Source organism: Loxodonta africana, chromosome 15 (assembly GCF_030014295.1).
Source record: "Loxodonta africana isolate mLoxAfr1 chromosome 15, mLoxAfr1.hap2, whole genome shotgun sequence".
Lineage (NCBI taxonomy): Eukaryota > Metazoa > Chordata > Mammalia > Proboscidea > Elephantidae > Loxodonta > Loxodonta africana.
Genome location: NC_087356.1, coordinates 42,889,850 through 43,023,647, shown reverse-complemented (window position 1 = coordinate 43,023,647; position 133,798 = coordinate 42,889,850). Strand labels below are relative to the sequence as shown.

General features: G+C 42.4%; 2 protein-coding genes across 3 annotated transcripts; one reads left to right on the top strand and one right to left on the bottom strand.

Moving 5' to 3' along the window:
• Window positions 1-2,488: 2,488 nt before the first annotated feature.
• Window positions 2,489-11,881, top strand: CD8A (CD8 subunit alpha). 2 transcript variants are annotated; one of them, XM_023539375.2, is made up of 7 exons: window positions 2,489-2,644; window positions 2,733-3,095; window positions 3,580-3,690; window positions 3,914-4,024; window positions 4,784-4,814; window positions 5,584-5,779; window positions 7,196-11,881. In XM_023539375.2, the coding sequence occupies exons 1-7, from the start codon at window positions 2,596-2,598 to the stop codon at window positions 7,283-7,285; spliced, it is 951 nt and encodes a 316-aa protein (XP_023395143.2). In that variant the 5' UTR covers window positions 2,489-2,595; the 3' UTR covers window positions 7,286-11,881. The 2 variants fall into 2 exon arrangements, with proteins under 2 accessions (XP_023395143.2, XP_003420468.2); XM_003420420.4 differs by lacking the exon at window positions 5,584-5,779 and having other exon boundaries at window positions 2,503-2,644.
• Window positions 11,882-26,357: 14,476 nt separating this feature from the next.
• On the bottom strand, window positions 26,358-103,444 carry RMND5A (required for meiotic nuclear division 5 homolog A). Its single transcript, XM_064268816.1, has 9 exons — window positions 103,232-103,444; window positions 80,777-80,919; window positions 53,899-54,033; window positions 52,388-52,488; window positions 38,278-38,444; window positions 37,226-37,391; window positions 34,484-34,586; window positions 32,212-32,366; window positions 26,358-30,721 (listed from the first exon to the last, which is right to left on the bottom strand). The coding sequence occupies exons 1-9, from the start codon at window positions 103,371-103,373 to the stop codon at window positions 30,658-30,660; spliced, it is 1,176 nt and encodes a 391-aa protein (XP_064124886.1). The 5' UTR covers window positions 103,374-103,444; the 3' UTR covers window positions 26,358-30,657.
• Between the last annotated feature and the right edge of the window lie 30,354 nt (window positions 103,445-133,798).

The window sequence follows — 133,798 nt, the reverse complement described above, 5'->3', positions numbered from 1 at the left end:
TGCATTGCATCGGCTGCAGCCACCCTGGGGATAGCAAAAAATGAGAAACTCCCTAAGGGTCCATTACGAGGGAAATTAAATGATGAAATACCATATAAAGTGTACTCATTTAAAAGAATGGGGATCAACAGCCATCCAAGGCACAACTGGTCTCTGTTCGCCTGGAGCAACAGAGGGAGAAGGAGAGTCAGGAATAGGAGGAGGATACGGAATGTGTTGCTCCTTCAACAACTGCCTCCTTTGCCATGAGACCAGAGCTGGATGGTACTCAGCTATCATTACTCAACATTTTGATCAAAGATTCTATAGAAGAAACATCATCAAAAGGGAGAAAATACAGAGCAGAATTTCAAATTCTCATGGACTTTCTGGTGCCATGGAGGCCAGAGGAACACCTGAAACTATTGCCCTGAGATCATCTTTAAACCTTGAACCAAAAATAACCCCTGAAGTCTTCTTAAAACCAAACAATAGTTCAGTTTAACTAGTGAAGAATATCTGCCTTGAGCATTGTGCTCTTTCAAGATCTGTCCATATGGGATCAAACTGACAACATCAACTTGAAAAATTAGATAGGAACCTTAGGGATCAGTGAGTCTATATTAACACAGGATGCACAACTCAGAAAAGGAGGGTGAGAATGGTTGTACAACTCAAAGAATGTAACCAGTGTCACTGAATTCTACACATGTAGAAACTGTTGAATTGGTGTCAGTTTTCCTGTGTATATTCTCAACAGCAACAAAATAAATAAAATTTAGAAAAAAGTACATATATATATATAAAACATATATATGTATAACAAAACAAAAATAAATAAAAGAATGGGGATCTACACGTGCCAGCATGAAAAATTCCTTCTTCTACCGTAAAGTAAGAAAGGTAAGTTGCAAAACAAGGTACACAGAGTAAAATCTCATCTTCAGGAAACAACCCCAAGCCTCTGTTTGTGCAAGATAGTGTCCGAGGCACGCACTCAGCCATGACAGTGGTTTTCTCTGGAAAGCCAATGCTTGTGAGAAAAGTGAGACGGGGCTTTCCTTGTATTCATTTTTCTATTGTCTAAAGTTTTTCAAGAACATATCCCTCTTGTAGTTGCAAAAAAAAAAAAAAAACACTTTTAAAAATGTTTCTAAGTCCATGTTCCATGGTTGAGTAGGCACCGTGGATGCTTGGTGGAAGAGGGGCACTGAAACCAAAAGAGAGAAACACTTGTCCTTCTGACATTGGAGTCTGGGCCCTGGGAGGACATTCAGTGCAGTGGCCTTAGCTCAGCTGGGGCCATGTGTGACATCTGGGGATGGCGGGCACACCATGAAGTGGAACACTGTCTTCCCCAGGCTGAACACACAGGTGGGGCAGGCACATGCAACAGACAATGCCAGGTGGCCTGACTAGAACCAAGCAGCAGCAACGCCAGCTGCACTCACCATGGGATTCACAAAGGGGAGAAAGGGAGAAGGGCAGGATGCTGGGGCTGGAAGTTCTCAGGACCGCAACAGGAGAAAAGGAAGAGGGCACAGGTGCCAAGGTCAGAAGAAGGAAATCTGCCTCTACCAAGCGTTCACCCAGACCACACACATGCCCCTGCTGAGGACACAGAGATGGATGAGGCTCAAGTCAGCAGCCTCAAGGCTTCAATAGAGGACATTTCAGGCAAAGGGAAACAGCAAATGCAAAGACGGGGAAGCACAGAGGAGCAGAGTTAGATACTTTGAGCCCCCTGAGGCTGCAGCAGCAGGTCCTGGGAAAGGCAGGGGCAGGAGACTGGGTGAAGCCAGCACCCACAGGCTCCTCAAGCCAAGCCAGGGAGTTGAGTACCCATCACAGTGATTATCAGATGTCCTCTAGGAGAATAATTTTCACAGCAGGGTGGCTGGAGGACCGACTGGAGAGAGACTGACATGTGCGGAGGTTACTGAATGGGCCCAAGCAGGGAAGAGGCTTTGTGTTCCCAGGAGGGTTGGCGGCTGGGAGAGGGCCCTGACAAGTGTGGTCAGCAGACGACTGCCCCTTCCCCCCATGAAAGACTTGATGGAGGTGAGAAGGCCCTTTCTGGGTGGATCTGCACGAGTTCCAGAGACGGGGGCAGGTCACTAACCCCTCTTCCTTCTCAGCTCTCAGCGCCCATTTTGCAGTCAAAAAGCCCCAACGTAATAGAGTGAAAGACACCTGCTGAGGGCAAATGAGGTGGATATTCCCTTCTCCATCCCTGCCGGCTGGGACTCTTTAGTTACTTCCTCTTCGTCCTCTGTCTTTGCCACTCCCACAAGAGAGCCATTTCTCAACCACTTCCAAGGGCTGTTTCCGAGCCCTTTTCCTCATCCTCAAAACCGCAGTTCTCAACTTTCCCCGGCTGCCCAGCGAGCCTGCCTCGATGGCCCCGATTCGCGGCCTCCAGCCCCCTCACCAGGCTTGAAGGCGGCAACCGCGAAAAAGAGGGCGACTCTTTCTGTGGGGGCTTTCGGGTGACATCACATCCTCCGCGGGTCGGGTCGGGCAGCCGGCCGGAGGGCGCACCTCCCCGCCCCCGCCGGCTCCGCGCCTCCCCTGCGTCTGGGCTTCGATCCGAGCTGCTCCCGGGAGGAGCGCGCCATGGCCTTGCGCGTGACCGCCCTGCTCCTGCCGCTGGCCCTTCTGCTCCGTGAGTTTGCGACCCCCGGGGAAGGTAGGCGGGTGAGGCTGGCTGGGGCGCGGGCCTCCCTGCTCAGCTCGCTGCCTGCGGTCCACAGACGCCGCTGAGGCCCAAGGGTCAAATCAGTTCCGGATGTCGCCGAAGGAGGTGAAGGCGACCCTGGGCAAGCCGGTGACGCTGCAGTGCGAGGTGCTGCTGTCCAACGCGGGCTCAGGCTGCTCGTGGCTCTTCCAGAGGCTCGACGCCGCGGCCAGCCCCATCTTCCTCCTGTACATCAGCGGCACCGGGATCAAGAGGGTCCAGGGGCAAGACTCCACGCGATTCTCCGGCGCCAAGACCAGCAGCGGCTTCCAGCTCACCGTGAACCACTTCCAGGAGAAGGACCAAGGCTACTATTTCTGCTCGGTCTTGAGCAACTCGGCGCTGTTCTTCAGCCCCTTCGTGCCGGTCTTGCTCCCAGGTGCGGAGCGTGGGGCGCAGGGCGCGGGGCGCGGCAGGTCCGCGGGCTGGGGCTCACATCGGAACACGCTCTTCGCTCGGACGCTCGCTGTCGAGTCTCTTAGCGCCCCTTAGATACTGTTCCCATTTTACAGACGAGGAAACTGAGGTGGAGTAGGGACTGGAGATGGCTTTCTCTGTCGGGCCGAGTTGGGCTCTCAGCTGCCGACTGCAGGCAGGGCGGGCACCAATCCGAGCTCCCGGGGCCGCAGCTCGGGCCCTGGACAGAGGCTGAGTGGCAGGCAGAGGGCCCCGCGTGCCGGTCACGGGCGCTGGCGGACCCCTGCCGTTCCCACCGGGTCCCCTCCTTCCCTTCCCCTGGCGCCGAGCTCTCCGCGGCCGGGGGCCTAGCCCGTCTCAGGAGGGGCCCGCAGGGCAAAGGCGCCGGCGTGGGGGGCGCGTGTGGAGCCCCAGCCCGACCCCAACCACGCTCATTGCCCCTGCAGCGAAGCCCACCACCACGCCGGCGCCGCGCCCCCCGACGCCGGCGCCCACCAACGCGCCGCTGCCGGTGTCCCGACGCCCAGAGACGTGCCGGCCCCCGGCGGGCGGCGCAGGTGAGCTGGCCGCGGGGTCTGCCGGCCGCGGGGGGCGGGGACTGGCGGACTGCGTGCGGGGAGTGCCCCTGCCAGAGGCTGCCTCATCCTGGAGGTGAAGGCGAGGGCTGTCCAAGTGGCGGGGAAGCCGAGACCCGGAGCGGGCAGGGGTGCCCGGAGTGGCGGGGCGGCGTGGGATGGTGGCCGGTCCTTTCCTAAATGTCAGCGTGTTCCATGTCCTCAGTGGACACGAGGGGGCTGGGCCTCACCTGTGATCTCTACATCTGGGCGCCCCTGGCTGGCACCTCTGCGGTCCTTCTCCTGTCACTGATCGTCGCCATCGTCTGCAGCCACAGTAAGTTGGAGAATCTTGGCAGGGAGGGGTTGGTCCCGCTCTGGCCTTCGCGCTGCTTGCTCCAGGCAGGCAGCCCTTTCGGGGAGACAGGGTTGAGGCTTCTGGGATTTCCGAGCTGCCCTGCTGGGCCGCACAGGCTGCTTCTTGGAGAAAGAAAGCGTGAAAGCCTCTTCCCGCCCCGCTTTCCATTTTCCAGGAGGTTTTAAGGCAGGCAGAGAGCACACCATCAGGTTTTAGGGCAAATACCCGCGGGGTAGGAGGCGGCTGGTGGCCCTGGATCAGTGCCCAGGAAGACTGGGTCAAAACCACAACCGATCTGAGGCTTGCCCTGGCCTCCTCTCCATGCCCCTTTTGCCTTCTCTGAGTCCCAGATTAGGCCGGCAGATTCTGCTCATCAGTGTTTGCAATTTTTAAACATTAATGCCTGGGAAGACTGCTGGAAAAGCAGCCCTCACCTGGGATGTCTACAGTTATAATCCCCAAAGAAATAAGAAAAACCTTATTTGAGGACTACTAGGGAGTGTTTTTTTTGTTTTTTTTTTTTAGGGAGTGTTTTTTAGGGAGTGAGGGGAAACGCTGGTTAAGAGCTACAGCTGCTAACCAAAAAATTGGCAGTTTAAATCCACCAGGTACTCCTTGGAAACCCTATGGGGCAGCTCTATTCTGTCCTATAGGGGGGTCTCTATGAGTCGGAATCGACTCCCCGGCAATGGGTACGGAGTGGGGGGAGTCATGTTTTCCTTCTTTTTTCTTATCCAGGGAACCGACGCCGGGTCTGCAAGTGCCCTAGGTGAGTCCCCTCTGAGCCCTGGTGGGTCCTGGCTTCCAGAGAAGCAGGGACTTTTCAAGAGGAAGCCACTGCAGGTGTCCTGGGGACAGGGAATGCATATAGTTCCTGAGCAATGAAAGGCAGGAGGCTAGCCACGTGGCCTGGGTCTTTGAGGAGATGGAGGCCCTGGCAGGGCTGGTGGCAAGAGCAGTGTGACTCAGTAAACCTTTATTCAGCCTGTCACCAAAAACCATCTGAGTGATCCCACTAGTTGGCCCTAGCTCCTCAGATACCTGAGGTACTTCTTAGCTGCATCATTCCATGTGGGTTTTATTGTTCCCATAAGAACTCCTCCTCCCCCCTCACCCTCCCCTTTTTTCCCCTACTTGACTGGCCTGGTTTTTTGAGGGGCAGCCAGTCTTTTATCACTTGAACCAAATAAATAATGGCCTTTGTCTCCAATTTTCTTGTGCCAATGAAGGGCCTTGATCTGCTGCCAAGGACTGGGGTGGAGGAATGAGGGGCCAGAGGCAGGCAGGGGCAGATGAACCAGTAAGCATGGTACCTGCGGGCTTATTCGTGTTTACTTACTAATCCATAGTGCACAATTTCACATGGGTTTCACCACATCTTTGATGTAAAAAAAGGTGAAATTTTGCACTACAGACTAGAAAGTAAGCACATGCGTACCTTGCTGATGGGGAAATCCGTCCCTGGCAGGGGCAATTAGCTGTCTAGTAGCTCAGGCAACAACTCCACCCAATCTAAGCCCTGATCCTTCTGCAAACAGTCTAGAAGAGGCTCCTCTCCTTGGCCCTGAGGCAGGAGTCTGCCCTGCATTCAGCCAGCTTCTCCTCAGAGGCCAGCACTGTGATGGGGGCCACCATCTCTCTGAATCTTCAGAGCAACCTCATGTGATAGACACCATGCTCCCACCTCCCAGATCGCTGGCTCAGAGATTAGGAGACCAACTCAAGATGGCAGAGGTGTGATTACACTCAGATTGTTGATAAGAATGGCTGGATGGAAGCCTACAGCGTAATCAGTTACTTGTTTTATATGTATTTAAATTTCACATTTTGTGGCAACATTAACGTTGTTACAGTGACCTACATTTAAGGAGGAGGAAACCGAGGTTTAGAACATTTAGTGACGTGTCCAAGGCTATGCCACCAGCAAACGGCATTGCTGCAACTTCCATCCAAAGCTCTTGCTCCTTCCTGGGGGCCATGGCAGGGGCCGGAGGGGCTAAGGGTAAGCAGCTAGATTCACCAGCTCTTTTCAGTAGGTGAAAAGATTTCAGATTTTATACTTCTGGTTTGCATTTCATACTCCTTGGCACGTCTCTGCAAGGATCCAAGTTCAATGTCTTATACATGATTACTCTTAATAATGGAAATGTAACAACTTTCCAGTGCATCTGTTACAGAGGATATACCGTGGGGATAAAGTCTCTTTAGAAATGCCGAAGGACCTTTTAGCATTTTTATGACTTGGTGTGCAGATAGGAGATTTTGAAGGAAAATCATCTCTTATCTCCATCTTTCCTGAAAACTCTCATTTTGAAATGAATAATTGACTCAGAATAAAATCCTGCCATGAAACACAAGGAAACCCTGCTGGTGTAGTAGTTAAGTACTATGGCTGCTAACCAGAAGTTTGGCAGTTCGAATCCACCAGGCACTCCTTGGAAACTCTAAGGGACAGCTCTACTCTGCCCTATAGGGTCACTAGGAGTCGGAATGAACTCCACGGCAACGGTTTTTTTTTTTTTTTAAATGGAACACAAAGCTGTACAGATTAAACACATTTGAGGAATCCACACACCTGAGTTAATGATCGTGGGCAGTTTAGCCTCAACAAAGAGGTTTTGGAAGACGGCCTGTGTAGACATGATGAATCAGCCGTTTTAGCAGGCTCTAGCCCAGTGCTAAATTAACACCCTTTTAAGTGTGACATCAAGTTCGGGTTGTCAGAGGGACTTTCAGATCAAGTAGCTCTACTTGGCGGATGGTGGTGGTTGGCTGCCACCCTTCCCCTTCCCTGTGATGGCGGGTGGTGGGAAGGTTGAGAATCGGGTCAGCTGATGAGTTGTCTGCCCCATTCTCTTGCCTCCGAGAAGCTAGACTGACTGGATTCAGTCAGGTTCTGGCCCAGGCACTTGCACCGTGTGAGCTTGGGCCAGTTCCCTGACCAGTACCTCCCCCTGATGTTACTGTGAGGATGACAGGAGATGGTACCAGTAAGACCGTTAGCAGTTATCCCGTCACTCACCAAGTCCCATGCTGGTGCCCCAGGGGAATCATCCTTTTTAAAGGTTGGGGCGGGGGAGGGCCGGTCATGAACAAATACTGCATCGAAGGGGCTCTTGCTACAATGATGGTCACCCACCTCTTTTTCAGGCCCGTGGTCAGACCGGGAGGCAAGATCAACTCTTCAGAGGGGTACATCTAACCTGGATACTCGTCAGCCACTACAGGGCTTCAAACTGAGATCTCCCGTCAGTAGGATGAGCACCAGCCTTTCCCTTTCGGTTTCTAGCCTGCCTTCTTTGCATATTCATTCCACTGGTATTATTTTAATGGGGTGGGAAAGGTTACTTTAAAAAAAAAAAAATGTGTTTATTTTTGATTGAAGCGAAACAAAGCTACCACGTCTACAGTACACCACAGGATCACAATACCACTGTGCGTGCGCATATATTGGAGTAAAGGGTGGAAAGGGGTGGCCAGGGCTGCCACGCCAACTATGTTCTCAGAATCCTGCCGGAAGAGCTGGTGGGGACCTTGGCTACGATTCAGTCCAAACTTCTCCCCGGACCATTTTACAACTGAGGAGGCTGACATCCAGAGATGGGGAACCGCTCGTCCAGCCTCACACAGCAAGTTAGGGTTGGAGCCAGAGCTGAGGGAAACCTTGACTCCCAGCTCAGGCTCTTTCCTCCGCACCACTGAGGTCTCTCTTCCGGGGGCCTCTGTCTCAGACCATAGCCACAGGGAACAAGCGTTTCATGAGCACCTACCATACACCATGACTGTGCCCACAGTTTCATAATGTACTTGAACAATAACAGACCTTATATAGTCAACCATGAAACCGTATAAAGACAGTGGGAATTCATACGATAAAGTGGAAGGGGTGAGCTGAGCAGGTGATAGGAACTGAATCTCGAAAAATAAAGTGCTCCATCGCTAAAGAAGATTTGTGAAAACCCTTGTTACTGTCGCTAATTGCTAGTTGCCCTCGAGTGAATTTCAACTCAGGGTGACCCCATGTGTGCAGAGTAGAAGTGCTCTACAGGGTTTTCAAGGCTATGACATTTTGGAAGCAGATCGCCAGATTTGTCTTCCAAGGTGCCTTTGAAATTTCTCTCCCAGTGCTTGTATTGCAGAGAGACCCAGGAAAAAGAGACCACCATTTTACAAATATGATTTGAGCCTGAGTAAAGTTGAATGGTGGAGCCCTGGTGGTGCAGTGGTTAACAGCTCAGCTGCTAACCAAAAGGTTGGCAATTCAAATCCACCAGCCACTCCTTAAACCCTGTGGTGCAGTTCTACTCTGTCCTATTGGTCGCTATGAGTTGGAACTGACTCGACAGCAATGGGTTTGGTTTTACGGGTAAAGTTGACTGGAGGGTCTTGTGAATGTTGAAATGTGAGATACCATATTCCAGAATTATCAGTGACGTCTGAGGTTTATAAACCCGAGGTCTCCCGCCAACCAGCAGAACAGACTCTAGTGAGGAGGCTTGTGAAAACTGCTCACCTACACAGGCATTTCCTCTTTCATGTTATGGCATGTGCTCAACAGGAGACAGCACTGAGATACAGAAATAGGAAGCACCCTTATTCTTTACCTCAAGTATAATCCATTGCTAATATTTTCGTATATATTCTTGATTTTTTTCCATCAATATGTAAAAGGTATGCTTTGTCTTTTTTAAAATGGGATTTCACTATGCTTTTATAAGTGGCTTTAATAAATAAACATTTATAGTAACCTTTTTTAAAAGGTGAAGAGCGTTCCATTTTGGGTTGTACCATCATTTACTCAGTTTGCTATTACCTGCCACTAAATTCTTTCACCTCCCTTCCTTTTGTTCTTTCTTGTAATAAATCACAAAAGCTACGTTCCTGAGCCTCTTCCCACTTATTTACACCCATCTGTGAACACATTGGAAACCCTGGTGGCATAGTGGTTAAGTGCTATGGCTGCTAACCAAAAGGTCAGCAGTTTGAATCCGGCAAGCGCTCCTTGGAAACTCTACTGGGCAGTTCTACTCTGTCCTATAGAGTCGCTTGCTGAGTCGGAATCGACCCAACGGCAGTGGGTTTGATTTTTTTTTTTTTTGGTGAACACGTTCCTCCAAAGTGAGTCAGGTGAGACAGAAACGCCCATCTATGCAGATGAAAGAACGTGGATCAGCACACATGAGTGACACAGACACACAGACACACTCATATACTCTGGCTTCTGAAGCTGGTGATCTGATTCCTGGGCAATAATGACTGAACACATTACATTTCAACTGGGCCCTTCTGGAGGTGGGGCTGTGAGCTGATGAGGTGTCGGGGTGGGGAGCAGTGGGTAGGCAGGAGCATGGGGGTTGCTCAATTTCCTTCAGTCCCACTCCAGAAGTGGCCACTACTCCTGAGAGCTGGCCGAACCATGATGGAACCAGTCGTGGAGGCTGGGTGGCCTATGTTGGCACAGATGCTCATCCGGCCAGTGGAGACTGACTGAGTGGGTTGTGTGGAGGCTGTAGTCAAAAGCAAGTTGTGTTAGCACTTGGGTTCTTGGGAGAAAGGGCAGGCAGGGCTTTTGGACATTTAGGGAGGGGACATCTACCCACATACACACTCACTGCTACCCCCAATCCTGGCAGGCAGGTCCCCTGCTAGAAAAGAAAACGGTGGGGTGGGGAGAAGAGAAAGGGAGGGAGGAAAGGACAGAAGAAGGAAAACTTAAAGAAGTCCCTAAAGTAGAATGTTAAGCAAGTCAACAGACACAGCCCTGCTCATTTATGGGAGCCCCCTGACATCAGAGATAAAGAGGGCTGTGAGGGGGCCCCTCTCAGCTGGGAGCTTCATACAGATCACACTACCTCATTCCCACCCTCTGCCAAATGGGTACCATCACCACCTCAAAGGAGGTCCCGGGCTCGTTCAGCCCCCGGCATCGTGTTGGGGGTCACGCTGATGCCCAGAGCAAGGGGGCTCGCATTGTTTCTGCTCTGCCCCCCATTTCCTGTGTGACTTGTGGGCTGCCTCTCAACTCCTCTAGACTTCTGTGATCATCAAAAGCGAGACACTGACAGCTGCCTTTTGCCAACAGCACTGTGGAGGAGGACCCAGATGCTTCTGGAGAGTGTCAGAAACAAAAGTGTCTCATTGTTATTACTCCTTTCAGCTGAATGCAGAACATCTGCTGTATTTGGTATTTTTTGTTTTTATGTTACAAGAGTCCTCTGCATCCTTTACACAGGGCCTCATGCTTTTATTTTTATTTTTTTCTTGTGGTAGGTACATATATAAGGAGCCCTGGTGGTGTAACTGCGAAGCACTTAGCTGCTAGCTGAGAAGCTGGCATTAGGAACCCATCTAGCAGCTTCGCAGGAAGAAAGACCTGGTGATCTGCCCCCTTAAAGATTATGGCCAATAAAACCCTCTGGGGCAGCCCTACTCTGTCACATGGGGTCGCATGAGTCGGAATCAACTTGAGACCACCCAACAACAAGTATATATATAGGAAAGCTTTGCCATTTCAATGTTGTTTACATGTACAATTCGTGCCATTAATTACATTCACCATGTTGTCCAACGCTCACCACTATCTTTTTCCAAAATTTTCCATTATCCTTAACAGAAGCTCAGTGTCCCCTAGGCAATGACTCCCTCTTTCCCCCTCCTTCTCGCTGTTTTCATTTTTTATACACATACTTTAAAAACATTTTTTTTTGTTGTTGTTGAAGTAAAATATACAGAGAATTGCACAAATCATAACCATACAGCTGGATGACTTGTCATGAAGTGAACACACCAAGGTCAAAAATACAACTTTACCAGCCCTCCAGAAACCTCCTTCCCACAAACAATTTTTAAAATGAAGATACTCTGAGAGAACAGAAAGCAAGAGGAAGAAGTACTCTGCATGTGGAAAAGCAGAACTGAAGGCTGAGAAACTTCTGTGAGACAAAGACTGGCTCTTCCCCTTTCTCCCAAAGCCATCCTGCTGACCAGGAAGAGGAGGTGCCCAGAGGCCAAGGGCAGCTCAGAGCAGGCACCAGGCTCTGAGGCCTCCCTGAGAAGCAGCGCCTGGGCCGTGGGCTCAGGGATCTCTCTGGGCTTGCAGTCAGTCCCATTGCTGGGACAGGTGAGGAGGAGTGCCCCACAATGGGTCACTCCCTTCCTCATGGGAGAAACTTGTGAAGAATCTGGACCAAGGTGAAACTAGGGCAAGGGCATTCCTGTCATAAGTGACATTTCCTTTTCAACATTCAGCTTAGGTGCTGGGGCCACATTTGGGAGGCTCCAGATGGGGGCAAATCCTTACTAATTATTTTATACCCTCAGAGGGTTTCACTTACCACAAATAAAATGGCAGACAATAGTTTGGAGAATAATCAATATAGGAAAAAATATCCATTAGTGTTGGTCCTTAGGTCTGGGGTGGGGTGGAAGGGGTAGAAAGGAGAAATGAAAAGGAATCTGTAGGCCTGAGGGTCTAAACATGCTAAAGGTAGGCTGTGAATTCTGGCTCAGGGCTGGCTGGTGACCAACCCATTTGTTCCAGAGGCGGAAGGAGCAGCCAGCAGTTGAATGGTGGCAGCCTCAGGCCCAACAGTGACATTTCATTTGCCAGCTGCTAACCTGAAGCACAGGTTATATGAATCTTCATACTATTTGGAAGATGCCCACAGCACTTATTTTTGATCCTGAAAAACAGGAAGTAGCTCTGTTATGCTGTAAATTTGGTAAAAAATTGGTAGCTGGCTGCAATTCAGCTTCAGTGTGGTTCATTTAACAAACATTGATTTATTCAATAAAAACAATCTATTTTTGCAGAGAAAGAAAGAGACGCAGGAACAATCTGTCACTTCTTTCTCCAGCTGTTAAATTGCTCTTGAGGAAAAAAAGAAAACCCATTGCCATCAAGTTGATTCCAACCCATAGCGACCCTACCCTATAGGACAGAGTAGAGCTGCCCCATAGAGTTTCCAAAGAGTACCTGGTGGATTTGAACTGCCGACCTTTTTGTTAGCAGCCGTAGCTCTTAACCACTATGCCACCACGTTTTCCATGCTTGAGAGCTCATCCTAAACTTGGCAGTCCCCCCGATCTTCACACAGTGGGTCAAGGAGAAGCAATTTTTTCAACTAGCAAGAAGCTGCCCTCCCTCCTTCCCTGGCTGTTTGTGCAACCCTTGTCTGCACACAACTTTATGACCACCTGGGGCAGGACCACTGAACCTGCTCACAAAAGCAGGCTGGAGCAGTGCTTCTCACACTTGAGTGGACTGAGGTATTTCTCCACCAGAGGAAACCAATGGAGGCCATGAGAACCTAGTGGCTAAATGCAGAGGCTCAGCTACTCATTAACTATGTGCTCTTGAGTAAGCGACTTCATATCTCGGTGCCTCAGTTTCCTCCAGGTTTTCAGTCAGCAGCTGAGCACATTAACCCAGGGACTCCTGCATGAGAGACAAGAACACCTTAATGCTTCTCTAAACAATGTGCTTTGGAGCACTGACTTAAGTGTGACAGACACTTCACCTTGTTCTACTGTTTTCATTTTATTCTTCACTCTGGTATTATCTCGATCCTCTTGTCTTGTTCATCACTGTATCCCCAGGACCTAGCATAATAGCATCCGGCACAAAATCAACACTCAGCAAACAGGAACACTCCCCTTAAGTATCTACTATAACAGCCCCTAACTGGATCCCTGCTTCTAGCTTTGTTCCCTCCCCAACCACCTTTCATCCGCTGGCGCCAAGTGGGCCTTCAAAAATGCACAACTTGCTGCATTTCTCTCTTAAGCTCTTCAATGGTCCTCCAGTCTTCAGGGTAAGGCCATGAAGTCTTCAGCAGGCATTAAAGCCCTGCATGACACGGCCTTTGCACACCGTCCAGCTTCACTGTTCAACGCCCCTGGCCTTCTAGGTATCCCAGCCTTGCTGAGTACTCCACAGGCTCACGTTTGCCTTTGCACCCCAGTCCCCACTCCCCCATTCCCTCGTGGATAGCTTCTACTCAGGTCCAGTTTTCAGCTTAGATGTTTACTCCTCCTGGAAGCTTTCCTGTGGCTAGGCTGGGTATCCTCCCTGTGTCCCTCCATCACCCTCTAGTTGTTTAGATCGCTGGTGGGAACTAACTGCAGTACAGGATTTTTTTTTTTTTTCCCACTTTTCTGTGCTTTCCAACAGTCTGTAAGCTCCAGGAGGCCAAGGCCCCCCTGTGTTCTCTTAGTGCCTGACACATAGTGGGCACTTAAAAAGTCTCATGTTGAGTAAAGGTGCCAGATCGCAACATATTATTTTCTGCATTTAATATACCCAAGGCTGTTTAAGTTATTAAACTAAAGGATTCTATTGCACAAGCCAATGTTTAGCATAAAGCCCTCTGCACTTTTCTAAGCTGGAAGCAGAGTTAAGTAAACCCAAGGTTCCCTGAGACATGGGAGCTCAGTAATTAGCAGCTTTAGATTAGACAATATTTTAGTGTTTACAATGTATTACATTTGCTAGCATAGAAGACTCATAGGAGCGTAAGAAACATCCCACTGTTACGAGGGAAGTTTTGTTTAGAAGAAGAAAAAATACTTTTCATCATACATGTATTGGCAGTGATCTCAAAGTAGTGCTGTGAATGGATTGTTATCATTGTATCACTGTCCCTTATTTGGGTTTTTTGAACTGTGGGTCTCCACCCTCTAATGGGTCATGAAACCGACTTAGAGTCTCGATAAGCATTAAGACAAATACTAAAAGATATGGAAGCTATCAGTAACCGCACATTGTTAGCACTGGATGCTGTTTTGTACAGATTACGCCACGAAAGTTCTTACCGGATGCCCAGGTAACAGCTAGGCCAGCCTGTCCTCCAGAAAGTGGGATTTCACTGTTTGTGGGGATATTATCGCCAAGCTTCTCTACTGGGAAGGCGGAGGGTTATCGGCTACTGTTTTGTTTCATTATTAGTCCTAATTTCCCGTTACAAAATCCCCTAGTGTGCATGTTTGGTGCTCATTCTTCCTTGTTTTGGTGGGGAGGGGTGGAAAGTCATCTTACCACACTGCAAATACAAGTTCTGCCCGATTGCCTGGATGCTTCAAGAAATACACTGATTTTCTAATACCTATTCTAAAACAGAGATCAAAGTACACCAAACAGAATTTAACTTTTCTTAATAACTCAGGTCTTCATCAGTAAGAAAACAGTCAATTTTGTTCAGTACATGTGATCCTTAACAGATACATTTTTTTAACACACACATATATATATATAACTTTTTAGATCAAAGTTTACAGAACAAACTAGTTTCTCATGAAACAGTACACACATTGTTGTATGACATTGGTTAACAACCCCACTGGTTAACAACCCCACAACATATCAACACTCTCCCTTCCCAACCCTGGCTTCCTGTTACCTCCTGCCTTCCAGTCCCCACCCCAGGGCTGGTGTGCCCCTTTAGTCTTGTTTTGTTCCATGAGCCTGTTCAATCTTGGCTAAAGGGTGAACTTCAGGAGTGGCCTCATTACTGAGCTGACAGGGTGTCCAGGGACTGTACGTACTCTCAGGGTTTCTCCAGTCTCTGTCAGGCCAGCAAGTCTGGTCTTTTTTCATTTTTTTTCTTTAATAGTGCTTGAAGTGAAAGTTTACAAACCAAGTCAGTCTCTCATACAAAAACTTATATACACCTTGCTATATACTGGAAACCCTGGTGGCGTAGTGGTTAAGTGCTACAGCTGCTAACCAAAGGGTTGGCAGTTCGAATCTGCCAGGTGCTCCTTGGGAACTCTATGGGGCAGTTCTACTCTGTCCTATGGGGTCGCTGTGAGTCGGAATCAACTCGACAGCACTGGATTTTGGGTTATATACTACTAGTTGCTCTCCCCTTAATAAGACAGCATACTCCTTCCCTCCACTCTCTATTTTCGTGCCCATTTGGCCAACTTCTGACCCCCTCTGCCTTCTCTTCTCCAGACAGAAGCTGCCCACGTAGTCTCTTGTGTTTACTTGATCCAAGAAGTTAACTCTTCACCAGTAGCATTTTCTATCCCATAGTCCAGTCTAAGCCCTGTCTAAAGAATTGGCTTTGGGAATGGTTGCTGACTTAGGCTAACAGGTCTGGAGGCCATGACTTCTGGGGTCCCTCTAGTCTCAGTCAGACCGTTAAGTCCGGTCTTTTTACAAGAATTTGGGGTCTGCATCCCATTGCTCTCCTGCTGCCTCAGGGGTTTTCTGTTGTATTCCCTGTCAGGGCAGTCACTGGTTGTAGCTGGGCACCATCTAGTTCTTCTGGTCTCAAGCTGATGTAGTCTCTGGTTTGTATGGCCCTTTCTGTCTCTTGGGCTCATAATTACCTTGAGTCTTTGGTGTCCTTCATTCTCCTTTGCTCCTGGTGGTTGAGATCAATTGATGCATCTTAGATGGTCGCATCCTACTGTTTAAGACCCCAGACACCACACTCCAAAGTGGGATGCGGAATGTTTTCTTAACGTATTTTATTATGCCAATTGACCTAGATGTCCCCTGAAACCATGGTCTCCAAACCTCTGCCCCTGCTACGCTGGCTTTCGAAGCATTCTGTTTATTCAGGAAACTCCTTTCGGTTTAGTCCAGTTGTTCTAACCTCTTCTGTATTGTGTTGTCTTTCCTGTCACCTAAAATAGCTCTTATCTACTATCTAATTAGTGAAAACCCCTCTCCCGCCCTCCCTCCTGGCTCTTGTAACAATCTAAGAATATTTTCTTCTCTGTTTTCCAGTTCTTATAATACTGGTGTCATACAATATTTGTCCTTTTGCATCTGAATAATTTCACTCAGCATAATGCCTTCCATATTCCTCCATGCTATGAAATGTTTCAAAGATTCATCATTGCTCTTTAACAATGCATAGTATTCCATTGTGTGAAGATGCCATAATTTATCCATTAATCTGTTGATGGGCACCTTGGTGGCTTCCGTCCTTTTGCTACTGTAAATAGTGCTGCAATGAACATGGGTGTGCCTATATCTGTTTGTGTAAAGGCTCTTATTTCTCTAGGATATATTCCAAGGAGTGGGAGTGCTGGATCCTATGGTAGTTCTATTTCTAGCTTTTTAAGGAAGCACCAAATCGATTTCCAAAGTGGTTGTACCATTATACATTCACAACAGCAGTGTAGAAGTGCTCCAGTCTCTCCACAACCTCTCCAACATTTATTATTTTGTGTTTTTTGGATTACTGCCAACCTTGTTGGAGTGAAATGGAATCTCATTGTAGTTTTGATTTGCATTTCTCTAATGGGTAATGAACGTGAGCATTTCCTCATGTATCTGTTAGCTACCTGAATGTCTTCTTTAGTGAAGTGTCTGTTCATATCCTTTGCCCATTTTTTAATTGGGCTATTTGTCTTTTTGTAGTTGAGTTTTTGCAGTATCACGTAGATTTTAGAAATCAGATGCTGATCAGAAATGTCATAGCTAAAAACTTTTTCCCAATCTGTAGGTAATCTTTTTACTCTTTTGGTGAAGTCTTTGGATGAGCATAAGTATTTGGTTTTTAGGAGCTCTCAGTTATGTAATCTCTCTTCTGCATTGTTTAATGTTTTGTATACTGTTTATGCCATGTATTAGGACTCCTAGCATTGTCCCTATTTTTGCTTCCATGATCTTTATCATTTTAGACTTCATACATAGGTTTTTGATCCACTTTGAGTTCCTTTTTGTTTGAGGCATGAGTCTTGTTTCATTTTTTTGCAGATGGAGATCCAGTTATGCCAGCACGATTTGTTAAATGGACTGTCTTTTCCCCATTTAACTGACTTGGGGCCTTCGGCAAGTATCACATGCTCATATGTGGATGGATTTATGTCTGGATACACAATTCTGTTGCATTGGTCTGTGTGTCTGTTGTTGTACCAGTACCAGGCTGTTCTGACTACTGCAGCGGTATAATAGGTGCTAAGATCAGTTCAGTGAGACCTCCCACTTTGTTGTTCTTTTTCAGTAATGTTTTACTTATCCGGGGCCTCTTTCCCTTCCATATGAAGTTGGTGATTTGTATCTCCATCTCGTTAAAAAATGTCATTGGAATTTGAACCAGAATTGTGTTGTATCTACAGATGGTTATTGGTAGAATAGACATTTTTACAATGTTAAGTCTTCCTATCCATGAGCAAGGTATGTTTTCCCACTTATGGAGGTCTCTATTGATTTCTTGTAGTAGTGTCTTGTGGTTTTCTTTGTATAGGTCTTTTATGTGTCTGGTAAGATTTATTCCTAAGTACATTTTACGTTCTTGGGGGCTACTGCAAATGGTATTGATTCGGTGATTTCCTCTTCAATGTTCTTTTTGTTGGTGTAGAGGACTCCAACTAATTTTTGTATGTTTATCTTGTATCCTCCCCCATGTGTCTGCCAGTTTGTTGAACTGTGGGGGCTTGCGTGTTGTTGTGATGCTGGAAGCTATGCCACCAGTATTCAGATATAAGCAGGGTCACTCATGTAGGACAGGTTTTGGCTGAGCTTCCAGACTAAGACAGACTAGGAAGAAGGACCTGGCAGCCTACTTCTGAAAAGCATTGGCCAGTGAAAACCTTAAGAAGAGCAGTGGAATATTGTCTGATATACTGCTAGAAGATAAGCCCCCAGGTTGCAAGGCACGCAAAAGATGACTGGGGAAGAGCTGCCTCCTCAAAGCAGAGTCGCCTTTAATGACGTAGATGGAGTAAAGCTTTCAGGACCTTCATTTGCTGATGTGGCAAGACTCACAGTAAGAAGAAACAGCTGCAAACATCCATTAATAATCGGAACCTGGAATGTACAAAGTATAAATCTAGGAAAATTGGAAATCATCAAAAATGAAATGGAATGCATAAACATCGATATCCTAGGCATTAGTAAGCTGAAATGGACTGGTATTGGCCATTTTGAATTGGACAATCATATAATCTACTATGCTGGGAATGACAACTCGAAGAGGAATGGTGTTGCATTATCGTCAAAAAGAACGTTTCAAGATGTATCCTGAAGTACAACACTGACAGTGATAGGATAACATCCATATGGCTACAAGGAAGACCAGTTAATACAACTATTATTCAAATTTACACACCAACTACTAGGGCCAAAGATGAAGAAATAGAAGATTTTTATCAACCGCTGCAGTCTGAAATTGATCGCACATGCAATCAAGATGTATTGATAATTACTGGCGATTGGAATGCAAAAGTTGGAAACAAAGAAGGATCACTAGTTGGAAAATATGGCCTTGGTGATAGAAACAATGCTGGAGATTGAATGATGGAATTTTGCAAGACCAGCAACTTCTTCATTGCAAATACCTTCTTTCACCAACATAAATGGCGACTATACACATGGACTTCACCAGATGGAACACACAGAAATCAAATTGACTACATCTGTGGAAAGAGAAGATGGAAAAGCTCGATATCATCAGTCAGAACAAGGCCAGGGGCCGACTGTGGAACAGACCATCAATTGCTCATATGCAAGTTCAAGCCGAAACTGAGGAAAATCAGAGCAAGTCCACGAGAGCCAAAAAATGACCTTGAGTATATCCCACCTGAATTTAGAGACCATCAGATAAACAGATTTGATGCACTGAACACTAGTGACCAAAGACGAATGACATCAAGGACATTATCCATGAAGAAAGCAAGAGGTCACTGAAAAGACAGGAGAGAAAGAAAAGACCAAGATGGATGTCAGAGGAGACTCTGAAGCTTGCTCTTGAGCATCGAGCAGCTAAAACAAAAGGAAGAATTGATGAAGCAAAAGAACTGAAGATTTCAAAGGGCCTCTCGAGAAGACAAAGTATTATAATGACATGTGCAAAGAGCTGGAGATGGAAAACCAAAAGGGAAGAACACGCTCAGTGTTTCTCATGCTGAAAGAACTGAAGAAAAATTCAAGCCTCGAGTTGCAATAATGAAAGATTCCATGGGTAAAATATTAAACGACGCAGGAAGATCAAAAGAAGATGGAAGGAATACACAGAGTCATTATACCAAAAAGAATTAGGTGATATTCAACCATTTCAAGAGGTGGCATATGATCAGGAACCGATGGTATTGAAGGAAGAAGTCCAAGTTGCTCTGAAGGCATTGGTGAAAAACAAGGCTCCAGGAATTGATGGAATATCAGCTGAGATGTTTCAACAAACAGATGCAGTGCTGGAGGTGCTCACTCGTCTATGTTAAGAAATATGGAAGACAGCTTCCTGGCCAACTGACTGGAAGAGATCCATAGTTATGCCTATTCCCAAGAACGGTGATCCAACTGAATGTGGAAATTATAGAACAATATCCATTAATATCACACACAAGCAAAATTTTGCTGAAGCTCATTCAAAAACAGCTGCAGCAGTATATTGACAGGGAACTGCCAGAAATTCAGGCCAGTTTCGGAAGACATGGAACCAGGGGTATCATCGCTTATGTCAGATGGATCCTGGCTGAAAGCAGAGAATACCAGAAGGATGTTTACCTGTGTTTTATTGACTATGCAAAGGCATTCCACTGTGTGGATCATAAAAAACTATGGATAACATTCTGAAGAATGGGAATTCCAGAACCATAATTGTGCTCATGAGAAACCTTTACATAGATCAAGAGGCAGTTGTTTGGATAGGAAAAGGGGATTCTGATTGGTTTAAAGTCAGGAAAGGTGTGCGTCAGGGTTGTATTCTTTCACCATACCTATTCAATCTGTATGCTGAACAAATAATACGAGGAGCTGGACTATATGAAGAAGGATGGGGCATCAGGATTGGAGGAAGACTCATTAACAATCTGAGTTATGCAGATGACACAAACTTGCTTGCTGAAAGTGAAGAGGGCTCGAAGAGCTTACTAATGAAGATCAAAGACCACAGCCTTCAGTATGGATTGCACCTCAACATAAAGAGAACAAAAATCCTCACAACTAGACCAATGAGCAACATCACGATTAACAGAGAAAAGATTGAAGTTGTCAAGGATTTCGTTTTACTTGGATCCACAATCAACAGCCATGGAAGCAGCAGTCAAGAAATCAAAAGACGCATTGCATTGGGTAAATCTGCTGCAAAGGACCTCTTCAAAGTGTTGAAGGGCAAAGATGTCACCCTGAAGACTAAGCTGCGCCTGACCCAAGCCAGGATATTTTCAATCGCATCACATGCATGTAAAAGCTGGACAATGAATAAGGAAGACCAAAGAAAAGTTGACGCCTTTGAATTGTGGTGTTGGTAAAGAATACTGAATATACCATGGACTGCCAAAAGAATGAACAAATCTGTCTTGGAAGAAGTACAACCAGAATGCTCCTTAAAAGGACAGCGAGACTGTGTCTTACATACTTTGGACATGTTCAGGAGGGATCAGTCCCTGGAGAAGGACATCATGCTTGTTAGAGTACAGGGTCAGCAGAAAAGAGGAAGACCTTCAACAAGGTAGATTGACACAGTGGCTGCAACAATGAACTCAAGCATAACAACGATTTTGAGGATGGCGCAGGACCGGGCAGTGTTTCGTTCTGTTGTGCATAGGGTCACTATGAGTGAGTTGGAACCGACTTGATGGCACCTAACAACAACATCTTGTATCCTGATAATCTGCTGAACTCTTCTGTTTCAGTATTCTCGAGGATTATTTAGGGTTTTCTGTGTATAAGACCATCTCATCTGCAAACAAAAATACTTTAACTTCTTCCTTACCAATGCGGATGCCGTTTATTTCTTTATCTAGCCTAACTGCTCTGGGTGGGACCTCCAGCACAACGTTGAACAAGAGTGGTGGTAAAGGGCATCCTCGTCTGGTTCCCGATCTCAAGGGGAATGCTTTCAGAGTCTCTCCATTTAGGATGATGTTGGCTGTTGGCTTTGTATAAGTTCCCTTTATTATGTTGAGGAATTTTCCTTCTATTCCTACTTTGCGGAGAGTTTTTACCATGAATGGGTGTTGAACTTTGTCAAATGCCTTTTCTGCATCAATTGATAAGATCATATGGCTCTTGGCTTTTGTTTTATTTACATGATGGATTACATTGTTTTTCTAATGTTGAACCATCCCTGCATTCCTGGTATGAATCCCACTTGGTCATGGTGAATTATTTTTTTGATATGTTTTTGAATTTTATTGGCTAGAATTTTGAGGATTTTCACATGTAAGTTCATGAGGGCTATAGGTCTGTAACTTTCTTTTTTTGTGTTGTCTTTACCTGGTTTTGGTATCAGGGATATGCTGGTTTCATAGAAGGAGTTTGGGAGTACTCACTCCATCCTTTTTTATGCTCTGCAATACCTTTAGTAATAGTGATGTTAACTCTTCTCTGAAAGTCTGGTAGAACTCTGCAGTGAAGCCGTCTGGGCCAGGGCTTTTTGTTGTTGTTCTTGGGAGTTTTTAAGTTACCTTTTCAATCTCTTCTTTTGTTATGGGTTTATTTAGTTGTTCTACCTCTATTTGTTAGTTTAGATAGGTAATATGTTTCTAGAAATTCATTTCTTCTAGCTTTTCAAAATTGTAAGAGTACAGTTTTTCATAGTCATCTGAGTGATTCCTTTAATTTCAGTTGGGCCTGTTGTAATATCACCCGTTTCATTTTTTATTCGGGTTATTTGCTTTCTCTCCTGTTTTTCTTTTGTCAGTTTGGCCAATGGTTTATCAATTTTGTTAATCTTTTCAAAGAACCAGCTTTTGGTCTTGTTAACTCTTTTTCTGTTCTCTATTTAATTCTGCTCTAATTTTTATTATTTGCTTTCTTCTGGTGCCTGAGAGTTTTTGTTGCTGTTTGTTCAAGTCGTAAGGATTATTCTTTCATTCTGACCCTTTCTTTGTTTTGTAGTGTGCATTTATTGTTATAAATTGACCTCTGAGCACTGTTTTAGCTGTGTCACAAATGTTCTGACAGGAAGTGTTTTCATTCTCACTGGATTCTATGAATTTATTTCATCCTTGATGTCTTCTATAACCCAGTCGTTTTTGAGCAGGGTATTGTTCAGTTTCCAAGTGTTTGCTTTCTTTTCTCTGCTTTTCCTGTTATTGATTTCTACTTTTATTGCCTATGGTCAGAGAAGATGTTTTGTAATATTTCAATGTTTTGGATTCTGCTAAGGTTTGCTTTATGACCTAATATGTGGTCTATTCTACAGAATGTTCCATGTGCACTAGAAAAGAAAGTATACTTGACTGTTGTTGGGTGGAGTGTTCCGTATATGTCTATGTCAAGTTGGTTGATGGTGGCATTTTAGATCTTCTCTGTCTTTATTGAGCTTCTTTTGGGATGTTCTGTCCTTCACCGAAAGTGGTGTGTTCAAGCTTCCTACTATAATTGTGGTGCTATCTCACTTCTCAATGTCCTTAGAGTTTATGTATCTTGCAGCCCTGTCACTGGGTGCATATTTAATATGGTTATATCCTCCTGGTAGATTGTCCCCTTAATTATTACATAGTGTCCTTCCTTATCCTTTGTGGTGGATTTAACTTTAAAGCTTATTTTGTCAGAAATTAATATTGCCACTCCTGCTCTTTTTTGATTGTTGTTTGCTAGATATATATTTTTCCATACTTTGAGTTTTAGTTTGTTTGTCTGTAAGTCTAAGGTGTGTCTTTTGTAGGCAGCATATAGACAGATCATGTTTTTTAGTCCATTCTGCCACTGTCTCTTTATTGGTGCATTTAGTCCATTCTGCCACTGTCTCTTTATTGGTGCATTTAGTCCATTCTGCCACTGTCTCTTTATTGGTGCATTTAGTCCATTTACATTTAGCGCAATTACGGATAGGTATGAGTCTAGTGCTGTCATTTTGATGTCCTTTTTTTGTGTGTGTTGTAGACACTTTATTTTTCCCACTTAATTTTTTGTGCTGAGTAGTTGATCTTCATTGTCTTTTCCTCTTATTTGTTGTTGATTTTGTTTCTGCTGAGTCTCTATTATTTTCTTGTATTTTATTTTCATGAGTAGGATTCTTAGTCTCCTTTGTGGTTACCTTAACATTTACCACTATTTTTCTAAGTATAAACCTAACTTTTACTTCTTTATATCGCGTTGTCTTCCTCTTCATATGAAAGATCTATGACTACGTTTCTTAGTTCCTCTTTATTGGTTTAACGTTGTCTTCTTTTACATAATGACATTGCTGTTCCTGTTTTGAGCCTTTTTTTAATCTTGATTTATTTCTGTGATTTCCCTTATCTGGATTGACATCTGCTTGCTCTGTCCAGTGTTCCAGTCTTGGGTTGATGTCAGATATTATTGATTTTCTAACCAGAGAACTCCCTTTAGTATTTCTTGTAGTTTTGGTTTGGTTTTTACAAATTCCTTAAACTTCTGTACATCTGGAAATGTCCTAACCTCGCCTTCATATTTGAGAAACAGTTCTGCTGGATATGATTCTTGGCTGGCAGTTTTTTCCCACTGCCTTCTTGCCTGCATGGCTTCTGGTCAGTAGTTCAAGCTTCTTACTGACACTTTTTGTAGATGACTTTTCATTTATCCCTAGCTGCTCTTAAAATTCTCTATCTTTGGTTTTGGCAGGTTTGATTATAATATGTCTTGGTGACTTTAAGATCTACCTTATGTGGAATTCGATGAGCATCTTGGTTATCTTCTCATCTTTCATGATATCAGGGAAGTTTTCTGCCAACAAATCTTCAATAATTCTCTCTGTATTTTCTGTTATCCCTCCTTGTTCTGGTACTCCAATCACTCGTAAGTTATTTCTCTTGATAGAGTCCCACATGATTCTTAGGGTTTCTTCACTTTTTTAAATTGTTTTACTTGATTTTTCTTCAAATATATTGGTGCCAAGTGTTTTATCTTCAAACTCACTAATTCTGGCTTCCACTGCCACAATTCTGCTCCTCTGACTTTCTACTGAGTTGTCTAATTCTGTAATTTTATTGTTAATCTTCTGAATCTCTGATTGCTATCTATGGATTGTTGCAGCTTATTAAATTTTTCATTATGTTCTTGAATAACCTTTTTTATTTTTTCAACTGTTTTATCTGTGTGTTCCTTGGCTTGTTCTGACATCTTGAAGAGTTCTGTATATTAATTTAATATCAGTAATTTCACTCCTGACATCTTGAAGAGTTCTGTATATTAATCTTTTGTATTCTGCATCTGGTAATTCCAGAAATGCACCTTCATCCAGAAGATCACTTCTTTGAGAGCTTGTTGAAGTGATCACAGTCTGCTTCTTTATATGATTTGATATTGGTTGTTGTCTCTGAGCCATCTCTAAGTTATTAGCTTATTTTATGTCCTGTCACCAGAAGGCTAGAGCTGTTATCAGGTATATGAACCTAGAGTCCATTCACTTTTCTTGTATGGGTTCAGCTCAGGCGTCCAGGTAGTTGGTCATCAAGTGTGTGGTACAGGCTCTGTCCTACAGTCTTAGAAGGGCAGGGGTGATTAGTGTGGGTACAGGTATCTGGTTGCGGCAGGGGGTCACACTCTGAACAAGGCAGGGGGCTGACAACCATCCCCTGAGTGTCTGAGAGGAAAGCGTGTCCCTGCTCCCTAGAGTGCACAGGTTGGTGGGTTCTGCAGATGGACCGTGGACACCCAATGCTTTTGGTTATAAGCACTGGGAGGTACCAGTTATCCTTGGATGTCTGTTGTGGGTGCTGGGTGACATCAGTGAAGCCATCAGTCCTTAGGTCCCCGTTGTGGGTAGGTGAGGACCCTGTTCAATAGGCAAAGCGATGTCAAACACCCACCTCTCCACTGCACAGCTGCAACAGTTGCAGCCTGCTAACAAGTGCCTATTCTCCTGACATAGGCCCACACGTGTCCATCAGGGGAAAAGTATTCAAAGTCCACAGACCATTTATGCCTGGATAGAAGCCACTTCTGTCCTGTTCTCCCCAGGTCAGTGGAGCTGACAGACTATCTTTTTCCCCAGTTGTGAATTTATTCATTCTCCAAGGCCGGGAGAATAGCCCAGAGTGTTCAGCAGAACCTATCTCAGGCCTAGGGAAATTGACAGCCATTGAAGCCGACTTGGGGGCGGAGGGGGGGCGGCGGTAAAATATATGCAGGTACTTAGCTTTTGCCAAAAGCACCGTCCTTCTCTGGTTCCGGAGGTGTGTGTAGGCTGTGCAGCTGGCTGCTTCTCCCAGAAGAAACTGCGGCCGAATGCTACCCAACGCTACCCCCCTCCCCCGCGGTTGCTCCCAGAAATGGTGCCTGAGGTTTCCCAGTGATTCAGGTCCAGCAACTCCTCTCTGCATCTGAACCATCTCTCCCTCCCCCTGCCGCTCAATCCATCTTCTGACTTTGCCTTCGATGTTCAGGACTTGTAGCTTGTCATAAATGTAACCATTCACTTATTTTTGGGGGGGTCTTTGTTGTAAGAGAGTTCACCGGAAGCATCTGACTACTCTGCCATCTTGGCCCCACCTCCTTACCTGATATTTTTAAGAGGGCAGATACTTCACAAAATGAGCATCCAAGAGGCTCCTATAACGAAAATCAGTTTTCCACAAGCCTGCCGGGTCTCTTCTATACCAACTGGGCCCTTGCCTTCCACTGTTCCTGGGTGGGACCCATACTGAGGACCCACATGGTTCCCATGGGAGGAAAACATTCTAAAATCCCAGACCAGGATGGGTCTGTCTAGAGAAATATACAAAAGGAAATGAATTCCTGGCTTCTAAAAATTTTTTTTTTTTTTTAGAAGCCAGGAATTCATTTCCTTTTGCTGGGAAGGATGACTCAGCTGCTTCTCTGGCAGTGCTGTGCCTCCCGCCCCCAGCAGCTGGGCAGCGAGCTGAGCACAGGCTCCTCCCAACCTCACACACTGGCTACCACTGTGGTGGGAACAGGGCAGGGTCTCAGCCAGCCACAGGATGGGCCTGAGGGTGCAGCATTCTGGAAGCACTAATCTCAATCTTCTCCTTAGGAACTCGGGATGCGCCAGGCCACCTCCTCTTCACACACAGCTGGTGGCCCAGTAACAGATGACAGTGACACTGATTCTTTAAGTGCTTTCTATGCAGACTTCCAACAGATGTGAGCCATAAATTTCTCCTCCCAAGCTGTACCAGCACCTTGATGCTCCCTCCTTATACCTCTGCTACCTGGCACACTTAGACAGACTGCTTCCACAGAACACTGTTTAAATGTGCATTTCTTTAATTTTTAAAAATATATATAGGAAAAGCCAGGTGTTTTACACAGGAATACACAGATTAACAAAGCATTTCTTAGTTTTCCAAAACTCTATTATATCAGTCTGAAATTTAGAAATTAAATATATCAGAATTTTTTAAGTTAAAATGAAATCCCTGAAAACTACTGGATACGCTAGACTTTATCTACGAATCAAAAGAGCAGAGCATATGAATATGGTTTGTGTTAAAGAAGGTTTATTGTTAGCTTTATTGCCTAGTTTCTACGTTGCGGCTTTATTGTGCCTTTGCAAACAGGATACATTTTTTTAAAAACTGATCAAAATTTTCCATACATATAGCTCTATATGATAGATTACAGTGCAACACTATTCTTGTTACATAATTATAGAAATACTATAGAACCCAAGAACACAGGGTAGGCAAAAAGAAATACAATCCTGAGCCATCTGAACAAGATGATTTGATGAATCCTTTTAGAGCAAATTTAGAAATCACAGAGGTGGAACAAAAATAAAATACATGCACACTGCTGTCATGAGCAAAATCCATTAGACACGCGGTCCTCCCCAGACACATGCACACACACACACACGCCTGTTTTCCTCTCCTGCTTCCTGCCCATCCCACACATTCAGCCCACCCCTTCCCAAAAGAAAAGATCAGGCACAAATCCTAGTGGACCCACAGCTGCCTGGCTGGAGAATATGAAGTGACCCTGAAGAAAGCGTGCAGGTACTCACCCACGACCTGAAACAAAGCACGTGCGCTAAGCCAACTCCAGCTGCTCTCGCCTCTTTGGAAGTAACTGGAGCATATGCCTACTACGGTGGGAAACCACAGGGGGAAATGTCTTGAAAACAAAACCTTGCTTCTCTTCCTATGTCTTGAAGTAAAATCACCCTAAAACTAATTGCCTCATCTGCTATTAAAATGCATTTGTCATTCTGCCTATTTTTGGTATTTATTTAATAGTTCAGTAAGAACAGTTCATGAACCTTGTACCTGTTTATGGTAGACACTATTAATGGTACCACATAAAACCTGCCGCAGTTGGACAGGCCTACGAAGTACAAACCTTCTGTGTGTTCCTTGCTGACATTCCCTTGGCTACAGCACCCTAGTGTTACCAAAGACAACATACACAGAGTTACGTGATGACAGGTATCTGGTCTGTGTCCTCACTTTATGCACCTCAGTGATGAAACTAACCAAACCATGTCTCCACCCTTCCCTGAAAATAACCTGAGTCAGCTGACTGAACAGAGCCACCAGCTTGGCTGTCAGCCCACTTAATCAGAGGTCGAGCTGGAAAACCAGAGGGCTAATGAAGTCTACCAGCAGTCTGTCTTGTGCAGATAACCAAGAGTTCTTGGTTTTTGCAATATCTACTGTCCCAAGGCTGAAACCACCAAAGTGGAAATAATCCACAGCATGAGGAAGGCTGAGCCTACAGTGTGGAGCCTGTGGGACCACTGGAGAGAAAAAAAGGATCCTCTTTCCCCACAGTTCAGTGTGGGGTTTAGTGTCTGCACACATTAGCTGCTACAGAAAAACCCAAAGATTTAATTCATAGCTTTCTTATTTTCAATTAAATTTTCACACACTCAAAAAATACTCATACATCCTATGAATATGAGGTGGCCCTTTCCTTTAAAATTTTTAAAATTAAGAGGCACCGATACCCGTTCATCTATGTATAGAAATTTCATATAATCACCACTAAAACAATAGAAATGGCATCTGTGATCATCGCACAGAGGAGAAAAAGACTGAAAGACAACCTTAGCCGCAGATGTTTTGGGTAAGTCAGAATCTAAGGATTCGACAGTAAAGTTTCAGTGGTTCAGCAGAGTCCCATGGCCTTTGTCCACAGCTGATAAAAAGAAATGGTTCCCAAAGAAATGTAAGAAACCATTCTGAAATTCTATTTTCAATGTACACTGTTATAATTAACTGACTGTAAACACCTTGGCTGCGTCACTACCTTTTACAAGGGGAGGCAGAGACAGACATAGTGCATCCTTCCACACTGCTGAAGGGACAGCAGCGATGATGTGGTCCTGACACCATCTGTGAAGGTGCTTCTAGAATAGGAAGGACAGCACACTGTATTTCAGCATCTTTGGTTAAGGTCTGGCCTCTTCAAGTCCATCTCACCTTCAGCATTAGTCTCCAATGAGTTCTCAGCCCATGCACTTAAAGAAGGTCAGATGACATCATTTTCCATATTGTCAGATCAGCAGAATTTCAATTTTTTGGCCCTAACCCTGTCTGATTGGACAACAGGGACCCTGCAGAGGAAGCTGTATAATGACATGCTTCAGGTAAAGCGTATTCTTTAACTATTCATGTTCGGTTAAAGGAAGTTTCATGAGCTGCAGAGAAAACTGCCAACAGGATTCCCCACCCTGGAAAGGGGACAAAGCGGCTCTGGCTTTGTCTTTGGAAGTGGCCCAAGGAAACTGGGTCAAGTGTCTGGCCCGAAAACATTACCACCAGCCTCTACCTACAGCAAGGTCTGTATTGTTCAAACCCTATGTGAAGGCTAAATGTTGTGTAGGTGTTTGTGTGATAAAATCAGAATAAAGCTAAATGTGATGTAAGGAGAAATGGGTAAAAAAGATGACAGTCTGGGTTTTAATTCAAAAGAAAAAAAAAAAATATATATATATATAATAAAACAGGTTTTATACAATCAACCAGAGTATTGCCTGGAATTCTCTACCTTCTCTATGTTCTCTTCCTCCACTGCTTTAGTGAAGGGAAAGAGAATTTTATAGAAGGTTCCAACTGTGAAGCAGAAACATGGGGCAAAAGTCTGTGAGGTCGGACTGAGATTGGACAAAGCCAAGCACTAGGAACCAGGCCAATCAAGATCCCCGGCTCACCCACACAGCATGCAGCAGCCCTCAACTTAAGCCTGGCGACACACAGCAATACCTTTTCTTTCACAAAAGAATCCCAGCTCCCCCAAGTAAACGCTTCAGGAGAAACCATTCAGGCTGATAAACTCTGCAGATGCTGCCAATTTCCAATGAACTTAGCACCAAATCCATTATTCTCCTTCCCTAAACGAAGTCACTCTGTAGTTTAAAATGTGAAGCGTCACCTTCTCTTTGCTTCTGTGTTTTCTTCCTTCTTTGTTTTGTCAGGAAAGTTTTCTGATGTTGATGTTCCGTTCCATGTCAGACGAAATAAAGTTTTAAAATATTTGGTGATTTCTGTATAATATTCTTCTCGTAATGAAGTAGCCTCATGGATCTAAGTCAGCCTTTTCCATGTAGTTCATCACACAGAGAAAGACTTACACACAGCTATTTCTGGACAGTGCATTAAATGAAGATACCTTACAAGAGAAAAGATCATTACCTGTATCCATCAGAACAGTATACAGATTCACAGTCAATGAGATGATATGCTCTGCAGAAGAGAAGCACTGAATACAACAGTATACTACTCAAATACAAAAACAGCAATAAACATATTCTGCATACAGAAAATTTGCTAGCTTCTAACTTTAAAGATTTAAAGTGATGAGACTGGTAACTGCAATTTAGGACTGGAACATGCTTCTTCCCTTCCAGATACACAATGTCTGATGCTGGTACACACACACACACACACACACAACACTGTGTATGCAATGATATACAATGCAGAAGACAGCCAAGTCCTGAAGGCAAATTTCAGAGAACAGTGCTACCAAGACCGAGAGAGCGAAGAGCAACTTAAGAACACTTCTAACTTTAGAATTTCATTTTATTGAACACACTTTTAAAGCAAGCACCTCTTAGCAATAAAAGCAAAGAAACAATAGGACTCATTCATTCCACTCTGTTCTAGTGGAAGACTTGTTACCCCAACCTGCCAATTCGTGATGGAATTTTAAACAGGCAGCCCACTGGGGCTACAAAGAGAGCCCGAACACGGGTGGTGCAAACTCCTTAGTGAGAGCTGCAGCAGAGGAAAACGGCAAAAAGCAAATTTGGAATCTATCACAGCTTTCTTCCTTAAGCAAATAAAAACACAAATTAGTTTTATAACCACAATTCCATTTATCAAACTTTTTTCTGAGTAATTTTCATTTAATTATGTATACATAACAGGGAATAACACTTCTCCACAAAATTCTCAAAGCTTACAATTATCAAGAAAACGACAAAAGTAAAAGCAGGAGAAATATTAAACACAAGGCGGGGAGGTCAACTTCTGTTTTTGCTCTTAAAAAGTAAAAAAATCACCATTTAATTAAGTACAAAAACCTGCATTGAATGACAACTGCTGGTGTATTTACTTGATCAGAAATGAAGACCAAGAATATAATAAAGCCCTATGATAACATTCATCTGGAGCACTCCCCTCAGTGTGTGTGTACTAAAATGTTGGCAAAGTTTCCGGAGCATTAGCTTATATATAAACCCGGGAGTCCTTGGTTAGCTGCATTAAATGGAACGTTCTCTTCCGAAATGCACCCACAATTCAGTTTCACTTACAAATTGCAATCTAAAGTTATTTCTTCAAAAAAATATCTGTTTGGCATCTCCTGGACTTTGTTCCATTGGACAATATGGACACTTTAATCTAAAGACAAGGGGAAAAAAAAAAATTCAAGGAACAGGACTGGTCACTCAGCATTCAATTTTCATCTAGTTATAGACAATTTTTAACAATTACACACACACACACACACACACACACACACACACACACACACACACACACACCCTCTGCGTGTCTGTCTTTTGCTCTGAACATTAACGGTGCTTTCCTTAATATAACTGCCAGTCTCAGAAGGGTCACAAATAAATACTACTCAAGTCAGATCCCAAACTGCAAAGCCCTTCTTCAGTGGAAATCAGTGAAAAGTATTTTGCTTTTGGGGTCTCAGAAGTAAATGCAACTTCTCCAAAGATTAGGCTGTATCTGTCTCTAAATCAATTTCAAATGTGCTGGTCATACAATCCACTCCATGGCAGCAGGTCTGATGGCAGCTGCCTAGCTCACGCCAGGAACACCTGAGATGACCCTGGAGCAGCGCACAGGCCGCACAGTGTGCACCAAGGCCAGTGACTGGGCTTGCGGGTTTCACCCCGACCTACACTACCAGGGCTGCTGCCGAGTATGCAAAGGGCACAGGCAGCTTCTTTATCAAGCCAAGGCCTTCTCATAAAAGAAGGACCTTACCATAAGAAGGCTTGAAATAAACTCCAACAAAAAATTCTCTAGCTGCCTAAGCTAGAAATATTGGAAAGAGGCTTCTGAAACTTCTTTTTTTTTAAGTTGAGCTTATTATTTATAAAAATTACAAATGTACATGCCCTTTGAATAGCAATTCTAATTCTACAAATGTATACATCATGGACAGATAAGGTCATTCACTTTAGCACTGTATAGAGAAGCAAAAAAATGGCAACATCAAAGCTCACCAATAGAGAACTGGTTAAATAAATTATCACATTTCCACATGGTAGAATACTCTGCAGCTTTTAAAAATAGAATGAGGACTCTCTATGCAGCATATAAAAGACTTCCAAGACACACCACAAATGAGGAAATCAAAGTGCAGAGGAGCATACAGCACACTACCATTTATGTGGGGAAAAAAAAAAGGGACACAGCATTGCCTCCTTTGTTAAATCACTCCGTAAAAGCTGGGGTCCTGGTGGCACAGTGGCAAGTGCCCCGCTGCTAACCAAAAGGTCGGCAGTTCAAATTCACCTGCTGCTCTTTGGAAACCCGACAGGGCAGTTCTACTCTGTCCTACAGGGTTGCTATGAATTGGAACTGACTCAAGAACAGTGGGTTTGATTCTGGTTTATGTGAAAGCTAATGGCCAGGAAAGGCTTCCACCTATTATGATAAAAACAGATCATGCTTACAGATCTTATCAGCAAATCCAGGAATCAGCTTTATAAAGACTAAAGATCAGATCCTACCCACCATGCCAAATGAATAGTTAAGGAATCTATCTACTTCTAAATCTAGCTGTATTTATCTATCCTTGTTACTTCTTATCTTTCCACAGAGTTCTAAAGAAAAGTTTTCAGTAACATTTAAAGTCAGACACTTACTTGCTACCATTAAACATTTTATTCAGGGCATCTCTTGATATAATATGACCACAGACCAATTTCATGGGTGGGTTGTTGTCTGTTGTTTGCTGACGAAGAATGGGACAGGCAAATATAGAGTGATACCAGCACTTTTTACCAAGGTCCACTTCAATCTGTTAAAAAAAAGTACAAAAGGCTACAGTTGTGTTTCAGGAAGCCATCCACATATTACTACATTTATCGAATCTACACACAAATGGAACTTTGTACAGCACTCTTCTAACTAACTCAAAGATGGTAAGTTAGGGATTCAAAGTGTTACTACTTCATGATTCAGACCAAATTCTGAGGTCTACCAGTTAGATTCAAAAAGGCAAGGCAATGCTGTAGCAAATTCTCTTCACAATTAGTCAGGATATACCTACATCCAACACCCACTAGAGACGACCACGGACCACGACTGTTTTATAGCACGCTTAGCTAGATGATAAAATTCAGGGTAACAATTCTTTTAAAGCCAGACTAAACACGGTTTGCTTCTGTGAGAGCTGCAGACAGAGCTTCCCAGAGAAATCACTTGAAGCAAGGCCTTTCACAGTCTACACAGCAGGCTGCCCATGGCGCTTGTACAAGGCATTTCCCTCTGCAGCAGATAGAACAACACAAACAACATCACGGAGCACAGAGGTCGGCACATGATGGAGGCTCCACAAATGTCAGCTCCAGGTTCTCTTTTTCTTCTAAATCTAAAATGGCTATCAACACAAAAGTCCATTACCCAAATTCTTTCAAGAAAATTGACAAAGGTGTAACAATAATCCTGAGAGAAAATATCATCACCAGGTCGTCACCTCCAACTGCTTTATTAGCTGGACACACAAGCTTTAGGAGACAGCTCTGTTCTGCTATGCAAATGTCAAAGACGCTCACAACATAACCAGGAAGCTGCCAGATCTTTGTCAGCACCTGCCCCGGTGGGCGAAGTGAAGGCTCCAGTTCCCTCACCAGTGTGAACCTGCAGCAGCTGAGCAGGGGGCTGCTTGTGTCCTTGTGTCCTGACCACACGCAGGCCTGAGAACACACCTGCACTTTTCATCAAAAGGAGTTTCCGATAGGAGCCTGAGGCAATCAACTGACTAGTTACCAGCTGGAAGGACAAGGTAATCACAGATAAACCTGTGCACAGGTGTGGGCAGTGAAGAAACAAGTTGCAGTCCTTCTGGGTCTGTGACACAGCCTTGACGAGAAGAATAATAATTCTAGGCAGGTGTTTTAGATCTGCGGTCAGAGGCCTGCTGGAAACGCAGAGCTTTACCATGTGGTAGCCTTTGCCACGCCATGTCATGACCAGATGATGCTCGCCACAACGAGCTGAGTACCTGCTATGTGGCCCATGTTATTCCAAGCACACCTATGCTGTCTCTAGCCTTTAATATAAAGGGAAGTACGGCCCCCATTTCAGAGATGAGCAAGCTGCTGCCTAGAGAAGCTAGAGTTGGCAAGTGATGGAGCTGGTATTCACAGTCACAGTCCTTTCCATTACAGCATTGAACACACAGCCGAGTTGGCCGCCTGACAATTTCTGCTGTCAAAGGAACGTTCTTAATTGTAACATCATGTCCTTACTTTAGCTGATATTAGAAAAATATAACCAGTGCAAACTCATGATTTCATAAATACAATAACACTAAATTCAATTAAATCAACTCACTCCTTTTATATTACAACAAAATGCTAATATGAGTAGCCTGTGGACACTGCAGAACACACTGCTACAGTATGTACAGCCCGCCCTGCTCCTGATATTTCCTTCATTAGCTTTCACAGCTACTTTAAGTCAAACTGAGCGTAAAGGTGGAGAAAATTCCTCCAGTGCCTCCAGAATGTACCTGCGCCCCATTTCTACTGTTTAATCTTATCTGTACAGGTATGTCAGGCCCTGGGTGACACAGTCAATGTGCTTGCTGCTAAACAGAAATCCCAGAGGCACCCTGGAAGAAAGGCCTGGTGATCTACTTCCGAAAAACAAGCCACAAAAAACCCCCTGACGCATAGTTTACTCTGACACACAAGGGGTCGCCATGAATTGGAATCGACTCAACAGCAACTACTACTGGTGTGTGTGTTTGCATGTGCACATTTGTGTGCATGTATATATGTACAAGAACTCCTGTCAAAAGGCTACAACAGCATCTCCTAGCTAAAAGGCAAGACGCGTATTGTAAATTCTTAACGTCCACGTTCTTCCAACAGCAGGAAAGGCAAACAGCCAACAGAAAATGGCACTCACAGGTAATTCATCTTTCTGGTTCCAAACTCCAGTGCATTGCCTCTGTTCGATCACAGCTTTGATATTAATTAAAGCTGGCAGGGCCACACAACCTGCTGAGAAACTGGGAGAGCAGAAGAAATGTCAAGGCGAGACCAGGTGTCAGACCATTTGGTCCACAGAGATGTTAATTCCTCCAGACTCCACGTGCTGGGGCCCTGGCCACTGGGCAGAGCACAGATTCCCCTGCTTTTGCCAAAAGCAAACCCAACCATTTCCATTACAAGAAAATTAACTTGTTTTCCATCCTCCCTGCCCAGGCCCTCTGGTATGTTTCCTGTAGATACTGAAAAACAACCCTTATTAAAAACAAAAAACTATGTTTACTAAATAAACCTCACCGATATGGGAGAAATTACTGTATTATAATTTCTTAATATTAAGTTAGATAATAATTACATATTTAGCATGGTCTTACAACAAAAAAATACTTTATTCTTAATATTAACTAAAACTCATTTTTCCAGTACGGTGCTTAATTGGAACTTAAATTCCTAGTAATTAAAAAATAAACATTTCTATACATAAAGAAGGGTGACTCGCTGTAGCCAGTGCTGAAAGGGAGAGTCCGTCATTAAAGGAAAGAGGCATGAAACATGATTGCAAATGCAAGAAGCAAGGATGGTGTAGGGTAATGCTACTCAGCTATATGCATCCCTCCCTAATGGAATCAGCTTTGCTCTTCCCTGAAGCATGCTGGGGATGAATTCAGGATGGACTCAGGCTAAGGTACAAGGCTGGGAGTGGCATGACTGGGCCAGTGGACAAGACCAACGAATGCCTTAGCAACAAGAAGGAAAACATCTGGGCCTGGACGTGAAGTCCCAGGGAACACTGACTGCCCAAGAACGTGGGAGAAAATGGTGAGCCTTGGTCCCAGCTGGAATGGTATATAAGCTTGGGTCCCTTGCTAGGTAGTTGTGGGAAATACTCCAGCAGGCCGCCATTGGAGAGCAGCTGCTTGCCCGTGTCAGTAAGTTTCCCTGAATAAACGTATGAATCTGGAAAGGGCTACATGTCGGTTCTTCAGATTATCTGCCAGGACACACAGCAAGGGTCTTTCCTTGCTGGAGCTGTCCCCTGACAGATGGGAAATAGCTATTGTTTTTCCAAATATGGTGGTTTTAGCATCAAGTTTGAAAGGGAAAGAAAGAGATGTTGTTAAATAGAATTTGTGGTGAAATGAGTTTCTTTATGTTGCCTATTTCCTTGGCTCTTTGGAAAAACAGCTTGAGAGATTTTTCCCCTAAACGCTGAGGAGTTACCTTTATCCTAGTTTTCTGCCCCAGAAGGTTTGTTACTTTTGTCCAGGTTGACCGGCATTTCCTGGGTAAGCTGTAAACAACTTGTGGTTTGATACTTTTTGTCTGCCCCTGGGCTGCAGCCTTCCCTGTGATTGGTATGCAACTTGAAATGACTGGTCAGTAGACTATACAAATGAAGTGTCTACAGCCTACTGTGCAAATGAAGTGTCTGTGGGCTACCAAGAGGGGATTGGTCAGTTCATGGTCCTGGTGGGAGGGCTGTGCCTTGAAATTTACAAGGAGTTTGTATATAAAAATAACTAACCCCACAAAAGTCTGAGAGACAGAAAGAAGCAGGAAGAGAGAAGCAGAGAGAGGGGGCAGGGAACCTCCTAAAAGAGCTGTAACAGGGGTCAAGAGCTGTAACACTTAAGACATCAAGAGGCCCAGAAGGGGCCCAAAGGCAGAGACGGTGGTAACAGAAGGCAGGGCCAAAAGGAACCTGTCCTCTTGGGGGCTGATAGACGCCTGTCCTGAGGAGGCCGAGAGGAGGACTGCACGGCTGATAGGAACTGAGAGAGCTGTCCCGCACTAAAGATGAGAGACTATGCCTACATGCTTCCTGATCCTGATCCTGAGTTGTATACCTAGTTACTTCCTCAATAAATCCCATAACCAAGTATGGTCTGTGAATTCTGTGTGGCCTCTGAAACGGATTATCAAATGAGGCAGAGAAGCAGAGTGCCATGGGAGGGAGATGGTATCAGAATTGGTAAGAAGGTTAGAGAGTGGAAGTATGTCTGACCTCCAACTCACAGAAATCAGCTTTGGGCTCATCCTGGTCATTATCCCTCCTGAAGTTACACAGGCTCTGATGACACAATTACTACCACTCTCACCATTTTACTGAATTCTTCACTCAGCTGTACCTATGACATAACACCTTTACTATTCTCTCTTAACAGACCATATACCATCATACTTAAGATTATTTTCCTCATAAACTATTCTAAGGCATGATTATTAGAGTAGTACTAATTGAAATGGGGTAATTTTTAATGTTTTATCAAGTGAAAGGAGCGTTTTTAAAGCAAGTACGTGGTGGTGAGGAATCCACTGAGCGCCTGTGGAGTTTAGTACCACTCCCCCAACGTGCACTAAAGCTCTAGCAGTTTTACCCACCACTGCTTTTTCCCCATCTGTGCAAATGTCAACAGAGTAGAAAAGGCTCTCAGGGACTCCCAATTACACTTTGAAAACCGATGTCCTGAAACTATGTGTCACTGCCACTTATGAAGATCTAATGAAATACCAACTGCACTCTTTCCGTTATCAAAGTACTCCTGGAAACTCAGAATGACAAAAGTTCTCTCTGCGTTAAACATCAAGAAATAGCTACCAAGTTAAGAGGAACTAACACTGTAGTACGTATTTTCATACCAAACAGTCAATCCCATACCTGACACTGAGAGGGGACTCCACAGAGAGCCCCAGGAGGGCACAGGCATCCCGTGTAAAGATGTCACAGATGTCAGCCCACTGGTTTGCGTCAAGCAGGTGAACATATGGTGAGTTCTCAATCCCTTGCCTCAGGTACACAAGGCTTCCCATCAAAACCTGAATGTCTGAACAAGAGAGGTGGCAATGAGCAATTGTGAATGATGACACCTGAAATACAGCTTGCTTGTCGATAGCAGGCTGAGAAAAAGCAAATATACTCTGAGCTGATATAAACAAAAAAAAAAACCAAACCTGTTGCCGTTGAGTTGATTCCAACTCGTAGCGACCCTACTGGACAGAGTAGAACTGCCCCATAGAGTTTCCAAGAAGCGCCTGGTGGATTCGAACTGCCGACTTTTTGGTTAGCAGCCGTAGCACTTAACCGCTGTGCCACCAGGGTTTCCTCAACTGATATAGCCTAAAATAATTAACTACGTCTTTTAAAATTCTAGTCCTTAAGTTTGACTTTTCTCCCCACCCCAAATTTAAAAAAAAAAAAAAAGCATGGAGAGAAAGTGATGCAAAGGAAAGCACGAAATATTGAACTTACAGTTTTTTCTTTCATATAGCGTAGCACGATTACCATTATCCAGAAAGGTAAAAATTAAGTCACAAACGGAACCGTCACATGTGCTTGGCTGCAGACCACACTGGCACTTGGACTCAGCTGCTGCCGCCCTTGGCTCTCAGACACGTAGCTATGGCTACAAGAGCAGCTTGAGGCAAGGCAGGGGCGGGACACGAGGGAGCCCACACCTGGCTCTTCCTCCTGTCTCCTCGAAGCTTAATATGGAATCCCAAATACCTGCAGTGTCTCTTTCCGCCTCCTCACTTAAGAGGGTTTAATGTTTTACTTTTGTTCTAGAACCAGCCGGCTTTTCTGTGATTATCATCTACAAGTGTTTTGGTTTATTAGCAAATAATATATCTGTTCTGGGAAACAAACTGCTAAATTCCACTAGTGGCTACAGCTAGATTCTACATATTGAGTACATCTGAGTTCAGACTCACCTTTTTGATGATTTAGGGCAAATGGCTGAAAATTTTTAGCATACTGTAATGCCTCTCGCTGATTTGTAGTTCCACCCATTAACAAGCTAATAAAATACAGTCTGTGTAGCTTAAATTCCAAGGAGCTGTTCTGGGCTATGAGCATTTCTCGGTTTGATACTGCCCATCTACAGAAAAAAACACAAAGGGGAAAAAATATTTTAAAAACAATTAAGAGCAAAAAACCATAATAATATTAACAGCATAGGCAAGGTGTTTTAAAAATTGTTTTTAAGCTCACTACAAAGAAAAGGAAGCGATACTTCCAAATTCATTCTATGAAGCCAGCACAACCCTGATACCAAAAACAGGCAAAGACACCACAAAACAAAAATTACAGACCAATATCTGTCATAAATATAGATACAAAAATTCTCAACAGAATTCAACATCATATTAAAAAAACAATACACCACAACCAAGTAGAATTCATACCAGGTATGCAAGGATGGTTCAATATTAGAAAATCAATCGGCATAAATAAAAGGAAAGAAAAGAATCACATGATCAGCTCAATTGACCCAGAAAAGGTATTCGACAAAGTCCAACACCCATTCCTGATTTAAAAAAACTCTAACAAAATAGGTATAGAAGGGAAATTCCTCAACATAACTAAGGCATCTATGCAAAACCAGGAAATCCTGGTGGCGTAGTGGTTAAGTGCTACAGCTGGTAACCAAAGGGTTGGCAGTTTGAATCTACCAGGTGCTCCTTGGGAACTCTATGGGGCAGTTCTACTCTGTCCTATAGGGTCGCTATGAGTCAGAATCGACTCGACAGTACTGGGTTTGGTTGTTTTTGGTTTATGCAAAACCAATGGCCTACATCATTCTTAATGGAGAGAGGCTGAAAACATTCCCCTTGAGAACAGGAACAAAATAAGGATGCCCTGATCACCACTACTACTGAACACTGTGCTAGAAGTTCTAGCTAGAGCAATAAGGCAAGAAACAGAAATAAAGGGCACCCAAACTGGTAGTGAAAAAGTTAAACCGTCCCTATTTGCAGATGATATAATACTATACATAGAAAACCCAAAACACTTCACAAGAAAACTACTGGAACTAACAGAAAGAATCAGCAAAGTAGCACGATATAAGATAAACATAAAAAAGCAGTTGGATCCCTATACACCAATAAAGAGAATGACAAAAAGGAAATGAGGAAACAATGCCATTTATAATAGCTCCTAAAAAATGAAATACTTACAAATAAATCTAACCAGGGATGCAAAAGATCTATACAAAGAAAACTACAAAACACTACCACAAGAAACCAAAAGAGATCTGCATAAATGGGAAAACATACCTCGATCATAGATAGGAAGACTCAACATTGTGAAAATGACCATTCTACCCAAACTGATTTACAAATACAATGCAATCCCAATCCAAATACCAACAACATTCTTTAAAGAGATGGAAAAACTAATTATTAACTTTGTATGGAAAGGGAAAAAGCCCCGAATAAGTAAAACACCACTGAAGAGGAATAAAGGAGGAGGATTCGCACTACCTGACCTCAGAACCTACTATATACAGCTACGGCAGTCAAAACAGGCTGTTAGTGGTACAATGACAGGTACACTGACCAATGGAACAGAATTGAGAACTCAGATGTAAATCCATACACCTAGTCACCTGATCTTCGACAAGGGCCTAAAGTCCATCAAATGGGGAAAAGACAGTCTTTTTAACAAATAGTGCTGGCAAAACTGCATGTTCACCTGCAAAAAAATGAAATAGGACCCATACTTCACACCATATACAAAAACTAATTCAAAATGGATCAAAGACCTAAATATAAAGCCAAAAAGAATAAAGTTCATAGAAGAAAAAATAGGATCAACGCTAGAGGCCCTAATACACGGCATTAACAGGATACGAACCATAACTAACAGCGCATAAACCCCAGAAGATAAGCTAGATAACTGGGATCTTCTAAAAATTAAACACTTATGCTCATCAAAAGACTTCACCAAAAGAGTAAAAAGAGAGCCTACAGACTGGGAAAAAATTTTTGGCTACTGCAAATCAGACAAAGGTCTGATCTCTAAAATCTATAAGAAAATTCAACACCTCTACAACAAAAAGACAAATAATCCAATTAAAAAATGAGCAAAAGAAATGAACAGACACTTTACCAAAAAAGACATTCAAGTGGACAACAGACACATGAGGAAATGGTCTTGATCACTAGCCATCAGAGAAATGTAAATTAATACCACAACGAGATCACCCTACCCCCCCGACCCCCCACCCCATCCCCACAAATTAAAAAAAAAAAAAACAGGAAATAACAAAATGTTGGAGAGGCTTCAGGGAGACTGGAACTCTTACACACTGCTGGTGGGAATGCAAAATGATACAACCGTTTTAGAAAATGATATGGCGGTTCCTTAGAAAGCTAGAAATATAAATATCATATGGTTCAGCAACTCCACTCCTAGGAATATATCCTAGAGAAATGAGAGCCGTCACATGGACAGACATATGTACACCAATGTTCACTGCAGCATTGTTCACAATAGCAAAAAGATGGAAACCTAGATGCCCATCAACAGATGAATGGATAAGCTATGGTATATACACACAATGGAGGATTACGCAATGATAAAGAACAACGATGAATCTGTGAAGCATCTCATAACATGGATGAATCTGGAGGGCATTATGCTGAGTGAAATAAGTCAATCACACAAAAAAAAACAAAACACATATTGCATGAGACCACTACTATAAAAACTCATGAAAAGGTTTACACACAAAAAGAAACAATCTTTGATGGTTACAAGGGAGGGGAGGGGTGGGGATAAGAAAACACTAAATAGACAATAGATAAGTGGTAAGTTTGGTGAAAGATAAGGCAGTACACAATGCTGGGGAAGCGGGCACAACTTGTACAAGGCAAGGTCATGGAAGCTCCATAGACACATCTAAATTCCCCGAGGGACCAAATTGCTGGGCTGAGGGCTGTGGGGACCCTGGTCTCAGGGAGCATCTAGTTCAATTGGTGTAACATAGTCTATAAAGAAAATGTTCTACATTCTACTTTGGTGAGTAGCATGTGGGGTCTGAAAAGCCTGTGAGCGGCCATCTAAGACTCAGCACTGGTCTCACCCCTTTGAGAGCAAGGGAGAATGAAGAAAACCAAAGATACAAAGGACTAATGGACCACATCTACCACGGGGCCTCCGCCAGACTGAGTCCAGTACAACTAGATGCCGCCCAGCTACCACCACTGACTGCTCTGACAGGGATCACAACAGACAGTCCCAGACAGAGCCGGAGGAAAATGCAGAACAAAATTCTAACTCACAAAGGCCAGACTTACTGGTCTGACAGAGACTGGAGAAACCCCAAGAGTATGGGCCCCAGACAGCCTTTTAGCTTAGTAACGAAGTCACTCCCGAGGTTCACTCTTCAGCCAAACATTAGACAGGCCCATAAAACAAAGCAAGACTAAAGAGGTACAGCAGCCCAGGGGCAAGGACTAGAAGGCAGGAGAGAACAGGAAAGCTGATAAAAGGGAATGCAAGGTTGAGAAGCGAGCATGTTGACATGTCATGGGGTTGTTAACCAATGTCATAAAAACAGTATGTGTACTGTTTAATGAGAAATTAGTTTGTTTTGTAAACCTTCATGTAAAGTACCATAAAAAAATTTTTTTTTTTTTTGTTTGAAGCCCAGCAGCAAGAAAAAAGGGTTGGTTCTGCCATCTTGAGGATGTTTTTGGTAATATCAGTGTGTAGGCCCAGAGACTTTGTAAAGAAAGTAGATATAACACCAACTACACCTAAAAAGGCCCTTTGGCCAGTGAAAGAAGGAAAAAGTATTAATTTAGATAATAATTACATATTTAGTATGGTTTTAAACCAAGATAAGAACAATGCTGTTGTGGCACATCATATAGTTGACACTGTACAAGGCCACACTTCCAAGCAGGTATCAGCCATGAGATCTACTACTCTCTTCCTATTAACTGGCCTGTTTATGAATGAATCGAAGATTCTGAAGGGGCACTTTTTATTTTAAACTTCTGTTCCATACATGATCTGTTTCACTTTGGGGTTAAAAACTATAAACACAGACATTTTCCTTCAAGGTTCTTTTCGTCTAATTGCACAGATGAAGCTACAGCAGTATCACACAGTATATCACACTATGCCAAAATGATTTGTACAGAATGGAAGGAAAGAACAATATTCACACCTTTGAATGCCCCATATCACAGTGACTCAGGCCCCCATAGCACCAACAGGTGGGACGACCAGGTCAGGTAAGCACTAAAGCAGAAAAGTATACCAACCGGCTGTTAAAGCTGTATCAGGTGTAAAGAAGTGTTACTTTATTTCTCTAAATATATTTAAGATGTAGAAGCCATAGTATCATATTGTTCTGAAACTGGACAAATATTTCCCACCTAACCCAACTGACCAAGGACCAATGGAATCTGAACTAGGCATGAATACAAATTTTGAATAGCTCTAATTCCTAAAAAGACCTGTCTCTTCATTTGACAACCATCATAACCACCTGCTTTAAGCAACCATTGGAGCCTGGGTGCAAATTTTACAGTAGCATTCTTATCCACGCTAGCAGTGTTCCCAGGTAGCTTATCATTAATCAATTCATGGCGACTTCTGACACAATGAAACCAGCCTTTGCTGGCAGGAAGGTTCAGTCTCCTTGTAACTACCATTTTCTTTAAATGAGGTGACTAACTTTAATGCTTTGGCTGAATGTTGGCCAAACTGGCCGGGGTTTTTTTGCTACAGTGTTCAATCCAAAGCAAAAATAAACATTCCACTGAAACCACAGGCAGCTTTCTGTGTCTAGCACACTTTAAGAGATGCTGAAGTGGTAAGTGTTACCTTCTTTTCGGTATTCATCATCCTTTTTCAATATATTGGTGCCACAGCTTCATGCAGACCTAGGTCTCATCCTAGCTTTGTTTGCTGTCACCATTTTCAAATTTTCTAATCACATCCAAGTTCATTTCCAGCAATATCACTTGTTGCTTTGCTGCACTTCCATCTTTGTTAACCAATTCCCTCTGTCGATTTTTCTATTTTTATAAAAATCTCAGGGGTTTATCACTGGGAGATGAAGAGTCAAAACAGCTCTGCGCTTTGCTGCCTGTGTGTGGACTGATTTTTAACTGATGCAGTGACCAGTTACCGACAGACTTTGACAGAAGTGACACAACTGGTTACGATCGTGACACACATCTGTTATTTCTGCGGTGACTTGTGGACTGAAGAGCAGCAGAGAAGTTTGTATTTTATGCAACTACTCACAGTTCATATACCATGGTAACTGGAAGGTGATCAGTGTTGCTGAGGGACTGGCCTCCATTAAATAAACCACGGTAACTGAACTTGGAACTGTACTCAGTGAGGACTTTCACAGCGCAATAGAGAAGTCGTACAGGGAGGTAAGAACACTGAGATCTTAGAGGTGGGAGGTTACTTTATAAAAGCAAGGAAGGCCCAGGGTGGCACAATGGAGAAAAGATCTAAGAGGAATTGAACAAGTCAGTTCGTCTACGGCCCCACTATCTTGAAGAATTAAAGAGTCCCCCGCCCCTCCACTCTGCTTTTTTCAGAGGAAGAAAGGCTGGGCTGGAAAACTAAGAGGTTTATCCCAAGAGGGTAAGTTATACAAAACTGGGTAAAGAAAACAGTGGTTGGCTAATAGGATAAACTAGAGGCATTTTTCATGTAGTACTGAGTTAAAGGAGAGAAAAACAAAAAGGCTCAATGAGAAGAGAACTGAGGTGGAGAAAGGTGAGGGCCAAGAACATGTAAACACATTCAGATAATCTAATCTAGTAAAAGGCACTGCCACTGATAGTCATGTGGCCAGATGACTGCAAGCCGGCCCAGGGAGAAGATACCTCCCCCCTCCACAAAATCTGAAGTTGTGATACTATCCTCCCAACCTAGGTGCTAGCTAACTTTTTTGCGAAAGTAAAATCAAACCTAAACTGAGTAGCTGAGAATAGGTTTAAAAATTCAAGGCCCAAGCTCCAGTACCATATTTTCTACAACTATCCTAACAACCTCTCTGTCCACAGAATTCTAGGTGTTCTTTATCTGAACCTCCCATATGGCTCATCTCAATCTGTTTGGTAGTAAAGATTCTGGTCTCTTGAAGGCAGGGACCTTCCCTTGCTCATCTGGTTACCACCTACTCTGAATGGAGTACACTGATAAAGAGCCAGAGGTTAATAGGGACAAAGATGTATGGACTTAGGTCCTGACCTGGCAGTGTGAATTTGGGCCATTTGTTACTTAATTCTCTAAAGCCTGTTTCCTTACTGTAAGGTGGGAAACTTCAAAGCGTTGTGGGCATTAAATGACAGTGCTGGGTAAAGCACTGACCATACAGACTGGCACAAACAGGCATTCAATAATAAGCTACTCGATGTATGTTTATTGAACGGGTGAGCTCTGATGTAGCACTTCAAAGTCATGTTTTTAAGAAGATTATATTTAAAAGCCAAGAGTTACTTGATCACTTCCATGTAATACTCAGCGCCACTTTGATTTCTGTAGCACCGGCTGTCTGGGAATACGACTAGCTGCATGCTTTGGTTAATCACCTTCAAAATTTTTTGAAGTTTTCTTAGCTAGAAGTTCACACTAAATATTTGGGTATATGATTCACTGAGCAGGGATAAGGGGTAGAAGACAGTCAAAACCTTAATCAACCTGGTTTAACAACCAAATCCAAAATCTACAAGGCACGTGACAAAAATGTAGCTTGCACCAAAAGCTGAAGCCACTGTCTACAAAGCACTGGAAGATACATGACCGGAAATAAACCAAAAATGAGTTACTGAGATAACAGGGAATGGATGTACTCTGGATAATGGTATTTCTAACAGAAAACTTCTGATTTTTTAATTAAAACAAAGAAACAACTACCACTATACTATACCATAACCAGCTAGCTAACAACAAATACAGTTAAATTATACCTTTACTGTGATTTTTTTTTTTTTTTTTGCTCCCAAATCCCCAGTGTGGGTCATAGGAGCAATGTCAGCTTTGGAACTGTTCTTTGTTAGGATAAACACTGTAGACAAACAAAACGACACCCAGTAAGGTCACCAATGTCAATGATCTCTGCTCAATGCCAGCACATTCTCCTAATAGAGACCTTTCGGGTCTCCTCCATAAAGAGACTCTAAAACAATACTACTTACCCAGGTGACTAAGAAGCAACCCACATCTGCCCAATTATCCACCAGAAAGAGTAGCATTAATCATCCTAATTGTCAGGCCTCTGAAAAGACTTGGCACGTTACTAATTCCACATTTAGAATTTCCTTATTATTCCAAAAATAATTAAAAACAAGATTTCCCCTCCATAGTCAGCTGTTCTCCCCTGGGAGTCTCACTGCCAGGATCAGTGTATTTATGTACCTTCTCTCGGAATTTCGCCAGCCTGGGTAACACTGAAATATAAATGCATCCTGCCAGTTCCTGCAGCACACTCCTCGATAACCTTTCACAGCACCCCCTGACAGCTTACAAAAAACCTCTTTTTCTAGTCTTCTTTGGGACTAGACTCTTGGGGGGTAAAAACTGATGTTCAGGGGAATGAGGGACGTGTATTCACTCCACAGGTGTGGACAGTGTGCCTACAGCACTGGGCTGGACATTATGAGCGACCAAATCAAAGGCTTTTTAAAAAATTCAGAGAATGGCAGAAATGCCAAGACTCAAGGTTCAGCCAAAACAGAATCCTTTAACTTTGCTTTAAAATAAACTAAACCCACTGTCGCCGAGTCGATTCCGACTCAGTGATTGAAAAAGGTAGACATTTCATTTCTGAGATATTTTAATTGGTAATTTCTCAGACATGGGTTGAGTCTACCACTGGAATTATTAACATTTCACTCATTTCGTGTGATTCTTTGTCCTTCTCTCACGTGCTATTTAAAAAACCACGAATCATAGCACTATATTTTTGAATCTACTAAAAAAAAAAAAAAATTCCAACTTGATACAAGGTTCTTGGTAATGCAGAGATCACCACAAGTGCCTGACAGCTATCAGGGTGAACGGCTCCCATGTTAGACAGCACAGCTCTACAGGCTAGTGATTTTTTTTTTTTAAGTACTTAAATATGACATTGGCTTATTTATTACCAAGTTTCCTATAACAAAATCAAGAGATTTTAATCTCAGAACCTACTATACAACCATGGTAGTCAAAACGGCCTGGAGACTGGTACAATGACAGACACATAGACCAATGGAGCAGAACTGAGAACCCAGAAAGTAAATCCATCCACCTATGGGCAGCTGATCTTCGACAAAGGGTTGAAGTTCATTGAATTGGGAAGAAAAAGTCTCTTTAACAAACGGTGCTGGCAAAACTGGATATCCAATTGCAGAAAAGTGAACAAGATCCGTACCGCACACCATACACAAAAAAACTAACTCAAAATGGGTCAAAGACCTAAATGTAAAACCTGAAACTATAAAGATCATGCAATTAAAAACAGGGACAACACTAAGGGCCCCAATATATGGCACAAATAGAATACCAAACATAACTAAAAAATGCACACACAGCAGACAACAAACTAGAGAACTGGTATCTCCTAAAAATTAAACACTAATGCTCATTGAAAGACTTCACCAAAAGATGAAGAGAGAACCTACAGGCTGGAAAAAAAAAATCTGGATACGGCATATCCAACAAGGGTCTAATCTCTAAAATTTATAGAAAACTTCAACACCTCAACAACAACAACAACAAAAAAACAACTTGATTAAAAAATGGGCAAAGGACACGAATAGACACTTCACCAAAGAAGACATTCGGGCGGCTAAAAAACACATGAAGAGATGCTCGTGATCATTAGCCATTAGAGAGATGCAAATGAAAACTAAAATGAGATACCATCTCACCCCAGCAATAATGGCACTGATCAAAAAACAGAAAACAACAAATACTGGTGAGGTTGTGGGAAGATTGGAACTCTTATACACTGCTGGTGGGAATGTAAAATGGTACAAACACTCTGGAAAATATGGCATTCCCTCAAAAAGCTAGAAATAGAAATACCATATGATCTAGTAATCCCACTCCTAGGTACATACCTGGAAACCCGGGTGGCTTAGTGGTTAAGAGCTATGGCTGCTAACCAAAAGGTTGGCAGTTCGAATCCACCAGGCACTCCTTGTAAACTCTATGGGCCAGTTCTACTCTGTCCTGTAGAGTTGCTATGAGTCGGAATCGACTTGATGCAACGGGTTTTAGGTATATATCTTAGGGAAATATGAGCTGTGACACGAATAGACATACGCACACCCAAGTTCACTGCAGCATATTCACAATAGCAAAAAGACAGAAACAACACACATACCCACCAACGGATGAAATGGATAAACAAACGGTGGTACATACACACAATGCAATACTACATGAAATGTCTCACAACATGGATAAATCTGGAGGACAGTATGCTGAGTGAAATAAGTCAACCAAAAAAGGACAAATATTGCACGACACTACTGTTCATGAATAGTCAAGAAAAGGGTTACACACAGAAAGAAACATTTTTTGACAGTGACTATGGACAAGAGGAGAAGGGAAGGAAAATCACTAACTAGATAGAAAGCAGACATATGTTAACTCCTGTGACGCGAAAGGCAGAGCTTAACACGGGAAGTCAGCACAACACGACCAAGGCAAGGGAAGACATTGACGGGTACACAAGAATAAAGGACAATGACAGTAAATACGATAACATACACAATCCTGCAACAACAGTAATAATGAACAATAATTTATGAGTGGATACACAGGTAGATAGATATGTACGCTGAATAGGTGTGGGAGGGCGTGCATATAAAGTTTGGCTGTGGATATTTCTACATACATATCAGTATGTGCAATATGCATACTTATACATATAACAGAGCACACAGGGGGCACAGCCATGAAACATCCTAGATATAACCAAACACCTTGAGGGACTGAGTTACTGGGCTTGAAGGCTAAGGACCATAGTCTTCGGGGACATCTACGTCAATTGGTACAGCACAGTTCACAAAGACAACATTCTACATCCTACTTTGCATCTGCCACCTTAAAAACAGCATCTGCCATCTTAAAAGCTTCTGAGCAGCCATCTAAGATACAACTATCGATCTCTTCCCATCCAAAGCAAAGGAGAGTGAAGAAAACCAAAGACTCAAGGCAACAAGTAGCCCAAAGGACTAACGTACCATAGGAACCACAACCTTCAGTGGCCTGAGGCCAAAGAACTAGATGGTGTCCGGCTACCACCTCCAACTGCTCTAACCCCACCTAACCATTAGTGTAGTCACTTAAAAAAAACAGATGAGATAGTTCTTGTGTACTGATACAGATAAATATTCAAGTGTTAAGTGAAAAAACGCAAGATTCAGAACAGTAAGTACAGTAGGCAACCATTTGTGCATAACAAAGTACACATACACTTACATATATTATGCATTTACATACTACACATAAGCTTGCAAGTGCACACGGTATCTCCATAAGGATGTGCAAAAAGGTCGGTGGTGACTATCTGTGCGGAGGGAAATAGGGTGACTGGGAGCCAGAAGTGGGGAGAAGACTTGCTTTTCACCGCATACCCTTTGCTGTATCTTTTGACTTTTCTAACTTGTCCATCAGATGACTGATGCTAACATAAAATTCAAATATGGGTTTCATATAAAATAATGTTTTAAAAATGTAAATCTAAAGAGGAAGGGTAGCCTGTAATGGAAGCCTAAAAAAGATGTGACTGAGACAGTCCAAGGACCATCTAAGGAAAGGAGTCTTGGTCAATAAACTGAACCGTCCAACATCTTTGCAAGGCTGTATGAGTCAGAATCGACTCGATGGCAACAGGCTTGGCTTTTTACAGGTTCTCCAATGTGGAGATAAGGGCATCAGGATATTTCAGCCCGATACCATTGAGTATTTTCTAGAACAATCTCCTCTTGTTCCAACTCCATGCTCAGCAAGTTCAGATTAAACTGTGCCTTACACATGGATCTGAGCTACTTTCAAAGCCATTAGTAGTCCAGATTGTACATACATTTTAGCATTGTAGGCTTTTATAATTTTGTAAAGCTCAGGCCTACTCTTACATATTGAAAAAAAAAAATAGGCTTCCAAGTCTGCAAGATTAATAATCAGATCCTAGACAATGGCAAATTCATCAAGGTAATATTACTCTTTGAGACACCTTTAGGAAGGCAATCAATGGGTTTACCGAAAAGACAGCACTTTCTTTCAAAATGTCAATAATTGGCATGTAAGTTTCGAGGACAATGTCTATTTGTCTAATATCCCCCATGTCTTGCTGACGCTGATTACTTTTGGCTTTCCTTCTATCTGCCACATGAAGGAGGGGGTCATGTTTGTTTAAGTTCCACTTCAAATAATTCTCTCATTTATTGAATGCCTACTATGCAGTAAGCACTATGCTAGGTGCCAAGAAGAATTTAAAAAATGGGTAAAGCTATCTGGGTAGGTACACAAACTCAGAAATACAAGGGCATGAACAAAGAGCAGGCAGGACCCTGACTCTTCCTTGGTCACTTTTCTCTGCCGTATCACCATTCTTTCCTGCCACCTTCCCATGGTCTCTAAGAATTTATGGTCAAGAGCTAACTAACACTCTTCAGGATTCCTTCTCTTCTAGGTTTTCCATGGTCGCTACCCATACCACCTTTTCTGTTGTTGGCTTCTGCCTCCTCAACCACCTAGGCTGCCTGGAGGAATGGCTGCAGTCTCCCATCTCCCTCTTTTCCTTCGTGGGTGCACCACAATGCTTCCTCCCACCATGTATAAACAGATGATGCTACACAGGCGGTAGGTATTTCCTTCCCATATCTGAACCAGAATTCCATAAACTGGTTTCTCGTATTTTTCAACCTGTCCATAAAATTTTCTGTTCCTTGCCCATAAAAGATGCCTAGCAAACATTTGCTTTGCATTCACCAGTAATAGGCAAGAAACAGAAAAGTATGAGTTGTAGTAATGGAATTATCTATTGAACGTGACCGTTTCCCAAATTTATGTTCTATAGAACTATAATTCTGTGGATTTTAATAGGTGTTATTTCAGAGAAAACAAGGATTCTTTGGTTAAACATGCATGTTTTTCAACTGGGTTATACAAAATTAAATGAGTGTCTTTACTGTAAGACTACTGATGGCCCACTGAACATGCTGAAGTCAGTCTCTTAGAGTAGAGTATTAGGGGGTTATTACGTATAGCACTTCCATGTACTCTTTTGACAGAGCAATAGTCCCCGAAAAGCAAAGTGAGAGAATTTTTACTGTATACTTATGCCCACTGCTACCACCATGTGGATGGAACAAGTCCTCCCTTTGCGTGAAAGGGACTGGCTTGAGGCTACGATATTTACAGAACCAGTTGATATATATCATGGGAGAAAGACCTGGCCATCTGCTCCCATAAAGATTACTGCCTAGAAAATCCTACGGGGCAGTTCTACTCTGTCACATGGGGTTGCTATGAGTAGGAACTGACTCTCCTACAACATGATACAGCTTTCAATAAGAAACAGAAAGCACATAGTTAAAATGATCTTATGGGTTTTCTTCATTCCAAAAGAAAAAGCCTTAAGTACTGTGAGGGCTCAGCACACTTCCTGGTAGGCAGTAAACTCTTAATACAAGTTTCATGAAAAACCTCAGAAACAAATATATAAATTTCCCAATCACTATAAAACAACGGGCATAGAATACAATTAATGAGAATGCTGACACGACGTGATAAATTAACTCCTGTCATTGATCAATTTGTGTAGAAACTGTCAAAGGAACCTAACTTGCTGTATGAACTTCCACCAAAAACACAATAAAACGTTACTTAAAAAACAAAGATAACTAACTGGGAAACCCATTACATTTTTATATTTAGGCTCCCTCACTCTCCTTTACAAATGTTTAATTATCTAGGTGAAAGTATCAAAGTAGAAAGAATGCTTGTCATTTTAAGACGTATTAGAGGCACCTGAATGAATTTATCTCCCAGGTGTGTCACTGCATAAAATCTGCTTGACAACAAAACTATACAAAGGTAATACACATCTTGCACAGTCGTACTGTTTAAGTGAGATCCATCTTTAAAGACAGAGTACCTGAAATTTATATTTCTAATTTATATAGAAATTTATCACTTGCAAATTTATACAGGAATTCTACCTGTTCATCTGGGCTGGTTCTAGGACCTTGCAAAAATTTCTAAGAAATGATCAGAAACAGAAAATTAAACCATAAGAAATTAAATGATTGAACAGAAGTTGAGGGAAAAAATGTACATTATAAAAATCAACAAGAATCTTCTCAACTATTTTTTTCCCCTGGGAACATTGATCTCAAATCCTTTCAGTTTTAAAATACCAAGGTTCCAGGGCTATGATTTCACAATATCACTACTTTTATCATTCACTTTCTTCTCTTTAAGTCATTTATTTACAAATAACCTGGTAATCCTTAAAAAGCTCTAGGACAGGGGTCCGCAAACCAAGGACACACAGCAAAAATGCCCTAGTACCTGTACACCAGATGGCCAAGAATGGTTTTTACATTCTTACAGGGTTGCAAAAGAATAATATGTGACAGAGAGCTTTATGCGGCCTGCAAGCCTAGAATATTTACTATCTGGTCTTTTACAGAAAGAGTTTGCTGACCCTGCTCTGGGATACTATTTCTTATAGCTTACTCAGTCATTTCAGATAATTCACATCAGTGATAACAGCACAGTGATATCATCAAATTTTACAGTAGTAACAAAGTAGAGTTCCTTCATTACGATATTTGTTCTCTTTGTGCGTACCATTTAGTTCCAATAACGAATTAAATTGTTTTTTTAGAATGCTAGGACAAAACCAAGCACGCTGTGGAAGCTCAAATATCAAATTATTTAATATCAAGTGTATTTAAAAATAATATATCTGAAAATCTCCAATGTGCTTTCTAATTAAATTTTCTTATAGAGTTCCCTCAAAGTATTCAAAAGAAAATAAACTCAGTAACTCACTCCAGAGCAGGTCTCAGAACTCTGACTTTTAACGCTTCTAATATTCGATTTAGCTCCACAAATGGTTCTTTCTGATTTGGGTCTACAGAGAGACCAGATTCCTGAAAAAAAGGAAGAACTTTTGTTACTGGTCATCAGGGTAATGAGATCGCAGTAAAAGCACATTCTAGATTATAAAATATGGGGGAAGCCATTAAAAATAACGTCTTTCAACATGTATTTCTATGGCAGAGACTAACAAATGCCCCGAGTATCATTCTTTCCCTTTACCATTGTAGAACCCCAAGATTTTAACTGGTGCATGACCATATAGAATAAAGCTGGGTTCTGACCAATGAAATATAAGCATGCACTCTTTGCCTCTTCCAGGATACAAAGATGTGGCTGGAGCACTGGCCACTAACCTGCACCATGAGGACAGGGACCACACTCTAGAACAGCAGAGTTACAAGGAACATGGGTCCCTAAGAGCTTCGTCACAGAGCAGAGATACCATATATGCTGTGGGCTGCTATGGGCTACCTCTGATTTGTGTGCAAGAGAAATAAACTTTATCTTTATTTAAGCCGGCATTATTTTGGGTCTTTGGTACTTGCAAATACACTTAATCATTTACTTTAGGGAATTTACACGAACACACATACAAAATTCCCATAAGGTACAGAGAAAAACCTCTAAGCTTTTTCTATTTTAAACAATTTATCTGAACTGTTTAAAATAGAAAAGGCTTAGATTAGAGGTTTGGTTTACAGACTGGCTTTAAGCTATTTAATCCTCATAGGCCTTCATTTTTCTAAACGAAAAACGTTAATAGCACGCGGTGGCTTAGAACAGTTTGGAGTCACATGGACCTGGGATGGAATCCCCACTGCTTCACTAAGAACCTGTGCAGCTCTGGGCAGGTCGCTTACTTCTCTGGACCTCAGACTTCTCGTCTGTGGAGTAAGAACAAGAATTTCTAACTTACAACTTGAAAAATGAAGGCAGGGCGTACCTTGTGGTAAATACTTGCCACATGGCAGCTGCTACCAGCACGACTGGGTGACCAACTGTTCTGAAGGAAATCCCTGAGCTCATGTCTTACAGAAATAAAAGACAAATACTGCTCACCTGAAGTAAATTCTAGCCTGAAATTCAATTGACAAACATAAGCTGAGCCAAATCAGAAGAACAAATAAACCTCTTATTCCCTTTTCTCTTCTCTGCCATACCGACCTACCCTCTCAAAAGATGAAATGGAAAAAGTGGTATCACTTCTGACTCCCTTGGTTCGTGAACTGGGACCTACCTTCTGGGCCAGGAACAAGGAAAGAACAATTCAGGAAAGTTCTAGAACTGTAATTTTCACCAATTAAAAAAAAAAAATTTTCCTAGTAAAATGAGGTCACCCTGATAATTTAGATATTAAAAGCCTATCTATGGCTAGCAGAAGACTCCAAACCCACTCTGTGAGTAACACAGGTCCAAGGAGCTCTCCTGTCCTTCCTCACCCCCAGCTACACACTGATTACCTGGCAGAGCTCCTCAGCCACGTCCAGCATGCCTTGTCGGAAGAAGTGTTCCACCATCACCTCATTGAGGAGCCTCTGGCTGTCTGCCTGCCAGCAGCCGTCAATTCCCACACTGCTGATGTCAGAGTCGAAATTCTGAAAAAGAGCAAATGAGCCATGAACTGACTAGGATACATTGCTTTAAATGCTTTTCCCCCTATCTAAGAGAACAAATGCTCATTTAACTCTCAGATACTGCCTGACAGTACCTGACTTAAATTTATCTGTGGCCTAGGACAGGAAGGACTTTTTCCATTGCTCATTTCTAAAACCTGTCACTCTCATACAGTATTATGGGAAGAGGAAACAGGTATATTTTTAGAGGGTAATTTGGAAAAACATATAGATTTAATGTGAATAAGCTAATTTCTAGGAATTACACTACAGCAATATTTTCAGAGATATACAATGATATATGTAAAAACACAGATGGCCATCAACAGAGGATTAGGTAAATAATCTATGGCATAGCCACACATCCTTCAAGGAGGAGGATGGTCAGGCAGTTAAGAGAGCAGGCTCTGGGGCCAATCAGTCTGGGTTTGAAACTTGGCTCTATCACTGACAAGCTGTGTGATCTTGGTCAAATTATTTAAATGTCTTTGAGCCTCAGCTTCCTTATCTGAAGTCCAAAAAACAACAATGCCTTCCTTATTAGAAGGAAAGTTGCTTCTATTGGTAGTAACACCATTTACAGTCAAAAGGCGAGGTCCATTGCTCTGTATGTACTGACGTGGGAAAATGCCCATGACACATTAAGTGAAAAAAAAATTTCTACAAAAGTATGACCCCATTTTTGTTTTTAAAAAAAATTACAGGGGGCGGGGCCAAAATGGCAAACTAGCCAGTAGTTTCCGCCAATCCCTCTTACAACAAGACCCTAAAAAACAAGTGAATCGATTATACATATGACAAGCTAGAATCCCTATATATATGACAAGCTAGAATCCCTGAGCATCAAAGACAAAATTAAGGAATCTGAGCGACAGGGGAGGGAGACGGCGCAGAAGCAGCGGTGAGCTGCCGAGCCCGTGAAGTGCCTCAGCTCCAATTCCTTGGCGCCATTCTTTGGCGCGACTGTGGCGGGGCTGAGGGTAGGTCCTGAGATATGGCAGCTTCAGCAAAAGAAGGCAAGCAGAGTGGTGCAACCCTGACCCTGTGGCATGTCTACAACAGGGCTGGCTGCGGCGTTTAGGAAGCGGCTGCTTCAGCAAAAGAAGGCAACCAAAGTGCCGGCACACTGACCCCCTGGTGTGACGGCCGCGGGACTGGCTGTGGAGTTTAGGACATAGCTGCTACAGCGAAAGAAGGCAACAGTGGGACGCAGCTCTAACCCCCTGGGGCAATCTTGGCGGGGACCCAGCCAGCACACACAAGCTACACACACCTCTGAAATCTGAGATAGAACAGGGCTCTGACACAAGATAAGTGATTTTGTCTAATTTACCAGGCTTGGATCTAATAGCTCCTTCTTTTTAAAGAACTCTCTTCTATCTATCTGACCCCAAACCCCTCTGCCCCAGCCGGCTTCATTAATACTTGATTTCCCTGGGCCTGAGATAGAACCTGCTGTGCTCTCTGAGCCATTCTCCTGGCCTGGGAGAAGGAACAAATTAACAAACGGGGGGAGGAAATACTCTGCAGACTCCCCTAATCTGGAACCTCAAAGCACAAACAGCTCCAGTTCAGGCATAAATGATTCAGACTTTGTCTCTCATCCCTATGTGGATCCAAGTGGCTATTACAGGTACAAGAGCAAATCTGAGATCTGGCAGTAACTGTCTCAGCTGTGTGGTTGAGAGGCAGGTTCTGGAAGTCTGATACCGCTCTGCCTAGTAAACAGGGCCTTCACTTACCCACAGCAGGAGCCTGAGGACTGGAGGCTCCGTCCACGCCACGTAGCCACCCGTGAAAGGAGAGTGGTGCCTACCAGTCCTTACAGGTATATGCACTGGATGCCTAAGGTACAGCTGCAGAGCCTACCTACCAGAGTGCTCTGAAGAACAGAGATGCTCCTTCCTCAATGACTCTTGGGGGAAGGCTGTCAGCCCCCTGCCTTCCTCAGAGTGTGACCCCCCTGCCGCTACCAGAAACCACTGCATGCACCCATCACCACTACTCCTGTAACATAGTAGGTGAGAGCCTATACCACACACTAGGTAACCAACTATCAGGACACCTGAGCTGAATCTATACAAGAATACTGAATAGTCTCCTAGGCTCATATACCTGGTAACAGCTCTAGCCATCTGGTAACAGGACATTAGTGCTTCAAAGGCTCCAATAACCAAGTTCACTCACTCTAGTAGCCTATTTGGGTATATCGAAACAAAACAAAGCAAAGCAAGAAAATAGGACACAGTGAGCAAACGTAAAATAAATTAATAAAATAACGTATAGATGGCTCAGAAGCAACAGCTGATATCAAATCACATAAAGAAGCAGACCACGACTGCTTCAACAAACTCCCAAAACAGAGAATCAAGGACTCTCCCGGATGAAGATGTATTCCTGGAATTACCAGATGTAGAATACCTAAGATTAATATACAGAACTCTTCAAGGCATCAGAAATGATATCAGGCAACAAACAGCAGAAGCCAAGGAACACACAGAAAAAGCAGTTGAAGAAATTAAAAGATTATTCAAGAACATAATGAAAAGTTTAACAAACTCCAAGAATCCATACAGAAGCAGCATTCAGAAATTCAGAAGATTAACAATAAAATTACAGAATTAAACAACTCAATAGAAAGTCAGAGGAGCTGAACTGAGGAACTAGAATGCAGAATTTGTGAGACTGAAGATAAATCACTTGGCACCAATATATCTGAAGAAAAATCAGATAAAACAATTTTAAAAAATGAAGAAACCCTAAGAATCATGTGGGACTCTATCAAAAGTAACAACCTGTGAGTGCCTGGAATAAGAGAACAGGGAGGGATAACAGAAAATACAGAGAAAATTGTTGAAGATTTGTTGGCAGAAAACATCCCTGATATCGTGAAAGATGAAAGGATATCTATCCAAGATGCTCACTGAACCCCATACAAGGTAGATCCCAAAAGAAGATCACCATGACATATTATCATCAAACCTGCCAAAACCAAAGATAAAAAGAAAATTTTAAGAGCAGCCAGGGATAAGCAAAAAGTCACCTAAAAGGCGAATCAACAAGAATAAGTTCGGACTACTCGACAGAAACCACATGGGCAAGAAGGCAATGGGAAGACATATATAAAGCACTGAAGGAGAAAAATTGCCAGCCAGGAATCATATATCCAGCAAAACTGTCTCTCAAATATGAAGGCGAAATGAAGACATTTATAGATAAACAGAAGCTTAGGGAATTTGTAAAAACCAAACCAAAACTACAAAAAATACTAAAGGAAATTCTCTGGATAGAAAATCAACAATATCAAATATCAACCCAAGACTAGAACACTAGACAGAGTAACCAGATATCAACTCAGATAGGGAAATCATAAAAATAAATCAAGATTAAAAAAAAAAAAAAAGCTCAAAATACAGAATCAGTGATGTCGTTACGTAAAAGATGACAATAATCAATAAAGAGTGACCAAATAAAGTAGGCATACGTCTTCCAATCGAGAAGAAATCAAGGTGATATAGGGAGATGCAAGTTAGGTTGAAACTTAGAAAAACAGGGGTATATATATCAAGGTAACCACAAAGAAGACTAACTACACTTCAAAATAAAAAACAAGATAAATATAAAGATTCAGCAAAAACAAATCCAACCACAATGAAAAAGAGGAACACACAATTCACAAAGAAAAACTTATCAGCACAAAAAAGTAGAAAAAATGAAACTGTGCACCACCACACGAAAAAAAGCATCAAAATGATAGCACTTAACTCATACCTATCTGTAATCATGCTGAATGTAAATGGGTTAAATGCACCAATAAAGAGAGAGAGGTGCAGAATGGATTAAAAGAAACACGATCCAGCTATATGCTTCCTACAAGAGATACGCCTTAAAGACACAAACAAACTAAAATGCAAAGGATGGAAAAAAATAAATCAAGCAAACAATCAAAAAAGATCAGGAGTGGCTATACCAATTTCTGACAAAACAGACTTCAAACTTTACCACAAAGAATAAGGAAGGGCACTATGTAATGATTAAAGGGACAATTTACCAGGAAGATGTTACCATATTAAATATTTATGTACCCCATGACAGGGTTTCAAGATACATAAAACAAACTCTAACAGCAGTGAAAAGTGAGACAGACAGCTCCACAATAAGAGTAGGAGACTTCAACACACCACTTGCACTGAAGGACGGAACATCCAGAAAGAAGCTCAGTAAAGACAGGGAAGATCTAAATGCCAACAATCAACCAACTTGACCTCAAAGACATATGTGGAACAGTCCACCCAACAGCAGCCAAGTATACTTTCTTTTCCAATGCACATGGAACATTCTCTAGAATAGACCACATATAAGGTCATAAAGCAAGCCTTAACAGAATCCGAAACATCAAAATATTACAAAGCACCTTCTCTGACCATAAGGCCATCGAAGTAGAAGTCAGTAAGAGAAAAAGCACAGAAAAGAAATCAAACACTTGGAAACTGAACAATACCCTGCTCAAAAATGATTGAGTTATAGAAGACATCAAGGATGGAATAAAGAAACTCATAGAATCCAATGAGAATGAAAACACTTCCTATCAGAACCTTTGGGACACAGCAAAAGCAGTGCTCAGAGGTCAATTTATATCAATAAATGCACACATACAAAAAGAAGAAAGGGCCAAAATCAAAGAATTATCCCTACAACTTGAACAAATAGAAAAAGAGCAACAAAAGAAACCCTCAGGCACCAGAAGAAAGCAAATAATAAAAATTGGAGAAGAGTTAAATGAAACAGAAAAACAACTGAAAGAGTTAGTAAGACCAAAAGCTGGTTCTTTCAAAAGATTAACAAAATCGATAAACCACTAGCCATAATGACAAAAGAAAAACAGGAGACAAAGCAAATAACCCAATTAAGAAATAAGATAGGCGATATCACAACAGACCCAAATGGAATCAAAAGAATCATAATACATTACTATGAAAAGTTGTATCTAACAAATTTGAAAACCTAGAGGAAATGGACAAATTTCTAGAAACACGCTACCTACCTAAACTAACACAAACAGAGACAGAACTAAATAAACTTATAACAAAAGAAGAGATTGAAAAAGTAATCAAAAAACTCCCAACGATGAAAAGCCCTGGCCCTGATGGCTTCACTGGAGAATTCTACCAAACTTTCAAAGAGTTAACACCGCTACTGCTAAAGGTATTTCAGAGCATAGAAAAGGATGGAATACTCCCAAACTCATTCTATGAAGCCAGCATAATCCTGATACCAAAACCAGGTAAAGACTCCACAAAAAAAGAAAATTACAGACCTATATCCCTCATGAACTTAAGATGCAAAAATCCTCAACAAAATTCTAGCCAAAAGAATTAAACAACATATCAAAAAAAAATTCACCACGACCAAGTGGAATTCATACCAGGTATGCAGGGATGGTTCTTCAACATTGGAAAAACAATCAATGAAATCTATCATATAAATAAAACAAAAGACAAGAACCACATGATCTTATAAATTGATGCAGAAAAGGCATCTGACAAAGTCCAACACCCATTCATGATAAAAACTCTCAGCATTTATACAAAGCCAACAGCCAACATCATCCTAAACGGAGAGAGACTGAAACCATTCCCATTGAGAACGGGAACCAGACAAGAATGCCCTTCATCACCACTCCTATTCAACATTGTGCTACAGGTCCTGGCCAAAGCTATAAGGCTAGATAAAGAAATAAAGGGCATCCAAATTGGCAAAGAAGAAGTAAAAGTACCTCTGTTTCCAGATGACATGATCTTATACACAGAAAAACCTAAAGAATCCTTAAGAAAAGTACTGAAACCAATAGAAGAGTTCAGCAGAGTTTCAGGACACAAGATAAACATACATAAATCAATTGGATTCCCCTACATCAACAAAGAGCATGAAGAGAAAATCACCAAATCAATACCATTGACAATAGCCCCTAAGAAGATAAAGTACTTAGGAATGAATCTAACCAAAGATGTAAAAGACCTACACAAAGAAAACTACAAGACACTACTGCAAGAAACCAAAAGAAACCTTCCTAAGTGGAAAAACATACCTTGCTCATGCATAGGAAGACTCAACATTGTAAAAATGCCCGTTCTGCCCAAAGTGATCTATAGATACAATGTGATCCCAATCCAAATACCGGTGACGTTTTTTAACAAGATGGAGAAACAAATCACCAACTTCATATGGAAGGGAAGAGGACCCAGATAAGTAAAGCATTACTGAAAAAGAAGAACAAAGTGGGACGCCTCACACTACCTGACTTTAGGACATATTATACCGCCACGGTAGTCAAAACAGCCTGGTGCTGGTATAACAACAGATACGTAGACCAATGGAACAGAATTGAGAATCCAGACATAAATCCATCCACATATGAGCATGAGATATTTGACAAAGGCCCAAAGTCTGCTAAATGCAGAAAAGATAGTCTCTTTAACAAATGGTGCTTGCATAACTGGATATCCATCTGCAAAAAAATGAAACAAGACCCATACATCATACCATGCCCAAAAACCAACTCAAATCAAGACCTAAATATAAAATCTAAAACAATAAAGTTAATGGAAGAAAAAATAGGAACAATGCTAGGAGCCCTAATACATGGCATTAACAGTATACGAAACATTACTAGAATTGCAAAAACAGCAAAAGAGAAATTAGGCGCGCCTAAAGTCAAGGTAACACCTATGCTCATCCAAAGACTTCACCAAAAGAGTAAAAAGCTTACCTACAGACTGGGAAGAAGTTTTTAGCTATGACCTCTCCGATCAGCAGCTGATCTCTAAAATCTACATGTTACTTCAAAATTCAACAACAAAAAGACAAATAACCCAATTTAAAAATGGACAAAGGATATGAACAGACACTTCACTAAATAAGACATTCAGGCAGCTAACAGGTACATGAGGAAATGCTCATGTTCATTAGCCATTGGAGAAATGCAAATCAAAACCACAGTGAGATTCCATCTCACTCCAACAAGGCTGACATTACTCAAAAAACACACAGAATAATAAATGTTGGAGAGGTTCTAGAGAGACTGGAACACTTACACACTGCTGGTGGGAATGTAAAATGGTACAAACACTTTGGAAATCAATTTGGCGCTTCCTTAAAAAGCTAGAAATAGAACTACCATATGATCCGGCAATCCCACTCCTTGGAATATATCCTAGAGAATTAAGAGCCATCACACAAACAGATATATGCACACCCATTGTGGCACTGTTTACAATAACGAAAAGATGGAAGCAACCAAGGTGCCCATCAACAGATGAATGGATAAATAAATCATGCTATAGTCACACAATGGAATACTGTGCATCAATAAAGAACAATGAATCTGGGAAATATTTCATAACATGGAGGAATCTGGAAGGCATTATGCTGAGTGAAATTAAAACCCAGTGCCGTCGAGTCGATTCCGACTCATAGCGACCCTATAGGACAGAGTAGAACTGCCCCATAGAGTTTCCAAGGAGTGCCTGGCAGATCTGAACTGCCCACCCTTTGGTTAGCAGCCGTAGCACTTAACCACTACACCACCAGAGTGAAATTAGTCAGATGCAAAAGGACAAATATTGTACGAGACCACTATTATAAGAACTCAAGAAATAGTCTAAACAGAGAAGAAAATATTTTTTGATGGTTATGAGGCAAGGAGGGAGAGAGGAAGGAAGAGGGACACTCACTAGTTAGATGGTAGACAAGAACTCACTTAGGTGAAGGAATGGACAACACACAATATAGGAGAGGTCAGCACAACTGGACTAAGCCAAAAGCAAAGAAGCTTCCTGAATAAGCTGACTTCTTTGAAAGTCGGAGTAGCAGGGGTGGGGGTTTGGGGACCATGGTTTCAGGGGACATCTAGGTCAATCGGCATAATAAAAACTATTAAGGAAACATTCTGCATCCCATTTTGGAGAGTGGTGTCTGGGGTTTTAAACGCTAGCAAGCAGCCATCTAAGATGCAACAATTGGTCTCACTCCACCTGGAGCAAAGAAGAATGAAGAACACCAAAGACGCGGGTAAATATGATGCCAAGAGTCAGAATGGGCCACATAAATCAAAAGCTACATCAGGCTGAGACCAGAAGCACTGGACAGTGCCCAGCTACAACAGATGACTGCCATGACAGGGAGCACAACAGAGAATCACTGAAGCAGCAGGAGAGCAGTGGGATGCAGACCCCAATTTCTCGTAAAAAGACCAGACTTAATGGTCTGACTCAGACCAGATGGATCCCGGAGGTCGTGGCCCCCAGACCTTCTGTTAGCCCAAGGCAGGAACCATTGTCAAAGCCAACTCTTCAGACAGGGATTGGACTGGACTGAAAAGACAGAAAATGATACTGGTGAGGAGTGAGTTCTGTGAACCAAGTAGACAGACAAGACTATCTAGGCAGTTCCTGTCTGGAGGGGAGATGTGAAGGCCGAGGAAGACAGAAGCTGGCTTAACAGATATAGAAACACAGGGTGGAGAGAAGGAATGTGCTGTCTCATTAGGGGGTTAGCAACTAGGAGTATACAGCAAGGTGTTTGGAAGATTTTGTATGAGAGATTGGCTTGATATGTAAACTTTCACTTAAAGCACAATAAAAAAAATTTTTTTTAATTACAAATACATACTTAGGTGAAAAAAAAAAAAAAACATGCCGAAGTATTAGCAGAAATTACCACTAGAGATGTGCGGCCTGGTGGGGGCAGGGGGTTGTTTCACCTTTTCCCTCATACGCTTCTATACACAAGGAGTAGACAACTTCTGTAACAAACTAACAGATTCTTTAAAAGCATTGAAGTCGAGGGCTCCAGGTCAAATAGAGTAAGCACATTCGACCCTGTCTCTCCCACCGAATGCAGCTATAAAATGGGGACAGAACGTGTGGAGCAGTTATGTGAAGACACTGAAAAGCAGCAAATGGATTGGGGAAGATCAGAATTCTAAGAATTGGTGGTGAACTTACTATTTTTTCCCCTCCAATATCTCCTGGTCTAGATGCAGTGCCACCCGAAACCTGGACATGGACCCCAAGATGTGGACAGAGAGCTCCAGGAGAAGCTTCTAATTCTGGTATAAAGACAATGAAAGGGTTCGCCCACCGCTCAGAGAATGGGGGAAATCGCATGTTGTTTTTTTCTTCCACTGTCTTGCGCCTCTAGCTCAAGGCAGTCTACAAGTATACTAGTTTTCTACTGTGGTTTAAAACAACACGAATTTATTATATCACAGCACTGTAAATCAGAAGTCCAGTAGGTTCAGCTGATTTCTCTGCCATGGGTCCCACAAGGGCAAAATCAAGATGTGGCTGGCCTTGGCTCTTATCTGGATGCCCTGGGAAGAATCTGCTTCAAGACTCATTCAGGTTGCTGGTAGAATTTGGTTCCAAGAAGCTGTAGGGCTGAGATTCCCATTTCCTTACTACCCGGAAGCTGTTCTTAGCTTCTAGAGGCTGCCCACATTTCATGGCTTGTGACCCACTTCATCTTCAAAGCCAGCAGTGGCAGATCGAATCCCTCACACTATGAATCTCTCCAACTTCTCCTTCTGACCCTCTGCTCTCCTGCTTTTAAGGGCTCATGTGATACCATTAGGCCGACCCAGATAACCCAGGATAACCTCTGCTCAGTAACCTTAATTATATCTGCAAAGTCCCTTCACTGCAGTATCACAGGTTAGTGTCTGGCTGAATAACCAGGGCACTGGAATTTTGAGAGGGTATCTTTAGAATTTTGTCTACAACAGCAGACAACCCTGAATATCGGAGAACTTTTCTCTCCAATCAGAAGAGCTGTGGTCCGAAGAAACCTGTTACCATTGAGATGATTCCGACTCATAGGGTGGGGCAAAAACCCGTTATATTTTGTCCTCTGTCCTTCCACCACTTGGCCCAGGATACCAAACCCACTGCTCTTGGGTTGATTCTGACTTATAGTGACCCCAGAGGTCAGAGTAGAACTGCCCCATAATGTTTCCAAGGGAGTGGCTGGTGGATTTGAACTGCTGACCTTTCGGTTAGCAGCTGAGCTCTAAACCACTGTGCCACGAGGACTCTGGCCCCAGATACAGCTGTGGTTAAGTGTTCAGAAGAATGAGGTAAATTAAGCCCTAGGGAACAGTGAAGTACCAGGGCAATCACAGAGATCACAAGAGCGTGGGGCTCTTGGGAAAGCGACCCCAAAAGTTGTTTATGAACTCCTAAATAGCATAGCATGGAATTTGGAAACTGAACTGGGGATAGGTCCCAAACTGGCCACTGGGTGGCGCACACACAGGACAAATCTGAATAGCACTGTAATGGCTTTGGAAATAAAGCTGACATTGAAACTACCACCCAGAGAAGACTGGTCAGAACTTGTGACCTGGATCGAATGCTTGCTAAATCAAAAAATCAACATTCTTCATAGAATTTAAATAAGACCCAGAGTCTGATATTATTCAAAATGTCTAGAACACAATCCAAAATTATTTGGCATACGAAGAAGCAGGAAAATCTCAACTTTCATGGGAAAAGATGATCAGTAGACACCAATGCTAAGACAACACAGATGCTGGAATTATTAAAGACTTCAGAGCAGTTATTATAAACAAGCTCCAAGAAGCAGAAGCAAACATGCTTGAAAAAAGTCAGAGAGCCTTAGCAAAGAAATAGGGGATATAAAAAAGACACGAATGGAAATTTTAAAACAGAAAAATACAATAGCCAAAATTAAAAAATTAACTCGATGGACTCAATAGCGAATGGAAGTGACAGCACAAAGTCATGTCATCCGAGTACCAGAAGGAAAGGAGAAAGAGTATGGTATAGAAAAAAATATTTGGAGAATACTTCCTAAATTTGGCAAAAGATATAAACCTAAAGATTTAAGAAGCTCGAAAACCAAAACCAAACCCATTGTCGTCAAGTTGATTCTGACTCATAGTAACCTTATAGGACAGAGCAGATCTGTCCTTCAGGGTTTGCTAACCAAAGGGTTGGCAGTTCGAATCCGCCAGGCGCTACTTGGAAACTCTATGGGGCAGTTCTACTCTGTCCTATAGGGTCGCTATGAGTCGGAATCGACTCGACGGCACTGGGTTTGGTTTTTGCTATAGGGTTTCCAAGGAATGGCTGGTGGATTCATACTGTCGACCTTTTGGTGAGAAGCCCAAAAAGGATAAATCCAAAGAAATCCATGCCCAGACAGCTCACAATCAAACTGCTGAAAACTAAAGATAAAGGAAAAACCTTGAAAGCAATCAAAGAAAAGTAATGCATTCTTAAAAGCTTGTGAGCAGCCATATAAGGTACAAGTATTGGTCTCCACTCGTCTGGAATAAAAGAGAATGATGGAAATCAAAGACTCAAAGAAGAAACTAGTCCACAGGACTAACAGCCCACATGAACCATGGCCTCATGTAGCCTGAGAACAGAAGAACTAGATGGTGCCCAGGTACCACCACCAACTTTTCTGACCAGAGACACAACAGAATGTTCCAGGTAGAAAGGGAAAAAATTGTACAGTAAAACTCAAATTCCAAAAAAAAGGCCAGACTTACTAGACCAATAGAGACTAAAGGAACACCAGAGACTAGTGCCCTAAAATACCCTTTGAACTTAGAACTGAAACCACTCCCTATGGTCACCTTTCATCCAAATAATAGATTAGTGTATAAAATAAACAATTCACCTTTGAATAATGTGCTCCCTTAAATAATCAGCTAAAAGAGACATTCACCTTAAAACAAAGATGCGAAACAGAACAAAAAGAATGGAATTGATAATAATGCTGACTTTTATTGCGAAGAATGTAACCAGTGTCATGGAACAAGCTGTATAAAAATTGTTAAATGGGAACCTAATTTGCTGTGTAAACGTTCACTTAAAACAATAAAACATTTATTTAAAAAAAAAAGTAATGGATTACTTAAAGGGGTGTGTCTTGTCATCTAGTGCTGCTGTAACAGAAATACCACAAGTGGACGGCTTTAACAAAGAGAAGTTTATTCTCTCACAGTCCAGTAGGCTACAAGTCCAAACACAGGATGTCAGCTCCAGGGGAATGCTTTCTCTATCAGGCGGCCTTCTCATCAATCTTCCCCCAGACTTGGAGCTTCTCTGCGCAGGGACCCCAGGTCCAAAGGATATGCTCTGCTCCTGGCCATGCTTTCATGGTGGTATGAGATCCCCAACGTGGTGCAGGCCACACCCCAGGGAAACTCCCTTTACATTGGATCAGGGATGTGACCTTAGTAAGGGTATTACAATCCCACCCTAATCCTCTTTAACTTAAAATTACAATCACAAAATGGAGGACAAACACAATACTGGGAATCATGGCCCAGGCAAACTGATACACATTTTCTGGGGACATTATTCAACCCATGACAGGGAGCTATGGTTAGAATAACCGTAGATATCAACAGAAACCATGGACGCTAGGAAAAAAATGGCACATTTTTCAAGTACTGAAAAAAAAGAACTTTCAACCCAGAATTCTACAATTCACTGAAAATATCCTTCAGGAATGAAGATGAAATAGACACTGTCAGATGAAGGAAAACTGAATTTGTTGCCAGAAGACCTGCTCTACAAGAAAACACTAGAGTTGCCCCACAGGGTTTTCAAAATTCTACATCTTTACAGAAGCAGGCTGCCACATCTTTCTCCCACTGAGCAGCTGGTGGGTTCAAACCACCAACCTCTCGGTTAGCAGCCGAGTACTTAAGCACTGTGCCATCAGGAGAGAAGGAAGAGCAAATCCATCATGGTCTCAGGGCTTTTCCTGTCCACTTCTGTTTCCTTCCCCTTTATGTTTTACAAGTATAACACACCAGTAAACCTGTAGGTCTGTTTTAAAAAGCACGTGAATTTAATTCAGACAAAATCATTTAGATTCAACTGAAATTACAACCCTAGTCAATCACTGCTTAAACACAGTCAACCAATATGGGATTATTTTAGGGCACATACAGGGACAGGCAATAAGTAACCCGCAACAGCAGCTGCAAACAATCTACTTCTTATAATGTAGGAGAGTTCTCGTATCCAAAATTAAGCACATTTTTCTTCCCTATAAAGAGCCGTCTATTCTTAGATGTTAGGCCAGTAGCCTAAAACTGAATGAAAACATAAACTAAGATTCTTCAGAATTATTCAGTGGGAAAAAAAAAAAGACAACTGTGAAAGTCTTAATTTTCTTTATTCATTTTCTTTACACAGACATATTTCCTGGCCTAGTGCTTAACCTAAAAAATGGAAATAATACAAAGTACCTAGGCCCCAATGCAAGAGCTTCCACACACGTACTGAATAGACCGTTCTCTAGCGCTGAAGAAAGAACCATGAGTGCTTGGGGAAGGTCGTCTGGTTTCCTTTCTGCGCCTTAGATTCTACCTGTTGAGAGCTGATTTTATATCAGTTCGTCAGTGTCTCTGAGCACAGTATTATAGCCAGATCAGAGCAGAAGCCCAGAGGGAGGTCAATGCTGCAGGTACCCTCCCTTACTTTATTCCTCAGGCTCCCTTATTTTACTCCTCAGACGGAGGGCCATTCAAATGAATAAAGGAATGGGTATCTGAAGACGGGAGAATTTACCACAAACTCAGAATCTGCCTGTAATTCTCTAAGTATCTACATGCTCCCTAAATATCACTGAGACGTATTAAGGAAGGTCCCTCGTAGATCTGTCAACCTCATTCAAACCAAATGCAAACTTTTCAGGTTTTTACTATTCATTTATGATTATTCCTCAATCCTGTTGACCCCCAACGAATGTATCCGGTGCCTGCTTCTCAGGAGAGAAATAAAACAACTTTGGAGGACATACTAATCTTTAAAAAAACCCACTGTGCTTCCACAAAGGACAAAGCCCAAAACTCACTGTGCATTCACAAAGGACAAAGACCAAAACCCACTGGGCATTCACAAAGGACAAAGCCCAAAACCCACTGCCATCAAGTCAATTCTGACTCACAGGGACCCTGCAGGACAGATCACGTCAAAACAGAGAATTTTATTTTGCAATATATATTAAGTCAGAACTTTATTTAATAGCTGCCACCAAACAGTAATTACTCAGATCAAACTAAAGAATTCCATGAATTATTTCCTTAATACACACGTTGTTGTTGTTGTTGTTAGGTGCCATCGAGTCGGTTCCAACTCATAGTGACGCTATGCACAACAGAATGAAACACTGCCCGGTCCTGCGCCATCCTTAAAAACGTTGTTATGCTTGAGCTCATTGTTGCAGCCACTGTGTCAATCCACCTCGTTGAGGGTCTTCCTCTTTTCCGCTGACCCTGTACTCTGTCAAGCATGATGTCCTTCTCCTGGGACGGATCCCTCCTGAAAACATGTCCAAAGTATATAACATGCAGTCTTACCATCCTTGCCTCTAAGGAGCATTCTGACCGCACTTGCTCCAAGACAGATTTGCTCATTCTTTTGGCAGTAAATCAATATTCAATATTCTTTGCCAATACCACAATTCAAAGGCATCAACTCTTCATCGGTCTTACTTATTCATTGTCCAGCTTTCACATGCATATGATGTGACTGAAAACACCATGGCTTGGGTCACGCATACCTTAGTCTTCAGGGTGACATCTTTGTTCTTCAACACTTTAAAGAGGTCCTTTGCAGCAGATTTACCCAATGCAATGCGTCTTTTGATTTCTTGACTGCTGCTTCCATGGCTGTTGACTGCGGATCCAAGTAAAATGAAATCCTTGACAACTTCAATCTTTTCTCCGTTTATCATGATGTTGCTCATTGGTCCAGTTGCAAGGATTTTCATTTTCTTTATGTTAGGTATAATCCATACTGAAGGCTGTCGTCTTTGATCTTCATTAGTAAGTGCTTCAAGCCCTCTTGACTTTCAGCAAGCAAGGTTGTGTCATCTGCATAACGCAGGTTGTTAATGAGTCTTCTTCCAATCCTGATGCCCCGTTCTTCATATAGTCCAGCTTCTCAGATTATTTGTTCAGCATACAGATTAAATAGGTATGGTGAAAGAGTACAACTCTGATGCACACCTTTCCTGACTTTAAACCAATCAGTATCCCCTTGTTCTGTTCAAACAACTGCCTCTTCATCTATGTAAAGGTCCCTCATGAGCACAATTAAGTGTTCTGGAATTCCCATTCTTCGCAGTGTTATCCATAGTTTGTTATAATCCACACAGTCGAATGCCTCTGCACAGTCAATAAAACACAGGTAAGCATCCTTCTGGTATTCTCTGCTTTCAGCCAGGATCCATCTGACGTCAGCAACGATATCCCTGGTTCCACATCCTCTTCTAAATCCAGCCTGAATTTCTGGCAGTTCCCTGTCGATATACTGCTGCAGCCGTTTTTGAATGATCTTCAGCAAAATTGTGGTTGCATGTGATATTAATGATATTGTTCTATAATTTCCACATTCAGTTGGATCACTTTTCTTGGGAATAGGCATAAATATGGATCTCTTCCAGTCAGTTGGCCAGGAAGCTGTCTTCCATATTTCTTAACATAGACCAGTGAGCACCTCCAGCGCTGCATCTGTTTGTTGAAACATCTCAGCTGATATTCCATCAATTCCTGGAGCCTTGTTTTTCACCAATGCCTTCAGAGCAGCTTGGACTTCTTCCTTCAATACCATCAGTTCCTGATCATATGCTACCTCCTGAAATGGTTGAATATCGCCTAATTCTTTTTGGTATAATGACTCTAGGTATTCCTTCCATCTTCTTTTGATGCTTCCTGCGTCATTTAATATTTTCCCCATGGAATCCTTCACTATTGCAACTCGAGGCTTGAATTTTTTCTTCAGTTCTTTCAGCTTGAGAAATGCTGAGCGTGTTCTTCCCTTTTGGTTTTCCATCTCCAGCTCTTTGCACATGTCATTATAATACTTCACTTTGTCTTCTCAAGAGGCCCTTTGAAATCTTCTGTTCAGTTCTTTTACTTCATCAATTCTTCCTTTTGTTTTAGCTGCTCGATGCTCAAGCGCAAGTTTGAGAGTCTCCTCTGACATCCATCTTGGTCTTTTCTTTCTTTCCTGTCTTTTCAGTGACCTCTTGCTTTCTTCATGGATGATGTCCTTGATGTCATTCCACAACTCGTCTGGTCTTTGGTCACTAGTGTTCAATGCGTCAAATCTGTTCTTCAGATGGTCTCTAAATTCAGGTGGGATATACTCAAGGTCATATTTTGGCTCTCGTGGACTTGCTCTGATTTTCTTCAGTTTCAGTTTGAACTTGCATGTGAGCAATTGATGGTCTGTTCCACAGTCGGCGCCTGGCCTTGTTCTGACTGATGATATTGAGCTTTTCCATCGTCTCTTTCCACAGATGTAGTCAATTTGATTTCTATGTGTTCCATCCAGTGAGGTCCATGTGCATAGTCACCGTTTACGTTGGTGAAAGAAGGTATTTGCAATGAAGAAGTCGTTGATCTTGCAAAATTCTATCATTTGATCTCTGGCATTGTTTCTATCACCCAAGGCCATATTTTCTTCTTGGTTTCCAACTTTTGCATCCCAATCACCAGTAATTATCAATGCATCTTGACTGCACGTTCGATCAATTTCAGACTGCAGCAGCTGATAAAAATCTTCTATTTCTTCATCTTTGGCCCTAGTGGTTGGTGCGTAAATTTGAATAATAATCGTACTAGCTAGTCTTCCTTATAGGCATATGGATATTATCCTATCACGGACAGCATTGTACTTCAGGATACGTCTTGAAACGTTCTTTTTGATGATGAATGCAACACCATTCCTCTTCGAGTTGTCATTGCCAGCACAGTAGACTATATGATTGTCTGATTCAAAATGGCCAATACCAGTCCATTTCAGCTCACTAATGCCTAGGATATCGATGTTTATTGCGTTCCATTTCATTTTTGATGATTTCCAATTTTCCTGGATTCAGACTTCGTACATTCCAGGTTCTGATTATTAATGGATGTTTGCAGCTGTTTCTTCTCGTGTTGAGTCGTGCCACATCAGCAAATGCAGGTCCCACAAGCTTTACTCCATCCACATCATTAAGGTCAACTCTACTTTGAGGAGGCACCTCTTCTCCAGTCATCTTTTGAGTGCCTTCCAACCTGGGGCACCCATCTTCCAGCACTGTATCAGACAATGTTCCGCTGCTATTCATAACGTTTTCACTGGTTAATGCTTCTCAGAAGTAGACTGCCAGGTCCGTCTTCCTAGTCTGTCTTAGTCTGGAAGCTCAGCTGAAACCTGTCCTCCATGGGTGACCCTGCTGGTATCTGAATACTGGTGGCATAGCTTCCAGCATCACAGCAACACACAAGCCCCCACAGTACGACAAACTGACAGACACGTGGGGGGTTATAAATACCAAAGTAAATTTTGGTCACCTAGAAATCTTTAAAAAGAGTCCAGTATTTAAAATTTTTCCCTTTGATTTGTTAAAAGTTTTACAACGATGCTTTTCCTGTACCTCTATTTCCGTAAGGCTTACTATGGTCACTACTACACTGACAAGAAAATCAAACTTTCAGGGTAACTCTGTCTACCACATTCAAGCTCTGTAACTTACCTGCTAACCTTGGAAACCACAACTAAGCAAGAACGAGCATGCGTCAAGTGACATTTTCTGAGCTTCCTTCTACTACTCTCCTTTTACCGTTTAAACCACTAAGGTAGATAAGTAAACTTTTCTCATAGCTTATTTTCTATTCACATGTAGTAAAAATTAAAGCTAAGACTACAAATAATATGGTGTCAGAATTGCTTTTGTTATATCTGCATGTTCTTACTCACTGTTGCATCAGGGCTGGGGTCATTTCCAGCTTCTGTTGCTAAGTTGCAAAAATTGTTTGCACAGCTGCCTGGGAAATCAGCAACACTGCAAACCAGCCAGAAGGTGGCTGAGAAAGAGAAACATCTGTCTATTATTACCATCTTCTATTTTATTTTTCCTTTTGTATTTTTAAAGCAAAGATTTGATGCTGTGTTCTTAAAAAAGGTAGAAAGGATTCAAACAAGAATGAAAAGCAAGAAATCACACATTCAGTGGTGTGCCCCCCGGAAAAGATGTCATGACTTGCAAAGAGAAGCCTGGGACACACAGATTTGTCCAATGCCTCATGTACTTTTAGTGTCATCCATATTTATGATAAATTAAAAGTTCTAAAATCTGGAAGCTGAGGCAGAGAAGGAGTAAATAACTAAACAAAACATCATTATAAAGCTGAAAACTCAACAGATCATCCTGCCTCTTTGGCCATATTATGAGATGTTTGTTCATGAATGAGATAGGCTTTAAGTGTTGATTTTCATTGTTCACTATCTAAAACTAACCCTTTTCTGAACTACATTTTATAGGATTGTAATTCCTGAGCAGACAGTACTAACAGTACACGGTAATACTCAGTATTTGTTTTCATTCTTGTCAATTTTCTAATACTCTAAGTAGTTTTTAAAAAACGTTCTCATTCACTTTTGAAGAAAAATACGTATAAACCCAACAAAGCACTACTATTGCACCTACCCAGAATCAATTTCCACTCTAAACACCCAGTCATCTGGTTTAGGAGTGAGGTACGCTGCAAGCAACATTTCACAGAGAACTAGATTTTGATTCCACTCAGACTAGGGCACTTATATACCTCACATACAACCCACAAAATATTCATATCCAAAAGAAAACAATGCTTATCAATAAGACAAACAACCAAATAGAAAATAATAGCCAAAAGATGAAGAAATTTACAAAAAAGGGAAAGTGTAATGGTCAGACATATGAAAAGATGTTCAGCCTCAAAGATAGCAAATTAATACAACTGGATATTATTTTACATCCACCTGATTAATTAAAAATTTTGAAGTCTGATGATACCAAGTGCAGGTGAGAACCGGGTAAACAACTGCTAAACATGTCTGGTAGGACCACAAATCGGTATGACTCTTTTAGGAACAATCCAGCAATATCCAGTAAAGCTGATGGTGAGATGTATGTGTGCCCTACGAGGGAACAGTCCCACACTCTGCCCTATGTCACACAGGAGTGCCCTGCAAACTGAAGAGTGGGAATAAATTGGGTAGTGCGTCATATCAGCATTTTGTTAACGCAGTCTAGATTTTTAGACATTCTGCTATCTCCCCTGGAAGATATTCCTGCTCTACTTTGGTCTTCATAGTTAAGATAAAAGTAGGTTGTGCCACGTTATGGAAAGGCTAAAAGAAAATGATAAAGAGTTTAAAACTCAAAATGCATGTTGATAAGTGCTCACATTATAAACAGAGGGGAGTAATTTGGCATGGTCAGAGATATTCAGCCCCTCCGCTGGTCTTTAAAGACCCTTAAAACGTCCCATAATCTAACCCTATGTCACATTTGCATTCCTGTCTCGCACTACTATTGTACACACCTTTTTACTCTGGTCATTTTGCTTTCCCTCCTGCCTCCTTATCTGAACAAAGAAAATTGTTTGAGTGACTATTTTATTAATTCTCCCAAAGACGATACATAACTCTTACCATTCTAGCTGCATAGGAGAGAACTAACTCATATATACCGTAGGTTGAGAAAGGCTCTCTGAAGTCTTAAAGTCACTGTTTTAACCCCAGCTCTGCCACTCACTTACTATCTCTGTGATTTCAGGCAGGTTACTTTTCTAAAGTCTCAGTTTTTACATTTGCATCTGGTGACAGCAATTCTGGACTTACAAAGTGTTGGTGAACAAGACCACGGAGGAAAAGCTGGACCTTGGCCATCAGGTCAACAAATAGTTATCAACAAAATAATGTGTTTCATTCTCTTCAGAGCAGGAATAAGAAAAACACAGGCCTGTGGCTTAGAGCTAATGGCGTAATTGTAACAGATGGCAGAAAAAATATCAGCTCATTTGCTCTGTGGTGAAGGATGGTCAGACTCAAAACGGCAGAACCAACACTGTTTCGCAGGAGCTGAAGCCCAATAGGAGTGAAGGGACCCAGACAGCATCTGGCTGCTTGTCTCAGTCAGAACTCCTGGTTCCTACAGAAGAAATCTTCCTTTTGGCCCAAGCAAGCTGAATCTAAAGAAAGGCTCGGGGAACCAAAAGTAGGCAGGAGGGTAACTGGGCCTCAAATGATGCCCTCTCTCCATCTCTTGCCTCTACTTCTCTTGGTACCTCAGTTTTGTTTCCCACAACAGACCTGCTTCTTTTAAGGGCTATTAATCACTCCCACGCTCACATATTCCCAGTCCCTTTTTCCTGAAGAGCTCTAATTAGAAAGATCCTGGGGAAGAATTCTGAGGTGGCTGTCCTGGACCAAACAACTGTGGGCAAGGGAGTGGGCCATATGATTAGTCTGGTTGGGTCAAGTAGATTGGGCCCATCCTCAAACCGAGCTCTGTGGTCAAAGCAGACAGAGTATTAAGAATATGGCAGCTCCTACTCAAACCACCCACCACCTCTCATACTGGGGTGAGTTGGGTGTTGTTATGATGCTGGAAGCTATGCCACTGATATTTCAGATACAAGTGGAGTCACCCATGGGGGACAGGTCTCAGGGGAGCTTCCAGACTAAAAAAGAAAGGCCTGGTGATCTACTTCTGAAAATTAGCCAATGAAAACCTTATGGATCATAACAGAACACTGTTTGATATAGTGTTGGAAGATGAGCCAAAACATACCAAAGATTGTGAAGAAGGCACAGGACTGGGCAACATTTTCTTCTATAACCTGTAAGGTCACTATGAGTCAGAGCCAACTTGACAGCAACTAACAACAATGCTCAAATAACTTAAAAAGGAATATTTTTCATCTTGACCACAAAGACACGAAATATTTTATTAAATGCCTTGCAAAAGTTTAAAAGTTTGGAGCCCTGGTGGCACAGTGGTTAGGAGCTCCGCTGCTAACCAAAAGGTCAGCAGTTCGAATCCACCAGCAGCTCCTTGGAAACCCTATGGGCAGTTCTACTCTGTCCTATAGAAAAAATAGTCGCTTTGAATTGGAATTGATTGGACAGCAAGCTTTTAGCTTTTCTTTCTTTTTTTTTTTAACAAAAATTTAGATACATTGTTGACCACAATTTCCTAGAGGGCTCACTAGTAATTCTGGGGGGGAGGGAAGGTCGGATGAGAGTTAGTTGAATACGTTTTATTTTATTCTTAGGGAACGCATTCTTGGCTTACCATCGTTTTTTTTTTATAACTTTGTCAACTATTCTTTTTTACTAGTTCTAAAAATTCCATCCAGGATAGATACCAACTTAACTGTCTGTATTTCTGAATTCAGTTTACCTTTCTTCTTAATTGGAGTAAACTTTCTAGTCTCTACCATTTCTTTTTTTCCTTCCTTAACACCTACATTCCTCTACTACAGAAGGATTCATTCATTAATAACAGAGTTTTAAAGCTGGTACATATCTGACTTCACCCACTCTGTCTATTCTTTAAGGCTAAACACAAGACTATCTGTCTCTGGTATCTTTTCCTCTTATAACTCAGTCATAGCTACACAAAAGGAATCCCTGAGTGGAGTAAACAGGTAAGCACTAACTACTAGCTGAAGGTTGGTGGTTCAAACCCACCCAGAGGTGTCTCAGAGGACAGCACTAGCAACTTGCTTCTGAAAGGTTGCTTCCTTGAAGTCTATGAAGAAGTTCTACTCTGCTAACAACGGGTCACCATGAGTCAGAATCGGCTCCACAGCAACTAACAGCAACAATAACCTACATAAAAAAGCAGCTCCAGACTGCCATCCAAACTATCTTAACATATTGTTTCACTTTTTAGTGTTATTCCATTCATTCTTTAAAACAGTCCGCATTTTGCCTTAGATGCTCCACCTACTGGCAGATGGGTTTAGGAATTTTGGTTTTAAAAATTTTTTTATCCGTTATTTTTCCCCTTAAATATTATCAGCCTAACTGATCTCCTAGTGTAGCACGGTGTTTAAGAACACAGACACCTGAGTGACATCTTGCTCCAAACCTCGGTCCACTACTTTCAAGCTGTATACCTTGAGTATTATCACTTCATCTTGCTGAGTCCTGGAGCCCAGGTGGCGTAGTGGCTAAGAGTTCAGCTGCTAACCAAAAGGTCAGCGGTTCAAATCCACCAGGCACTCCTTACAAAGCCTACAGGGCAGTTCTACTCTGTCCTATAGGGTCGCTGTGAGTCGGAAGCGACTCCACAGCACACAACAGCAATGTATCCTGAGAAGTAAACGTGTGAGGCAGTGAACTCAGAATCTAGGACACGGTTACCACTCAGTAAGTGACAGCTATGGTCTTCCTATCCCTGACTGCTCCTTTGTCTAATTTCACCTGTTCAATGAGGCCAAGCAAATCCTCAACTGTTTTTATCACTGGCTCCTTTTCCCCTATTCTCCTGCTGGATGAAATCCATACCCTTCAGGTCTTCCATTATTTGCCTTCCTCCAATCAGATCTTTCCGTATGCCTGACAGGGACAGATACTCTAATCAACTCAGTCCCTAAATCTCTAATTCAAGTCAAGATTATTCTCAGTTGTTCTGCCCCTTTACCACCCTGATAGAAAATCATACTATTCTGCTGCTCTAAATGTGACCCATTCTTCCAAAAACCAAATTTAACACACACTCCACACATCTGGATTCACCAAAAGCACTTGATTCATATTCTGCAGAGTAAGCAGTGCCCACCCAGGCAAACTTATTTTATATCGCCTTAGAATTTTTCTGGCTATTTACATGTATAGAAAGCATCCTTAGATGATCAAACTAAACTGGGATGTTCTAAACCACATATATTACATTTTTAGCTTTTATCTATCCCATGGCAGATTTTGGACATTTATTTTAACCATATAAAATCATTTCTATTTACTTTTCTTAAGCAGTGAACACACACACACACTGTCAAAAGACTACATAAAATACTGAATAAAATGCCCTAAAGAATTCTGTATTTTCTAAAAATGAGGGAAGAAATTCAAAATAACCCAACATAGTTTTAGTAAAAACTACGTGTTTACTAAAAAAATATTTGTCATAGAACCCAAGGGTTGATAGTATTTTAAACAGTGGTCTTATAGTGGGCATCTGAAGTTAGCTAACACATTTAAGCAGAAATCTTCAACTTTTTAAGTTCCTTTTGCAATACTTAGAAAATAGAAAATGGCTTAGCTAACACCACAAACTTCTTTTCTGTTTACATTCTCAGAGAAGCAATGATAAGAGAATTTTAAAACATGAGACATATTGAGCCATTACAGGCCGAAAAGTTTAGCACATCAAAAATTTATTTGAGTTCCTCACTCTAAACCATCTTGCTCATAAAGGACCCGCCTGCTGCTCTGACTGTCTTCCTCTTGTGAGGGCGGGACCGTGTGTCTGTAACATGCTGCTCAGAGGCTGCTGGATGGCATTCCACCTTCTTACTCAAGTCTGTCTGCTGTGGTATTTAAAAGCCTTGTGCCGCAATGGCTTCAGCATCATCCTGTTTGCTCGTCACCAGTTCACATGAGTCTGCCCAGCATTTATATAACAGGCTGCCGCCCAGCATTTATATAACAGGCTTTGCCCCAGAAGCTTGTATAAATTTACCAGGTTCAAACTAAGAGTTGGAGGACTTCACAAGTCAATGGAGGCTTTTGTGAAAACAGTCTGCACAGAATTCCTCATGTGAGAAACCCATTCACACTGTCTAGGTAATTCTGGAGGAAAACTGCTTCCTTTACAGCTAAGGCAAAGTAGAGGCCCAAACAATTGTGTCTGCACTGGGGGAGAGCACGCTGAAAGACAGAGACCTGGGCTAAAGATCCAGGCTTTCCTCTGTGACCCTGGACTATAACTCAACAAATACTTATCATTATCAACTAAATAACGTAGTGTCATGTGATGGATCAGAATTGAGAATTTCAGGGAGAAGGGGAAAATTCAGGTCATCTAGTACCTAACCTACTTTCACAGGAACAGGAGAAGTATTTTGAAAGAAACCACAAAAGAAAATTACTTGAAAAAGCTCTTATAACTTCCCTCGTTGTTAGGTGCTGTCGAGTTGGTTCTGACTCATAGCTACCCTATAGGATAGAGCAGAACTGCCCCACAGGGTTTGCAAGGAGCACCTGGTGGATTCGAACTGCCGACCTTCTGGTTAGCAGCCAAGCTCTTAACTACTACGCCACCAGGGCTCCAATACATGAAAAAATATCCTTGAATGTTATCCTTGAAGTAATGAGTAAACCATTAGGAACATTCACCCTCAAACACATCTCCAATCAAAAAAAAAAAAAAGCCAGAAAGTAGGAGATCATTCACTATATACGTGTTCCCCTGGTGTGATAGTTAAGTTTGTGTGTCAAGTTGGCTGGGCCATGATTCTCAGTGGTTTGGCAGTTATGTAATGATGTAGTCATCCTCTAGCCTAACACCTGACCCATGGACTTGGGACTTGCCAGCCTCTACAACTGTGTGAGCCATTTCCTTGAGATAAATCTCTCTCTCTCTCTCTCTCTATACCAATGCTTCACTGGTTGCTATGAGTTGGAATCGACTTGACAGTAATGGGTTTGGTTTTGCTTCTCTAGAGAACCCAGCCTAAGACACCTGGTATCCACTCTCAAAGCAACAGTCTCATTTTTGGCACCAAATATATCTAAATGCTTTGCCTCAGAGATTAACCAGACTGATGGACAAACCTTATGAACATCTGTAAAGACCTGCCTGCTGAATCAGGAGGAAGACATGCTCAACAAGCCACCAGTAGCTAGGGAGGACAATCCTGGACACTTCCAGAACAAAAGAGGGTCCTGATAACAACTGTGACAGAAAATAGACAAAAGCTAGGAAACGTGGAAATATGGTCACCCTACCAGTGGCAGATTGTAAGGATAGCAACGATTATGAGAATGGTGCAGGACTGGGCAGTGTTCACTCTGTTGTACATGTGCTGGTATAACAGAAATATCGTCAGTGGGTGGCTTTAACAGAAGTTTATTCTCTCACAGTTTAGGAGGCTAGAACTTCGAATTCAGGGTGCCAGCTCCAGGGAAAGGCTTTCTTTTGGCTCTGGCGGAAGGTCTTTGTCTCCTTTCAACATCTGTGGGCCCAGTATTCCTTGGAGACCTCCATGTATCTTGGCATCGATCTTCCCCTGGGTCTAGCAAGTTCTCAGTGCAGGGACCTCCAGTCCAAAGGATGTCTCTGCTCCCAGCTCTTCTTTTTTGGTTGTAGTGAGGTCCCTCTCCTCTCCACTCATTTCTCTCTCCTATCTTTCGTAAGATAAAAGGTATGGCTCAAGCAAGGGTGCGACTTGAGCAAGGTGGTGACTTGAGTAAGGCAGTGGCTTTAGGAGGGGCATAATTTGAGTAAGACTATGACTTGAGTCACACCCTTTAGTAAGATACACCCCACCCTAATGCTCCCTCATTAACATATAGAGGTTAGGATTTACAACACCTCACAAAATGAAGGTAATTACATCCAATCACAAAAAGAAGGACAATTGCACAATACTGGGAATCATGGACAAGCCTAACTGATGCATATTTTGGGGGGACACAATTCAATTCATGACAGAATCATACAGTTCTGACTTACCAAAAAACCTACTGCCATTGAGTCGATTCCGACTCATAGTCACCCTACAGGACTGGGCAGGATAGTTCCCTAGGATTTCTAAAGCTGTAATCTTTATGGAAGGAGACTGCCACATCTTTCTCCCATGGAGCAGCTCGTGAGTTCAAACAGCTACCCGTTTGGTTAGCAGCCAAGCTCTTAACCACTGCACCACCAGAGCTCCTTAGCTCTGACTTAGGCTGCCTCAAATACTCAAGTTTCTCAATGCTACTGCTCTACAGGATAACTTCTAACAGTTGGGCCCACCCAGGAGTTAGATAGAGCCACTCTCTGGATTCCAGGATCCTCTATCCATGTTACAGCTATCATTCTTGTGCTTACATAGACCAAGCAACTCTAGGACTGCTTAGGAGGTGCTTATGCCACAAAGCCCTCTCCCAAACATTCTTCTTATCCTCCTAGAACTTTATAATGTGTGAACAGAAATGCCCATAGCCAGTCTCAATCTCCATTATGGCTGAAGTAGTCACAGATATCACACTATAACCTTGCACTACTTCCCTTAGGGTCTACCAGGACCATGAACTCCACTGGCAAAATTTGCTCAGTCCTAAAAATAGTAACTGCTTGTAAGTTGACCACTAAGTTAAAGATTGCTTATTCAAGAGATGTCACAAGAAAAATCACTCAACAAATGTGACCAGCCTTATTGGCTAGCAACCCAGTCACTCACACCTAGATGGTAACACTGGAGAAAAGAATTGGCACGCCCACAGGAAGACAACAAAGGTGAGGCTGTTGCAGAGGAGACAGGTGCAAGGGTGCTACTCTAATTATCTCACATGAGAGTCACAGCCAGGGGATTACTCAGGAAGTATGAAAAGTTACTTCCGTAAACAAACACACATACAGGGTTATAATCTCTTTGGAAACTTACTCATCATGGCCCAAGAAAGCTTGAGTCATATAAGATGGATAAACAGCAAGACTATAAAAGAAAAGGGCTCTGTGTGTGTGTGTTTTATTTTTTAAATAACAGCAATGGGCAACTTCAGTAAGAATAACAGTAAAACTAGACCTGCAAAAGTGAAAGGAACGTCATAAAATAATTCAGGAAAGCTAATGTTATCAAAGTACTGACATCTGATGAAGGGTGATGCTAAAAAAAATACAAAATACTTAAATAACATACCTTATCAATGGCTTTTCCAACCCGAGAAACACTGCTGTGAATGTCTTTGTGGTCTGAGGCCAATTTTTGAACAGTATCCTTTATTCTTTTACAGCATTGTGTCAAAACAAGTGAAAGTGTCCCCGATAATTCAGCATCTTGGCCTACAAAAAGAGAAAGATCAGTTACTCACAAAAGCAAACCCCAAGATGGCAAGTTTCAAATAGGTCCTTTGGAACGCAGAAGAGGGAAAAGAAGTAGTTGTTCACAGATGATGCTTTTCAAGCGAGCATTAGGAAAGATACCTTCATTTTTTATTTTTGGAAATGAGAAAATTTTACTATAAAGCAAACTTATTTTGTAATTATTAAAATCAGCACGGGTTGTGAATAATACTGCCCAGCATTTTTCAACCCAGTTAAAGTAAGCTACTCAAGTCATTCCCAAAATATTTTGGTTGTTACTGAACTTCCAAAAGAGAGATGATTTGGTTTAAATGCTTTATATTCCATAAAAAAAAAAAAAGTAGAAGCAAAAGCTAAACCCCAAACTTCTCTGGATACCATGATGTGTAGAAACAGCTAACACAGCAGCTCTGGCTGCTATCCTTAGAAAGCGATGCTTATAAGGCTTGTCCTTGGCTGGCATTGGGGAACTTGGATTTGGGACAGGTTCCCACCACCCTAAGAGTGGCTCACCGGGCCTAGACTGTGCATACAACATGGTTTATGCTTCAATACCTGCTTTCCTTACGGGAATCTCAAATTTTTGTATATGCTAGGCCAAGGGTGTCCATTTGACCAAGCCCCAGTAAAAACCTTGGGCACTGTGTCTCTGACGAGCTTCCTTGATAGGCAACACTTCACTTTTGCTGTCACAATTTGATACTGGAGGAATTAAGTACATCCTGTATGATGACTCCATGGAGAAAGGACTCTTGGAAGCTTGCTCTAGACTTTGCCCCATGCGCCTTTTCATTTTTCCCTTTGCTGATTTGCTTTGTGTATGACTACGTGCTGAGTCCTGTGAGCCTTCTTAGCAAATCACTTAACCTAGGGGTGGTCTTGGGGACCCCTGACACAGAGGATAATCAACTAAAAGTTACTACAGTTTACATCAACCTGTTTCCTGTGCTCCAGTGGTAGAAAGCTCGTCTTCCACAAGGGAGACCCAGGTTCCATTCCCACCCAATGCGTCCCATGCACAGCTACCACTCATCTGTCAGTGGAGGCTTGTGTGTTGCTATGATGTCGAAAACATTTGAAGGGAGCATCTGGACTAAGATAGACTAGGAAGAAAAGCCTGGAGATCAACTCCCAAAAATCAGCCAATAAAGACTAAGATAGACTAGGAAGAAAAGCCTGGAGATCAACTCCCAAAAACCAGCCAATAAAAACCCTATGGATCACAATGGTCTGATCCATAACCCACAACTAATCATGGCGATGGCACAAGACTGGGTAGCATTTCATTCCATTGTGTACAGAGTTGCCAGGAGTTGGAAGCAACACCTCCCTCCACCAACCTTGTTCCTCACCAGGAAAAAGCAGGGAGGAAATGAAGGAAGAGAACAAATCCAGTCCTAATGTTTGCTAATTACCTCATATACAGTATCTACATATCCCTACCTGTAAGCAACAGGCCCAGTTTCTGAAATCCTACCCAGTATTACACAATATTATATGGTAGTAGTTCTTAATTTATATTGGAATCACAAAGAAAAGCATACAAGGTACAGGGGACATAAGCCCTACTGCACAAATATACCTGGACTATTCAAGGAACAACAAAGAGGCCAATATGGTTGGAGTAAATTTCCGGCAAAGTAAATAGCAGGAGAGGAGATCTGAGAGATAACAGGGGATCCTGGTATTGTAGAACCTCTTCAGCATTGCAGAACTTTGGATTTTACTTGGAATGAAAGGGAGATCTGCTGTAATGCTCTGAGCAGAAAGGGGACGTGAGCTGACTTAACATTTTAATATGGTCATTCTCATTGATGACAGAAATGAAGGACAGAACCAGGGAGATAAGTTAGGAGGCTGTGGCAGCAATCCAGATGATAGTGGCTCTGCCCAGGGTGGTATCTGCAAACGTGGTGAGAAATGGTTGGATTCTGGATACATTTTCAAGGTAAAATCAACAGGATTTCCTGATTGGATAAAGGGGAAGAGAAAAGGCCTGAATCAACCAGAAAGATGGCATCCTCTTCATTTAAGATGAAAAACACTAATGGCTGAGCAGGGGTGAGGTGGTGAGGAGAGAGAAAGTTTAGTTTTAGGCTTGTGAAATTTGAGATGTTCAACAGTCGTTGTCATGCAGTGAACTGTATCCCCCAAACTATGTGTTGGAATCCTAACCCCTGTATCTGTGAATGTAATGCAATGACCTTCCACCGTTGTTAGGTGCTGTCGAGTCGATTCTGACTCACAGCAACCCAACAATACAGCGTATAACTGCCCCATAAGGTTTCCTAAACTGTAACCTTTCCGGAAGCAGATCACCGGTCTTTTCTCCTGCAGAGCCGCTAGGTGGGTTCAAACTGCCCTTATCCTAAGTACAACTGTAGAAAATGTATACTGCGTGCATCCAAAGCCAAATAACATAATTTAGCCTAAGGGAAAACTCGATACTTTAGGAAATTTTCAGAAGCTGCCCAAAAGGTGTTCTACACTAACTTTGGGCCAAAACAGCCTAACTGCTTCAGCAGCTCTGTGCTGGCCATTCTCCATCTTTCTTTACCTAAACCTTACCTAACCTGTTCTTATCTCCTCTGTAAACTTCTCTGCCCACAGTCTTCTGATTTCCTAATGAACTGTCCTCTCCACCACTCTCCTGGCACTCAATCATATACTCATTATACCATTTAACAAGTTCATGCATATATGCCATCATCAATCTCAACTAGACATAAGCTCCCCAAACTGTATACCCCACAGCCTTTCATTATTTGTCCTGCACATTTGCAGGTACTATTAATATAAACATTTACAGTGATGGTAAATAAAGTAAAAGGACGGTTAAAAAGAAAGACATGTTCAACAACCGGTGCCGGGACAGCTGGATATTTACATGCAAAAGAATTCCACTATTCTGGATTGAACCACATCCCCCAAATATATGTTGTAAATCCTAACCCCTATACCTGTGGTTATAATCCCATTTGGAAATGGGTTTTCTTTGTTATGTTAAGGAGGCAATATTAGTGTAGGTATGTCATAGATCAATCTCTTTTGAGATATAAAAGAGTAGATTAAACAAGCAAGAAAGCAGAGGTGAGGGAAGACAGGGACCAAGCCACATGAAGATGAAGCTGAAAAGAGACAAGGCCCTTCCTTGTGGATAACTTCATGGAGAAGAATCAGCATGAGTCCAATCCCCACTTCCCACTTTTCAATCACCTCCGACACCAGTCGCCCATGTGGCTCACTCTGCTCTCTAATCCTAGCCACCCAGAACTAGAGTAGGTCTCACAGGTTAAAATAACACAGACCTTTAGACTGCCAAATAGGCAGACGCTAACTCTTTTAAGTTTGCAGCGTTTGTACAACACCCTCACTTTCGCTTGTTGGCTCCCCCTTCTGCTTTGGGTTCAATAATTTACTGGAACAACTCACAGAACTCACAGAGAACACTATACTTATGATTACAGATTTATTACAAATAGGATAATCATAAGGAAGAGAAACATGGGCGAGGCAGTCTGGGAGGTTCCCAATGCAAAGCTTCCATATCCCAAAGAGGACAAGTCACCCTCCTTTTGCCAACCAGGAAGCTCTCTGAGGCTTTGTGCTCCCAGCTTTTATTGGCCAGTCCTGTATGAGAGATTAAATCATGCCTCCTGATGCTAGCTGACATAGGCCTCCCAGGTGAGTGTCTTCTGGTCTGGCCAGCCCCCACTCGCCAGCACAAATCCTCATGCACAGCCTGGAAGTCCCAGACCAAGGCACCCTAATTACTCCAAGGACAATAACCAGCTCTCAGTAACCAAAGACAGAGGCCACCTTACTTTGGGGAAAGTTAATTTCTTTACCCCACAAGCACCTTTTATTTTATAAACAGATTTTAGGCACAATACTCTCAGAAGCTGGAACAGTCTTGGCCTCCCCTGAAATCAGACATTCATCAAACTAAATTACCTGTTGCTGTCAAGCTGATTCTGACTCATAGCAACCACACAGAACAGGGCAGAACTGCCCCACAGGGTTTCCTAGGCTCTAAATCTTTCCGGAAGCCAACTGCCACATCTCTCTCCCACGGAGGGGCTGGTGGGTTCAAACTGCTGACCTTTTGGTTAGTAGCCTAGCGATTAGCCACTGCACCACCAGGGCTCCTCCACATTAAATTAAACATATTTAATTCCAAAACAGTTGTAGAGCCTAAGCTCCTCCCTCGGGCTTTACTGCCTAACCATTTCAGGATTCATGTCCACTAGTTTCAGAGAAATAAGGAACTACAAAAACGTTTGTTCCTGCAGCATCTTGTGCCTTCCCATCTGGGTCTAAATATCCGTCTACTGCCCCCACAAAATTACTTGAAGAAAAGTGATTGTCTAATATCTAGTGCCCAATACTGTGACCAGCACATACTAGGCATTCAGTAAGTATTCACTGACTAGATAAACATAAAAATATTAAGTTACATGTTAGATATTCTCAATGTCAAGCCCAGCACGGGGCCTGTCTGGTGCTGCTTACCCTGAGCCAGCACCCTCTGAAACCACCAGCAGCGTCGTGTTCAGCAGCTTGTTCACTTCTACTCTCCTGGGGAATGTTCACTGCCAGCTACACAACAGCACTGCAGCCCGCATTTCCCAAACGCCAAACAGATCAGTTAACACACACACTCATACACACACATTCCGAGTGTCAAATAAAACATGTTTACAAAATAGTCTCTCCAGGTTTCTTCTCTATTCCAAATAATGATTTACCTCCGACCCCAGTCGGGGGTAAAAAACCTGAAACAACTTAGGTAAAGGCTTGGACTAAGAGTTCACAGGCTTGTTCTGACTCAAAGTCCCTTTTGAGCCACCGTTTCCTTGTGTGTAAAAAAAACCACCCCAAAGATACGTCACTGATGTAATGAAATATATCCTGACTTTACTATGTAATGTATTTCTATAAAAATGCATCCTAAATCAGAACCTGGGAAGGCAAAACAAACTTGGACTTGGCCTTGTGATTCCCACAAAATTAAAAATTATAAAACCCCTAATTATACCTTGATTATAAACAAACTTCAATAGTTTCAGCATTTTGTATTTATTTTTATTGTATTCTTTTCCTTCATTACTGACTACATGGCTTAAGACAATCACATGTCTAACTCTGTGACAAGATTCACTCACCATCTGGCCCACCTTATAGAATTCAGACAAAGATACTACTAAGACTGAAAACTATGTTTCTCATCCCTACTCAGTATTTGCACTTTTAATTTTCTGTCTGCCACTCATTTTTTATGATATCAGGGAAAAAACAAAAAACCCTCAAGTAACTGACACACACACTGCTGAAGAAAGTGCTAGTAAAATTAAGCAGCTGGCTGGGAGGCAGCGTCACAACACTGTAGCTTGAAATATCTGTTCAGCAGATAAGGAAAGTTCTAATTTGGTTTGTAAAAAGCAGTTTAGAGGTGTCAATTATATCACGAAGTCCACGTTGCTCAAAAGTGAAACACATGAGAGATGAGACCCATCACGCATGAGCACACTCTATTAAAGGGACGGCAAAGCATGACACAGAAATGCACTGAGGTGATGATGATAACGGTGATTCCGATTTCCAGAGAGTCTGAAAACGTCACCACCCAGTACTAGGATATTTTGGTAGAAATAAACACACAGTAGTATGTCCCAGAAATCACTGAGACCTGACTTAACATTTTTTATGAATATCCTGGAGAAAGGAACAATTTAAAACATCCAAGTTTATAAACATTGTATATATTGCATATGGACTCTTCTGAGTTATTAACTCCACTCTCATAACATGGGCAGAGATTTTAAATTTAGAATTAAATGGAACAAAATGGCACACAAGTCTTGATACAGATAAACATAAAAAAAGATCTATTTAGGAAACATAATCCTAACTATACCTAAACGAAGACTCAGACCCCGTAGCTTTATACCCCAGAAGTCATTCTAGACTAGTTCCTTTAAAAAAAAAAACACACACATAAATAAAATCAAAACAGCCAAAAGAATATTATGGATCACTAAGAAGGCTATAATGTATAAAAATTCTGTTATCCACTTTTACATAAAAGTTTTAATATCTTACTAAACAAAATGAAACAAGACAAAGACAACACAGAGGCAAAAAAAACTGAAATCAAAAGGAAGGGAGAATGATCTTTGGATTTGATTAATATTTACTAAGCGCTGGGTGTCTGTGTCAGCAGTGTTCAAGGCACTTTCCCACGTTATCAGTTTCTACAGAGATTAAGAAATTTTGAGTGAGAATAAAGAGAAAGGATAAAAGGGTCTAAGACTGATCCTAAAGAAGTCAATGACAAGGAGAACATGGACACGCTTGCAACGTACTAAAACAGAAAAACCTGAAAATGCAAGGTTGGTATTAACAAAGGCCAAGAAGGACTATTCCACACTGGGAGTAGCAAACTAAACTGTGGCCTGTGGAAGTTTGGGGTGTCTTACGAGGCACGTTAGCAACTAGAACACAGAAGCCACTCCACAGAGATTTACTTGGAGGAAGGAAAAGGCACAAATAGAACATACTCATCTTCTTCTAGAGGCGGTACGCGCTGAAAACAAAGCAACTTTTTTCAGTACAGAAATAGGTGGCAAATCTGTAAAGATAAATACAGCATCTGGTGGTAAACCCCTGACTTCTCAGAATGGTGAATTCACAGCTAGGTATTCTGATTCCGACAGACCACTGCACCAAATCACAGGCTGGTATGCTGCAAAACCAAGCGTGAGAGAAAAACAAAACGAGGTTTACTTGTTTAAGAGCTAATTACACGGTATGGGCTTACAGTGCTCCTGGAACACACAGCTAGCTCAGTGACCCGCACGTCGAAGCGGTGCAGACTGCAAAGTGGACTACGAGGCACGAACTGGACAGAGAGAAGAAAGGGGTGTAGGCCCAAGGTTTCAGATGCCTGCTAAACAGTCCCATTTTAGAAAGCCTACTCATGACTTCCTCCAAAGTAAAAATACAGAGACTTACTTAAGCTCTAGCATCTACCTATCTCTGGGATGAATGGCTGAACCACTTAAGATTTCTTTTAGCACTGAAATCTGGATTCCACGTTTAAAAATCAAACTTGGATTTCTACTTTCCCCTCTCTTAAACTTTCTGTTTTCCTCCTGGTTCCATAATTACTTTGTTGTCACTCCCACTCAAACCTTGGATTAATCCTTGATTTTTCTAGCCCTCTTCCAGCTCCAACCACACACCAAGTCCTGGTAGTTCCCACACTCAGGAGACCCCTGGCACCCGTGCCTTTACATTTCTGCCACCAAGACAGGCCCTATTTCGGCAGATTTGGTTGATGCCATAATCTTCACTATTCTGCCTCTAGCCAAACCTCACCTCCAATCCAAGTATTGTTAATAACTGGTCTCAAAGCATGTCCCTGTCCCTGCTTAAAATGTCTTCTCCCCAAAAAGCCATTCAATGTGTCCCCAGTCTATTACTTTCCCTGATATTTATGGCTCTGTAAAACCGTATTCCAATTTAATTTTTTTATTCTCCAATTCTTTTATTCTATTTCTCCCCACCCTGGACCTTCACTGTTCCCAGACTACTCTTTGCACCTCTGTTCTTGCCAGCCTCTCCTCCTGCACTCTTATTCTATCTCCTGCCCCAACTCCCTACCATCCACATCTAATCCCTGCAATGAAAACTTCCTGCAGGTAGGAGTCTCCACCTAGTTCAGATTCTACCCCTTCTTGGCTGTACCACTCGTTCGGCATTTGGCTGATATGTATGGCCTGGCATTTCAGGGCATTGGTCTTTCCTGGTTTGTTTTTAAAAACTCTTGTCTCCCCGACTAGATAGAAAGTTCTTAGGAGATGAGAATGATTTTTCATCCTTTTAACTCCCACAAGATTTAGCCCAGTTCCACACACAACTGGTGACTAATAACTGTGGACTAGATGATCTAAAGTTAAATTAATGTAACAACCCTCGTGCAGTTCTTTCTGAGGCTCCCTCTCTTTACATTTCTCTGAATTACTATTTGCAACAACCAAAAGCATGTTACCTACTGTGCTACAGCTTGGTTTTTTTCCCTCAAATGTAAGAGTCTGATCTCTCCAACCAGCTTCAATTCCTTGAGGACTGTGCCATATCTTTTGAGTGTTAAGCTACACTTACCACAACACTGCTACAATGCTGGGCAGACCACTGGGCACAGAACAGTATCTAACATACACTAGTAACAAAGACAAACAAAGTATCTCAATTTAAACGCTGCTTAAAGGCACAGACCTTTAAAATAACAAGTGTTCCCTGTCTTACAAATTTCAAAGCCAGTCCACATCTATTATCTATTTAACTCTGTAAGGTAATTATCAGTTCACTGGAGAGGAAACTGGCTAAGGGAGATTGCCTAGGAGTAAAAGGGCAGAGCAAGGTTGCAAACCCAGATCGCCTGAGCTCAAGGACAGAATCCTGGGCACTCTTCCACGGGCGCAGACTCGTCTTTGTGTCTTCTCATCTTCTCAACTAGCCTCCAAGTTACTGGAGGACTGGACCACGTATAATGTTTCTTTTAAAAGAAGTCTCTCCTTTGTGGGCAGCTCCTGCCTGGAGAAGAGATGGAAGGGCAGAGGAGGTCAGAAGCTGGCCAAATGGACACGAAAATAGAGAGTGGAGGGAAGGAGTGTGCTGTCTTATTAGAGGGAGAGCAACCAGGAGCATATAGCAAGGTGTATATAAGTTTTTGTATGAGACTGACTTGGTTTGTAAACTTTCACTTAAAGCACAATAATTTTTTTTTTTTAAAGTCTCTCATCTCCTCCCATGTGTGTTTGTATATCAATAATAAGATGACATGGATTCCTAGATACAGCACTCACCAGAGATAACACAGAGTCAGATACTGTGCCCCAGAAAGAGAAGAAAATCACTATTTAGGTCTCCACTGTAAGTGGAGATGCTGTTAGGTACTGTCGAGTCCATTTCGACTCACAGCGACCGAACAAGACACTGGCCGGTCCTGCGCCAACCTCACAATCATTGCTGTAAATGTTCTGCTGCTTTGCATGAGGTTTTCACTAGCCAAGTTTTTCAGAAATAGACTGCCTGGTCCTTTTTCCTAGTCTGTCTTAGTCTGGAAGCTCAGCTAAAACCTATTCAACAGGAGTGATCCTGCTGATATTTGAAATACTACTGATAAAGCTTCCAGCATCACAGCAACACACAAGCCATCACACTACGATAAACTGACAGACACGTGGTGGTAAGTGGAGATAGACTTAGCAAAATAAACCTTATGGACTCCTCAAACAGTGTTCCTAAACAACCATTCTGAGTCCAGCCCTGTAATACCCAAACCCAGATAAAATGAAGGCATAGTTGTAAAAGCCTCAAGTCCTGCTGGAGATTCTAGTATCTGTTCCTTGAAGTTCTGGGCTAACACCAAATCTGAGCGGAAGGACCAGAAGTTTCTGTCACAATTCTACAAACTCTTGGTGCTTTCAAAGAAATGCCCAGAGGTTAGAAAGCATCATCTCCCTGGTATTTGTCAACTTCTAGAAGTCCCATGGGGTTTCAAGCGCATAGCTCAGGGCCAGGGCTCTCTACCCTCAACTACTTTTGGGGGACATTTTCAAAGACTACAAGTGCCTTGCAGATGAAGATGCAGGGCCCAAAATACGAATAGTTTTTAATATTCCAAGTGAACAGTGTGCTAAAACATCATTTTTACTACCCTAACAACTGGTGCAATGGTTGAGAGCCTGGTGCTAACCGAAAGGTCGGCAGTTCAAATCCACCAGCCACTCTTTGGAAGCCCTATAGGTCAGTTCTACTCTCTCCTATAGGATAGCTCTGAGTCAGAACCAACTCTACAGCACATAATAACAACAACTAAGAGACCACAACATGAAAACAATGGAAATCTATTAGCTCCTGTAAGACAGTATCTTGAGGCGTCCCTGGGTGGTGCAAATGGTTAAGTGCTCAACTACTAGAGTTGAACCATTTCAAATCCATCCAGAGGCACCTCAGAAGACAGACCTGGTGATCTGCTTCCAAAAGGTCACAGCCTTGAAAACTCTATGGAACACAGTTCTACTCTGACACACAGGGTAGCCATGAGTCAGGTCCAATTTGACAGCAACTAACAACATCAACATGACAGTATGATAGAAGTACTGGTGAGTTTCTCCCTCATCAATATTACTGCACAGGATTTAAAGGACTTAAGAGATAAAATAACCTTAGGAAAATGATTTTATTATGCCAAGCATTAAAACAATTTCAAATAAGATGTCAAAGGCAACATGAATCAAGTTGTATTCTGTAGTCTATAGATTAAGTCATACTGACAACTCATTACTGGAATTATACTAACGTTATAGTTAAAACCAAAAACCAAAACAAAACCATTGCTGTCAAGTCGACTCCAACGCATAATGACCCTATAGGACAGAGTAGAACCACCCCATAGGGTTTCTAAGGAGCGCCGTCCTTTTGGCTAGTAACTGAGCTCTGAACCACTGCACCGCCTGGGCTCCAACATTATGCCTAGGTAAGGCAAAAGCTGAGAGATGAAGATTGGGCTCATCAAGAAAACATCTCTGAGGACATTACTGTTGATGTAACTTGTAGCTAGCTGCTCGACTGCAGCAGGCATCTATTTTGTCTGCGCAAGTTTTCCTTCCTAGAACTTCCTCCTCCTGATGGACTGTGGATCACATGGCCACACATCTCCTGACACAGGTGAGCACAGCTCAGGGTGGCCAGAGGATCCCAAGCCCCTAAACCCAGTGACTGATTAAGGGAAAGATATACGACCAAAGCCAGGGCAATAAGGATACTCCCTGGGAACTTTATAAGAAATGCAAAAAAAAAAGGGGGGGCGGGGGGCATGTTCCTGTCTTTGGGATCACTGGCATTAAGAATGACATGAGCACCACAGGCCATCTTTACCTCCACATGGAGAAGGCTCTTCTGAGAATAAACCCAACCACAGAAAACACAGCTGAGAGAGGACGAGAACACACCTGTCCTGACAACATTTTTTGTGCCCCTGGAACCAGCTTGGCATGACCCCAGCCTATTTAGTTACATGTCAACAAATTCCATTTTAATGAAAGCTACTCTGTCACCTGCAACCGAAAGAGTTCTAGTAATATGCCAGTCTAAATGAATAAGGTGCCAGTTAACAAAGAAGTTAACTCCTAAATGAACCTGAAAAGGAATGACTAACAAAGTTAAGTCTGCTTCTAAACCCAAGTCAAAACACCAACAGTGCCCTATTATTCACATCATCTAAAAAAAGCCCATTTAGCTTGGTAACTGGTAAATTCTCCTCTTATAATAATCAAACAATGTCATCCACACAAATCTCTATTTCTGATCTACTTCCCAGCTAAGCGTAGATGTCACATTTTCTTCAATTCCAAAACCTGAAATTGTTATTCTCTCAAGAGTGCTAGGGTTCAGCAAGGAGTCTGGCTAATGAGTGGGAGAGGACCAGGCTACATGGCCTACCTCCAGGTCTACCAAAAAACAAGGCTAAATCATTGAACAAAGCACTAGCCCATCAAGCCTTGATTCTTTCACATTCATCCAGTACAACACATTTAACACTGGCAGACTGAAAGCAAAGAACATTTACAGATATAACTAAGCATACTTTCCAACACAAAGGTAGAAACATATACAACCCAAGTTCTTGAATAGAAGGTTATACATATCATGTGACCCTAGACCTCTGGTTTCCGCCTACTGATACAATACCATACCACAGAAATGAGTTTAAAATGGAGCCCCTCCATCATTTGTTTTTTCTTTCATTCTCAATTGCCTACTTATCTTTTCACTTGTCAACCTCAAATTTTAAAACAGGAAGCAATTCTGCAACTAGTAACTAAATTTTCACTGGCTTCTTTGATTCACCAAAGAGATAAAGGGAGGGGCAAAGGCAGGGACTAAAATTTCACTGAGTTTTACTACTAGGAGTCAGGCAGTCCACACACACAAAAGGAGCTTTAGATGCTAATGCGTGTTGATCACTCCCACAAGTGAAATTCTCTTCACCAACTTGCAAACTGAGATAATACTAAGCCTGTATCAGGGTAAGTGGAACTACATATGCAATGCCTTAAGCCAAAAACGAGCAGTGACAAAACTATCACTTCCCTGAATTCTTTGAAAAAAATTTCTGGAAACTGGCATCTCTGTGAGGTGGGCAACTAGATAGCCAAGAAACAAGTAGGAGGGAGACTATTCACTGGTTTGTTTGAATTTACACCATGTGACTGTATTATCTACTCAAAATAAATTTAGAAAATTCCTCCAGTCACTTTCAAAAACCACATTGGAAGTCTCTTATAATTGCCCAAAAATAACCAAAACATAATACTGCACACTGTTATTCTTATAAAAATTGTATCTTTCCCCAGTACACCTTAAACATGTCCTAAAACTTTTATCCATTTGTTTCAGCCTCATCTACTTCTACCCAATGTAAATTTAGCATAAGCAGCATTCATGATTTATAGTTCTTTTCTGTTCTCCCTTTCACCATAGAAGTGCTAATGGAAACAAACACACAAGTATTTCTGTCAATAGAAAATAAATGTTAAAAAAGGATATAATCACAAGTTACATCATCAGAATTTATCCATACTATTTATCCACTAACCAAAGGCTGTCCAAAAGGTGGTTCCACACCACTGGTGCGAACAATTTCAGCTGGTATGTCAACTAATATTTTAATAGTTATGAATTTATTTTTAATACATAGTTTATTACATCTAAAACGCCAAATCTGACTTCACAAATATCATTGCCGAGAATGAGAATAAGGCTACTTAAAGAAAATGGTGACTCCATCTGAAAAACACAAATGGCACATGTGTGAGTGGAGTTTGAGAAGCACCAGCGCACCATCCAAAGTAGATCCAGGGTACCCTGGGAACAATCACCAAAGAGCATCAACCACACTGAATCTTAAAAGTAGCACAGACTTCGTGCTTACAGGGAAACTCTCACTGAAAGATTGAGACAGCTAAATGACAGGAGCACTCTCCTCTGTGAAAAGTTGGGAGAAATTAAGAGAACCTAACGTTCAATCAAAATAATGAAGGATAAGAATCAGAGCTGGTTTTTAAACATCAGACCTAAGTTCCTAGGAAAGTTCCCTGATAACAAACAAAGGTGTCTAAAACAAATTCCTGCTTTGACAAGTCCTCACAATTATTTTATCCACCGGGGGTTGATGCTAACTTCTCTAAAACAAAGGCCACAGTCACATTCCCCTTCAATAAACAGACCCTTCTCTCTTATGGAAGGTACTTTACCTTCCATCTTCCTCCTCTCAAACCCTCAATCTCTGACCTTGTCCCTAAAAAAAGAAATGTTCCTTTCACCTACCTAAGTCTAGGCCCTTCATTCTCTTCCTCCACTGGTTCCGTCCTTTCAGTATTTAATAAGGCAAAGACAAAGGGAGGAGAAAAAAAAGTCTTGAGCAGCCTTAGATCTCCTTATGCTTGACTTGCATCATAATTTTCTTCATAATCCCTAATGTCTTAGGCTGGTTTCTCTAGAGAAGTGAAACCAATGAAATACACACACACACACAGATTTATCTCAAGAAAATGGCTCACAGGGCTCTAGAGGCTGGCCAGTCCCAAGTCCCTAGGTCCAGCGACAGGCTGGAAGCTACTCCTGACTCACATAACTTCAGGGGCTCATGAACGTAAGATGAGCGGTACAGACGGCAGCCTGCTGGCTTACAGGCTGCAGAGGCTGATGAATCCCAGGATCAGCAGACAAGAGGGCAGGCAACTGGCTCAAGTCTCAAGAACTGAAGGTCAGATGATGACAAGCCAGATGCAGGATGCTGAGCAAGTGAGCTTTGCCAGAACACATGTGCGTGTGTGTGTGAGAGAGAGAGAGAGAGAGATTCAGGCCACACCCTCAAGGAAACTCCCCTTACAACTGACTGACTGACCATACCAGATCATATCATGAAACATGACTACCCTGTTACAGAGCTGCCAAACCACCAAGAATCATGGCCTAGACAAATTGACACCTACTTTAACCATCACAGTCCACCCCTTGCCAACTTGGCACCTGTACACGTCCCCATAAAATATACACAATCTAAATAAAGACAATTACAAAGTTACAGTTGCCCCTAACATGATATAACCAATGTACATACAACAGAAAACGCACTAGTGCCATTTATACCTTATAAGTAAACAAAAATATCTGGTGCACACATACAAGGAAGAAATAACCCATGACAGTTACAGTTTTCATTTCTGCAATTGGTCATGTGGTCATAACTGGTATTTAGAACTACCTTCTTCCTCCACCCATTCCATACTCCCTCGACCCTCAGCAAGCACCTCAGCTGGTTGTGGTCCTTCACATGGTGGGGTGACCCAAACCTTCATTCCTGAAGGGTCTGGGTCATTAGTAGTCATGTTGGAATTGGATGCTCTAATTTTCCACTGACTTTAACAAAAGGGCGTGGTAGTACTAAGAGATGCCCTAAGGGATCTCCTGTATTCCAGACATATTCTTTTTCACCTACATTATGCAACATCAATCCAATTTCCTCTTGGTAGCCAGAATCAATCATTCAAGCCAGTATGGATGACTACCTTCTTTGCCTATTGATCCAGAGACATGAGGATCCCAAAGTGGCCAGGTGGCATTCTTTATTTTCAGTTCAATGGAATCTGCGTTGTCTCTCCTGGTGGAAGCATTCCCCTCTTCAGAACTAAGACCTGTAAACTCACAGAACATAGTGCCGCAAGGACAGGAAGCAAAAATTTTGTGAGTGGGTCACTAGAGTTAATAGTGAGTGGTAACACGCCCATCTCTACCCCTTGTCTCCTAGAACCATGTATCCTGGTCATAGTGGAAACAGCACCATATGTTGGATGCTGGTTTAGAGCATATACAGCCTCCCAGAGAACATCGCTCCAACCCTGCAAAGTGCTGCCCCGTAGCTGATGCCATTAATTGTGTCTTTAGGAGGCCATTCCATCATTCTATAAAGCCAGCTGCTTAAGAATGATAAGGAACACAGTAAGACCCGTGAATTCCATGGGCATGGGCCCACTGCCGCACTTTATCTGCTGTGGAGTGAGTCCCTTGATCTGAAGCAATGCTGTGCGGAATACCATGATGATGGAAAAGGCATGCTGTGAGTCCAAGGCAGAGGCACTGTGAGCAAGGAAGGCAAATCTGTACCCAGATGAAATTGCTGCCCTTTCCTGATGGAAGTGGTCAATGTAATCAACACGCCACCAGGTGGCCGGCTGATCACCCCGAGGAATGGTGCCATATTGGGGAGTCAGTGTTGGTCTCTACTACCGGCAGATTAGGCTTTCAGCAGTGGCTATAGCCAAATTGGCCTTGGTGAGTGGAAGTCCATGTCGCTGAGCTCATGCATAACCTCTATTCCTGCCACCACGGCCACTTTGCTCGTGAGCCCAATGGGCAATGATGGGAGTGGCTGGGTAAAGAGGATGGCTGGTTTCCACAGAATACGTCATCCTACTCATTTCACCGTCAAAATTCTCCTATGCTGAGGTTACCCTCTGGTGACCATTCAAATAAGACATGGTATCTTCACTTCTTCGGCCCATTCAGAGAGATCTAACCACATACCTCTTCCCCATATCTCCTTGTCATCAATTTTCCAATCATTTCTTCCAAGTCCCCAACAATTCAGCACACCACCGGCCACAGTCTCTGAATAACTACAAAATTGCACATCTGGCCATTTCTCCTTTCAAGCAAAGTGAGTAACTAGGTGCACCACTCGAAGTTTTGCCCATTGGGAGGGTTTTTTTTTCACCATTGTCCTTCAGGGAGCTCTCAGAAGGGACTGTATTACTGCAGCAATCCACTTTCAAGTGGTGCCTGCATATTGTACACAACCGTGTGTAAACCAGACACGAGTTTTCTCTTTCTCAGCTGATCATAAAGAACTCCCCATGAGGCCATAAATGCAGACTGGGAGAGGGCAGGCAATGTAACAAGAGTGGAGACCATGGGCATTTGGGCCACTTCCTCATGCAACTTACTTGTGCCTTCAGGTCCTATTCGAGCCTGATCTCATACACACCACTTCCATTTAATGATGGGAGTGCTGCTGAATACGTCTGTCTTTATGATTCCGTGGATCAGACAACACCCAGTTCATAATGGGCAGCTCGGGCCGCATGGTGACTTGGTGTCTCATGGTTAAGCATTTAGTCTCTACTGAGCCCCAGTAACCAAAAGCTGTTTCTCAAAAGGAGAGTAATTATCTGCAGAGGATGGCAGGGCTTTGCTCCAAAATCTTAAGGGTCTGTACTGTGATTTACCAATAGGGGCCTACCAAAGACACCAAACAGCATCTCTATCTGCCATGAACACTTCAAGCACCATTGGATCAGCTAGATCATACGGCCCAAATGGCACAGCGGCTTGCACAGCAGCCTGAACCTGTGACAGAGTCCTCTCTTGTTCTGGGCCCAACTAAAACCAGCAGCTTTTCAAGTCACTTGATAAATCAACATACCCGAAGAGGGGTATGTTGCCTCTAAAATCCAAAGAGACCCACCAGGTGTTGTGCTTCCCTTTTAGTTGTGGGAGGGGCCAGATGCAATAACTTATCCTTTACTTTAGAAGAAATATCTTAGCATGCCCCATACCACTGGACCCCAAAAATTCCACTGAGATGGATGGCGCCTGAATTTTTGTTGGATTAATTTCCCATCCTCTAGCACACAAATGCTTTACTAATAAGTCCAGAGTCATTGACACTTCTTACTAGGTCCAATCAGCATAATGTTATCAATGTAATGGACCAGTGTGATGCCTTGTTTGTAAAAGAAAGGCAGTCAAGGTCCCTGTGGACTAAATTACTACAAAGGGCTGGAGAGTTGATATACGCCTATGGTGAAGGGGTACTGCTGGCCTTGCCAGCTGGAGGCAGACAGTTTCTGGTGTTCCTTAGAAACTGGAATTAAGAAAAATGCATTAGCCAGGTCAACAGCTGCATACCAGGTACCAAGAGATGTATTAATTTGCTCAAGCAATGAAACTACATCTGGAAGAGCAGTCTCAATTGCAATCACTACCTTGTTAAGTTTTTGATAATCCACCGTCATTTTCCAAGATCTACGAGTTTTCTGCACAAGCCAAATAGATGAGCTGAATGGGGATGTGGTGGGAATCATCACCCCTGCATCCTTCAAGTCCTTGATGGTGGCAATAATCTCTGCAATTGCTTTTGGTTTACTATTTTCCTAGGTGAGCAGTTCTAATGGCTTCCACTTTGCTTTCCTACCATAATAGCTCTTACTCCACTTGTCAAGGATCCAATGTGGGGGTTCTGGCAGTTGCTGAGTATATCTATTCCAATTATGCATTCTGGAACCGGGGAAATCACTACAGGATGGGTTCAGCAACCAAATGGATCCACTGTGAGCCAAGCCTAAGACTCCATTAACAACCTGACCTCCACATACTCCTACTCTGACTGGTGGGCCACAGCAATGTTTTGGGTCTCCTGGAATTAGTGTCAGTTCAGTCCAGTATCCAGTAATCTCTGAAAAGTCTATTTCCTTTTCCCCAACGAACAGTCACTCTTATAAAAGGCTGTAGATCCCTTTGGAGAAGGCTGGGAGAAAGATTAATAGTATAAAATTTTGGCACTGTAGTGAGGTCCTTCCTCTAGGGGACTGAGCCTCTCATTCATTCATGGGATTGCGGGTCTATAAACTGGCTCAAGTCTGGGAACTGATTGAGGGCAATTCAAGTTAGACTTTTGTTGACTTGATCTAAAATTTTTCTGCTTGTACAAATAAAGTACATATTTAGTAGATTTCCCATCTATTTCACTCCTAGGGATACCATGACTAAATAGACAAAGCCATAAATCCATGAGGGAGACTATTCTTATTACTGCTTTGACTCAACTGTCCATTACAGTAACCATGCACACCTTGTCTTTGCTGACTGAGTGCCATCACTTGGTCCCTACCACCACAGGGTCTAATCAGCCCTAATGTAGTTAGACATCTTAATTCAGTTAGTGACGTTCCCACTGTCAAAACTGACTTACATAAAGGATGTAAGGATGCTTCAAGGATGCTGGGCTCTTTGCACAAATCTGTTCTTCACTGTTGTGGTAAAACGTGTGTTTTCTCAGCACTCTATGTGTGGGTCTGTTGGTCTAAAGTAATAAATCCACTGTAACATGCCAATTTCCCTAAGCCTTTGAACGCCTTTTTCTACAGTATACCAAGGTAGGTCTCGTACTCCAACTTGATTTAGTGAGGCCATTGCATAATCCATGTTTCAGCGAACCAACCAAATAAACTATTAGATCCTTTCCTAACCTCTCAAGCTGAAACACTGAACGAAGAATCTGTGCTTAGTGAGTACATATCAATAAACTCAGACTGATCCAACTTTATGTTCCTTGCACCATTATCTCACACCCTAAATAGCCATTTTCACACATATTCCCCAGGTTTCTGTTTGTACATATTAGAAGAGTCAAGCAGTTCTTTTAGAATGTAGCATACCTCCTCCTGGGTCACACTTTGTCTTTCACCTTTTCAAGCTCACTAGAATTTAAGTCTACTTATAGATCTTTTTTTTTTTTTTTTATAGATCTAGAAGCAAAAATGAATGGTGGGAGTGGGTCCTGGGAACTCAGCAATATCTTGAACAGCATCTTCCTCAGGTGATGCCCAAGGCAACACCCCAGGCATTGCCCCCAGGTGGTATCTCAGACAAAGATTCTTTGCACAACTGGGTTAATCTCATCAGGTGTGGGTGGAAGGGATAACAATTTTCCTGGGAGGGTGGCTTAGGAGACAAAAATGGAGTAATTTCTCCACATGGGAGTAAGAGGGCTAGTTCTGTTGATAGGAGTGATTCAACAGAATTTAGGGACCCAGTTTCCCCAGCTTCCTGATTATCTGCCCATATGTCCCCATCCCAAGTTTGAAATCCCATTTTTTCCCAATCAATACCCTTACTTTACCTTCAGGCATCATTCGAGGTTGGGAATTCAACTGGCATTATAATTCAGCCACTCTTACAATAAGACTCTGGGTTTGATTTTTGGCAATATGAGCTCTGTTACTGCAACAAATGAGGCTTTTCTTTCTGGCACAAGTGGCAACATTAAGGTCTTTTATGGGGCACTTGAGCTGATTCTGAAGCCCTGAGCTCATCCTCTTCTTTACACTGTCTAGCGAAAGTAGGACCAAACAACCAGCTTCCTGTACTTCTCATTCTGACAAAATGCAGAAAAGTATGGAACATGCAATCACCCAGAGCTTCATTTCTCACCAATACTTGACCTACTGTTGGTGATATTCTGTGTATTAATATTGCCACTTCACACCATGGACAAACAGCATCCTCTTTACTGCTTGATGAGGAGTCATCAGCACCTTTAAGATTAATGAGATTTGAGAACTAACTCATGATTTTGCTTCTTTAGAACCACTCTCAGTACCAAATGTCTTAGGCTGGGTTCTCTGCCAAAGTAAACCCAATGAAGCGTGTATACAGAAAGATTTTTCTCAAAGAAATGCCTCACATGGTTGTAGAGGCTGGCAAGTCCCAAGTCTGGGGGTCAGGCATAAGGCTGGAGGCCTCTCCTGACTCACATAGCTGCAGGGGCTGATGAACCCAAGATCGGCAGGTCAGATGGCAGGTCAAGATCAGCATGTAAGACAGGAGGCTGCTGGCTCACAGGCTGTGGAGGCCAATGAATCCCAAAATCAGCAGGTAAGTCAGGCCACTGGCTCACAGGCAGGCCACTGGCTCACAGGCTGGGCAATGGCTCACAGGCTGGGCAATGGCTCACAGGCTGGGCAATGGCTGACGAATCCCAAGATTGGCAGGCAATACTGCAGGCAGCTGGCTCGAGTCCCAAGAACTGGAGGTCAGTTAATGATGAGCCGGAGGCAGGATCCAGAGCAAGCAAGTAGGCTTTGCCAGAACTTTCATATATATACTAGATGCAGGCCACACCTGCAAGGAAATTCCCCTTACAGCTAATGGGATGATCACATCACATCAGATCAGGGAGAATAACGACATCATTATATAACTGCCAAACTACATCATTACGTAACTGCCAAACCACTGAGAATCATGGCCCAACCAAGTTGACACACAATCTTAACCGTCACACCTAGTCATCAGGCTTGTTTTAACAACTCTAGTGAAAACTGTTAAGCACAGATGGTTACTGACTCCCGATAACCAAAGAGCCATTGACCAACCACTCCTTTTCTAAGCCCCTGCCCTTTCGGTTTCTGCTGGCTCCTCTTTTGCCTTCCACTCTCCAAGGGGAGTTCAGGGTTGTGAGTAGACCCTACGGTCTTTTCTCCCTGCAGTCTAAATGATCTCCTCCTCTCTTCTGTAGATATGACATCATAAAACAGTTTTAGACATTACTTTTCTCTCAAACTCCATCTATGCATCTCCAGCCAATAGAAAATTTTAAGATTTCTCTCTATCTTCATTATGCCCTTCAGATCTTACATATCCAAAACCGAAATCACCACAGCATTCCCAGGATTCACACCACTTCAACTTCGTTTCCCCATCTCTACCAACTATATCATCATCCAATAAGTCAATCAAACTTCCCTTCACAGGCAGCCACCAGGTCTGCTGGTTCTTCCACAGTAACATTTCAACTCCCTTCCTTTCTCATTCCACCTCCCACTAATGTTGCAGGTTTGCTTCTTCCCTGGACTTGAAAATTGACTGCTGTGTCCAAAATGAGATGTTGTCATCATAAGACTCCCTTACCACTGAGTAGCACTTGCTCTCAACTAAAAGGCAGTCCTGGGAAGGGAAGGTATAGAAGGAGGAAAGGGAATCTTGGCTAATGGCACCACCCTCATCTCAACTGTCACAGTATCACATCTCTCCCCAGCTAACCAAACCTTCCTTTACATAAATTTGTTTCGCCCACAAGTTGAGTAGCCTCCCAAACCCAAACTCTTAAATAAACCCACTAAATGAAAAGTCCTTTACTTCACAACCAAAATCATCACTCTGATTCCAGGTGAGTAGTGCCTGCTAAAGACGGTTCCATTCCCACGACTCTGTCGTAGGTAGGTTCGGATATAAGTCGCTTATCTTTTGTTTTCATCATTATTGCCTTTTATTATCACTATCTTTTTAAATCCTACCTTTGAACGCATGCCAGTGAACATGTGGGTGTGACAGCAAATTATAAGCTCCAGCACTGTATGTAATTCACATTAGTAACCATTAGATGCAAAATACAAAACAACACAGAAACATCTGAGATCAGTTGGTTCTAGGTCCTAACTCAAACACATCCTAAATTGGTGACTACCTGTCTTTTAAAGTAAAGACACCAGATCTTTCACGTTATTTAAAGAAAATGGCGGGGGGGGGGGGCTTTTCCAAACAGCTTCCGCAAGTTAACTGGCAAAGTATCTGTCCCCAGGGCCTAGGACAATAACGAACTAACCCGGGTAAAACGACTTCTATAGGAAATCTGTTTTCTGAATGGTAAACAAGTAAAAACTTGACTAGATAGGGCGAATAACTAGGAACTTAAGCCACAATTTGATTCAGGAGAGTTTTCTGGGTTTTGCCTGCTCCTTATCAGTCTCATCACAGACTACCCTGGGAGAGCTTAACAGTTTGATTCAGCCGGTTTCCTAGGAACCAGGTCAGTGGTGCTTCAGAGTTCAACAAGAGCTGCTTCCACACAGCAGTCAAATTATAAAGTTGCTGAAGCAACTGTTCAGATAACCTCCAGCTAAGAATAACACTCGACTTTCTAGTAAAAAAGACAAGGAAACAAAGTTCACCGGCTAAGGGTCTGGGGTGGGGTGGAGGAACGGGCTTCCTGCGCTGACCCTCTTACCACCTAGACGCGCTTCCCACCCTCTGGACCGCGCCGCGGGGACAATGTGGGCGCCCCAGGGCCGGGCGGGAGCGAGGGGCGCCCATCCCGGGGGGCGGCAGTTTGCAGATGCCACGGACGAGCCCCCCCACGCACGTTTAACCCGCTGGAGCCCGCGGCTCCCAGTCGGCTTTCCGGGCGGATTCCCGATTAACAGCGATCTCCCGGCAGGCTGGAGGTAAGCCGGGTGAGAGGAGAAGGCAAGGTCCCGGGGGCCTGGGGCTCTCCGCGCCTCAGGGGCGGCGGGCGCCGGACGGCTTTGGGCCCCCCACGGCCTGGGGCGGGCCGGGTGGGTGAGGGCTGGCCCAGCCGCGCGCCCACCGGGCCGCCTACCGTGGCTCTGCAGGATCTCGTGCTTGAGGCCGCCGGTGTAGTCGATGAGCTCCTCCAGGCCGCGCTCGCACAGCTGCCCGTAGCCCGAGAACTTGTGTAGCACCTTCTCCAGCTCGCGCTCCACCGTCACGCACTGATCCATGCCGGAGGCAGCGGTGGCGGCGCTCGGCTCCTCGGTGCCCGGGGCCCCGCAGCCGTTCGGCCCGGGCCCGGCCGAGGCCGCGTCCTCCTCCTCGTCCCCCAGGCGTGCGGCGCGGGCGGCTGAGGCGGCCGAAGCGACGGGAGCGCTAGCCGCGGCGCCGGGGGAGCCCCGTGCAGCCTGTGTCCGCCTGGCCCATGGCGCTCCGGCCCCCCGCGCGTCGCCGCCGCTCCCGCTCGCCCCTCCCCGAGCCCGCGTCCCAGGACCCCGCTCGCCGCGTTCGGGTGCCCGCGGCCGCGCCGCCGATTGTTTTTGTTTTCACGGGAACCGACCGATGACCTGGTTCTCCCGGGCGGCACCAAGCGCCGCCGTCCGAGGGGGGGCAGCCACCCCAGCGAGGAAACGAGGCGGCGCGGGCCGTACCAAGAGCACTCTCACAGGGGAGCAGGCCGGCGAGCGCGGGCGGAGAGACGCTACGGGCGTCCGCACGCGCCGCCGCTAGAGGTGTGGGCCGTACCACGCGGGAGGCGTGGAAGGGAGAGGGCGAGGGTGGAGCGAAGATCCAATTGGTCCGAGGAGCCGAATAGGGAACTTTGGAGACAGCCCCAGCGCTCGCAGCCAACAACTACGCGCTCCGTAAACAAGGGGGTGGGAACTACCCGTAGCCACAGCCCCCAGAAACAGGAAGGCAAAGCAATGGGGGCAGGGAATACGTAAGAAACAAACGTCCTCCAGTCCCTGGCCAGAGCCTGAAACTTCAGCCAATCGGGATTGAGAGGCCAAACCAATGGTCTCGCTGTTGGAGGGGGTAACTTGGAGAACGTACCGAGAGAGAAATCTTTTCTGGAAAGCATGAGGGAAAACAAGACAAAAGCAAGAAGAGTTATTTTCCACAGGGCTTCACACTAACCACAATTTATTTCATCTTTCTGTCATTCCTAAGGGAAGGAACATCGTCATTCCCAAGTTGTGGAAGGCAGTCCAGCTGCCCCTGAGGAAAGGCCAAGACAGGCCGTTCGGGGGCGGCGGGTGCCAGAGGAGGGGGTCGGTAACGGAAACGAAAGGCGAGGGGGGCGCTGACGACCGAGGGTAGCTGCTTGCCGGCCGGGAATGGCCTGACGAGGACGCCGCGACCGTCGGTGCTGCGTAGACGCTTGATACAGCCGACGCGGCACATTGCCCGCTCCCGCGGGTTTTGGCCCTTGGCCCCTCGGCCTGCAGCCTCTCGTGACCCGTCTCTTCTCCATGTGCCGTGAGCCGGGCAGCTTCGCGAATGGAAGGAACACGCATCGCAGAGCCGCACGACCAGGACGCGGCTTCTGAGAGGCTTTATTTCGTCGAACAGGACCGGGTTACTCCCCTTGCGTAAACCCTTGCTCAGGCTTTTCGCGGCGTCTCCATACCCCCTTGCTCTCCACGCTTAAGCTGCACTAACCTTGGTGTCGGTCCTACCAGCCTGGCTGGTTCCTGCCTTAGGGCCACTGCGCTTGGTCATTTCCTTCTGGAAAACTCTCTCCTGCCTTTATTATCCTAAAGTTCCCCACTCATTGTCCCTCGGAGGGGCCTCCCAGACCAAGCTAACGGCCTCTGCCTTCCCTCACTCCCTCCCCAACTGCCGTCTGTTTTAGTCATCTAGTGCTGCTATAAGAGAAATACCACAAGTGGATGGCTTTAACAAACAGAAATTTATTTTTTCACAGTAAAGTAGGCTAAAAGTGCAAACTCAGGGCGTCAGCTCCAGAGGCAGGCTTTCTCTGTCGGCCTTCTCATCAGTCTTCCCGCAGACTAGGAGCTTCTTGGCACAGGGACATGGGGTCTAAAGAATGTGTTCTGCTCCCGGTGCTACTTTTTAGATGGTATGAGGTGCCCCCTTTCTGCTGGCGTCCCTTTTTAGCTCTTGAGAGATGAAAGGCGATGTAGACCACACCCCAGGGATGTGAGCTGGTAAGGGTGTTACAATCCCACCCTAATCCTCTTTAACTTAACTTGAAATTACAATCACAAAGTGGAGGACAACTACACATTATTGGGAATCATGGCCTAACCAAGTTAACACACATATTTTGGGGGGGGGGGGGCATAATTCAAGCCATGACACCGTGTCGTATCTGTTATATAACCAGTTTTGTTTTCTTCGCATCACTTATCAAAACCTGAAATTGCCTGATTCATGTATTTGTTTACTTCTCTGTCATCATTACATCAATAAAAGCTCCATGATGATGAGCAACTTGCCTGCCTTCCTTTTTCTGTGCCTAGAACAACACGGTTGGCAATTATTTGTATACAGCTATAAAAAAAAAAAAAAAATTTTTTATGTGTGCGTTTATTTTTTTAATTAAGGTGATAACTTTTTTGAGCCTTAGTTTTTTATAATTTGGAAATAATAACTACTTAACTAGATTATTAGGGAGATTAAGTGAGATAATATGTGTAAATGCTCATAACAGTTATACAATCCAAAAAAACCCCGTTGCTGTCAAGTCTATTCCGACTCAGAGTGACCCTATATTATTGTCAGTTCTTGAGAATAAATCGTAGATGGCTACGCAAAGTCATGGAATCATGTTGATCTAGTCCCCAGTTCTTTCATTCATTTCTTGGTGATTCTCAAGGACAGCCTCAAGTGTCGCATTACAGATCTTTCTTCTCCCCACCATGCCCCACTTTCGTTTCACCCCTCTTTCTTGGCAGGTGACCCTGATTCCTGCTTCACTGAAAAGGTTAAAAGAAAAAATCTAGCTCTAGCACCCTCTGCTTGAGTGGACATTCACCTAAGGTTCTTTCCTCAACTTTCTCCCTTTACCATCTGTCCTCAGAGAACACGTCACAATTGCCAGTTGGACAATTACTTCTGTGGATAACCTCACCAGCCCTGATAATGCTTCAAAACCTCTAGCGTCATGCTGCCCTCAACCAGCAAGTCATTATCTAGAGGATTCATGGTCACCTCCAATCAACATGTCAAAAACAGAATCCATAATTTTCCTTCCAAAACCAACTTTCCTGCCACTGATGCTCAATTTTTGTCACCATTACTGACTCTTCTGGGTTCATCTGCCACTTCTCCATCCTCATCTCTAACTTGCTGATAGGATTCTTGAAAAGCTTTTCTCCATCAGATTTCTTGACTCCACTAAACTGGTTCCATTGCCATCGATCTAGATCATTCTCAAGATCCCTCTGCTTCATCTAATGCCTTCGTTCATCCTAGAATCATTGGTGTTCCCTTTGTCTTCATCTATATCCCTAAAGATCCAGATTATCTCACTCTTGTATTCATCATGTCTTGTCTTCATTAGTACCATTTACATGTTTCCAAGGCTATTAAAATTGCTTCTCTTTTACCTGCCTTTGGTCTCTTACCCCTACAGTACCACCAAATGAATTTTTTTTTCCTGTCAAAGGGTTGTTACAATAATTAAATGAGATAATGCATGTAAGGCACTCGATGTAATGTCTGGCACGTGGAAAGAGCTACTGATTATTCTGTTCAGTAGCTCCCCATTACCTACAGCTTCAAATCCTCTCAGCTGGGCTGCATGATCTGCCTAGTGTAGCAACACATCACCGTCCCCATCCAAACACTAGCACTTTTACATGCATGCATCAAAACACATTCACACTTTCAATGTGAATTGAGCACAGCTCGTTCATGTATTTTCTTGTCCTGGAATGTTTTTCTTCATTCTCAGCTATTCAGATGCTTCCCTTTCTTCATGTAACAGGACAAGTCACACATTACTGATATTATCTAGAACCTAGACCTGCACTGTTCAATATGGTAGCCACCAGCCACATATAGTTACTTGGAACTTAAATCAAATTAAAAATTCAGTCTCCTGCCTGGAGGGGAGATGAGAGGGTGGAGGGGATTAGAAGCCGGCAAAATGGACATGAAAAGAGAATGGAGGGAGAGAGTGGGCTGTCTCATTAGGGGGAGAGTAATTGGGAGTGTGTAGCAAGTATATGGGTTTTTGTGTGAGAGACTGACTGGATTTCTAAACTTTCACTTAAAGCACAATAAAAATTATTTAAAAAAAAAATTCAATTCCTCTGGAGCCCTCTTATAGCCACTGTGGAAAACAATTTGGTGGTTCCTCAAAAAGTTTAACATATGACTCAGCAATTCTGCTCCTACATACATTCCCAAAAGACGTGAAAGCAGAGACCCAAATAGATGCCTGCACGCCAGTGTTCATGGCAGCATTATTCACAAGAGCCAAAAGGTGGAAACAGCCCAAGTGTCCGTCAACAGATGAATGGATAAACAAAATGTGGTATATACATACATTGGAATATTATCCAGCCATAAAGAGAAATGAAGTTCTGACACATGCTACGACATGGTTGAGCCTTGAAAACAAGCTGACTGAAATAAGCCAGCCACAAAGGGACAAATATTGTATGATCCTAGTTATACGAAATATCTAGAGTAAGAAAAGGCATAAAGAGAAAAGTTTATGAGTGGTTACAAGGGGTGGGGAGGAGGAGAGAGAGAAATGGGGATTTATTGCTTAAGTGGTTAATGAGTTTCTCTGTGGGGTGATCAAAAACTTTGGAAATGGACAATGGTGATGGTTTCACAACATGGTAAATATAATGTCACTGAATTATACACTTAAAAATGGTTGAAATGAGCTAACAGATACATGAGGAAATGCTCACGATCATTAGCCAGCCATTAGAGAAATGCAAATCAAAACCACAATGAGATTCCATCTCACTCCAACAAGGCTGGCATTAATCCAAAAAACACAAAACAATAAATGTTGGAGAGGCTGTGGAGAGATTGGAACACTTATATAGTGCTGGTGGAATGTAAAATGGTACAACCACTTTGGAAATCGATTTGGTGCTTCCTTAAAAAGTTAGAAATAGAACTACCATAGGATCCAGCAATCCCACTCCTTGGAATATATCCTAGGGAAATAAGAGCCTCTACACAAACTCATATGTGCACACCCATATTCATTGCAGCACTGTTTACAATAGTGAAAAGATTGAAGCAACCAAGGTGCCCATCAACGGATGAATGGATAAATAAATTATGGTATATTCATACAATGTAATACTACCAAAACCCACTGCCACCGAGTCAATTCCAACTCATAGCGACCCTATACTATGCATTGATAAAGAACAGTGATGAATCTGTGAAACATTTCATAACATGGAGGAATCTGGAAGGCATTATGCTGAGTGAAATTAGTCAGTTGCAAAAGGACAAATATTGTATAAGACCACTATTATAAGAACTCAAGAAATAGTTTAAACAGAGAAGAAAATATTCTTTGATGGTTACGAGAGGGGGGAGGGATGAAGGGTGGGAGAGGAGTATTCACTAACTAGATAGTAGATAAGAACTACTTTAGATGACAAGAAAAACAACACACAATACAGGCGAGGTCAGCACAACTGGACTAAACCAAAAGCAAAGAAGTTTCCTGAATCAACTGAATGCTTCTAAGTCCAGTGCAGCAGGGGCAGGGGTTTGGGGACCATGGTTTCAGGGGACATCTAAGTCAATTGGCATAATAAAATCTCTCAAGAAAACATTCTGCATCCCACTTTGGAGAGTGGCATCTGGGGTCTTAAACGCTAGCAAGTGGCCATCTAAGATGCATCAATTGGTCTCAACCCACCTGGATCAAAGGGGAATGAAGAACACCAAGGATACAAGGTAATTACAAACCCAAGAGACAGAAAGGGCCACATAAATCAGAGACTGCATCAGCCTGAGACCAGAAGAACTAGATGGTGCCCGGTTACCACCAATTACTGCCCTGACAGGGAACAAACAGAGAAACCCTGAGGGAGCAGGAGAGCAGTGGGATGCAGACCCCAAATTCTTGTAAAAAGACCAGACTTAATGGTCTGACTGAGACTAGAAGGACCCTGGTGGTCATGGCCCCCAGACCTTCTGTTGGCCCAGGACAGGAACCATTTCCAAAGCCAACTTTTCAGACATGGATTGGACTGGACAATGGGTTGGAGAGGGATGCCGGTGAGGAGTGAGCTTCTCGGATCAGGTGGACACTTGAGGCTATGTTGGCATCTCCTCCCTGAAGGGGAGATGAGAAGGTAGAGGGGGTTAGAAGCTGGTGAAATGGACACAAAAAGAGAGAGTGGAGGGAGGGAGCAGGTTGTCTCATTACGGAGAGAGCAATTGGGAGTATGTAGCAAGGTGTATATAAGTTTTTGTGTGAGAGACTGACTTGATTTTGTAAACTTTCACATGAAGCACAATAAAAAAATTTTTTTAAATGGTTAAAATGGCAATTTTTTACCACAATAAATGTTAATATTAAAAAAAACCCTGTTGCCATCGAGTCAACTCTATCTCATAGCGACCCTATAGGACACAGTAGAGTAAAACTGCCCCACAGGGTTTCCTAGGAGCGGCTGGTGAATTTTAACTGCCTACCTTTTACCTTTTGGTTAGCAGCCGAGCTCTTAACCACTGTGCAACCATGGCTCCAAAAAGGACACTAGGAAAGCACCTCATAGGTTGTTGTTGTTGGTTACCATTGAGTCGATTCAGACTCATGGTGACCCCATGTGTGCAGAGAACTGCTCCACAGGGTTTTCACCACTGTGACCTTTTGGTAGAAGGTAACCAGGCCTATCTTCCGTGGTGCCTCTGTGTGGGTTTGAACTGCTAACCTTTTGGCTAGTAGTCAAGCACTTAACCATTTGCGCCATTCAGGGACTCCAGCATAGTACAGTAAATATATATGTAACATCTTTTTCCATTTCAACATTTTTCACATATACAGTTCAGTGACATAAACTTGTCATATCGTTCAACCATTACCCTTCTCCATTTCCAAACTATTCCATCCACAATTTAAAAAAAATTTTTTAAATCAAGTGATTTTTAAAAAAAAAAACAATTCAACTGCACTGGCTACATTTCAAGTGCTCATTGATCATGCGTGGCTGGTGGCTACTGTGTTAAACAGCAGAGAAGGACCATTTCCATCACCGCAGAAATTTCTAGTGGGCAGTGCTGATCTAGACCATGGTCAGTTATCAGCCTTCCCTTTAACTGCTGTAGGACTTCTCTGCATGAGTCACTTCATGTCTAATTGCATACTGCCCCCATATTTTTAGTTAACTTTCTAATATGTACCTTGTCTGCTCATCTAGATGACTAGCTCCTAGATCAAGACTGACTTCTTCTTATTCTCTCCCATGACTTAACGAGCACAGAAAAAGTCCTCTAAGTATTTGTTAAATGAAAGAGAATAAGAGGGAGAAGAGGCTGTGAACTTGGCCAAGAAGACAGAAGAGAGGAAAATAGTATCTGTAAGGGTAGAGGCTTTGACTTTCCCTTCTTGCTTTGTATCAGCCCTTCCTATCCAGTGCATACCTGCTTTAAGCCTAAACATTGATTTCTCAGACAATGGTCTCTAGAAACAAGAGGAGAAGAGTTCAGTTTGCAGAAGGACTGCAAATTATTTTTCTAAAATTGCATTTCACAACACAACAGAAAATTGACACACACATAATCCAGTATGAAATGGACTCCTCCCCCCCACCTTCTGTTTAGCTGGGAGAACCTTTAATTTGCAGTCATTCCAGACTTTGCCCTGGCCCTTCTCTCCACTCCGGGTTTGATTCTGTAACATTTAAGTAAACAATCAAAAAAAAGGAAAAAAAAATCTTTTGTTTTGTGGACAAAAACATATTCACTGCAGGAAAATTAGAAAATGTAAATAACTCAACAGAAATAAGAATCCTCTGAAATCCGAGCATAAAAAAATTTTTAAAACCAGTTTTAAAATTTGGAGGGAATGTCCATAGTTTTTCCTGTGCAGGCAGACACTCCATATGTACATTTTCACAAAAGATAGCTCTTGTTACATGTGCTATTGCAACCTGCTTTCGCTTCCGCTTGACAACATTTCTTAAACAAAAAAAGAAATGTTTTCAGAACTGCTTTTGACATCTTTTTGAGATGCTTAATAGCTGTTACACCTAGCTAGAGCTTAGCGTTCACCCTTACTCAATAAAAAAAAATACCCACCACAAAAAACCCCAATGCTGTCGAGTCAATTCCAACTCATAGCGACCCTGTAGGACAGAGTAGAACTGCCCCATCAAAATGATCTTTCCACTTTGACTTAGTTTTAGAGAGAGGCAAGGTAGAAAGATTCAAATTTCATCTTCCAAATTTGACAAACTATAAAAACCAGTAAAACCAGTTACCATGGAGTCAATTTCGACTCATGGTGACCACATGTGTATGAAAGTAGAAGGGTGCTCCATAGGGTTTTCAGTGGCTGATTTTTTGGAAGGAGAGATCAAGGCATTTTTTCTGAGGTGCCTCTTGTTGGGCTCGAACTGTGAGATCTTTCAGTTAGCAACCAAGCGTGTTAACTGTTTGCACCAAATAAAAGTTACCGAAAAATGTATATTTATGCAAAATATACTTTCATACATGGGCAAGAAAGACTATATTTATAATTAGAATTGTGAAAGTACATCAGCAGAATTTGCAAAGGCCTGGTGGAAAACACCTAACTTACTGACTTTAGCCAATGGCCAATATTAAAACTAAGAGTAAACTGACAGAATGTATTCTTAAGAAATAATGAATTACCAAGAAAAATTTCATCCTTTTTAAAAAACATCAATTTTCATCATTTTCAAGCACCCCTCCCTGCCAAATCTCCATCTGAGACATTTCTGGAAATTGCTGCCATGACCAGTTAAGAAATGGTGAAAGCAGACTACTAGCAACAAATATTGATCTGGGTGTTTTCTACTTCTTTTCTATCGTGTGGTTTGGAGCACATTGCCACTTAACGAATTCCTGTTTGCTGGCTGGCTGGATGATACATTAATGACCTACGATTGCATAAGCAATGTTGACAATAAAGCCTTTCCCCTGTATCCACCAACCCCTCTTTCAACTCTGCTAATGATGTTTAGTAGATAGCCTCTCTTCAGTAATGAAGCCCTCCTCCCTGGTGTAGCCTGTATTACTTTGTGAGGACATGGAAGTTCTAACCTGGTTGCCTACCAGTGAAGTTACCCCCTTATGGACTTCCATGAGGATAGTATATAGGCACTGTCTTAGTACCCGGCCTTATACCTTCCAGAGCTGTGCCCTCAGCCTTTATCTTTTCCTTCTGGCATCTGGTGTGTCTTTCCACACTTGTTTCTTGGCTCTTTTGTGTAGCAGGAAGGGTACTAGCGCGGTAACCTGAGCATAATTAATTCAACCCCTCCCACCCTCAGTTTTCTTATCTATAAAATGAGATGCTTAAAATAAATGACCTTTAAGATCTCTTCCAGTTCTAAAATTACGGAGATGACAATGCTTATTAGGCAGCACGTTAGGTGCCGCATAACCAAACAGGAATGGAAAGATGCTCTCTGCCTGTTTTTGAAAGCTTTGAGTCTGAATCATTACTTCCTGATTACAAAAATGCTGTGAGTGTTTTTCGTTTCACTTATTTATCCTTAACAATAACACAGGCAGTCCCTGGATTACGAACGGGTTCCATTCCTAAATCTGTCTTCAAGTAAAATTTATACGTAAGTTAGAACAGTTAGGTATGGTTCATATCTAAGTTCAGTTAGTCAAATGTTTGCCTTAGTGTACAGTGTACCTTTCCATGCATAAAAAACACTAAAGAAACACTAAAACATCTTTAACATAATAACTAATAATGTTTTGATGTGCTTTGCAAAATAGCACCCATTTGTTATTATGAACCTTTGTATGTACCTTGAATTTTTAATATAATAGGCTTTACAGGGATTGGTTCATAGCTACAGGTTGTACGTGAGTCAGATGTTCGTAACCCGGGGACTGCCTAAAAAAAATAGCTACAATTTATTGAGTGCTTACAATGTGCCAGGCATTCTTCCTTAAATGTGTGATTATCTAAACCCTCGAAGCAACCTTTTGAAGTAAATATCATTAGCCCTATTTCACAGGTGAAGAAACTGAGTCACAGTGGGACTAAGTAATTTGTCCAAGATCACATAGCTAGTAAGTGTTGGAGTTGGGATTTAATTCTAATCTGACTCCAGAACTCATGAGCCACTGTACCTCAAAAAGACAAAATTATGTTCCATGTTTACTTGATAAGCATGGGATTTCCAGTAGAACAAAGGATCATTTACTCTAGATAGTTTGGTTTGGTAATAGGAGCCCAGAGCTAACGTACACAAAAATCACAACATTGCCACTTACCAGCTTTTTAACCTTAGGCAAGAATCTTAACCAAACTGAGCCCTTTTTAAAAAAAAAAAAATAACTTCTATTCCACCTACCTTACAAGGTTGTTGAGAGTCTTGTATAAAATAAAGTGCTCTGTATAACATTAAACCCCATAGAAATGCAGGGTGCTATTATTTCCTCTTACTATGTATGCTTTTTTTTTTTTTAAGTTTTTAAAAATTTTTCTAAAATATAACACAACATTTGCTGATTCAACATTTTTCAGGTGTATGATTTAGTGATATCAGTTACATTAATCATGTATACAGTTGATTTAGTCTGTTTATGTATCTTACTACGCATCTGTGCGGGGCAGGGTATGGAGTATAAATTGCTGAAGTAGAAGATTCATGACTTTTGACCCCCTGAGAGATTCCAGGTAGTAAAATAAGTTTAAAAACAGTCTTTTGAGGGAAATTATGATTTCACCAAGATGGAGTAGTCCCATTTCTCTAAGGTCCTCCCTAAAAGACCCTGGACATAGCACAAACAAACAAACTCTGAAAGGTGGAGACAAAGGCAGGCTGCCTGGGGAGACCTCGGAACTTGAGGAATGACGTGGCAGTAAGTTCTCTGGATTTCCTCTCATGTATCCCAGCACCACCAACAGGCACAGACAAAAGAAGCTCGAGAAAAGTGTGTTATAGCCTAGCCAAAGAAAAAAAAAAAGGATGGGGAAAATGAGACCTAATGACAGAAAGCCTTATTGCCAGTGCCGACCCTACCAACCAAAACAGAAAAGCTACACACACACCTCAGCGTGATTTCAGCAGACCAAGCAGGGAGCTGATGCTCCAACCTACCCTCTGACCCTGCAGAAGTGGGTGACAGCTCTCTGATTCCCCTGCTGGATGGTGTTGGTTGGGCTGAGTGGGGAGCTGATCTTCCACCCCCTGCCTGGGTGAAGTAGGTGGTACTCTGATTCCCCCACCAGGTGGTAAACAGGGAGCTGAGCTATACCCCCACTCAGAGGCAACTAGGAGGTGGGAGCCAGTGTCCCACTTTTCCAGGGAAGGTGTCAGCTGGATGAGGGAAGATCTGAAGTTCCACCCTGCCCATTTGTAATAAAGCAGTGTGAGTCAATGCTCCATTTTTGCCAGGGTGATGTTGGTGAGACAAGTGAGAAGCTAAACACACACACTCAATGGCCAGTGTGCTACACCTCAACAGGGGGACTACCTACTAAAAAAAAAATTAAATAGGATCCAGAGTCTCATAATATACTATCCAAAATACCCAGAATACAATTTTTTTTAAAAAAAAACAAAACAGGAAAATCACAACATGAATGAGAAAAGACAACAATCAACAAATGCCAACACTGAGATGAATCAGATGTTGGAATTATCTGACAAGGATGTTAAAGGAGCCATTATAAAAAACGTTTCTCTGCAAATGTTCTACAGTCACTTTGGTGAAAAGCGTCTGGGGTCTTAAAATCTTGTGAGTGGCCATCTAAGATACTTCCTGGTCTCACCCCATCTGGAGCCAGGGAGAATGAAGAAAATCAAAGACACAAGGGAAAGATAAGTCCAAAGGACTAATGGACCACAACTACCACAACCTCCACCAGACTGCATGCAGTACAACTATGTAGAACAAAATTCTAACTCACAAACAAAAAAGCCAAACCTACTGGTCTGACAGAGGCTGGAGAAACCCCAAAAATATGGCCCCAGACACTTGTAGCTCAGTAATGATGTCACTCCTGAGGTTCACCCTTCAGCCAAAGATTAGACAGGCCCATAAAACAAAATGAGACTAAATGGGCACACCAGCCCAGGGGCAAGGATGAGAAGAGGGGAGGGGACAGGAAAGCTGGTAATGGTGAACCCAAGGTCAATAAGGGAATAGTGTTGACATGTTGTGGGGTTGGCCACCAATGTCACAAAGAACATGTGTATTAATTTTTTAGTGAGAAACTAATTTGCTCTGTAAACCTTCATCTAAAACACATTAAAAAAATAAATTAAAAATGCTTCAACAATTATTTATGAATTTTCTTGAAACAAATTAAAAAATAAAAAATTCAGCAAAGAAATAGAAGTTATTTTAAAAAAAAGAACTAAATGGAAATTGTAGAACTGAAAAATACAATAAGTAAAAAAAAAAAAAACTTGCTAGGTGGCTCAATAGTAGAGTGAGGATGACAGAGAATATAATCAGTAAACTTGAGGACATGTCAATAAAAGTTACTCAATCTAAACAGCCAAGAGAAATTAGTCTGGGAAAAACAAATGAACAGAGTCCCAGAGACTTTTGGGATATTAACAAAAGAGCTAACATTCATATCACTGGTGTCCCAAAAGGAGAGGAAAAAATGAGGAGGACTGAAAAAGTATTCAAGGAAACAATGGCTGAAAACTTTCCTAACTTGGCAAAAGACAAGTTAAACAAACCCAAAAGAGGACAATGCCAAAGAAATCCATACAAAGACATAATTTAACCTCTGAAAACTAAAGACAAAGAAAACATTTTGAAAGTAACCAGAGAGAAATAACATGTTACTTATGGAGGAACACTGTGCTGTTATAACAGAAATACCACAAGTGGATGGCTTTAACAAACAGAAATTTATTCTCTTACAGTGTAGGAGGCTAAAAGTCCGTATTCAGGGTGCCAGCTTCAGGGGAATGCTTTCTCTCTCTCTCTGTCGGCTCCAGGGGAAGGCCCTTGTCATCAATCTTCTTCTGATCTAGGAGCTTCTCAGTGCAAGAACCCCAGGTCCAGAAGATGTGCTCTGCTCCCAACGTGCTTTCTTGGTGGCACGATGTCCCTGTCTCTCTGTTGGTTTCTCTCTTTTATATCTCAAAAGAGATTGACTTAAGGCAAAACCTATCTTGCAGATCGAGTCCTTCCTCATTAACACAACTGCCTCTAATTCTGCCTCATTAACATCATAACCAGCAGCCCTAGCACTGAACCACTTCGCCACCAGGGTTCTATGATTAACATCATAGAGGTAGAATTTAACAACACACAGGAAAATCACATCAGATGACAAAATGGTGGACAATTACACATTACTGTAAGTCATGGCCTAGCCAAGCTGACACATACTTTTGGGGGACACAAATCAATGCATGACAAACACCAATTCGAATGATAGTGAATTCTCGCTTGAAACAATGGAGGCCGGAAGGAAATGATACAATATGTTTCAAGCACTAAAAGAGGACAGTTGTGTCCCCAGAATCCTATGTCCAGCAAAAATATCCTTCAGGAATGGAAGGGAAATCAAGACTTTCTCAGATGAAGGAACACTAAGAAAATTTGTCACCAGCAGACTGACCCTAAAAGAATGGTTAAAAAAATTTTCTAAGTAGAAAGAAAATGATAAAAGAAGGAGCCTTGGAACATCAGGAATGAAGAGCACAGTGAGCAAGAATATGGGCAAGTAGAATTTTCTTCTTGAGTTTTCTATATTATCTTTGATGGTGGACACAAAAATTATAACATTGTCTAATGTGGTTTTAAATATATGTAGATGAAATATTTAAAACAATTATACACAGGGAAGACAATGACATAAAGAGAGGAAAGGTTTCTATACTTCATTGAACTGGTAAAATGATAACACTGTTAGACTCTAAGTATGTATAACACCTAGAGCAACCACTGAAAAACTGTACAAAAAGATACAATCAAAAAAACTATAGATAAATAGAATTCTAAAAATGTTCAAGTAACCCCCAGGATGGCCAGTAAAAGAAAACAGAAAAATGAAAAAGGACAGATAGGAAAAAAAAAAGTAAAACGGCAGATGTAAACCCTAAATGTAAATAATTTAAAGACACTGATTAAAAGATGAGATAAGCAGGGTGGGATAAAAAGCATAATCTAACAATATGCTGCCTCTAAGAAACTCACTTCAAATGTATAGGTAGATTGGACATAAAATAATGGAAAAAGGTACATATGCAAACATTAATAAAAAGAAAGCAGGAGTGGTAGTATCAGATAAAACAGACTTCAGAAGAAAATGACCAGAGACAGAGATGGACATTATATCATGATACGAGGGACAATACAGCAAGAAGAAGACACAGCAGTCCTAAATGTGTATGCACCAATGACAGAACAGCGAAATGTGAAACAAAAACTGAAAGAACTGAAAAGAGAAATAGACAAATCCCCAGTTATAGTTGGAGATTTCAACACCACTGGTGCAGCAGTTAAGAGCTACGGCTGCTAACCACCATGTCGGCAGTTTGAATCCACCAGCCACTCTTTGGAAACCCTACAGGGCAATTTTACTCTATCCTATAGGGTCGCTATGAGTCAGAGTCAACTTGATGGCAATGGGTTTGGTTTTTGGTTTATCTCAACAATTGTTAGAACAACTAGACAGAAAATCAACAAGAACATAGAAGAACATCATAAATCAGCAGGATCTAACTGATACTTATAAAACATTCTACCCAATAAAAACAAAATGCACAGTCTTTTCAAGTTCCCACAAAACATATATTAAGACCATATCCTGGAACATAAAATAAACCTCAAGAAATTTAAAAGATCTGAAATCATGCCAAGTATGTTCCCCAGTCACAATGGAATCAAACTAGAAATGAATAACAGAAAGGTGACAGGAAAATCTCCAAGCACTTGGAAACTAAACAACACACTTCTAAATAGTCTATGGGTCAAAGGGGAAGTCTCAAGGGGAATAAAAAATATGTGGAGCTAAATGAAAATTAAAATACAACATATCAATATTTACAGAACACAGATAAAGTAGTATTAACCACTCTGCCACCAGGGCTCCATTAAAGTAGCACAGAGAGGGAAATTTATAGCACTAAATTAGAAAAGAGGGGTAAAATGCAAAAAAAAAAAAAATTAAGTTCCCACCTCAAGAAACTAGAAAACAAATAGCAAAATAAACCCAAATCAAGTAAAAGAAAGGAGATAGTACAGGTAAGAGCAGAAATCAATTAAACTGAAAACAGAAAAACAGTAGAAAAAATTAATGAAACAAAGAGCTGGATCTTTAAAACAATCAATAAAACTGACAAACCTCTAGCAAGACTGACAGAGAAAAAAAAAATAGAGAAGACACAAATTGACAATAACAAGAATAAATCGGGGGATATTACTACAGACCCTACAGACATCAAAAAGTTTAATAAAGACTATGACAACTCTACATACATAAATTCAACAACTTAGACCAGGTGCTCAAAAACACAAACTACCACAACTCACACAATATAAAGTAAATAGTCTGAATAGCCCTGGTGGCACAATGGTTAAGTGTTCAGCTGCTAACCAAAAGGTCGGTAGTTCGAATCCACCAGCTGCTCCTTGGAAACTCTATGGGGGCAGTTCTACTCTGTCCTATAGGGTCGCTATGAATCGTAATGAACTGCATGGCATGGGTCAGGTGGTGCAGTGGTTAACCAAAACTTCGGTGGTTCAAGCCGCTCCACTGGAGAAAGATGTGGCAGGCAGTCTGCTTCTCTAAAGATTAAACCCGTTGCCTTGGAGTTGATTCCAACCCATAGCAACCTTACAGGACAGAGTAGAACTGCCCCATAGAGTTTCCAAGAGTGGCTGGTGGATTTGAACTGCTGACCTTTTGGTTAGCAGCCGTAGCACGTAACCACTACACAACTAGGGTAAGCCTTGGAAATTCTATGGGGCTGTTCAACCTTGCCCTCTAGGGGCACTTGGAGTTAGAAGCAACAGCAACAGGTTTTTAGCTATTAAGGAAATTGAATACATAATTTAAAACTCCCCCAAAAGAAATGTCCAGGCGCAGACGGTTTCACTGGAGAATTTTACCAAACCTTTAAAAAAGAATTAATACTAATTTTACACAGTCTCTTCAGCTAAGAGGAGGGAATACTTCCCAATTCATTTCACGAAGCTGACAAAGAAAATACGCCAAAGCAGACTACAAATCAACGCATATCCAATCAGAAAATGGGCAAAAGCCAGGAACATACATTTCAGTGAAGAGAATATACAGATGGCAAATAAGCATATGAAAAGATACTTAACATTAAAAGTGATTAGCAGGAGCCCTGGTGGTATAGTGGTCAAGAGCTTGTCTGCTAACTAAAAGGTAAAAAAAAAAAAAGGTAGGCAGTTTAAATCAACTCAGCCACTCCTTGGAAACATTTTGGGGCCGTTCAATAGGGTTGCTGTGAGTTGGAATCGACTTGAAGGCAATGGGTTTTTTCTTTTCTTTTTTTTTTTTTTGGTTTAATGCTTAGAAAAAGGTACATTGAAGTCACAATGAGACATCACTACATGCCTATCAGAATGGCAATAGAGTATGGTGGTTTCTTATAAAACTAAACATGCACTTACCGTGCAGCCCAGCAATTGTACCCTCTTTAGGCATTTTTCCCAGAGAAATGAAAACTTATGTTCACACAAAAACCTGTACAGAAATGTTCATAGAAACTTTATTGGTAATAGTTTCCAAACAGTAAACAATCCAAATGCCCTTCAACGGGTAAATAGCTGAATGTAGTACACTCATACCCTGAAATATTTCTCAGCAATATAAGAATGGACCGTTAATACACACAACCACTTGGATAGATCTCAGGGGAATTATGCTGAGTGAAAAAAGCCAATCTCAAAATGTTCCATCCATATGGTCCTATTTGTATAGCATTCTTGAAATGACAAAATAATGGAAATGGAGAATAGTTTGGTGGTTCCCAGGATTAGGAAGAAAAGAGAGAGGGAGATACAGTTATAAAAGCACGAAGGAGCCTTGCAATGGAACAGTTGTGTCTTGATAGTGGTGGCCACATTATTCTTACATGTGATAAAACTGCACAGAACTAACCACACACGACTGCATGTAAAACTGATGAAAAGTGAATGAATTTGCTGGATTGTATCAGTGTTAATTTTCTATTTGTGATGTTGTGCTGTAGTTAAATAAGATGCTACTTTATGGATTGAATCATGTCCCCCAAAAATGTGTATCAACTTGGCTAGGCCATGATTCCCAGTATAGTATGGTTGTTCTCCATTTTGTGATCTAATGTAATTATCCTATGTGTTGTAAATCCTAACCTCTATGATGTTAATGAAGCAGGATAAGAGGCAGTTATGTTAACGAGACAAGACACAATCTACAGAATTAGGTTATATCTTGAGTCAATCTCTTTTGAGATATAAAAGAGGGAAGCAAGCAGAGAGGAGAGGGACCTTTCACCACCAAGAAATAAAAGCCAGCGATAACAGCGTGTCTGTTGGATACAGGGTCCCTATGCTGAGAAGCTCCTAGACCAGGGGAAGACTGATGACAAAGACCTTACCCCCCCAAGCTGACAGAGAAAGAAAGCTTTCCCCAGAGCTGGTGCCCTGAGTTTGGACATCTAGCATCTTGAACTGTGAGAGAATGAATGAATGAATGAATAAATAAATAAATAAATAAACAAACAAACAAATACTTGTAGTATTTCTGTTACAGCAGACAGTTATTATTGCAGGAAACTGGGTGAAGGGTATGCGGGATCTCTCTGTATTATTTCTTAACAACTACATGTGAAACTATCATTATCTCAAAAAAAAATTTTTAAGTGGCCTTTTAAGAATAATTATGAAAATGAGGGGGAAAAGGCAATCGCTCTGTTTCCATCCCTAATTATTTTGCCTACAGCCTCTTCTCTTTGTTTTTAGTGTTGCCTGGTTTAATTTTTCCAGTGATTAATTTTGTATTATGTTTGACTCTCTCCATTTTATTTTCTGTCCTCTTCCCCATTTTTTCTGTCAAATAATGAATAGATTATTCTGATCTGATGCAAGGCTATTTAAAGATACATTTAAATATAGTAAGGTGATTGTAGTTCTCAGAGGTCTGGCTGATCTTCTTCACACCCCCGCGGGCAGTGGAGAGCATTACGGTTGCTGGGTACTCTGCAGTGGACAGTGGGTGGGCAGTGTGTAAACAGTGTGCTACTGTTGCCACAAAACACAAATGCCTTCATTACTAATCCTCTAAATTACCTCACTTGTTGAAGCCAGTGAGGTAATTTTTCTGCTCAACTCATTCAAGTCTCTGTCATTGACCTTGGTTCAGAATCAGGCATTGCTCTTTTCCGAAAAAACTAATGTCGTTGTTAGATGCCATTGAGTCAGTTCCGACTTATAATGACCCTATGCACAACAGAACGAAGCACTTTCTGGTCCTGCACCATCCTCACAATTGTTGCTATGCTTGTGCCCATTGTTGCAGCCACTGTATCAATCCATCTCGTTGAGGGTCTTCCTCTTTTTTCGCTGATCCTCTACTTTACCAAGCATGAAGTCCTTCCCCAGTGACTGATCCCTCCTGATAACATGTCCAAAGTATGTGAGACACAGTCTTGCCATCCTTGCTTCTCAGGAGCATTCTGACTGTACTTCTTCCAAGACAGATTTGTTCGTTCTTTTGGCAGTCCATGGTATATTCAATATTCTTCGTCAACACCACAATTCAAAGGCGTCAATTCTTCTTCAGTCTTCCTTATTCATTGTCCAGCTTTCACATGCACAAGAGACAGTTGAAAACACCATGCCTTAGGTCAGGTGCACCTTAGTCCTCAAGGTGACATCTTTGCTTTTCAACACTTTAACGAGGTTTTTGGCAGCCAATTTGCCCAATGCAATGCATCTTTTGATTTCTTGACTGCTGCTTCCATGAGTGTTGATTGTGGATCCAAGTAAAATGAAATTCTCAACAACCTCAATGTTTTCTCCATTTATCAGGATGTTGCTTGTTGGTCCAGTTGTGAGGATTTTTGTTAAGGTGTAGTCCATATTGAAGGCTGTGATCTTTGATCTAGAATTCAGAGAGGACAGTGTTTGTCAGTATAAATGAAGGTCAGAATATGAAGAAGACCACAGTAACTGATTATAGATATTCGAATGGCATAGTAACATATGTCCATAGAAAGCACAATGCTATTTTGTGCCCCCATACCTTAGCATGTACTGTTCTGTCTTCCTAGAATGCCTTCCCCTCCATCTTTTAAATCCTACTTAAGTGTCAGTTCTTCTGTGAATCTCTTGACCCTTTTACCGTACAGATATAGCCATTCCCTTTTTTTTTTTTAATGGTACACTACTTTTACATAAAGTGTAGATACTTGAGTTGTGGTATATAAAATAAAAAGAGGTAGTATAGTATAGCAATTAAGAATTTAAACTCTGGCAGCAAACTGTTTTGTTTTGTTTTGTTTTTTAGCAAACTGAGTTTGAATCCCAGCTTCACATTTACTAGTTGTTAGATCATGAGCAAATTATTTAACCTCTGTTGCCTCAGTTTCCTCATCAATTTGTGGGGATAATACTACTACTTAGCTCATAGAGCTATAAAGATTAAATTAATATATATATATTTATATATATACCTACACACAAACATATGTAAAATGTTTAGAAAAAAAAAAAAACCCATTGCCATCGAGTTGATTCCAACTCACAGTGGTCCTATATAGAGTTCTGTCCACGGATCACCAGTCTCCTGAAACGGCACTTCTAGAACTGCCCCACAGGGTTTCCAAGGAGTGGCCGGTGGATTCAAACTGCTGACCTTTTCGCTAGCAGCCAAGCTCTTTAACCACTGTGCCACCAGGGCTCCATGCTTAGAAAAGTACCTGGCATATAGTTTGCACTGTCTGTTAGCTATTATTTTAAAGTATATAATTAGTTTATCTATTTAGACCATAAATTATTGGAAGGCAATGTAAGTTACCTCTTGTGGCATAACAAATTATTCCAAAACTTAACAGCTTAAAACAATAAACATCATCTCATGGTTTCTGTAGGTCAAGAATCTGGGAACACTTGGCTGAGCCCTCTGGTTCAAGGCCTCTCACAAGGCTGATATCAAGGTGTTGATAGGGCCTACAGTCATCTGAAGTCTCAACTCAGGGAGGATCTGTTTCCAAATTTACTCATATCATTGTTGGCAGTAAGACAGGGAACAGAGGGGCCCCCAAATCTGCAATTCACATAAACAAATTAAAGTAACAAGGTAACAGGAAATGGGCCAGGGGGCAGAAACAAAGCCATTCCCCAGAACAATGGGGCAGGGTATCAGAAAACAGCCTGAAAACTTCCTTAAAGTTGTCTTTCAGAATCAGCCAGATGAAACCAGCCCCAGGGACATGTGCAGAACATCCACTCGTGACCGCTGTGTAACCTTCCACCAGAGGCAGTGAGGGGCTGCAGCCGCAGCTGGGGAATCGAGGAAGCAAGAGACTGCGCAGGCGCAACACCACATAATAAGTCCTGCTACAAATCCCAGAGGCCTCCGGGACAGGAGCCATCTAAAAGCTATCTCAGAAAGTTGCTGCGCGTGCACCTTAGTTAACATATCCCTGCCCAGACAGGTCACTTGCCGGGAAACCCTGCTTATACCTAGGAATAAACATAAATCTTTTCTCAACCAAAAGCCTTTAAAAACCCATGCAAATCCTTTGTTCTGTGAAACGGGGTAAGCATTGCCTAGGCCCTCCTTGTCTCTGCTTGCAAGCCTCTTCAATAAAGCTTTGCTCGTGTCAAAAACTCTCCATGCCTTACCTGCTCATTCTTGACCAATGAGAGGCAAGAACCTCATTTAATTGAAGGCGTAGAGGCACCAGCAACAGCAGGATTCAATCCCTCAGGGGTTATTGGGCTGAGGTCTCAGTTCCTCACTAGCTGTAGCTCTGAGGCCACCCTCAGCTCCTTGCCTCTGAGGCCTTTCCATAGAGCAGCTCACAACATGGCAGCTGGCTTCCATCAGAATAAGCAAACAAGAGAAAGAAAGAGAGGGTAGGCAAGACAGATGTCAACCTATTTTTATAACTTAATCTTAGAAATGACATCCATTACCTCTCCTGCATTCTATTTGTTAGAAGCATGTCACTAGGCCCAGCCCACTCTTGAGTGGGCTTCATTGGAAGCCATCTTAAAGGCTGCTTAGCACAGTCTGCTCTCTGGTCCCCAGTGATTTGCATTCCTTCTGTATGTTAAATAAGCTCACTGCCTTCCAGAGTTCCCAAAAGCCTGATCCCATTACAACCTGGGAGTAAATCTCACTGAGAGTTGAATAAAAGGAAGGGGGTAATATTCTTTGTTATGAAAGAAGAGTATAGAGTCTCATATAGCTAAAACTTAAGCTAGGTGAATAAAATTCTATAAGTAAAAATATAATAAAGAATAAAATTTTTCTTAGTTGTTATTTGGAATGCCCTGAACATTTTTGAAAATTTAGTAACTATACAATTTTTAAAACATTCATAATTTTATTTTATTTCCATGTTTGAGTGTGAAGTTGTCCCAAGAGATCAGAAGATAAAACCTAATTTAACATCTTAAATTTCAACGATAAGTTCATCCATATAATGTTTATCTTCTCTGTTTACAATCGAATTCATGATGCCAAGGAATGCGAATAATTTCAACCCCCTGTTCCAAATCAACTCCTAATCTTGGTTGTCGAGTAAGGTACAACCCACTAAAACACATTATTGCACCAAAATAGAACTCTTCTATCCAACCATCTCCAGGACGTTTCTCCAGTTTCTAGCTGGAGGCACTTTCAGCTTTAGCATCTACAACCTACGATATGAAAGGAATGCAGGGTAGGTAGATCCCATACCACTTGACTACCTACTCTCTTCTTCATGAAGCACGTTTTTCTTAGACATAAGCGAAAGCCCCAGAACCAACTGCTTTGTCATGGAGCTTCTGGCTTGGATCAACGACAGCCCATTTGAAACAATACATTGCAGAAGGGACGGGGTGAAAGGATTTCTTTTCAGTGAAGCACGGAGTTCTGTGCCTTTAGGCAAACTGGAAGAATTGAACGTGAAGTCTGACAGGCCTTCTCAAGGTGTCAGGCCTTTAAGGCACAATGGTTAAAATCTATTTTTCCTGATTCTCAGCCCACGTTCTCTTTTAAAACTTTGGACTTTTAAGACAAATGTCAGTTTTTAGATAGTTATCGAAGTAAGAGAAGATTCTCAAACTACTTCATTTATCACAGCGAAAAATCCTGGTACCCTCTTCTTATTTACTCTTGCCAAAAGAAAGTACTAAAGTCCTTCAGTAGGGATCTTTAGGATACTTGTGTTATTTTTCAAAAGAAATTATGAGGAATAATATTCACAGGAAATTAAATGGTATATTATAAATAAAAACGAATTCTGTTCATGGACCGAAACAGCACTTCTAGGATCTCCATGTACTGCTCGCTTACTGGATCCACTGACCCATTTGTTCTTGAAACCACTTGCCGGCATAAACCTTCAGTTCTGACCTAAATCGGCCTTCTCATTTTCTGTGTTTACACTCTTCTCACATCTGTCTCCACCTCCTGCTGAGCTAATTGTCTTTATCTCAATTCCCTTAAGTTTGACCCCACCCCTGAGAGCCCAGTTTAAGTCTTCCTTTCTCCTGAAGCTCCGCACATCACTGGAGCACCCCTGAAGCTCCTGCTCCTGTGGATTTCTCTTGTAGGTAAAATTGTCCCTGCTTATTTTGGTTCTTAACCAAACTTCTCTTTTTAGTTATCATATAATCTTTTCATGAGCACATGTCCATCACAAAGCTGTCACTTCATGATACTTCATGATACTTGTCTTGCAACTTTAGGCCTTTGGAGATTAACAAATTGTAAAGTGGGCATTAGTTCCATGTACAATGCTACCAAGTGGCGGTAGACAGTGTTACATATTCTTGGGATTGAAAGGTGCAACCAAAAACCAAACTCGTTGCCATCAAGTTGATTCCGACTCATAGCGGCCCTATAGCACAGAGTAGAACTGTCCCATAGAGTTTCCAAGGAGTGACTGGTGGATTCAAACAGCCGAGCTCTTAACTGCTGCGCCACCAGGTGAAAGGTGCAACAGGAGAATAATTTGTCTTTCCTGAATTAAAGGGTTGGTTTCTGTCTGACCTTGTATCAAAATTAGATTTCCAATCACAGTACAGAAATAAGCTAAAACAATTTGCAATTAAACAGGTGCCTAAAGATGATATTTCTTTAGAGCGTCTTACTAAAAATTGTGTGTGTATGCACACATGGACTTCTTTCCTCATGGTTTCTCGGTTATTTCTTTTTTTTATTATTGTATTTTAAATGAAGGTTTAGAGAACAAACTAGCCTCTCATTAAACATCCAGTACATATATTGTTTTATGACATTGGTTAACAACACTGCGACGTGTCAACACTTTTCCTCCTCAACCTTAGGTTCCCTGTTACTAGCTTTCCTGTCCCCTCCTGGCCTCCAGTCCTCATCCCTGGGCTGGTGTTCCCCTTTAGTCTCATTCTGCTCTATGGGCCTCTCTAATCTTTGGCTGAAGGGTGAACCTCAGGACTGACTTTATCACTGAGCTAAAAGGGTGTCACAGGGGCCATACTCTCAGGGTTTCTCTAGTCTCTGTCAGGCCAGTAAGTCTGGTCTTTTTGTGTGTGTGTGAGTTAGAATTTTGTTCTACATTTTTCTCCAGCTCTGTCTGGGGCTCTCTATTGTGATCGCTGTCAGAGCAATCAGCAGTGGTAGCTGGGCACCATCTTGTTGTACTGGACTCAGTCTGATGAAGGCCGTGGTAGTTGTGGTCCATTAGTTCTTTGGACTAATCTTCCCCTTGAGTCTTTAGTTTTCTTCATTCTCCCTTGCTCCCAAAGGGATGAGACCAGTAGAGTATCTTAGATGGCCACTCACAGGCTTTGAAGACCCCCAGATGCTACCTACCAAAGTAGAAAGTAGAACATTTTCTTTATAAACTATGTTATGTCAATTGTTCCTCGAGACCATGGTCCTCAGCCCTCAACCCAGCAACTCAGTCCCTCAGCGGGTTTCCACGACCTTGCCTTGTACAAGTTGCACTGGCTTCCCCAGAACTGTGCACTGTCTCGCCCTTCAAAAAAGTTACCACTTATCTATTGTCTATTTATCTTAATTATTTCTATAAACTCTGATTTTCAAATTTCCTGAGTTTTTACTTAGACTAAGTCCTTTTGTGGGCGGTTTGTCAAGCTTGCTACCTTTTTTGGCAAGAGCTTTCCGTGATTGCTTCCTAAGGCTTGGAAGTAGAGCATCTGCGTGCTTCCAAACTAAATTGCTATAACAGTGACGGTTGTTTTCACTCTTCTTTGGGCAGCTTCTCACATAATTTTCTAACCTCTCCCTTACTTTCCTCTCCAGTCATTTCTCCACATAAAATATACAAGACACTGTTTTACAGTCAGGCACCAAAACTTCTTGTGTATTTTCCACCAAACAGCCACTTAGGAAAATTCATTTTAATTTTACCCTCTCCCCCATCTCAGGCAGGGAACCGGTTTAGCAATTTTTATTTACTGACCTAAGTTACCAATTTAACATCTCTTTTGCCAGTCTTCCTTAGCAAATCATAGTGTGTGTGGCAGGGAGGAGGGCGTTGTGGGGTTGCTTCATATTAGGTTTAAAGTCACAGTATCTCTTTCAGGGGAATTGGAAAAGAACTGGTTTCATCGTACTCTATAACTAAATTGTACTTTCTTGTTAATTTTCTCTACCTTGCACCTCTTCAAATTTAGCATCAGTGTTTAAGTAGTTTATATATTTAAAAAAAAAAAAAAAAAAGAATTAGTTCTCCAGATCCACTTGGAGGCTCCCTTTTACTCAACAACAGCAACCACTGGACTTCACAGAGCAGTCCCCTACGTGCTTTCCATGGGTTAGTATTTAACACTCACACCAACCTTAGGAAGTAGACACTATTCTTCACTCTATTTTACAGACAATGACTTGCAACACAGAAAGATTAAATAATCCTATCAAGGGCTTCCTTCACAGCAAAGCCTAAGACAAGGCTTCTGGATGAGCAGTTTATTTGGGAAAATATTCCTGGTAGCAGGAGTAAGGGACAGGAGGAGTGAACTGGGAAGAAAAGAACCAACACAAGGATGTGTTACTGAGTTGACTAGCACTACAGAAGACTGTTTGCTTGATCCCAAGGGATCATCTAAGACTTTTGAATCCAAGGAAGAGAGAAGACAGAGTTATCCATCAGCTACCTGTCTTTCCCAAGAAAGGTGATCCAACTGAATGTGGAAATTATTGAACAATATCATTAATATCACATGCAAGCAAAATTTTGCTGAAGATCATTCAAAAGCAGTTGTAGCAGTATATCGAGAGGGAACTGCCAGAAATTCAAGCCGGGTTTAGGAAAGAACGTGGAACCAGGGATATCCTTCCTGATGTTATATGGATCCAGGCTGAAAGTAGAGAATACCAGAAAGATGTTTAGCTGTGTTTTATTGACCATATGTGGATCATAACAAATTATGGATAACATCGTGGAGAATGAAAATTCCAGTACACTTGGTAGTGCCCAAGAGGAGCCTGTACACAGATCAAGAGGCAGTTCGAACAGAACAAGGGGATACGGCATGCTTTGAAGTCAGGAAAGGTCTGTGTCAGGGTTGTATCCTTTCACCATACCTATTCAATCTGAAACCCTGGTGGCGTAGTGGTTAAGTGCTGTGGCTGCTAATCAAAGGGTTGGCAGTTCAAATTCGCCAGGCATTCCTTGGAAACTTTATGGGGCAGCTCTACTCTATTCTGTAGGGTTGCTATGAGTCAGAATCATCTTGATGGCCCTGGATTTGGGTTTTTTTTTTTTTATTATTATTATTCAATCTGTATGCTGAGCAAATAATTCGAGTAGTTGGATCATATGGAGAAAAATGGGGCATCAAAATTGGAGGAAGACTCATTAACAACCTGCCTTATGCAGATGACACAACATACCTTGCTGAAAGTGAAGACGACTTGAACTTACTGATAAAGATCAAAGACCACAGCCTTCAGTATGGATTATACTTCAACATAAACAAAACAAAAATCCTCACAACTGGACCAGTAAGTGACATCATGATAAATGGAGAAAAGATTAAAGTTGTCAAGGATTTCATTTTACTTGATCCACAATCAACACTCATGAAAGCAGCAGTCAAGAAATCAAAAGACGCATTGCATTGGGCAAATAGGCTGGAAGAGATCTCTTTAAAGCCTTAAAAAGCAAAGATGTCGCCTTGAGGACTAAGGTGCTCCTGACCTAAGCCATGGTGTTTTCAATTGCTTCATATGCATGCAAAAGCTGGACAATGAATAAGGAAGACCAAAGAAGAATTGATGCCTTTGAATTGTGGTGTTGGCAAAGGATACTGAATATACCATGGACTGCCAAAAGAACAAACAAATCTGTCTTGGAAGAAGTACAACCAGAATATTCCTTAAGAGCAAGGATGGCAAGACTTCATCTCACATTACTTTGGACCTGTTATCAGGAGCGACCAGTCCCTGGAGAAGGACATCATGCTTGTAAAGTGGAGGGTTGATGAAAATGGAAGACCGTCAATGAGATGGATTGACACAGTGGCTGCAACAATGGGCTCAAGCATAGCAACAACTGTGAGGATGGGGTGGGACTGGGTGGTGTTTCGTTCTGTTGTGCATAGGGTCACTATGACTTAGAATCAACTTGACAACACCTAACTACAACAACCTGCCCTTTACCCCACTGCACAAAATTTTGCCCACAGTGCATTAAGTGCCATACTTCCAAACTGCAGCTGAGTAGGAGTTGAGTGGAGTCCTGTAGACATACCCAATGGCATGTCAGAAAAGCCCCAGGAGAGAAATCAAGAGGTATGTGGCTTGGAGGCTGTCAGGCTACATCTGTCCAGGCTTGCATAGAATTGGCCTCCATACCAGTGATCAAATATGAGGAGGCATTGAGGGCTTTTGCAGTGCACGAAAGGTGTCCTACTGAAGATCATACCACTAGCATGGTGGAGCGTAGAAGACTTGGGATTGGAACTTAAAGCCCTGTGGGAGCTCTGGCCAGAAACATGTCATTCCTGTTATAGTTCACTCTTGTTGCTAATGACACTGGAGGTAGGAGGGGGTAAGCAGAGGGCCTGGGGAGTGACAAGTGTTTTTGACTTTAATGCCTACATTGGAACATACTGTAAGTACACAACATCTCATAGCCCCTGCTGGACATCTCATCTTGAGTTGTCAGAGCAGCAGGGTCTCCAAGAGTCACACATAAGTGCTGCATGGCCCACAATCCCTGGGGATGGGTTGCACACCTGCATCTGCAGAGCTACTTGCTGGGGTGAGGTGGACGGTGGGCAACAAGCATACAGTAGTGTGGGGACTTCTATGACAGCACAGGTTTTTTCCCTCATACCCACTGTCTTAATCATCTAGTGCTGCTATAACAGAAATACAAGTGGATGGCTTTAACAAAGAGAAATTCATTCTCTCACAGTCTAGTAGGCTATAATCCAAATTCAGGTTGTTAGCTCCAGGGGAAGGCTTTCTCTGGAGGAAGGTCCTTGTCTCAATCTTCCCTTGGTCTGGGAGCATCTCAGCACAGGAACCTCAGGTCCAAAGGACGCGCTCTGCTCCGTCGCTGCTTTCTTGGTGGTACGAGTACCCTCTGCTTGCTTCTCTCTTCTATACCTCAAAGAGATTGGCATAAGACACTGTGTAATCTTGTAGATCTGCTCAATATAACTGCCACTAATTCATCTCATTTCATCATAGCGATAAGATTTACAATACAGGGAAATACATAAAATAGTGAACAATCACACAATAGTGGGACTCATGGCCCAGCTAAGTTGACAGGGGGTCACAATTCAATCCATGACACCCCCTCCTTGTTAGGTTGCTTCTCATTTGATCCTTTCAACGCACAGGAGGTTTCTAAGTAAGCCCAGGCTCATGTTGCCTGCCACTTCAACTCCTCATGGACTAGTCATGGCTTCCTGATAAAATGTCCCACTCCCTCCCCGTCTCCTTGGTTATTGCCTGCTGTCTTCTGTTTTGCTTTAATTTTTTTTTTTTTTTTATGTTTAGTGGCAGCATGTGCTTTGAACTCAGCCTTCGGTCTGAATACCAGTTCTGCCACTTACTAGCTCTGTGACTTTGGCAAGTGACTTTCTCCATCCGTAAATAAAAACAGACCTTGTCCTGAAACCTGAAAACAACCCCAGGCCTTGTTGTCAGTCAAGGTTCTTACCACAGCACAGATTATGCTTATAAGGATTTGGCTCTGCAAAACACCAGAGCATTTCTAGAGCAAATAATGCAGAACCATCAGTGCCTTTCATTTATTCTGTAAGAATTTGAGAAGGCAACACTCCAGGTGTTAGGGACAGAGTAGTGAAGGAATCAGGCAACAGTCCTACACTTTAGGAGTTTGTATTCTAGTTTTGGGGTGCCAGACCATACACAAGTAAATGAATGAATTAATAATGGGAATAAGTGCTATGAAAGAAGTAAAACAGGGCACTGTATACAAAGTGGCTGAGGAAAGGAGCAGGGCAGGAAGTAAGCTACTTTAACCAGAGGAGTTATGAAAGGGTTCTCTGAGAAAGTGACACTTGAACTGTGAAGGGTGAGAACAGGTCAGCCTTATGTATTAGTTATTGTCTTAGCTTCCTAGTGCTGCTGTAACAGAAATACCACAAGTGGATAGCTTTGAAGAACAGAAATTTATTTTCTCATGGTTTATGAGACCAGAAGTCCAAATTCAGAGCACCGGCTACGGGGAAGGCTCCTTCTCTGTTGACCCTGGTGAAGATCCTTGTGTCTCTCAGCTTTCGTGGTCCCGGTTTTCCTTGGTTCCTTGATGATCTTCGTCGTCACCCCCATTTGTACTTCTTGTCTCTATTTCTATGCTGTTCACATGACTGCATTTAGGATACACCCTACACCCACATGGCCTCATTAACATAACAAAGAAAACCTTATTTCCAGGCAGGATTATGTCCATAGGTGTAGGGGTTAGGATTCCAACGCATATTTTGGGGGGACACAATTCAATCCATAACAGTTATCTACTGCTGCATAACAAATTACCCCCAAATTTAGCAGATCAAAACAACAAACATTTATTATCTCGCCATTTCTGTGAGGAAATCAGAGCATGGCTTGGCTGAGTGTCTGTGGCTCAGGGTCTTTCACAAGGTGGAAATCAAGACATTGGGTGGGTTTGCAGTCAACTCAAGGCTCTCCTAGAGGAGGATGGGCTTATAACCTCACTCATGTGGCTATTAGTGGGCCTAAGGTCCTGGCTAGCTCTTGACTGCAGATGTCAGTTCCCTGCCACATAGACCTCTCCACAGGGCAGCTCACAAGAGGTGACTGGCTTCCCTCGAAGCAAGCCAACTAGAAAGTAAGAAAGCACTCCAAATGCAAGCTATTGTCTTTTTGTAGCCCATCACCTCAGCTACATGCCATTGGCTAGAAGCGAGTCACTAAACCCAGCCCATACTCGAGGGGAGAGGACTACACAAAGGCATGAATACCAGGAGGCAGGGATGATTGGGGCCATCTTAGAGGATGTCAACCACACCACGCAGAGCTGGGAAAGAGTGTCTGAGGCAGAGGGAACAGCAAGTACAAACTGAGGCGGTGGGGGAATTCTAGTTGTGTTTGAGGAAGTGAAAGGAGGCTGATGGGCCTAGTGTGTACTGAATAAAGTAAAGAAAAAACACGATAGGAGATGAGGTAGTCAGAAGGCAGACCATGCAAGGCCTGATAAGAAGTTTTTTTTTTTTTTTTAATTTTTATTGAGCTTCAAGTGAACATTTACCATTCCAGTCTGTCACATGTAGGTTTACATACATCTTACTCCCTTCTCCCACTTGCTCTCCCCCTATTGAGTCAGCCCTTCCAGTCTCTCGTTTCGTGACAATTTTGTCATCTTCCCTCTCTCTCTATCTTCCCATCCCCCCTCCAGTCAAGAGTTGCCAACACATTCTCCCGTGTCCACCTGATTTAATTAGCTCACTCTTCATCAGCATCTCTCTCCCCCCCACTGACCAGTCCTTTTCATGCCTGATGATTTGTCTTCGGGGATGGTTCCTGTCCTGTGCCATCAGAAGTTCTGGGGAGCATTGTCACTGGGATTCCTCTAGTCGCAATCATACCATTAGGTGTGGTCTTTTAATGAGAATTTGGGGTCTGTTGATAAGAAGTTTTTATTTTATTCCAAGTGCAGTGAGGAGTCAACCAAAGGTTTTAATCAAGGGAATACATGATGTAATCTAACCACTTCACGTTTCCTAGAGGTCCCTTTGGCTGCTGGTTGATAGAGGACAAGAGGAAACATGGAGCCCAGTCAGGAGACAGAAGAAAAGGACTAGGATTGAGAGCTGTGCAGATACAGATAAA

Excerpts from the sequence above, each read along its gene's own strand:
- CD8A (XM_023539375.2), top strand. The coding sequence starts at position 2,596 with ATGGCCTTGCGCGTGACCGCCCTGCTCCTGCCGCTGGCCCTTCTGCTC. Across the intron at positions 4,815-5,583 it reads CGGGTCTGCAAGTGCCCTAG|TCTAGAAGAGGCTCCTCTCC; the intron begins GTGAGTCCCCTC and ends TTCTGCAAACAG. Across the intron at positions 5,780-7,195 it reads ACCAACTCAAGATGGCAGAG|GCCCGTGGTCAGACCGGGAG; the intron begins GTGTGATTACAC and ends CCTCTTTTTCAG.
- RMND5A (XM_064268816.1), bottom strand. The coding sequence starts at position 103,373 with ATGGATCAGTGCGTGACGGTGGAGCGCGAGCTGGAGAAGGTGCTACAC. Across the intron at positions 52,489-53,898 it reads TGGCTGAGGAGCTCTGCCAG|GAATCTGGTCTCTCTGTAGA; the intron begins GTAATCAGTGTG and ends CCTTTTTTTCAG. Across the intron at positions 30,722-32,211 it reads AAAATGTTTAATGGTAGCAA|ATTAAAGTGTCCATATTGTC; the intron begins GTAAGTGTCTGA and ends CCTTGTCTTTAG.